The sequence below is a fragment of the Oncorhynchus masou genome, chromosome 2 (genome assembly GCF_036934945.1).
Source record: "Oncorhynchus masou masou isolate Uvic2021 chromosome 2, UVic_Omas_1.1, whole genome shotgun sequence".
Taxonomy (NCBI): domain Eukaryota; kingdom Metazoa; phylum Chordata; class Actinopteri; order Salmoniformes; family Salmonidae; genus Oncorhynchus; species Oncorhynchus masou.
The window spans coordinates 20,077,159-20,221,337 of NC_088213.1; the positions used below are offsets into that span (position 1 = coordinate 20,077,159).

Consider the following 144,179-nt stretch of genomic DNA (forward strand, 5'->3'; position numbering starts at 1 on the left):
CTGGAGAGGGGACAGTGAATGATATCTATAGACTGGAGAGGGGACAGTGAATGATATCTATAGACTGGAGAGGGGACAGTGAATGATATCTATATATATGACTGGAGAGGGGACAGTGAATGATATATATATTGACTGGAGAGGGGACAGTGAATGATATATATATTGACTGGAGAGGGGACAGTGAATGATATCTATAGACTGGAGAGGGTACAGTGAATGATATCTATAGACTGGAGAGGGTACAGTGAATGATATCTATAGACTGGAGAGGGACAGTGAAAGATATCTATAGACTGGAGAGGGGACAGTGAATGATGTCTATAGACTGGAGAGGGGACAGTGAATGATATCTGTAGACTGGAGAGGGGACAGTGAATGATATCTATTGACTGGAGAGGGGACAGTGAATGGGGACTGGAGAGGGGACAGTGAATGATATATATGACTGGAGAGGGGACAGTGAATGATATCTATATATATGACTGGAGAGGGGACAGTGAATGATATCTATATTGACTGGAGAGGGGACAGTGAATGATATCAGACTGGAGAGGGGACAGTGAATGATATCTATAGACTGGAGAGGGTACAGTGAATGATATCTATAGACTGGAGAGGGACAGTGAAAGATATCTATAGACTGGAGAGGGGACAGTGAATGATGTCTATAGACTGGAGAGGGGGAATGATATCTGTAGACTGGAGTGGGGACAGTGAATGATATATATATTGACTGGAGAGGGGACAGTGAATGATATCTATAGACTGGAGAGGGGACAGTGAATGATATCTATATATATGACTGGAGAGGGGACAGTGAATGGAGAGGGGACAGTGAATGATATCTATATGACTGGAGGGGACAGTGAATGATAGACTGGGAGGGGACAGTGAATGATGTCTATAGACTGGAGAGGGGACAGTGAATGATATCTATAGACTGGAGAGGGGACAGTGAATGAGGGGACAGTGAATGATATCTATAGACTGGAGAGGGGACAGTGAATGATATCTATAGACTGGAGAGGGGACAGAATGAATGATATATATATATGACTGGAGAGGGGACAGTGAATGATATATATATTGACTGGAGAGGGGACAGTGAATAATATCTATATATATGACTGGAGAGGGGACAGTGAATAATATCTATATATATGACTGGAGAGGGGACAGTGAATGATATCTATATATAGACTGGAGAGGGGACAGGAATGACAGTGGAGAGGGGACAGTGAATGATATCTATAGACTGGAGAGGGGACAGTGAATGATATCTATATATATGACTGGAGAGGGGACAGTGAATGATATCTATATATATGACTGGAGAGGGGACAGTGAATGACTATATATATGACTGGAGAGGGGACAGTGAATGATATCTATATATATGACTGGAGAGGGGACAGTGAATGATATCTATAGACTGGAGAGGGGACAGTGAATGATATCTATATATATGACTGGAGAGGGGACAGTGAATGATATCTATATATATGACTGGAGAGGGGACAGTGAATGATATATATATTGACTGGAGAGGGGACAGTGAATGATATCTGTAGACTGAGAGGGGACAGTGAATGATATCTATAGACTGGAGAGGGACAGTGAATGATATCTATAGACTGGAGAGGGGACAGTGAATGATATCTATAGACTGGAGAGGGGACTGAATATATATATATATTGACTGGAGAGGGGACAGTGAATGATATCTATATATATGACTGGAGACGGGACAGTGAATGATATATATATGACTGGAGAGGGGACAGTGAATGATGTCTATAGACTGGAGAGGGGACAGTGAATGATGTCTATAGACTGGAGAGGGGACAGTGAATGATGTCTATAGACTGGAGAGGGGACAGTGAATGATGTCTATAGACTGGAGAGGGGACAGTGAATGATGTCTATAGACTGGAGAGGGGACAGTGAATGATGTCTATAGACTGGAGAGGGGACAGTGAATGATGTCTATAGACTGGAGAGGGGACAGTGAATGATGTCTATATATATGACTGGAGAGGGGACAGTGAATGATGTCTATATATATGACTGGAGAGGGGACAGTGAATGATGTCTATATATATGACTGGAGAGGGGACAGTGAATGATATCTGTAGACTGGAGAGGGGACAGTGAATGATATCTATATGACTGGAGAGGGGACAGTGAATGATATCTATAGACTGGAGAGGGGACAGTGAATGATATCTATAGACTGGAGAGGGACAGTGAATGATATCTATAGACTGGAGAGGGGACAGTGAATGAATGATGGAGAGGGGACAGTGAATGATATATATATATTGACTGGAGAGGGGACAGTGAATGATATCTATATATATGACTGGAGAGGGGACAGTGAATGATGTCTATATATATGACTGGAGAGGGGACAGTGAATGATGTCTATAGACTGGAGAGGGGACAGTGAATGATGTCTATAGACTGGAGAGGGGACAGTGAATGATGTATATAGACTGGAGAGGGGACAGTGAATGATGTCTATAGACTGGAGAGGGGACAGTGAATGATGTCTATAGACTGGAGAGGGGAAGTGAATGATATCTATAGACTGGAGAGGGGACAGACTGGAGAGGGGAAGTGAATGATGTCTATAGACTGGAGAGGGGACAGTGAATGAATGACAGTGAATGATATCTATAGACTGGAGAGGGGACAGTGAATGATATCTATAGACTGGAGAGGGGACAGTGAATGATATCTATAGACTGGAGAGGGACAGTGAATGATATCTATAGACTGGAGAGGGGACAGTGAATGATGTCTATAGACTGGAGAGGGGACAGTGAATGATATAGACTGGAGAGGGGACAGTGAATGATATATATATATATATTGACTGGAGAGGGGACAGTGAATGATATCTATATATGACTGGAGAGGGGACAGTGAATGATATCTATATATGACTGGAGAGGGGACAGTGAATGATATCTATATATATGACTGGAGAGGGGACAGTGAATTATATATATATATATGACTGGAGAGGGGACAGTGAATGATGTCTATAGACTGGAGAGGGGACAGTGAATGATGTCTATAGACTGGAGAGGGGACAGTGAATGATATATATGACTGGAGAGGGGACAGTGAATGATGTCTATAGACTGGAGAGGGGACAGTGAATGATATCTATAGACTGGAGAGGGGACAGTGAATGATGTCTATGACTGGAGAGGGGACAGTGAATGATGTCTATAGACTGGAGAGGGGACAGTGAATGATGTCTATAGACTGGAGAGGGGACAGTGAATGATATAGACTGGAGAGGGGACAGTGAATGATATCTATAGACTGGAGAGGGGACAGTGAATGATATCTATATATATGACTGGAGAGGGGACAGTGAATGATATATATATTGACTGGAGAGGGGACAGTGAATGATATATATATTGACTGGAGAGGGGACAGTGAATGATATCTATAGACTGGAGAGGGGACAGTGAATGATATCTATAGACTGGAGAGGGTACAGTGAATGATATCTATAGACTAGGGACAGTGAAAGATATCTATAGACTGGAGGGGACAGTGAATGATGTCTATAGACTGGAGAGGGGACAGTGAATGATATCTGTAGACTGGAGAGGGGACAGTGAATGATATCTATTGACTGGAGAGGGGACAGTGAATGATATCTATATATATGACTGGAGAGGGGACAGTGAATGATATCTATATATATGACTGGAGAGGGGACAGTGAATGATATCTATATATATGACTGGAGAGGGGACAGTGAATGATATCTATATGACTGGAGAGGGGACAGTGAATGATATCTATAGACTGGAGAGGGGACAGTGAATGATATCTATAGACTGGAGAGGGGACAGTGAATGATATCTATAGACTGGAGAGGGACAGTGAATGATATCTATAGACTGGAGAGGGGACAGTGAATGATGTCTATAGACTGGAGAGGGGACAGTGAATGATATCTATAGACTGGAGAGGGGACAGTGAATGATATATATATTGACTGGAGAGGGGACAGTGAATGATATCTATATTGACTGGAGAGGGGACAGTGAATGATATCTATATATATGACTGGAGAGGGGACAGTGAATGATATCTATATATATGACTGGAGAGGGGACAGTGAATGATATCTATATATATGACTGGAGAGGGGACAGTGAATGATATCTATATATATGACTGGAGAGGGGACAGTGAATGATGTCTATAGACTGGAGAGGGGACAGTGAATGATGTCTATAGACTGGAGAGGGGACAGTGAATGATATCTATGTATATGACTGGAGAGGGGACAGTGAATGATGTCTATAGACTGGAGAGGGGACAGTGAATGATGTCTATAGACTGGAGAGGGGACAGTGAATGATGTCTATAGACTGGAGAGGGGACAGTGAATGATATCTGTAGACTGGAGTGGGGACAGTGAATGATATATATATTGACTGGAGAGGGGACAGTGAATGATATCTATATATATGACTGGAGAGGGGACAGTGAATGATATCTATATATGACTGGAGAGGGGACAGTGAATGATATATATGACTGGAGAGGGACAGTGAATGATGTCTATAGACTGGAGAGGGGACAGTGAATGATGTCTATAGACTGGAGAGGGGACAGTGAATGATGTCTATAGACTGGAGAGGGGACAGTGAATGATATCTATAGACTGGAGAGGGGACAGTGAATGATATCTATAGACTGGAGAATGGACAGTGAATGATATCTATAGACTGGAGAGGGGACAGTGAATGATATCTATATATATGACTGGAGAGGGGACAGTGAATGATATCTATATTGACTGGAGAGGGGACAGTGAATGATATCAGACTGGAGAGGGGACAGTGAATGATATCTATAGACTGGAGAGGGGACAGTGAATGATATCAGACTGGAGAGGGGACAGTGAATGATATCAGACTGGAGAGGGGACAGTGAATGATATCTAAAGACTGGAGAGGGGACAGTGAATGATATATATATTGACTGGAGAGGGGACAGTGAATGATATCTATAGACTGGAGAGGGGACAGTGAATGATATCTATAGACTGGAGAGGGGACAGTGAATGATATCTATAGACTGGAGAGGGGACAGTGAATGATATCTATAGACTGGAGAGGGGACAGTGAATGATATCTGTAGACTGGAGAGGGGACAGTGAATGATATATATATATTGACTGGAGAGGGGACAGTGAATGATATCTATATATATGACTGGAGAGGGGACAGTGAATGATGTCTATTGACTGGAGAGGGGACAGTGAATGATATCTATATATATGACTGGAGAGGGGACAGTGAATGATGTCTATAGACTGGAGAGGGGACAGTGAATGATGTCTATAGACTGGAGAGGGGACAGTGAATGATGTCTATAGACTGGAGAGGGGACAGTGAATGATGTCTATAGACTGGAGAGGGGACAGTGAATGATGTCTATAGACTGGAGAGGGGATAGTGAATGATATCTATATATATGACTGGAGGGGACAGTGAATGATATCTAAAGACTGGAGAGGGGACAGTGAATGATATATATATTGACTGGAGAGGGGACAGTGAATGATATCTATATATATGACTGGAGAGGGGACAGTGAATGATATCTATATTGACTGGAGAGGGGACAGTGAATGATATCTAAAGACTGGAGAGGGGACAGTGAATGATGTCTATAGACTGGAGAGGGGACAGTGAATGATGTCTATAGACTGGAGAGGGGACAGTGAATGATGTCTATAGACTGGAGAGGGGACAGTGAATGATGTCTATAGACTGGAGGGGACAGTGAATGATGTCTATAGACTGGAGAGGGGACAGTGAATGATATATATATTGACTGGAGAGGGGACAGTGAATGATGTTAGCGCTCGACTGGAGAGGGGACAGTGAATGATATATATATTGACTGGAGAGGGGACAGTGAATGATATCTATAGACTGGAGAGGGGACAGTGAATGATATCTATAGACTGGAGAGGGGACAGTGAATGATATCTATAGACTGGAGAGGGGACAGTGAATGATGTCTATAGACTGGAGAGGGGACAGTGAATGATGTTAGCGCTCGACTGGAGAGGGGACAGTGAATGATATCTATATATATGACTGGAGAGGGGACAGTGAATGATATCTATAGACTGGAGAGGGGATAGTGAATGATGTCTATAGACTGGAGAGGGGACAGTGAATGATGTCTATAGACTGGAGAGGGGACAGTGAATGATGTTAGCTCGACTGGAGAGGGGACAGTGAATGATGTCTATAGACTGGAGAGGGGACAGTGAATGATATCTATAGACTGGAGAGGGGACAGTGAATGATGTCTATAGACTGGAGAGGGGACAGTGAATGATGTATATAGACTGGAGAGGGGACAGTGAATGATGTCTATAGACTGGAGAGGGGACAGTGAATGATGTTAGCGCTCGACTGGAGAGGGGACAGTGAATGATGTCTATAGACTGGAGAGGGGATAGTGAATGATGTCTATAGACTGGAGAGGGGACAGTGAATGATGTCTATAGACTGGAGAGGGGACAGTGAATGATGTTATCGACTGGATAGACTGAATGATGTTCGCTCTAGACTGGACAGGGGACAGTGAATGATGTTAGCGCTAGACTGGACAGGGGACAGTGAATGATGTTCGCTCTAGACTGGACAGGGGACAGTGAATGATGTTCGCTCTAGACTGGACAGGGGACAGTGAATGATGTTAGCGCTAGACTGGACAGGGGACAGTGAATGATGTTCGCTCTAGACTGGACAGGGGACAGTGAATGATGTTAGCGCTAGACTGGAGAGGGGACAGTGAATGATGTTATAGACTGGACAGGGGACAGTGAATGGAGCTAGACTGGACAGGGGACAGTGAATGATGTTAGCGCTAGACTGGACAGGGGACAGTGAATGATGTCCGCTCTAGACTGGACAGGGGACAGTGAATGATGTTAGCGCTAGACTGGACAGGGGACAGTGAATGATGCTAGACTAGGGGACAGTGAATGATGTTAGCGCTAGACTGGACAGGGGACAGTGAATGATGTCTATAGACTGGAGGGGACAGTGGATGTTAGCGCTAGTGGAAGTGAATGATATCTCTATATATGACTGGAGAGGGGACAGTGAATGATGTCTATAGACTGGAGAGGGGACAGTGAATGATGTCTATAGACTGGAGAGGGGACAGTGAATGATATCTATATATATGACTGGAGAGGGGACAGTGAATGATGTCTATAGACTGGAGAGGGGACAGTGAATGATGTCTATAGACTGGAGAGGGGACAGTGAATGATGTCTATAGACTGGAGAGGGGACAGTGAATGATGTCTATAGACTGGAGAGGGGACAGTGAATGATATCTGTAGACTGGAGTGGGGACAGTGAATGATATATATATTGACTGGAGAGGGGACAGTGAATGATATCTATATATATGACTGGAGAGGGGACAGTGAATGATATCTATATATGACTGGAGAGGGGACAGTGAATGATATATATGACTGGAGAGGGGACAGTGAATGATGTCTATAGACTGGAGAGGGGACAGTGAATGATGTCTATAGACTGGAGAGGGGACAGTGAATGATATCTATAGACTGGAGAGGGGACAGTGAATGATATCTATAGACTGGAGAGGGGACAGTGAATGATATCTGTAGACTGGAGAGGGGACAGTGAATGATATCTATATATATGACTGGAGAGGGGACAGTGAATGATATCTATATTGACTGGAGAGGGGACAGTGAATGATATCAGACTGGAGAGGGGACAGTGAATGATATCTATAGACTGGAGAGGGGACAGTGAATGATATCAGACTGGAGAGGGGACAGTGAATGATATCTAAAGACTGGAGAGGGGACAGTGAATGATATATATTGACTGAGAGGGGACAGTGAATGATATCAGACTGGAGAGGGACAGTGAATGATATATAGACTGGAGAGGGGACAGTGAATGATATCTATAGACTGGAGAGGGGACAGTGAATGATATCTATAGACTGGAGAGGGGACAGTGAATGATATCTGTAGACTGGAGAGGGGACAGTGAATGATATCTATAGACTGGAGAGGGGACAGTGAATGATATATATATATTGACTGGAGAGGGGACAGTGAATGATATCTATATATATGACTGGAGAGGGGACAGTGAATGATGTCTATTGACTGGAGAGGAAGACAGTGAATGATATCTATATATATGACTGGAGAGGGGACAGTGAATGATGTCTATAGACTGGAGAGGGGACAGTGAATGATGTCTATAGACTGGAGAGGGGACAGTGAATGATGTCTATAGACTGGAGAGGGGACAGTGAATGATGTCTATAGACTGGAGAGGGGACAGTGAATGATATCTATAGACTGGAGAGGGGACAGTGAATGATGTCTATAGACTGGAGAGGGGACAGTGAATGATATCTATAGACTGGAGAGGGGACAGTGAATGATATCTAAAGACTGGAGAGGGGACAGTGAATGATATATATATTGACTGGAGAGGGGACAGTGAATGATATCTATATATATGACTGGAGAGGGGACAGTGAATGATATATATATTGACTGGAGAGGGGACAGTGAATGATATCTAAAGACTGGAGAGGGGACAGTGAATGATGTCTATAGACTGGAGAGGGGACAGTGAATGATGTCTATAGACTGGAGAGGGGACAGTGAATGATGTCTATAGACTGGAGAGGGGACAGTGAATGATGTCTATAGACTGGAGAGGGGACAGTGAATGATGTCTATAGACTGGAGAGGGGACAGTGAATGATATATATATTGACTGGAGAGGGGACAGTGAATGATGTTAGCTCTCGACTGGAGAGGGGACAGTGAATGATATCTATATTGACTGGAGAGGGGACAGTGAATGATATCTATAGACTGGAGAGGGGACAGTGAATGATATCTATAGACTGGAGAGGGGACAGTGAATGATGTTAGCGCTCGACTGGAGAGGGGACAGTGAATGATATCTATATATATGACTGGAGAGGGGACAGTGAATGATATCTATATATATGACTGGAGAGGGGACAGTGAATGATATCTATAGACTGGAGAGGGGATAGTGAATGATGTCTATAGACTGGAGAGGGGACAGTGAATGATGTCTATAGACTGGAGAGGGGACAGTGAATGATGTTAGCGCTCGACTGGAGAGGGGACAGTGAATGATGTCTATAGACTGGAGAGGGGACAGTGAATGATATCTATAGACTGGAGAGGGGACAGTGAATGATGTCTATAGACTGGAGAGGGGATAGTGAATGATGTATATAGACTGGAGAGGGGACAGTGAATGATGTCTATAGACTGGAGAGGGGACAGTGAATGATGTTAGCGCTCGACTGGAGAGGGGACAGTGAATGATGTCTATAGACTGGAGAGGGGATAGTGAATGATGTCTATAGACTGGAGATGGGACAGTGAATGATGTCTATAGACTGGAGAGGGGACAGTGAATGATGTTAGCGCTCGACTGGACAGGGGACAGTGAATGATGTTAGCTCTAGACTGGACAGGGGACAGTGAATGATGTTAGCGCTAGACTGGACAGGGGACAGTGAATGATGTCTGCTCTAGACTGGACAAGGGACAGTGAATGATGTCTGCTCTAGACTGGACAAGGGACAGTGAATGATGTCCACTCTAGACTGGACAGGGGACAGTGAATGATGTTAGCGCTGGACTGGACAGGGGACAGTGAATGATGTCCGCTCTAGACTGAACAGGGGACAGTGAATGATGTTAGCGCTAGACTGGACAGGGGACAGTGAATGATGTTAGTGCTAGACTGGACAGGGGACAGTGAATGATGTTCGCTCTAGTCTGGACAGGGGACAGTGAATGATGCTAGACTGGACAGGGGACAGTGAATGATGTTAGCGCTAGACTGGACAGGGGACAGTGAATGATGTTAGCGCTAGACTGGACAGGGGACAGTGAATGATGTTCGCTCTAGACTGGACAGGGGACAGTGAATGATGTTAGCGCTAGACTAGACTGGACAGGGGACAGTGAATGATGTTAGCTCTAGACTGGACAGGGGACAGTGAATGATGTTAGCGCTAGACTGGACAGGGGACAGTGAATGATGTTCGCTCTAGACTGGACAGGGGACAGTGAATGATGTTAGCGCTAGACTGGACAGGGGACAGTGAATGATGTTAGCGCTAGACTGGACAGGGGACAGTGAATGATGTTAGCGCTAGACTGGACAGGGGACAGTGAATGATGTTAGCGCTAGACTGGACAGGGGACAGTGAATGATGTTAGCGCTAGACTGGACAGGGACAGTGAATGATGTCCGCTCTAGACTGGACAGGGGACAGTGAATGATGTTAGCGCTCGACTGGAGAGGGGACAGTGAATGATGTCTATAGACTGGAGAGGGGACAGTGAATGATGTCTATAGACTGGAGAGGGGACAGTGAATGATGTCTATAGACTGGAGTGGGGACAGTGAATGATGTTAGCGCTCGACTGGACAGGGGACAGTGAATGATGTTAGCTCTAGACTGGACAAGGGACAGTGAATGATGTTAGCGCTAGACTGGACAGGGGACAGTGAATGATGTCCGCTCTAGACTGGACAGGGGACAGTGAATGATGTCCGCTCTAGACTGGACAAGGGACAGTGAATGATGTCCACTCTAGACTGGACAGGGGACAGTGAATGATGTTAGCGCTAGACTGGACAGGGGACAGTGAATGATGTCCGCTCTAGACTGGACAGGGGACAGTGAATGATGTTAGCGCTAGACTGGACAGGGGACAGTGAATGATGTTAGCGCTAGACTGGACAGGGGACAGTGAATGATGTTAGCGCTAGACTGGACAGAGGACAGTGAATGATGTCCGCTCTAGACTGGACAGGGGACAGTGAATGATGTTAGCGCTAGACTGGACAGAGGACAGTGAATGATGTCCGCTCTAGACTGGACAGGGGACAGTGAATGATGTTAGCGCTAGACTGGACAGAAGACAGTGAATGATGTTCGCTCTCGTCTGGACAGGGGACAGTGAATGATAGCACTAGACTGGACAGGGGACAGTGAATAATGTTCGCGCTAGACTGGACAGGGGGCAGTAGACTGGAGCAGAGTTGGAGAGTTGGAGTTTGAGCAGAGACTGGAGTTCTCTATAGACTGTGGACAGGGGACAGTGATTGTCACTAGGCATGTCATGTAATGTCACTAGGCATGTCATGTAATGTCACTAGCCACTAGACTTTGGACAGGGAGTTGTACATGTCACTCGACTGTGGATGGGGAGTAGTGAATGTCTCTAGGCATGTCATGTAATGTCACTAGCCACTAGACTGTGGACAGGGAGTAGTGAATGTCACTAGACTGTGGACAGGGGAGTAGTGAATGTCACTAGACTGTGGACAGGGGACAGTGAATGTCAATAGACTGTGGACAGGGGACAGTGAATGTCACTAGACTGTGGACAGGGGACAGTGAATGTCACTAGACTGTGGACAGGGGACAGTGAATGTCACTAGACTGTGGACAGGGGACAGTGAATGTCACTAGACTATGGACAGGGGACAGTGAATGTCACTAGACTGTGGACAGGGAGTAGTGAATGTCACTAGACTGTGGACAGGGGATAGTGAATGTCACTAGACTGTGGACAGGGAGTAGTGAATGTCACAAGACTGTGGACAGGGGACAGTGAATGTCACTAGACTGTGGACAGGGGACAGTGAATGTCAATAGACTGTGGACAGGGGACAGTGAATGTCAATAGACTGTGGACAGGGGACAGTGAATGTCACTAGACTGTGGACAGGGGACAGTGAATGTCACTAGACTGTGGATAGGAAACAGGGGACAGTGAATGATGTTTGCTTCCCTTGGACTTACTTCTTTCTGGGTTTTGTGCTGTGAGTTATACATCTGATCTTACAGTAGCTGTGTTACATGGGGCAGGTGGGTGTGTACAGTGGGGCAAAAAAAGTATTTAGTCAGCCACCAATTGCGCAAGTTCTCCCACTTAAAAAGATGAGAGAGGCCTGTAATTTTCATCATAGGTACACTTCAACTAAAAAATTCCAGAAAATCACATTGTAGGATTTTTTAATGAATTTATTTGCAAATTATGGTGGAAAATAAGTATTTGGTCAATAACAAACAAGCAAGATTTCTGGCTCTCACAGACCTATAACTTCTTCTTTAAGAGGCTCCTCTGTCCTCCACTCATTACCTGTATTAAATGGCACCTGTTTGAACTTGTATAAAAGACACCTGTCCACAACCTCAAACAGTCACACTCCAAACTCCACTATGGCCAAGACCAAAGAGCTGTCAAAGGACACCAGAAACAAAATTGTAGACCAGGCTGGGAAGACTGAATCTGCAATAGGTAAGCAGCTTGGTTTGAAGAAATCAACTGTGGGAGCAATTATTGGGAAATGGAAGACATACAAGACCACTGATAATCTCTCTCAATCTGGGGCTCCACGCAAGATCTCACCCCGTGGGGTCAAAATGATCACAAGAACGGTGAGAAAAAATCCCAGAACCACACGGGGGGGACCTAGTGAATGACCTGCAGAGAGCTGGGACCAAAGTAACAAAGCCTACCATCAGTAGCACACTATGCCGCTAGGGACTCAAATCCTGCAGTGCCAGACGTGTCCCCCTGCTTCAGCAAGTACATGTCCAGGCCCGTCTGAAGTTTGCTAGAAAGCATTTGTATGATCCAGAAGAAGATTGGGAGAATGTCATATGGTCAGATGAAACCAAAATATAACTTTTTGGTAAAAACTCAACTCATCGTGTTTGGAGGACAAAGAATGCTGAGTTGCATCCAAAGAACACCATACCTACTGTGAAGCATGGGGGTGGAAACATCATGCTTTGGGGCGGTTTTTCTGCAAAGGGACCAGGAAGACTGATCCGTGTAAAGGAAAGAATGAATGGGGCCATGTATCGTGAGGTTTGTGAGTGAAAATCTCCTTCCATCAGCAAGGGCATTGAAGGGCATTGAAGATGAAACGTGGCTGGGTCTTTCAGCATGACAATGATCCCAAACACACTGCCCGGGCAACGAAGGAGTGGCTTCGTAAGAAGCATTTCAAGGTCCTGGAGTGGCCTAGCCAGTCTCCAGATCTCAACCCCATAGAAAATCTTTGGAGGGAGTTAAAAGTCTGTGTTGCCCGGCAACAGCCCCAAAACATCACTGCTCTAGAGGAGATCTGCATGGAGGAATGGGACAAAATACCAGCAACAGTGTGTGAAAACCTTGTGAAGACTTACAGAAAATGTTTGACCTCTGTCATTGCCAACAAAGGGTATATAACAAAGTATTGAGAGACTTTTGTTATTGACCAAATACTTATTTTCCACCATAATTTGCAAATAAATTCATTAAAAATCCAACAGTGACTTTCTGGATTTTTTTTCTTCTCATTTTGTCTGTCATAGTTGAAGTGTACCTATGATGAAAATTACAGGCCTCATCTTTTTAAGTGGGAGAACTTGCACAATTGGTGGCTGACAAAATACTTTTTTGGCCCCCTGTATGTGTGTTTGTAATGTTGGTTTTGGTTTTAAATATACTTAAGTATCAAATTAAATTGCTATAATATACTTAAGTATAAAAATAATTTTAAATTCCTTATATTAAACAAACAGCACACTCAACACTCGGACATAATTTACAAACAAAGCATTTGTGTTTAGTGAGTCCGCCAGATCAGATGAAGTAGGGATGAACAGGGATTTTTTTATCTTGTGTGAATTTGACCAGTTTCCTGTCCTGCCTGCTAAGAATTCAAAAAGTGATAATGTATGGGGTAAAAAGTAAATTATTTTCTTTAGGAATGTAGTGAAGTAAAAGTAGTCAAAAATATAAATAGTAAAGAAGTACAGATACCCCAAAATAAACAATTTAAGTAAACAATTTAAAGTACTACTTAAGTACTTTACACCACTGCTGGCACTGCCAGTTTGTCACTGTGTAATAGCAGTAGGATGTTGATTTGTGTATAGAGCGGATATATCCCTCTCTGATAATTCAGAACCTGGTGGGATAGAGAGAGAAAGGAGAAAAAGAGCGAAAGATTGGTAGATGAGGATCTGGACAGGAAGTCTGCAGTAGATTGGTGCTCTGATCTCAGGCGGTATGAGATTGTATCTGTCCGTGGTGCACGCACTACTGTCACCTGGTAGGCCAGTCTGATGCTGCTGGAGTGTGTGGATGTTACCTGGTAAAGTGCAGTGTATGTGTGTGTGCCCTGCTCCCCTATAACCTTCCCAACGCACACTCTATACCAACGGATTGATTCATTTATTTTATCATTTAGAAATACAAGTACAAATGCAGAGAGCTGTAGAATATAACTTCTAGAATATAAATCTAAATGATACTCTAAATAATATCCCTGTCTGTATCATGAAAGAAAAACATAGGAATAACAGTATAAAACAGACAGGATGAGAGTATTTTCCTTAAATCACAGACTAGTTGAAATTACTCTAGGGGTTTTCTGGTGTCGCAGCAGTCTAAGGCACTGCATCTCAGTGCAAGAGGCATCACTACAGACCCTGGTTAGATTCCAGGCTGTATCACAGCCGGCCGTGATTGGGAGTCACATAGGGCGGCGCACAATTGGTCCAGCATCGTCCAGGTTTAGCCGTCATTGTCAATAAGAATTGGTTCTTAACTGACGTGCCTTGTTTTATTTAACTAACTCTAGTCTCCATGTTCACATCCCTAGTTTCAATGTGAACAATCATTAATAGATCAGGTCAGTACTCAGGATCTTATAAAACACTGCCCTCCCCCTCTCTCCTTTCCACCTCTTGCTCTCCACTCATCTACTGGAGCAGGGCTTCCCGAACTCGGTCCTGCCCCCTCCCTGAGAGCACGTTTTGATGTTTGCATTAGCACTACACAGCTGATTCAAATAACCAACTCATCAAGCTTTGATTATTTGAATCAGCTGTGTAGTGCTAGTGTTACGCCCCTGAAAAAGGGGAGAAATAATCACGAGAGTGATACGGTCTTATTTCCTCAATAATAACTTTTAGTGCAAAAAGAAAAGACCGTGATTTCCCCGGGAACTTGGGTGGAGACCAGAGCAATCGATCTTAGGCTCATTGATTAAGAGCATTTAGTAGATCTCAGATGAACATTTTTACCCTTCCGTTAGGCACCACAAAATAAAGTAATCAATATAACGTTAACACATTCCTCTCACAATTCGTACCCTTTGTACGCTTGACAGATTTTAACTTTAACACAATTATATGAATTATCAATCTCTATCAACTAATACTGAATGCATGCTCATTTTAACCTTAGATGTTTTAAGATCCTCACATACTATTAATTTACTAATAATTTTTAATTTATAACAGGCTATGAGTATTTCCTTTAACCTGTCACACTAGGGCAACAAAAAACGTTCACTCAGGGGTGTCCCCAGAATTTAGAAATTAACAATCTGAGGTATTGATCAAATCTAATGGATGGACCTTCAGAGTGTAGTTGACGTCTGATGAGATCTGTAACGTCGTTCTGTGTGTGAAGCACAGCTGTGACGTCACTATCTGACAGGGTAACTTCAAGCTGTGTGTGTGACTTACAGCGCCGCCCCGTGGTTCCCGTCACCGTCACATCAGGAACGTTCCGCTTGATGGCAGATGCAAGGTCCTGATAGACTCGTACCCTCATATATTACTGCAGACCACAACACAAACACATCGTAAACACACACACACAGGCTGCACATGGCATGTCATATCTAGAACTTTACACTGGACAATAGAAATGGAGAGGGTAGTTAAAATGTTGGTAAATGTTAGACTGATGATGTAAATAATGAGTTTCTCTAACTGGAAAATCATGTCAATGTTTTGCTTTTGTCTGCAAACTCTCTCTTTAAATCAATAACCTGAGCCAATAGGAAGTCTATTGGTTCCACACCAACACATTCAGACAGTTTGTTCACTGTCTCACTGTTGTTTTCTTTGGTATAACAACAGATCTCCTAATAACATTTTAGAGTAGACATTAACAGATTTAGTAAAACGTTAAACAATAACCACCCAATATGCTATGTGGACCTCCACAGACATGATTCTTCTCTTGTGTGTGTTTGTGTGAGAGAGAGAGAGAGAGCAATGCGAAAGAGATGTGAGAGCAGGTGGGCACTGTCACAGATAAGCTGCATGACTCTCCCTCTATCCACCTGTTCCATGAAGGACATGGTTAGATGGGGGCCAGAGAGATAGAGGGGTAGAAAGGGTCAGATTCTAGAATATTCTCCAATATGCTGGAGGACATCACAGAACAGATGTATTACAGTTTAAAGTGCATTTGACAGAGGCTAATAGAGTGGATATAATGAATAATCAATCACCTCTAAGTTACATGGAATCCAGTTTTGGTAAAAATGTAGTAAAACTCCAGATGGCAGAGTGGTAATTCCCTTTCCCACATCTCAACTGCATTAAATTCCCCTCTTGGCTGAAGTGTGATCTCTATCACAAGTTTGATAATAAACGGTCATCTTTATACAGCCATAGCACCGCAGTACCTCCAGGCTCTGATCAGGCCCTACACCCAAACAAGGGCACTGCGTTCATCCACCTCTGGCCTGCTCGCCTCCCTACCACTGAGGAAGTACAGTTCCCGCTCAGCCCAGTCAAAACTGTTCGCTGCTCTGGCCCCCCAATGGTGGAACAAACTCCCTCACGACGCCAGGACAGCGGAGTCAATCACCACCTTCCGGAGACACCTGAAACCCCACCTCTTCAAGGAATACCTAGGATAGGATAAGTAATCCTTCTCACCCCCCCTTAAATGATTTTGATGCACTATTGTAAAGTGGCTGTTCCACTGGATGTCAGAAGGTGAATTCACCAATTTGTAAGTCGCTCTGGATAAGAGCGTCTGCTAAATGACTTAAATATAAATGTAAATACAGCCATATAAAAACTCAAACTAAAGACTTTGTACCTCTACAATTATAACACACAGAGGAATAACATTTTTGGGGATAGAATCCAGTCTCGGCCTACACACAAAATCAGATAAGATCAAATAAAATCCCTTGACCGCTATAAAGGCCATGGCAGTATATCTATTGCATCATCACACCCGTTAAGAAAGAAAGTGAAAGAGGCAAAGTGAAGATGGGAAAGATTCCCTGGCACAACATCCAATAATAACACAACAACACCAGTAAATGTCCAACAGCATTATTGTACATGTCCAACAGCATTATTGTAAATGTCCAACAGCACCCTCCCAACACACAAACTCAATACTAATTGATTCCTAGAATTTATTTAAAAATACACGTACAGCCTATACAACTGCAGAGGTCTTCATCGAGTACAATATTTCTAGAATGTAAAACTAAATGCTAGTCATATCTTGGTCTGTATAAGGAAAGAAAAACAGACAAGGAATAACATAAGACATGACAGTATAACACAGAGACACAGGATGAGAGTATTTCCCTCAGATCACAGAGTTGAAATGACTGTAGACTTCATCATGTTCACATCCCTAGTTTCATTGTGAACAATCATTAATAGAATCAGATCAGGACCCAGGATCTTAAAAAAACACTCTCCTCTCAATAACCACTCATCTATTGGAGAAAACACTTATTATCCTTCTTCTTCACTTTCTCGACCTTTCCTCCACGACTCACCTCCTTCACCATCGCCACCATCTGGTCAGACAGTAGAGCACATGTTACAGAGAGCATGTAGGAGATAAATCAAATGAAGGTATATTTGTCATATTATATGCACAGGATACACGTGGTGTATACTATACAGTACAATGAAATGCTTAAAGAAATAGTATGACTGGGATTGGATCCCATTTATCCATGCTCCCTAATTTAACACTTCTGAACTACTGTTCGGGTTCAGATACTGTGGCTTTACCTCAAGACGATACATGAAGATACATTGGGAGTATGGAACAGGAGTAACACCCACCTCCTTGGTGTCTGGGAATCCTCCTGCCTCCAGTTTAGAGTAGGCCAGTTTACCATTCACTGTTACCTCGAAACTGGCTGTGGGACAAACCATGATCAGTTAGAATATAACATAATAATCTACTGAGGTATTGATCAAATCTAATGGATGGACCATCAGAGTGTAGTTGACGTCCGATGAGATCTGTAACGTCGTTCTGTGTGTAAAGCACAGCTGTGACGTCACTATCTGACAGGGTAACTTCAAGCTGTGTGTGTGTGTGTGTGTGTGTGTGTGTGAGTGACTTACAGCGCCGCCCCGTGGTTCCCGTCACCGTCACATCAGGAACGTTCCGCTTGATGGCAGATGCAAGGTCCTGATAGCGAGACTCGTACCCTCATCCACTACTGCAGACCACAATCACACCGTTACACACACACCGTAAACACACACACAGGCTGCACATGGCATGTCATATCTATAACTTTACACTGGACAATAGAAATGGAGAGGGTAGTTGAAATGTTGGACTGATGATGTAAATAATGAGTTTCTCTAACTGGAAAATCATGTCAATGTTTTGTTTTTGTCTGCAAACTCTCTCTTTAAATCAATAACCTGAGCCAATAGGAAGTCTATTGGTTCCACCCCAACACATTCAGACAGTTTGTTCACTGTCTCACTGTTGTTTTCTTTGGTATAACAACAGATCTCCTAATAACATTTTAGAGTAGACATTAACAGATGTAGTTAAACGTTAAACAACAACTTACCAATATTCTATGTGGACTTCCACAGACATGATTCTTCTCTCTTGGTAGTTTCTCCTCTCTGGGACGTGTTTTTGTGTGTGAGAGCAATGGGAAAGAGACAAAGTGAGAGCAGGTGAGCACTGTTACGAACAAGGTGAGTAAACGGCAGATTCACTGCCACCCATATAACCACGCCCTTCCAGGTAACAAGTAGACTGGTTTATCAAGCCTCGACAGGAAGTGGTTAAAATAATCTACTATTCGACCAACAGACTTTCAATATACTGTACTCTGCTCTCTCTATTGGCCGAAGATCAAAAAGCATTTTGTCTATTTTCACAGAAATTTGCGAACTACAAATTCAAAAGACATAAAAACAACAAACATATGGAAGCCTACTATCACTAATAACTACTACTGCTAATTTATTACTACTACTGCGGCCGAGATTCAATCAGAGGATTAACCAGCGATAGCAGACAACTGCATAGTGGATGACTTGGTGGTGAAACTGCGTTTGGAGCTGTTATATCGGCGAGCAGCTGCTCTGGCATCTTCATGAAGCCACACCTGCCCCCATTCGCTTTAGAAGTTCAGAGCGCGAAAATGTAGGCTGTATAGAAAGAACTACGTTCAAATGTAAAAATCATTAAATGAAAATAAGAGTTGTATCCTAATCGAGATTCCAGTGTTGGACCTTAACTCCGTGCAGCCAAGGCAATGTCCAGTTCAGGTATAATGCCAGGAGCCACTGGTGGATTTGACAGCTCTGAGGATGTAAAATGGACATATTACTGTCCATACTGTAACGACCCTGGGTTTATAAGCGCGGAAATCGACTCTGCCGCACGAGCATGCTTTACAGTCGATAGCGCGCCGGACCTCGGGCTAGAAGGTCGAGGGGTCAAGGCCTGCTCCCTGCTGTTTCATTACAATACTCTTATTTTACACAATGTTGATTTCCATTGGACTTTCTTTGTGACAACACCAAGAAGAGTTTCATCACTGTTGATCGATGTTCCCAAACTGCTAAAGATGTAGGTGGAGATGAGGTTTGTGAAAAGGATGAAATATGCAGAGTTCCCATCCAGACCTAACTGTTGGGTAAAGGTGTCGGGTTACAGACGAGTAACTGATGAATAACTGTTGGCTACTGGGTTCTTTATCAGCAGGCTCATCAACAGGTGTGTGTGAGAGTGTTTCTCTCTGTGGGCGTCTGTCTGCCAGCAGCTGCAGTCTTACTGAAGAATGTGGGGGCCTCATCCCCACCAGACAGTATCAGCATCATACTGTACAAGGAATGGGACATGTGTCATTTTATTAGTTTAAAATGTTATACAGTAGAACATGTATAGAGTAATAGACCCTTACACGCCCCTGTATAAAACAGCATCTGCTTCTGCTCAGTAGCAGATATAAGTATCTATAAGATACACTAGATTGGTATTTGCGTGATGACAAAGAAATAATAATAGTACCAGCATTGTAACACTTAAAAACTATCAGAAATAATCAGTGGACACATTTCAGAAGAGTTCAACACAATTAGTACATATATGTACTGTAAAAGTTGCATTGCAATCTGCCCATATTTTACAAGATTTTCAAATTCATGTGTCTTCTTATTAAATATGAACCACTAATTCCATAATAATACATGTATTTTACATTTATAAAAAAGTATCTGGTGACATTCTGTATAAATTGTATCTCAGCAGGTTGACCCTTACAGTCCTGCACTACAGACAGACAACGCACTTTAGTTTATACAAGGCAACTTTTCATAGTTCAGAATAAGTACTGTCTCTTTATGCAATGATATTGTACCTGTTGATAGCCATTTATATATATATATACACGCACGCACGCACACACACACACACACACACACACTCAACATATAAACTTGTAGTAAAAAAACATCTTTAAAAAGTTGTTCCACATTTACACATTTTTTTGAATAATCATGTTGGTTGCTGATTGGCATTGGTTGGACAGATACAAAAGTAACACAGTTCTGCATGCATACATGGGTCTCCATGGAAACACAGGCGTGGCTCCTCCAGTTGATTGGATGAGATGGGTCATGGCTAGACCCACCTTGTCCAGCTTTTGTCAAATTAATGTAAAAAGTATATATATTTTTTTGTTGCTAACCCTAAATATTTTCCAAACATTAACATAATTCTCCTAACCTGCTGCATTAAGTCCTCCCAACCTGCTACCAAAAGTCAAATCTGATGCTAATTTGACAAAAACTGGATCCCTTCTAGCCATGAGGTGTGCACACTAGTTTTTCCTTTGTCCTCTCTGGCATTGGCCAATAGAATAACAGCACCGGCCTCTTCTCTCTGGCTGTGTCCTACAGGATCAGAGCATGAGCCTCATTGAATGGCGGGTCCCGCTTCCGGGGTCGTGTGATTCGTCCTGAGGCAGCATCAGTTTGTCCGGCGTGTACTCGTTCCGCTTCAGATCTTAACAGACACATGAAGAGGAGAGAGATGAGGCAGACAGCCAGGCATCCATCTACTACATAAAGCTGAAATAACAATGTCACTACTACATTGTCCTAGAGCCTTATATTAGCAAAACATAAGATCACCTCGTCTCCATAGTAATGGATACACTCTGATACAAACGGTAAACAAACAGAGAGAATTCCCTACCGGGAAGTTTGAGTTTCCTGCAGCAAGAGTTGCAGTGGTGTTTGGCCCGGAAGTTTCTGATGGCGTCGTCTCCCAGGTTGGCAGGACCAAATATCATGTCATATGACCTACAGATTAGTCAAGAGAACATTATTAATTATGTGAGCATTCTAAAGGTCCAAATATTGTGTTGTATGATCTATGGATTAAAATAGAATGTGAGTGTTATAAAAGATTTTACAACAAAGTGAAACATGATTTTTGAATGTGAGAACAGAAAACAGGTTTACACACCCCTTCTCTCCACTCTTTATGACAGACGGATCAGTCAGAATCTCCCCCACTCCTAAAAACACAAATATAGCAGTTACTAATGGGAGGGACTTGTATTTACAGGATTTTGACCAGCCCAGCACAACTCTCCCCTGGTGTTCTCGTATGTCCAGTCACTGAAGGGTCAGGGGTTAAAAGTTAGGGGTTGGAGGTCAGAAGTTAGGGGTCAGTATTACCTTGCAGGTCCAGCACTAACAGCTCTCCCTGAGTGTACTCATATGTCCAGTCACTGAAGCGTAGGGTTGCATATTTTGGGAAATTTCAGGTGGAAACTTTCCGTGGGAATTAATGGGAATATATGCAAATTAATATTAATAACATTTAAATGTAGATGTTTTTGCATTGGATATATTTACCATATCATATGGAGACAGAAACATTTTACATTGACAATTGCAAATTATTAAATGCTTCCAATAGAAAAACAAACAAACAATTTAGTTACAAATTGAACTTTAATTAAATTAGTTGACTCTTCACATGGGATGATTTCACTGAACAACAAAAACATTTTCAACATACATCTGTAAAATTATAGTGTAGAAACTAAAGCTTTGGTTGTCTTCCCCTCAGGCTTCCATGTCTTCTCCCTGGACCTCCTCAATGTCCACCTCTTGAACATCAGACTCTGAGACCTCATCTTCACTGTCACTTTCCAACCTTGAGGATGGCTCGTTGTCAGGCTCAAAAAGCCTAAAATTTGCCACATACAGCCACTAATTTTTCAACCCTTGTATTGGTCAGCCTTGGTGCTTGCGTGCTTTGTTATGCGTGTTCCCAAACAAGGACCAGTTGTGCTCTGAGGCGGCTGATGTTGGTGGGATTTGGAGGATCATGGAGGCAACAGGGGAAAGGGGCTCAGATCCACAAAGTCCCTTCCACCAGGTGGCTGATGAGATATGTTGGCACGACGGCCATATTGTATCTCCATCCCAAAGTCCTTTCCACCAGGTGGCTGATGAGATATGTTGGCACGACGGCCATATTGTATCTCCATCCCAAAGTCCTTGCTTGTCAGTGTACTTCGCCGACTGCCAAGAACCTTGCCCTCATCCAGGCCAAGGTGGCGAGACACGGTAGTGATGACACCATAGGCCTTGTTGATCTCTGCACCAGACAGGATGCTCTTGCCAGCATACTTGGGTTCCAACATGTATGCTGCCGTGTGTTTGGGCTTCAGGCAGGAGTCTTCATGCTTTTTGATGGACTTCAGAACTGCATTTTTTTCTGCTTGGAGCAACAGTGAAGTGGGCAGGGCAGTACGGATTTCTCCTCTTACATCTGCAAGCAGAGTCTGAACATCAGATAGGATGGCATTGTCTCCCTCAATCCATGCAATGGCTTCTGCTATAGGTTTCAGGAGTTTCAGGCTGCTTACCACTCTCTCCCAAAATACATCGTCCAGGAAGATCCTCTTGATGGGGCTGTCCATATCGACAGACTGTGATATGGCCATTTCTTGGAGAGACTCTTTCCCCTCCAGGAGATTGTCAAACATGATGACAACACCACCCCAACAGGTGTTGCTGGGCAGCTTCGATGTGGTGCTCTTATTCTTCTCACTTTGCTTGGTGAGGTAGATTGCTGCTATAACTTGATGACCCTTCACATACCCACATGACCCTTCACACACATTTCCTTGGCTTTCTTGTTGAGTGTATCCATTGTTTTCAGTGCCATGATGTCCATGAGGAGCAGATTCAGCCAATGGGTGTGATGTGAGGGTAGGACTCCTCCACTTTAGACCAAGCAGCCTTCATGTAAGCAGCATTGTCAGTCACCAGTGCAAATACCTTCTGTGGTCCAAGGTCATTGATGACTGCCTTCAGCTCATCTTTAATGTAGAGACCGGTATGTATATTGTCCCTTGTGTCTGTGCTCTTGTAGAATACTAGTTGAGGGGTGGAGATGATTTAGTTAATTATTCCTTGCCCACAAACATTCAACCACCCATCAGAGATGATTGCAATACAGTCTGCTTTCTCTATGATTTGCTTGACCTTCACTTGAACTCTGCACCCAGCAAATTAGTAGATAATGCATGTCTGGCTGGAGGGGTGTATGCTAGGTGAAGAACATTCAGAAATATATTCCAATACACATTGTCTGTGAGCATCAGAGGTGAACCAGTTGCATACACAGCTCGAGCAAGATCCATTGAGTCAAAAAAACATCTGATTCCAGGTGGACCATGAGCTGTTGCTATCGATAAGGTGTCCGATTCATCGTTTTCACCTTGAATAGAAGTAGAGGGACTTTTGTCAGGGTTGCTTGTCGTGAGCGCTGAGGGAACTTTATGCACTTGGCCAGATGATTCTGCATCTTTGTTGCATTCTTCACATATGATTTGGCACAGTATTTGCAAATGTACACAGCTTTTCCTACTACATTAGCTGCAGTGTAATGTCTCCACACATCAGATAGATGTGGCATTTTCTTGTAAAGATTAGAAAAAATGAGTAAAAAAATAACAAATACAATTCCATGTACAGATAAAGTTAAGCAGTTAAGCAGTTAAATTAAACAAATCCTTTGTAAGACAAATGTTTTAAAAGGAAGCATGTATGGAAACAGGTGAATTAACACTCCTCAGTTAACAGGCACAAGCAAGCTAAAACCCACATGGTAGCAAAATTAACTAGCAGAAATTGTTAACAAGTTAGAAATGATTTAAAACACTTTGCTGTAGGCTACTATTTACTAGTTAACAAAAATCACGTATGTCATAAAATATATTCACCCCACCCAGTATTGTAATCAAAACTCACCAGTAAGCATGTAGTCCTTGGCTCAGACAGTGTAGTAGTGTGGGCTCAATAGCATCTCATTAGTGTGCAAGATGAGAATCAGCTGTACATGTGATGGAAGAATGCACTGTGCATGCAGAGGGTTGCAATTCCATTGAATTGGGGATATTTTAAACAAAATATGCCACAAGACCTAGAATTGCCTTATGTGCAGTATCCCACAAAAAGGTTCACTGTTATAAGCTAACTTTTTTGATGAATTTAAGCAAAATACCCGGGCTTAACTTCCAATGGAAAATTTCCGAAAAAATTCTGGAAATTTACTGGAAAGTTTCAGACCCTTTGCAACCCTACTGAATGATCAGGGGTTAAAGGTTAGGGGTTGAATGTCAGTATTACCTTGTAGGTCCAGCACTAACAGCTCTCCCCGGGTGTACTCGTATGTCCAGTGGCTGAAGGCCAGCATGGTCTCCTCCAGAAGGTTCGTTGGGACAATCTCGTCCCCATTGTTATTGTTAAACTTCCTGAACTCTCCAGTAATACACTCCTCTATAGCGAACCATTGGCCTGCTGAGTGACAGTACAACAAAACACCTCCAGAAACCTACAGAGAGAGAGGTAGGCACGGTGTCTTCTGAAATTCATGTTTCAAATGTCAAAAGACATACATTTTTAAATGAATAGCAGCTGAATACAAGCAGCTAAATGAGAAGTGTGGCTCTGGTGTGTTAGTTTACCTGGGAGAGTAAGGGATTGTCTTGGGCCTCATTTGGTTGAAGGCAAATGTCAGTTTCTGAGCAGCTCTCTGCTGTTGAATTTCCTGTCAAGAGAGATGATACCAGTGTATGAGGTATTTCCACATTGAATAGCCTTGAATAAACCAGAGGAAGGAAGGATAGAGAAGGAAGGAAGGATGAATAGAATGGAGGAAGAGGTTGGTGGTAATGATAATATATTAAAAAGGAAAACTAAACATAGTTGTCCTGCTATGGTGTGTCATTATGAAGAGTGTGTGTACACAGAGGTGAAGCCAATGACATACAGTTTATACAGTGCATTCAGAAATTATTCAGACCCCTCGACTTTTTCCACATTGTTACGTTACAGCCTTATTCTAAAATGGATTCAATTGCCCCCCTCCTCATCAAATCTACACACAATATTCCTCCAGGTTTCCTTACTGAGGAGTGGCTTCCGTCTGGCCACTCTACCATAAAGACTTGGTTGGTGGAGCGCTGCAGAGATGTTTGTCCTTCTGGAAGGTTCTCCCATCTCCACAGAGGAACTCTAGAGCTCTGTCAGAGTGACCATCAGGTTCTTGTTCACCTCCCTGACCAAGGCCCTTCTCCCCCAGATTGCTCAGTTTGGCCACTGTGTTCTTGGGGACCTTCAATTCTGCAGGAATGTTTTGGTACCCTTCCACAGATCTGTGCCTCGACACAATCCTGTCTCGGAGCTCTACTGACAATTCCTTTGACCTCATGACTTGGCTTTTGTTCTGACATGCACTGTCAACTGTGGGACCTTACATAGACAGGTGTGCCTTTCTAAATCATGTCCAATCAATTGAATTTACCACAGGTGGACTCCAATAAAGTTGTAGAAGCATTAAGGATGAAACAGGATGTACCGGAGCTCAATTTCGAGCCTCATAGCAAAGGGTCTGAATACTTATGTAAATAAGGTGTCTCTTACATTTTTAATACATTTCGCAAAAAAAAAACATTTAAAAAACTGTTTTCGATATGTCATTATGGGGTATTGTGTAGAGATTGATGAGGAAAAACAATAATTTTATCAATTTGAAAATAAAGTTTTAGAAAAAGTCAAGGGGTCTGAATGTAACCTTTTAAATTCACATCAATCAGTGTAGACAAAATGGAGGAGACATGTTAAAACAGGATTTTTAAGCATTGAGACAATTGAGACATGGACTGTGTATGTGTGCCATTCAGAGGGTGAATGGGCAAGACAAAAGATTTAAGTGGGGGGGGACAACTCAATATTAGGAAGGTGTTCTTAATGTTTTGTACACACACACACACACACACACACACACAAAAGTTGAGAATGACACAAATATTAATTTTCAAAGTCTGCTGCCTCAGTTTGTAAGATGGCAATTTGCATTTTCTCCAGAATGTTATTTACATTTACATTTAAGTCATTTGGCAGACGCTCTTATCCAGAGCGACTTACAAATTATAAAGAGCGATCAGATGAATTGCAAATAATTGCCACAAAAGGACCAGCTGACATCATGTCAGTGATTCTCTCGTTAACACAGGTGTGAGTGTTGACGAGGACAAGGCTGCAGATCACTCTGTCATGCTGATTGAGTTTGAATAACAGACTGGAAGCTTCAAAAGGAGGTTGGTGCTTGGAATCATTGTTCTTCCTCTGTCAAACATGGTTACCTGCAAGGAAACACGTGCCGTCATCATTGCTTTGCACAAAAAGGGCTTCACAGGCAAGGATATTGCTACCAGTAGGATTGCACCTAAGCATTTATCGGATCATCAAGAACTTCAAGGAGAGCGGTTCAATTGTTGTGAAGAAGGCTTCAGGGCACCCAAGAAAGTCCAGCAAGCGCCAGGACTGTCACCTAATATTGATTCAGCTGAGGGATTAGGGCACCACCAGTACAGAGCTTGCTCAGGAATGGCAGCAGGCAGGTGTGAGTGCATCTGCACACACAGTGAGGTGAAGACTTTTAGAGGATGGCCTGGTGTCAAGAAGGGCAGCAAAGAAGCCCTCCAGGAAAAAAGCTTGTCCGGAGAAGACCAGGTGAGCACTACCACCAGTCCTGTGTCATGCCAACAGTAAAGCACCCTGAGACCATTCATGTGTGGGGTTGCTTCTCAGCCAAGGGAGTGGGCTCACTCACAATTCTGCCTAGAACACAGCCATGAATAAAGAATGGTACCAGCACATCCTCCGAGAGCAACTTCTCCCAACCATCCAGGAACAGTTTGGTGACGAACAATGCCTTTTCCAGCATGATGGAGCACCTTGCCATAAGGCAAAAGTGATAACTAAGTGTCTCGGGGAACAAAACATCGATATTTTGGGTCCATGGCCAGGAAACCACGCAGACCTTAATCCCATTGAGAACTTGTGGTCAATCCTTAAGAGGCGGGTGGACAAACAAACCCACAAATTCTGACAAACTCCAAGCATTGATTATGCAAGAATGGGCTGCCATCAGTCAGGATGTGGCCCAGAAGTTAATTGACAGCATGCCAGGGTGGATTGCAGAGGTCTTGAAAAAGAAGGGTCAACACTGCAAATATTGACTCTTTGCATCAACTTCATGTAATTGTCAATAAAAGCCTTTGACACTTATGAAATGCTGGTAATTATACTTCAGTATTCCATAGTAACATCTGACAAAAATATCTGAAGACACTGAAGCAGCAAACTTTGAAAATTAATGTTTGTGTCATTCTCAAAACTTTTGTCCACGACTCTGTGTGTGTGTGTGTGTGTGTGTATATATATATATATATATATAAATAATCATTGGGTGAAGCGCAGTGTGTGGTCTCCTCTACCCTGAGACAGAGCAGCAGTACAGTGTCCTCCTTGTAGATGCTCTGCCAGGTCTGGACCACCTCTGGTAGGAAGGACTTAACGATATACAGGTGACCTGGCTTCAGAATGTCATACTCTGACCACGTACACAGCACCTAGAGTACAATACAATACTTATATAGTTTATTGTCCTCCCGAGAAATACATTATTGTTCAACAATGCAACAACAAACCAATACTTTTTAATGTTCAGTTCCATCTCTGTTCCATGTAGTGAAGACACTAGACAGTAGTGACCACACACACACCAACTGTACCTTGAGTGCACGTCGCAGCCCCCCTCCCATCTCCTCCTTACTGAGGAACTCTATCTTGGCACAGAGACCTTTGTGAGCCCAGGAGGACATGCTGTTGTTGATGGTGTTGGGAGAACTCTCCTCCAGACGATACACTGTTACTGGCTCACCTACAGGGAGCAGCACACACAGACAGAGAGAGAGTGTGGGTGTGTATTAAATACATCATTGCAGCCACACAGGATAGATGAATAGATAGGTTCAACTGGTTTGGGTGTGTCAGGGGGAGTTGAGATATGCAAAAACACATTTCCAGTTCACACCTGTATAATAAATTCTAACAGACTGGGTGGGGTCACCTCGTCTGTCACCTGTCCAGTTCTCTCTCATTGTTTATACATTTCTGTTTACTTCCGGAATTGACCCCAACACCGCAGTCCTTTCAACTAGACAGACTACAGCTGAGTCAGACAGTAGAACACAGTCTGTGAAAGAAATTGAAACCCCTACTCGGTGTGGTGCCTGATGAAATGGATGTGTAATACTGTATCTTACCTCTAGGAGGCACTGGGGTGAAGGGGACGTGTAATACTGTATCTTACCTCTAGGAGGCACTGGGGTGAAGGGACGTGTAATACTGTATCTTACCTCTAGGAGGCACACGTGTAATACTGTATCTTACCTCTAGGAGGCACTGGGGTGAAGGGGACGTGTAATACTGTATCTTACCTCTAGGGGCACTGGGGTGAAGGGGACGTGTAATACTGTATCTTACCTCTAGGAGGCACTGGGGTGAAGGGAACGTGTAATACTGTATCTTACCTCTAGGGGCACTGGGGTGAAGGGGACGTGTAATACTGTATCTTACCTCTAGGGGCACTGGGGTGAAGGGGGTGTAATACTGCACTAGGGGTGAAGGGGACGTGTAATACTGTATCTTACCTCTAGGAGGCACTGGGGTGAAGGGGACGTGTAATACTGTATCTTACCTCTAGGGGCACTGGGGTGAAGGGGACGTGTAATACTGTATCTTACCTCTAGGGGCACTGGGGTGAAGGGGACGTGTAATACTGTATCTTACCTCTAGGGGGCACTGGGGTGAAGGGGACGTGTAATACTGTATCTTACCTCTAGGGGCACTGGGGTGAAGGGAACGTGTAATACTGTATCTTACCTCTAGGGGCACTGGGGTGAAGGGGACGTGTAATACTGTATCTTACCTCTAGGGGCACTACGTGTAATACTGTATCTTACCTCTAGGGGGCACTGGGGTGAAGGGGACGTGTAATACTGTATCTTACCTCTAGGGGCACTGGGGTGAAGGGGACGTGTAATACTGTATCTTACCTCTAGGGGCACACGTGTAATACTGTATCTTACCTCTAGGGGCACTGGGGTGAAGGGGACGTGTAATACTGTATCTTACCTCTAGGGGCACTGGGGTGAAGGGGACGTGTAATACTGTATCTTACCTCTAGGGGGCACTGGGGTGAAGGGGACGTGTAATACTGTATCTTACCTCTAGGGGCACTGGGGTGAAGGGGACGTGTAATACTGTATCTTACCTCTAGGGGGCACTGGGGTGAAGGGGACGTGTAATACTGTATCTTACCTCTAGGGGGCACTGGGGTGAAGGGGACGTGTAATACTGTATCTTACCTCTAGGGGGCACTGGGGTGAAGGGGACGTGTAATACTGTATCTTACCTCTAGGGGGCACTGGGGTGAAGGGGATACTCTGAGACAGCCTCATCAGGTTGTTACGCTCCACAGCTACAGGGAGGGAAACATACACAGAGTCAAATACACACAACATTGGCAGGAGGCTACAGTAGTCAAATGACATCCTACTCCATGTAGTGGGGAATATGGTGTGACTTGAGATTGACTACAGTATGCTTTAAGGTCCAAACCTCACCTGAGTATTGGTAGCTTTCCATTGGCTTGAAAGGGGAACCAATTGCTAAGAAAAATGTAATTGTCAGTTATTCAAATCCAATCAAATATAAAGTGTATTTGTGATATGCATTGTTACAGGAAGTGTACACAACACAACAAAATGCTTACTTGCAAGCTCTCCTCTCATGACTATTGCTAATAAAAGTACAATAAAAAAATAAGCATGTAGGGAAGAGAATAAGGATGAAAAAGTAGAGGTGAAGAGGTGAATTCATTTTAGCGGTACAGGGTTAGATCACATCACAATGAGTTAGACGTAGTTAAAGGGATAGTTCACATCACAATGAGTTAGATGTAGTTAAAGGGATAGATCACATCACAATGAGTTAGACGTAGTTAAAAGGATAGATCACATCACAATGATTTAGACATAGTTAAAGGGATAAATCATATCACAAGGAGTTAGAAGTAGTTAAAGGGAAAGTTACAGCCACTCACAATCCTTCCTGCTCCCCAGGTGGGCGTGTCTGTAGAGACATGATGCAGCTGAGAGGAAGGAGAGAAAATATAATTGTCAAAGAGGCAAATAGAAAGGTGAAAAGCCTGTTCATCTCAGAGAAAGAAATCAGGAACTATCAAGTTACAGTAATAGTACAGAAAGCAAGTTCCAATGGACACATACTATTTATACCTGAGTCCTCCCCTGGTGCCCTGCTGAGAGAGAGAACACACAACAGACATTAACACCTACCTCAGAGATAGAGATCATTACATTTGTTGTCGTCTCTACCTTCTTGCCCTTTGTGCTGTTGTCTGAGCCCAATAATTGTTTGTACCATGTTGTGCTGCTGCCATGTTGTGTTGCTACCATGTTGTTGTAGTAATGTTGTGTTGCTACCATGCAGTGTTTCCATGTGTTGCTGTCATGCTATGTTGTTGTCTTAATTCTCTCTTTATGTAGTGCTGTCTCTCTTGACGTGATGTTTTAAATCCCAGCCCCCGTCCCTGCAGGCCTTTTGCCCCCTGGTAGGCCGTCATTGTAAATAATAATTTGTTCTCAACTGACTTGCCTAGTAAAATAAAAGGTAAAATAAATTTTTTAAACATGGAAATAACCCATTTTGCATGTGCATCGTCAATGAGGATTTCCATAATTTGAAAGTAGTGGGATCGACCAATGAATTATACTCGTGAGCAAACATTCCATAACTGCAGGTGGCAGTAGATCACCAACCTTGACTTTATACCTGTTCAGACAACACACTCCAAGTAGCAGTATGCACCATTTCAGTTTGTTTACCAACTCATAGAAGTAGTAGAAGAAAAAGTACTACTTCAAAATGGAGATGGCCTCAATGGCGCTGCTCACAGACGCTATACAGTAGAACAGTAGTAAAACACCGTTCACCTATTAACTAACACATACTAACACTACGGGCAACCACCCACTCCCCCTAATAGCTGTGTTGGGAATGTGATTGGAACATTGTTTCCGGTCACCATGGTAACGGTAAGCCAGGCTTGGCCCAGGGTTATGAACCAAACTGTGGGAACACTGAACTGATCAACAACCAAGAGATCTACTAGACCCACAGCTGTAAGTGAGTTCATCTACTCTACTCTTCCAGGGCTGTATGTGTAAGTTGACCCCAGCTGAAAAACCAGGATGATGGTAGGAATGCATGTCAGGTACTTACAGACTGCTGGCCTGAGCTGTCTTGACCTGAGCCCTCTCCTGAGGAGAGAGGAAAACATGCCAGTTAGTCAGTCAATTGGAGTCAGTCAGTCATAGTCAGTCAATTGGAGTCAGTCAGTCAATTGGAGTCAGTCAGTCAATTGGAGTCAGTCAGTCAATTGGAGTCAGTCAGTCAGTCAATTGGAGTCAGTCAGTCAGTCAATTGGAGTCAGTCAGTCAGTCAGTCAATTGGAGTCAGTCAGTCAGTCAGTCAATTGGAGTCAGTCAGTCAGTCAGTCAATTGGAGTCAGTCAGTCAGTCAGTCAGTGGAGTCAGTCAGTCAGTCAGTCAGTCAGTCAGTTGGAGTCAGTCAGTCAGTCAGTCAGTCAGTGGAGTCAGTCAGTCAGTCAGTCAATTGGTCAGTCAGTCAGTCAGTGGTCAGTCAGTCAGTCAATTGGAGTCAGTCAGTCAGTCAGTCAATTGTACAGTCAGTCAGTCAGTGGAGTCAGTCAGTCAATTGGAGTCAGTGGTCAGTCAGTCAGTGGTAGTCAGTCAGTCAGTCAGTCAGTCAATTGGAGTCAGTCAGTCAGTCAGTCAAGTGGAGTCAGTCAGTCAGTCAGTCAGTGGTCAGTGGAGTCAGTCAGTCAGTCAATTGGTAGTCAGTCAGTCAGTCAGTCACAGTCACTCAGTCACAGTCACTCAGTCAGTCAGTCAGTCACAGTCAGTCAGTCAGTGGTCAGTCAGTCAGTCAGTCACTCAGTCACTCAGTCAGTCACTCAGTCAGTCAGTCACTCAGTCAGTCAGTCACAGTCAGTCAGTCACAGTCAGTCAGTCACAGTCAGTCAGTCACAGTGGTACAGTCAGTCAGTCAGTGGTCAGTCAGTCAGTCAGTCAGTCACTCAGTCAGTCACTCAGTCAGTCAGTCAGTGGTCAGTCACTCAGTCAGTCACTCAGTCAATTGGGAGTCAGTCAGTCAGTCAGTCAATTGGAGTCTCACAGTCACTCAGTCACAGTCAGTCAGTCAGTCAGTGGTACAGTCAGTCAGTGGTACAGTCAGTCAGTGGTACAGTCAGTCAGTCAGTCAGGTACAGTCAGTCAGTCAGTGGTACAGTCAGTCAGTCAGTCAGTCAGTCAGTCAGTCAGTCAGTCAGTACAGTCAGTCAGTGGTACAGTCAGTCAGTGGTAGTGGTACAGTCAGTCAGTCAGTGGTAGTCAGTCAGTCAGTGGTACAGTCAGTCAGTGGTAGTCGGTAGTCAGTCAGTGGTACAGTCAGTCAGTCAGTACAGTCAGTGGTACAGTCAGTCAGTGGTACAGTCAGTCAGTGGTACAGTCAGTCAGTGGTACAGTCAGTCAGTGGTACAGTCAGTCAGTGGTACAGTCAGTCAGTGGTACAGTCAGTCAGTACTGATTTCAGAACCTGAAGGGGTGTGAGACATCATACAGTTATGGGACAGTTCTCACCAGTAGTAGTGCAGCTCTGGGGTCTTCGTGGATGAGGATGTCTTCAGTCAGTCTGACAGCAGTCAGTCAGTGGGTACAGTCACAGTCAGTCAGTGGTACAGTCCTCTCTCGCTTAGTAAGAGCTGCAGATCCACAACAACCAAAGACCCTTTCAGTTAGCACACATAGTATATATGTCGTGACCTCTGGCAGGTCTTGTCAGGGTTCTGCAGTGTATTCATGTGTCTAGTAGCACAGGTCTATCTTCCTGGACTTACAGGAGTCTGGATGGAGGAAGGAGGGACTCCGGTCAAACTCAGTGAAGCCAGCATATGAGTTGACCGTCCTCATATTACCTTGACCTTCAGGATGACCCTGTAGACAGAGAGAAAGACACACTGGCATCAGTGTCTAGGAGCAACTTCCTCCTACTGGGCTCAGCTGATGAGATCTGTTTTCCTGTTTTTCACATAGTGAGGCTAAGGTTAGGATTTGTGGGGACAATGTGTTTGGACAGGAAGCCATTAAGGAATTCTGGTTTGTTCTGTGGAAGTGTCTCTGTGATGTTTCATGTAAATAAACTGCTCCGCCCTGGCAGCAATATCGAACGAGAACTAACAGGTTTTTTTTTTTTTTTTAAATTGTTAATAACATTGACTGACATTCTACCAACCAACAACCACTTCCCAACCAGGAACTAAGAGCAAGTAAATAACTGCCTCAATACCTAGGAGGAGGAACACACACATAATCCCACATACTGTCTCACCTGTTCCCTGGGCTGCGTGGCTGGGCTGAGCTGTCTGGAGGAGATGTCTCTGGGGAAGGAGCGCTGCAGGTCCAGGTGCAGGTTGTCTTTATGACCTGGAGGACCGGAACACTGTTAGACAGATACAGAGACAGCATCACACCAAAGGTGGCCAACACTTGTCCTGGAAGGATGCAGGCTTTTTTGTTGGGGTCATTTCAATTCCAATTTGATAACTTTTTGAATTAAAATGGAATTGACCCAAACCCTGATCCAGGTCAGGGGTTGGCCAAACCTGGTTCTGTGCCTTAGAGAGAACATCTTAGACCTCTGGGACAGTCACTGAAAGACAAATGGACAGAGGGTAGGTGCCTCAACCTTTCCATGTGACAAACCCTTTAACCAATACAGACAATTTCAGGAAAGGTTGCAAATTTCAACCAATCAAACAATCCATGGTGATACAGTCACAGCTCGGTCACCATCAACCAGAGGCCAACACCCCAACACAACAATGACATTAGACAAGACAAAAGGTTAACATAATAATTGACAGGTAGAGCAAGAAAAAGAGAGAGAAATCTGAAATTGAGACAACAACGACGAGTTAATTACAAATCTGATCCTAGCACCCTACAGCCCAGGCACCTCTTCCTAGGCTCTGCTCCCTATGTCGTGCACTACTGCGTTCATAACCAAGTAGAAAGGTGGTAATTACCCGTTGGAGGCTTTCACCTATTAATAAATGAATTTTTATGAATAATTCATAATGGTTATATTTGTTACATTTTAATAGTTGCCATGAGAGGTCAGCACGTGAGAGAAGTCGGAGCTCAGGGTTGATAGACAAGGTCCCCATTAGCAATTATGAGCTGGAGGGGCGTTCAACTGGATCTTTACCAATGACTGTATATGAATGTACAAAGCCATATATGATGACATCACATCATTCATTCCTATGTGAAGACTAAATGGTGCATTTGAAGCAGAGGAAGTCAGTTTTAGCTTGCTAAAATGCCGTCTACATTGGGGGATTCTCAAGACATAACATGCACAGTTTGAGCTACACCAGGAAGTGATGTTGCCGACTAGGGAGAACGATTGACCCCTCTGAATAGCTCAAGTTGAAGGTTGTCCAGGGTACTGTAAGGAAGCAAATCAATTATCCTTAACTTATTCTGTGTGGAAGTCCAATAATTGTTTCTATTACACCAGATGTATGTCATTGAATCAATTATTTAAAAACATATTCTGTGTGTGATTTAAAAACAATAAATTGGTTCAAGGACATACATCTGTCTAAGAGAAGCAATTATTCGTACTATGATTATTTTGGATAAAAAAATATTATCACGAATATTGACCACAAAAGATTGATATCTTCCCAATGACTATAATGGGGGATCCTGCAGTATCCCAATCAGCCTTACACTGAATGGCTTCAATGAAATGGGGCAATCGTTCTCCCCTGACTTTCCCCAGTGGTAAATAGGCCTACCACCTTTCCACTTGGTTATGAACGCAGCATTCTTCCCTGTTGCTGACTAAAAGCCAATTTATGCTTGATCCGAAATGTGGTCGGAGGCGCAGTATGGATGGTGTGACGCAATTGCAGAGCCTCCGGGGGGCACACAGAGGCCAAATTGAGTTCCGTACGGATCGCCGTGCAATTCTATAGTTTGCTTTGGGTCCCGTCTGAAGGTATGATGCAACGCTAGCTAATATTAGCCACTAGCTAGCCAACACCAGATAACTAGCGTAGCAAGCCATCTCCATAAGAGGCAAAGACATGTATATTGTATGTACACTACCATAGTTTATATCGAGCTCAGATAGCAACCCTAGACACCAGGAAATTCTAGGGTTTTCTCTGTGTCTTGTGAAGAAACTAACCTAGCAACACTAGCCCTCTGTTTCCCACTACCGCACTGGCTAAGGACCACCATCGCCTGCATTGGATTGGTGAAGTGAAATGTAAAAAATTACTTGTTTCCAAAAAAATAAAAAACAGAAAACTGGTGCATGCATATGTATTCACCCCCTTTGCTATGAAGCCCTTAAATAAGATCTGGTGCAACCAATTACCTTCAGAAGTCACATAATTAGTTAAATAAAGTCCATCTGTGTGCAATCTAAGTGTCACATGATCTCAGTTTACATACACCTGTTCTGAAAGGCCCCAGAGTCGGCAACACCACTAAGCAAGGGGCACCATGAAGACCAGGGAGCTCTCTAAACAGGTCAGGGACAAAGTTGTGGAGAAGTACAGATCAGGTTGGGTTATAAAAAAATCAGAAACTTTGAACATCCCACAAAGCACCATCAAAACCATTATTAAAAAATTGAAATAATATAGCACCACAACAAACCTGCCAAGAGAGGGTCGCCCACAAAAACTCACAGATCAGGCAAGGAGGCGACAAAGAGACCAAAGATAACCCTGAAGGAGCTGAAAAGCTCCACAGCGGAGATTGGATTATCTGTCCATAGGACCACTTTAAGCCGTACACGCCACAGAGCTGGGCTTTACGGAAGAGTGGCCAGAAAAAAGCTATTGCTTAAAGAAAAAAATAAGCAAACACGTTTGGTGTTCGCCAAAAGGCATGTGGGAGACTCTCCAAACATATGAAAGAAGGTACTCTGGTCAGATGAGACTAAAATTGAGCTTTTTGGCCATCAAGGAAAACACTATGTCTGGCGCAAACCCAACACCTTTCATCACCCCGAGACGACCATCCCCACAGTAGTGAAGCATGGTGGTGGCAGCATCATGCTGTGGGGATGTTTTTCATCAGCAGGGACTAGGAAACTGGTCAGAATTGAAGGAATGATGGATGGAGCTAAATACAGGGAAATTCTTGAGGGAAACCTGTTTCAGTCTTCCAGAGATTTGAGACTGGGACGGAGGTTTGCCTTCCAGCAGGACAATGACCCAAAGCATACTGCTAAAGCAACACTCGAGTGGTTAAGGGGAAACATCTTAATGTTTTGGAATGGCCTAGTCAAAGCCCAGACCTCAATCCAATTGAGAATCTGTGGTATGACTTAAAGATAGCTGTACACCAGTGGAACCCATCCAACTTGAAGGAGCTGGGGCAGTTTTTGCCTTGAAGAATGGGCAAAAATCCCAGTGTCTAGATGTGCCAAGCTTATAGAAACATACCCCAAGAGACTTGCAACTGTAATTGCTGCAAAAGATGGCTCTACAAAGAATTGAATTTGGCGGGGGGAGTGAATAGTTATGCACGCTCAAGTTCCGTTTTTTTTTCTTATTTCTTGTTTGTTTCATAATAAAAAAAGATTTTGCATCTTCAAAGTGGTAGGCATGTTGTGTAAATCAAACGATACAAATCCCCCAAAAATATATATTTTAATTCCAGGTTGTAAGCCAACAAAATAGGGAAAATGCCAAGAGGGGTGAATACTGTTTATTGACTGATATCGAATGTGTATGTTTTACTGGCAAATGACAATGAGTTGTTGCTATGAGTTTATGAAGTCTATTGATTGAGCATGGTGCCATACTGATTGGTTTATTTTAAAGTCTTGATTGAGCATGGTGCCATACTGATTGGTTTATTTTAAAGTCTTGATTGAGCATGGTGCCATACTGATTGGTTTATTTTGAAGTCTTGATTGAGCATGGTGCCATACTGATTGGTTTATTTTGAAGTCTTGATTGAGCATGGTGCCATATCAGGTTATGCTCAGGGTTTTTGAATTTTGAGAACACACCTGTGGTTATTTCATTTTAGTTAGACCCCATACCACCACCGTTAGACCACTAGCATCCATACTTCACCCTGGTTAGGAAAAGGTGTGTTACAGGTGAAAGGTAGAGTGTGATCTGAGATTTTCCCCACTGCCAACTTAAACTCAGACAGACTCAAACCTCTGTCTCTGGTAGTTTCCTTGCTGTCATTTCTCATGGGGGCTTCAGTCCTTCTTTCCCCCTGCTGAGGGGACCCTGGCTGGGCCATGGGGCTTGAGGACCCCACCTCTCTGGTTCTACAGCCGCGGGGTCTCCTGGGCACCACTGCAGGGGCCAGGGCGCAGCCAGGGAGGGGGCTGTTCCTGTGAGCGTCAGCATGCGGCGAGGGGGCAGCCTGACGGGTGGTCTCAGGAGACAACGGAAGCTCAGCACTTCTGCCCTGCCCATCCATCAGAACTCCTTCGGGTCTTCCCTCGTCATCGGAAAATGCCTCATTCACATATCCTTCTGCCCTCCCTCCCTCTCACACCTCCCTTTCGCCCTCTCCCCTCCCTCCTCACCAATTGCCTCCCGTTTCTCAATGGAAATAGGCAAGCAAAAGGGGCGAGCAATGTCAGAAGTCTTGGACACAACAACAGTGGGGTACACACAGCTAATGTCCTTGTCTTTCTCCTCACAGCTATACTTACCAACAAACGCACCAAACTCTACAGCAAAGGCAGAGGTGGAAGCAGAGGTTCTGTCTTTGTCTGGCCCAGCCAGGCTGAGTTCTGGGTGGCTGGAGACAGAGGGCTGGGAGGGGGTAGAGCTGACGTAGAAAGCAGCCCTAGCAGAGGGCACGCTGGGCAGGCTGGAGGGGCAGTCGGAGATGCCCACCTGCACTGGACGGGTCAGCTGCCACTGGGTGAAGGAATGGCCGCGTAGCCGCAGCTCTGGAGGACTGACAGTAGGGGGCGCCGGAGCTGGGCAGAGGGAGAAGGCACTGTGACTGGCACTGCCACCCGTGGAGGATCCAGCCTCTATAGCAGTAGTGGCTTGGTGCCCCAGCCCAGCCCAGTCTCCTCTCCTCTCTGGGGGACTGAGCGTCAGTGGCGGGTTTGGGTCCACCCCACTCCCAAACAGAGAATCAGCCATGTTGCCCCCCACCACCACCCCGGACACCTGGGGGAAGGAGGAACCAAAGTAGGCGCCCACGCTACGTTTGACCCCCTTGGATTGGGGGGTAGGGTCCTGGGGGGTGGGGGCCAGGCTGGGGGCAAAGTTTTTGGACAGACTGAGCTCCCTGGTGATCTGGTTATGGACCTTGCTGGCTTCAGAGGCCCTCTGGGCGGTCAGAGTCTTCAGGGTGTCCACGGTCAGAGCTGACAGGTCCTGAAGGTGGCCGATCTGAGAGTCCAGCGTGTGGAGGGAACGCTTGATGAAGTTCACTCTGTTACCGACCTCCTTCAGCTGGATACACATGGTCTCAACCCTGAGGAGAGAAAGGAGACACACATCTATGTTGCCACAGAGTTCAATATTCAATTAACCTCCTAATCCTCTTATGTTACATATACACAATAACTGTTACTGTCAGCGCAAGGGTCAAATAAAACTGGGGTGAATGGTAACTAATGTAACAGTTACCTGTCTGAGGTGAGGCGGATGCGCTCATCGCTCCCTGAGTGGAACTGGTCGTTTTTCTCATGGAAGTACGTCTCCACACACTGCTCCTCAAAGTCATGGAGCTTCTTCTGATCCTCCTCCGTTAGAAACAGCTCTGGAGGGAGGAAGAGAGGGAAGGAAAGATGGGAAGGGAGAGGATGAAGAGCGTTCTAGTTTCAACAAGGCATTTCACCTCTTTTATAGATCAACGTAACTACTAGTACACATTTTCAAATAAGTTATTGTAGCTGCATATATTTTTGCTGATAAACTAGAGATCCCAGAGACACCTATACATATTATAGTCTGTTCATACACTACTGGTGTCCCCCAGAGCTCAGTACTAGGGCCTCTCATGTTCTCTCTGATCACCAAGTGGTTCTGTCATATCCGCATTTTAGAGCAATAAATGGTAGTTCCCGTACTTGGTCCGTAAGAGTGACTGTCCTTCTTCCTCTTGTGACAGATGCAGGAGCAGAAAGAGACGAGGTGGGAGAGGAGGATGAGGGGAGGAGGGAGGACTGGCTTCTCATGATAGGCCATGACGAAATGATACCTCTGGTACTTCCATACCAGATTACTGATTGACATCACTTGGAGGTACACATTACTGAGGAGAAGAGAGAGATGGCAGAAATAGATATACACAGTGATGTAGAAAATTGGGGAAAAACATGATAATGTTATTAATGAATAATGATTATAATATTGGTCACAGAACAGCGCTCTGTGGAACACCATTGTGTGTGTAGTCTTACTTGAAGAAGGCGATGAGAAGGTTAACTATCAATATGTATTGGACAAAGAGGTAGACTGCTTGTAGGAAAGGAGTGATCCACACTGAAGTGGAGCACAGGGATTTCACATTCGTATCACTATTATTGGCACACACTGTGGAGAGAGGGGACTGGGTCAGAGAGACACACACGGTGCTTCACACATCCCAACACCACACACATCCCAAACAACACACAGTGACAAGTGTAGATCATTCACACACACACACGCACACACCTCTAAACTCCATGCACTGGTTTTGTACAGCCAGATTAAGCTTTCTACTGTCTTTGTCTCTACAGATTTTTTTTGTTGTTGTCTAGGATTAAAGATAATTTGGGTCAGTAAAACCAGTGACTACCATCTAATTTGTAGAATAACATTTCATTATACTGCACAGTATCTGCTGCTACTGTATTCGTGGTTTCCAATTTCGTGGTTTCCAATTGTTTTAGTAGCTATTTTGTATCTTGTCTCATTTCAGTGAGAGAGAATAAAAACAACTCCTGTCAAAAATGTTCTAAATTGATTTGCATTTTATTTTTTTTACCCTCTTTCTCCCCAATTTCGTGGTTTCCAATTGGAGATCTTGACAAAGGGCGACAAAGTCATGCGTCCTCCGATACACAATCCAACCAAGCCGCACAGCTTCTTAACACAGCGCGCATCCAACCCGGAAGCCAGCCGCACCAATGTGTCGGAGGAAACACCGTGCACCTGGCGACCTTGGTTAGCGCGCACTGTGCCCAGCCCGCCACAGGAGTCGCTGGTGTGCGATGAGACAAGGATATCCCTACCGGCCAAACCCTCCTTAACCTGGACGACGCTAGGCCAATTATGCGTCGCCCCACTGAGCTCCCGGTCGCGGCCGGTTGCGACAGAGCCTGGGCACGAACCCAGAGTCTCTGGTGGCACAGAGCCCTTAACCACTGCGCCACCCGGGATGCCTGATTTGCATTTTAATGAGGGAAATAAGTCCTTGACCCCTCTGCAAAACATGACTTGGTGGAAAACCCCTTGTTGGCAATCAGAGGTCAGACATTTCTTGTAGTTGGCCACCAGGTTTGCACACATCTCAGGAGGGATTTTGTCCCACTCCTCTTTGCAGATCTTCTCCAAGTCATTAAGGTTGAGGCTGACGTGTGGCAACTCGAACCTTCAGCTCCCTCCACAGATTTTCTATGTGATTAAGGTCTGGAGACTGGCTAGGCCACTCCAGGACCTTCATGTGCTTCTTCTTGAGCCACTCCTTTGTTGCCTTGGCTGTGTGTTTTGGGTCATTGTCATGCTGGAATACCCATCCACAACACATTTTCAATGCCCTGGCTGAGGGAAGGAGGTTCTCACCCTAGATTTGACAGTACATGGCCCCGTCCATTGTCCCATTGATGCGGTGAAGTTGTTCTGTCCCCTTAGCAGAAAAACACCCCCAAAGCATAATTTTTCACTTCCATGTTTGACATTGGGGATGGTGTTCTTGGGGTCATAGGCAGCATTCCTCCTCCTCCAAACACAGCAAGATGAGTTGATGCCAAAGAGCTCCATTTTGGTCTCATCTGACCACTACACTTTCACCCAGTTGTCCTCTGAATCATTCAGATGTTCATTGGCAAACTTCAGACGGGCATGTATATGTGCTTTCTTGAGCAGGGGGACCTTGCGGGCGCTGCAGGATTTCAGTCCTTCACGGCATAGCGTGTTACCAATTGTTTTCTTGGTGACTATGGTCCCAGCTGCCTTGAGATCATTGACAAGATCCTCCCGTGTAGTTCTGGGCCGATTCCTCACCGTTCTCATGATCATTGCAACTCCACGAGGTGAGATCTTGCATGGAGCCCCAGGCCGAGGGAGATTGACAGTTCTTTTGTGTTTCTTCCATTTGCGAATAATTGCACCAACTGTTGTCACGTTCTCACCAAGCTGCTTGGCGATGATCTTGTAGCACATTCCAGCCTTGTGTAGGTCTACAATCCTGTCCCTGACATCCTTGGAGAGCTCTTTGGTCTTGGCCATGGTGGAGAGTTTGGAATCTGATTGATTGATTGATTGCATCTATGGACAGGTGTCTTTTTTATACAGGTAACAAACAGATTAGGAGCACTCCCTTTGAGTGTGCTCCTAATCTCAGCTCGTTACCTGTATAAAGACACCTGGGAGACAGAAATCTTTCTGATTGTGAGGGGGGTCAAATACTTATTTTCCCTCATTAAAATGCAAATCAATTTATAACATTTTTGACATGTGTTTTTTTAGTTGTTATTCTGTCTCTCACTGTTCAAATACACCTACCATTAGAATTATAGACTGATCATTTCTTTGTCAGTGGGCAAACGTACAAAATCAGCAGGGGATCAAATAACTTTTTCCCCTCACTGTATATTACACAATGTATCTTCCGTAAATATCATTACTCAATATCATAAACACACCATCTCAAATGTGCTCTTTGCAGCAAATCTGAATGTCACTTAGTCTCCTATTGACATAATTGCGAGACTAAGTAAAAAGTTCCCTTAACTGGAAGTGAGGAATTACCCCCATGTGTACAACAATGTTTACTAAATGTTACAGGATGAGGCATTTGACGCTGGTTCCTACTTCACAGTAGGGCCGATTCAAAATACATTTTTCCCCCCAAAAATGGCTTCTTGAACATGTGAACTTTCATTTGCCTTAAATACAAACTTGTATGGGATTGGTAAATATGAAAAAAAAAATGTCAAATGTGCCTAGTTTCGCCAAGGAGAAAGCACTGAGCTATACTGGGAGAAAGACAGGATATTTCCTGGGTAGTCATGATTGGCTGAGATAATGGTTGGGTATGCCGAGATATGATCCCTGATTGGTTTGTTATGTCACAGGCTTCTGTATATAACAGAATGGGCTCTTCTCTGGTAAGTTCACAGATTATCTTTATCACAGATGTTTGGAAAGATAAAACTATGAAAAACTGCAAAAGTGCTCCTACAGCTCTCAAAAACATTGCTGCCCTGAATTTAGCAGGGTTTAAGTAGAGAGACTACTTTCTGGAGGACAGTGCCATGCTGACTCCCATGTTTACTCAAACTAGTGTAGGATACGCCATTTTGAAGCTCTGAGCCTGTACCTTAAGCAAATCACTTACATTTGACATGCTTCAAGAGAAATCTGGACCTAAACTAAAGCCCTGATTGGTTAAAAGCTGCTGTTCTCTACCATTGCTGGCTATACCCCCCCCCCTAACAGGGGCCGACTGGCTGTGTCCTCAATCAACTCCTAGCCCCTACCTCCTAAGGACTTGATTACTTATGAAAGAACTGGATAGGCATAGTAAACCATATGCATATCCAACCAAGGGTCTAGGGTCTCATTCTGTACTCTAAATCAAAATAATTTAAACACAGCGACTGTGTGAGGTGACTGTGTGGTGCGGTGCAGGGCGCGTTGATGAGACCAAACCTGGGTTTTTGATTGATTTCCAGTGCTAATCAGCTTCTCGTGCTGTGGTGAGAATCCTTAAGAAAACTCTTACCATTGTAGTCGTTTATACCAGGCTCGTCTTCCTTACCGTCAATTTCATACGCATACACTTCCCCGTACATCATCCAGTACGGCTGGAAGACCACATCTTTGAGCAGCGTCCAACTGGGCTCCTCATTTGGGTACAGGATGGCTTTCCGCGGCACGCCATAACTCAACAACACCACCGCCATGATCACCACAATATAAAACATATTGGCCACCTAGAGGAATATATATGACACACATGATCATAATATATACACATTACAGGATGGCTTTCTGGGGCATGCCATAACTCAACACCAGCGCCCCCTAGAGGAATATATACATTATCACAACAATACAAAACAGCTATCTGTATGAATAGAGACCACCACTATATTAAGGGCATGTGCATGCAGTTAACCAGGTAAAAGTTCTGAGAATAAACGTCCAAGTTCCTGGGAAATACTGAGAATTTCCGGACTCACAGCTACGGCGCCTCAGAATGAACAGAACTGTTGCTGGATCCCCGTAGTCTATCAAAACATGTTGTTGATATATAGAGGTAACTGCCACTATGTAAAACATGTTGTTGATATATAGAGGTAACTGCCACTATGTAAAACATGTTGTTGATATATAGAGGTAACTGCCACTATGTAAAACATGTTGTTGATATATAGAGGTAACTGCCACTATGTAAAACATGTTGTTGATATATTGCCACTATGTAAAACATTGATATATAGAGGTAACTGCCACTATGTAAAACATGTTGTTGATATATAGAGGTAACTGCCACTATGTAAAACATGTTGTTGATATATAGAGGTAACTGCCACTATGTAAAACATGTTGTTGATATATAGAGGTAACTGCCACTATGTAAAACATGTTGTTGATATATAGAGGTAACTGCCACTATGTAAAACATGTTGTTGATATATAGAGGTAACTGCCACTATGTAAAACATGTTGTTGATATATAGAGGTAACTGCCACTATGTAAAACATGTTGTTGATATATAGAGGTAACTGCCACTATGTAAAACATGTTGTTGATATATAGAGGTAACTGCCACTATGTAAAACATGTTGATATATAGAGGTAACTGCCACTATGTAAAACATGTTGTTGATATATAGAGGTAACTGCCACTATGTAAAACATGTTGATATATAGAGGTAACTGCCACTATGTAAAACATGTTGTTGATATATAGAGGTAACTGCCACTATGTAAAACATGTTGTTGATATATAGAGGTAACTGCCACTATGTAAAACATGTTGTTGATATATAGAGGTAATGTAAAACATGTTGTTGATATATAGAGGTAACTGCCACTATGTAAAACATGTTGTTGATATATAGAGGTAACTGCCACTATGTAAAACAAAGGTAACTGCCACTATGTAAAACATGTTGTTGATATATAGAGGTAATGTAAAACACTATGTAAAACATGTTGTTGATATATAGAGGTAACTGCCACTATGTAAAACATGTTGTTAGAGGTAACTGCCACTATGTAAAACATGTTGTTGATATATAGAGGTAACTGCCACTATGTAAAACATGTTGTTGATATATAGAGGTAACTGCCACTATGTAAAACATGTTGTTGATATATAGAGGTAACTGCCACTATGTAAAACATGTTGTTGATATATAGAGGTAACTGCCACTATGTAAAACATGTTGTTGATATATAGAGGTAACTGCCACTATGTAAAACATGTTGTTGATATATAGAGGTAACTGCCACTATGTAAAACATGTTGTTGATATATAGAGGTAACTGCCACTATGTAAAACATGTTGTTGATATATAGAGGTAACTGCCACTATGTAAAACATGTTGTTGATATATAGAGGTAACTGCCACTATGTAAAACATGTTGTTGATATATAGAGGTAACTGCCACTATGTAAAACATGTTGTTGATATATAGAGGTAACTGCCACTATGTAAAACATGTTGTTGATATATAGAGGTAACTGCCACTATGTAAAACATGTTGTTGATATATAGAGGTAACTGCCACTATGTAAAACATGTTGTTGTAAAACATGTTGTTGATATATAGAGGTAACTGCCACTATGTAAAACATGTTGTTGATATATAGAGGTAACTGCCACTATGTAAAACATGTTGTTGATATATAGAGGTAACTGCCACTATGTAAAACATGTTGTTGATATATAGAGGTAACTGCCACTATGTAAAACATGTTGTTGATATATAGAGGTAACTGCCACTATGTAAAACATGTTGTTGATATATAGAGGTAACTGCCACTATGTAAAACATGTTGTTGATATATAGAGGTAACTGCCACTATGTAAAACATGTTGTTGATATATAGAGGTAACTGCCACTATGTAAAACATGTTGTTGATATATAGAGGTAACTGCCACTATGTAAAACATGTTGTAAAACTGCCACTATGTAAAACATGTTGTTGATATATAGAGGTAACTGCCACTATGTAAAACATGTTGTTGATATATAGAGGTAACTGCCACTATGTAAAACATGTTGATATATAGAGGTAACTGCCACTATGATGATATATAGAGGTAACTGCCACTATGTAAAACATGTTGTTGATATATAGAGGTAACTGCCACTATGTAAAACATGTTGATATATAGAGGTAACTGCCACTATGTAAAACATGTTGATATATAGAGGTAACTGCACTATGTAAAACATGTTGTTGATATATAAAACTGCCACTATGTAAAACATGTTGATATATAGAGGTAACTGCCACTATGTAAAACATGTTGTTGATATATAGAGGTAACTGCCACTATGTAAAACATGTTGATATATAGAGGTAACTGCCACTATGTAAAACATGTTGTTGATATATAGAGGTAACTGCCACTATGTAAAACATGTTGTTGATATATAGAGGTAACTGCCACTATGTAAAACATGTAAAACATATTGTTGATATATAGAGGTAACTGCCACTATGTAAAACATGTTGTTGATATATAGAGGTAAGGTAACTGCCACTATGTAAAACATGTTGTATATAGAGGTAACTGCCACTATGTAAAACATGTTGTTGATATATAGAGGTAACTGCCACTATGTAAAACATGTTGTTGATATATAGAGGTAACTGCCACTATGTAAAACATGTTGTTGATATATAGTAAAACATGTTAACTGCCACTATGTAAAACATGTTGATATATAGAGGTAACTGCCACTATGTAAAACATGTTGATATATAGAGGTAACTGCCACTATGTAAAACATGTTGATATATAGAGGTAACTGCCACTATGTAAAACATGTTGTTGATATATAGAGGTAACTGCCACTATGTAAAACATGTTGATATATAGAGGTAACTGCCACTATGTAAAACATGTTGTTGATATATAGAGGTAACTGCCACTATGTAAAACATGTTGTTGATATATAGAGGTAACTGCCACTATGTAAAACATGTTGTTGATATATAGAGGTAACTGCCACTATGTAAAACATGTTGATATATAGAGGTAACTGCCACTATGTAAAACATGTTGTTGATATATAGAGGTAACTGCCACTATGTAAAACATGTTGATATATAGAGGTAACTGCCACTATGTAAAACATGTTGATATATGTAACTGCCACTATGTAAAACATGTTGATATATAGAGGTAACTGCCACTATGTAAAACATGTAAAACATGTTGATATATAGAGGTAACTGCCACTATGTAAAACATGTTGATATATAGAGGTAACTGCCACTATGTAAAACATGTTGTTGATATATAGAGGTAACTGCCACTATGTAAAACATGTTGTTGATATATAGAGGTAACTGCCACTATGTAAAACATGTTGATATATAGAGGTAACTGCCACTATGTAAAACATGTTGATATATAGAGGTAACTGCCACTATGTAAAACATGTTGTTGATATATAGAGGTAACTGCCACTATGTAAAACATGTTGATATATAGAGGTAACTGCCACTATGTAAAACATGTTGTTGATATATAGAGGTAACTGCCACTATGTAAAACATGTTGATATATAGAGGTAACTGCCACTATGTAAAACATGTTGATATATAGAGGTAACTGCCACTATGTAAAACATGTTGATATATAGAGGTAACTGCCACTATGTAAAACATGTTGATATATAGAGGTAACTGCCACTATGTAAAACATGTTGTTGATATATAGAGGTAACTGCCAAATTAAAAGGCAACACTTGGGTAAATGAGGGATACAAAGTATATTGAAAGCAGGTGCTCCCACACAGGTGTGGTTCCTGAGTTAATTAAGCTATTAACATCCAAATAAAAATGCCGGGTTGCCAATTAGGGGTCTCAAAGGAGCATAGGGGGGGTTTAAATGGTGTGTCTCAGTCACCAGATCTCAACCCAATTGAACATTAATGTGAGATTCTGGAACGGCACCTGAGTCAATGTTTTCCATCAACAAAACACTATTCTAGCTCCAACAGGGCAGTAAAATCTAGAAATAAAATACAGACACCCCCCTCCCCCCAAAAAATAAAATCAGAAGGAGCAATATCAGAGTCCGGAAAATAAACAACTCCTCCCACTTCCCTCCAACCCTGGAGGGGAACCTGCCACCTATTGCCACCTCATTCAATGTAATCAACCAGATCATGTCCACCTGAGAGGCGGGGCTACCCCTTTAAAAACACCCCCACCTGCAATCATTAGCCTTTCAAACCAAACTACCATGGAATCCTAGAGATGTGCTATTGACTGAAAACCATCCGATCTACCGTCACACATTACCTAAATAAAGAGTATTTAGTCAGCCACCAATTGTGCAAGTTCTCCCACTTAAAAAGACGAGGCCTGTAATTTTCATCATAGGTACACTTCAACTATGACAGACAAAATTAGGGAAAAAAAATCCTGAAAATCTCATTGTTGGATTTTTAATGAATGTATTTGCAAATTATGGTGGAAATAAGTATTTGGTCAATAACAAAAGTTTCAATACTTTGTTATATACCCTTTGTTGGCAATGACAGAGGTCAAATGTTTTCTGTAAGTCTTCACAAGGTTTTCACACACTGTTGCTGGTATTTTGTCCCTTTCCTCCATGCATATCTCCTCTAGAGCAGTGATGTTTTGGGGCTGTTGCTGGGCAACACGGACTTTCAACTCCCTCCAAAGATTTTCTCTGGGGTTGAGATCTGGAGAATGGCTAGGCCACTCCAGGACCTTGAAATGCTTCTTACGAAGCCACTCCTTTGTTGCCCGGGCAGTGTGTTTGGGATCATTGTCATGCTGAAAGACCCAGCTACGTTTCATCTTCAATGCCTTTGCTGACGGAAGGAGGTTTTCACTCAAAATCTCACGATACATGGACCCATTCATTCTTTCCTTTACACGGATCAGTCGTCCTGGTCCCTTTGCAGAAAAACAGCCCCAAAGCATGATGTTTCCACCCCCATGCTTCATGGTATAGTAGGTATGGTGTTCTTTGGATGCAACTCAGCATTCTTTGTCCTCCAAACACGACGAGTTGAGTTTTTACCAAAAAGTTCTATTTTGGTTTCATATGACATTCTCCCAATCTTCTTCTGGATCATCCAAATGCTCTCTAGCAAACTTCAGACGGGCCTGGACATGCACTGGCTTAAGCAGGGGGACATGTCTGGCAGTGCAGGATTTGAGTCCCTGGCGGCGTAGTGTGTTACTGATGGTAGGCTTTGTTACTTTGGTCCCAGCTCTCTGCAGGTCATTCACTCGGTCCCCCCGTGTGGTTCTGGGATTTTTGCTCACCGTTCTCGTGATCATTTTGACCCCACGGGGTGAGATCTTGCGTGGAGCCCCAGTTTGAGGGAGATTATCAGTGTCTTGTATGTCTTCCATTTCCTAATAATCGTTCCCATAGTTGATTTCTTCAAACCAAGCTGCTTACCTATTGCAGATTCAGTCTTCCCAGCCTGGTGCAGGTCTACAATTTTGTTTCTGGTGTCCTTTGACAGCTCTTTGGTCTTGGCCATAGTGGAGTTTGGAGTGTGACTTTTTGAGGTTCTGGACAGGTGTCTTTTATACTGATAACAAGTTCAAACAGGTGCCATTAATACAGGTAATGAGTGGAGGACAGAGTAGCCTCTTCAAGAAGAAGTTACAGGTCTGTGAGAGCCAGAAATCTTGCTTGTTTGTAGGTGACCAAATACTTATTTTCTACCATAATTTGCAAATAAATTCATTAAAAATCCTACAATGTGATTTTCTGGATTTTTTTTCTCATTTTGTCTGTCATAGTTGAAGTGTACCTATGATGAAAATTACAGGCCTCATCTTTTTAAGTGGGAGAACTTGCACAATTGGTGGCTGACTAAATACTCTTTTGCCCCACTGTACATATAAAATGGGTAGAGCTCCTCTCACTAAATTGATAACTAACCTTTTGAAGCTGAGCCATTTGCTCATGCTCTGCTGCAGATCATAACATGGTGTCAGAAGTGCTTCAACCTTGTCAAATATATACTACAGGAGAGATTATTTCAGAGAAAATACTGTTCCTTGAGGTTTGTCAGAGTTTAGAGTGATGAAAAGCAGCTAACTGTTCTCTTCATTGAGCAGAGCAGCCCAAGTGGAGCCGTTGCTATGGATACTTACAGAGTACATGCAGAGTGAGATTTGCGAGGGAGTGAGTGACAGAGATGAGCAGCTAAGGGATTTACGGAAGAAGTTATTTCTGGTTTTGAGCAGGGCCGGCTCTTAATTTGGCAGAAGCAAATCGGGCCTGGGTAGGTTAAGGCCTGAACGTCACGAGCATGGGTAGGGTTTGGACTTCAGATGAATGCCTGTGCAGGGCTCTAAAAGTGGATAGAAACAGTATGTAAACATTGTTAAAGTGACTAGTGTTCAATATCTATATGTTGGCATTTTCTTTATTTTGGCAGTTACCTGTACATTGTCAGCTCTATACATAATATAAATGTTATCGTAATAGACAATTGAATTGACAACTCAATTGTAATAAATATTGTCATTATCATCACTATATATAAAATATGTTGATGTACATAATCACTGATATATAAAACATTTAGATATAAATTGAAATGTTAGCATTGAAACGCCAGCCACCCTAGTCGACTGTTCTCTCTGCTACCGCACGGCAAGCGGTACCGGAGCACCATGTCTAGGTCCAAAAGGCTTCTTAACAGCTTCTACCCCCAAGCCATAAGACTCCTGAACAGCTAATCAAAAGGCTACCCAGACCCCTATTTTACTCTGCTGCTACCCTCAGTTTATAATCTATGCATAGGCACTTTAACTCTACCGACATGCACAAACTCAGCAAAAACAAAAAAAGAAATGTCCCTTTTTCAGGACCCGGTCTTTCAAAGATAATTTGTAAAAATCCAAATAACTTCACAGATCTTCATTGTAAAGGTTTAAACACTGTTTCCCATGCTTGTTCAATGAACCATAAACAATTAATGAACATGGAGCTGTGGACCGGTTAAGACACTAACAGCTTACAGACGGTAGGCAATTAAGGTCACAGTTATGAAAACTTAGGACACTAAAGAGGCCTTTCTACGGACTGAAAAACACCAAAAGAAAGATGCCCAGGGTCCCTGATCATCTGCGTGAACATGCCTTAGGCATGCTGCAAGGAGGCATGAGGACTGCAGATGTGGCCAGGGCAATAAATTGCCATGTCGGTACTATGAAACGCCTAAGACAGCGCTACAGGGAGACAGGACGGACAGCTGATCGTCCTCGCAGTGACAGACAGCATGTAACAATACCGATCCTGTGCAGGTGCATCCGAACATTACACCTGCGGGACAGGTACAGGATGTCAACAACAACTGCCCGAGTTACACCAGGAACACACAATCCTTCCATCAGTGCTCAGACTGTCCGCAATAGGCTGGACTGAGGGCTTGTAGGCCTGTTGTAAGGAAGGTCCTCACCAGACATCACTGGCAACAACGTCGCCTACGGGCACAAACCCACTGTCGCTGGACCAGACAGGACTGGCAAAAAGTGATCGTCACTGACGAGTCATGGTTTTGTTTCACCAGGGGTGATGGTCGGATTTACATTCATTGTCGAGGGAATGAGTGTTACACCGAGGCCTGTACCCTGGAGCGGGATCGATTTGGAGATGGATGGTCCGTCATGGTCTGGGGCGGTGTGTCACAGCATCATCGGACTGAGCTTGTTGTCATTGCAGGCAATCTCAATGCTGTGCGTTACAGGGAAGACATCCTCCTCCCTCATGTGGTACCCTTCCTGCAGACTCATCCTGACATGACCCTCCAGCATGACAATGCCACCAACCACACTGCTCGTTCTGTGTGTGATTTTATGCAGGACAGGAATGTCAGTGTTCTGCCATGGCCAGCGAAGAGCCCGGATCTCAATCCCATTGAGCAGGTCTGGAACCTGTTGAATCGGAGGGTGAGGGCCATTCCACCTAGAAATGTCTGGGAACTTGCAGGTGCCTTGGTGGAAGAGTGGGGTAACATCTCACAGCAAGAACTGGCAACTCTGGTGAGGAGGAGATGCACTGCAGTACTAAATGCAGCTGGTGGCCACACCAGATACTGACTGTTACTTTTCATTTTGACCCCCCCTTTGTTCAGGGACACATTATTCCATTTCTGTTAGTCACATGTCTGTGGAACTTTTTCAGTTTATGTCTCAGTTGTTGAATCTTGTTATGTTCATACAAATATTTACACATTTTAAGTTTGCTGAAAATAAAAGCAGTTGACAGTGCGAAGACGTTTATTTTTTTGTTTATTACCTCAACTAACCGGGTGCCCCCGCACATTGACTGTACCGGTACCCCCTGTATAAAGCCTCCACATTGACTCTGTACCGGTACCCCCTATATAAAGCCTCCACATTGACTCTGTACCCCCTATATAAAGCCTCCACATTGACTCTGTACCGGTACCCCCTATATAAAGCCTCCACATTGACTCTGTACCCCCTATATAAAGCCTCCACATTGACTCTGTACCGGTACCCCCTGTATAAAGCCTCCACATTGACTCTCTGTATAAAGCCTCCACATTGACTCTGTACTGGTACCCCTGTATATAGCCTCCACATTGACTCTGTACCGGTACCCCCTGTATAAAGCCTCCACATTGACTCTGTACCCCCCCTCCACATTGACTCTGTATACCCCCTGTATAAAGCCTCCACATTGACTCTGACTCTGTACCACATTGACTCTGTACCCCCTGTATAAAGCCTCCACATTGACTCTGTACCGGTACCCCCTGTATAAAGCCACCACATTGTACTGGTATTCCCTGTATAAAGCCACCACATTGACTCTGTACAGACCGGTACCCCCTGTATAAAGCCTCCACATTGACTCTGTACCGGTACTCCCTGTATAAAGCCACCACATTGTACTGGTACTCCCTGTATATAGCCACCACATTGTACTGGTACTCCCTGTATAAAGCCACCACATTGTACCGGTATATATAGCCACCACATCCCTGTACATTGTACTGGTATTCCCTGTATAAAGCCACCACATTGACTCTGTACCGGTACTCCCTGTATAAAGCCACCACATTGTACCGGTACTCCCTGTATAAAGCCACCACATTGTACCGGTACTCCCTGTATATAGCCACCACATTGTACTGGTACTCCCTGTATAAAGCCACCACATTGTTATTTTACTGCTGCCGTTTAATTATTTGTTACTTTAATTTTCTTTTTTTCTACTTATCCATTTTTACTTAACACATTTTTCTTCTTAACTTCTTAAAGCATTGTTGATTAAGGGCTCGTAAGTAAGCATTTCACTGTGAGGTCTACACCTGTTGTATTCAGCATTTCACTGTACGGTCTACACCTGTTGTATTCAGCATTTCACTGTAAGGTCTACACCTGTTGTATTCAGCATTTTACTGTAAGGTCTACACCTGTTTATTCAGCATTTCACTTAAGGTCTACACCTGTTTATTCAGCATTTTTTTCTTCACTTTTAAAGCATTTTGATTAAGGTCTACACCTGTTGTATTCAGCATTTCACTGTAAGGTCTACACCTGTTGTATTCAGCATTTCACTGTAAGGTCTACACCTGTTGTATTCAGCATTTCACTGTAAGGTCTACACCTGTTGTATTCAGCATTTCACTGTAAGGTCTACACCTGTTGTATTCAGCATTTCACTGTAAGGTCTACACCTGTTGTATTCAGCATTTCACTGTAAGGTCTACACCTGTTGTATTCAGCATTTCACTGTAAGGTCTACACCTGTTGTATTCAGCATTTCACTGTAAGGTCTACACCTGTTGTATTCAGCATTTCACTGTAAGGTCTACATCTGTTGTATTCAGCATTTCACTGTGAGTTCGACACCTGTTGTATTTGGCGCATGTGACTAATACAATTTGATTTGACACAGTTGAAGAACGAATTTGGATTAGTAAAGCCTTAGGGGGGAAAAAAGAACACTCACCATTTTACCGATCATCATCACATATGGTCCTGCTTGCTGGTTGACTGCCAGAATATCTAGGAGTCTCACGTACCAGAAGATGATATTCAAGCAATACACAGTACGGCCTGGGACAAGCACATCCTCTCCTCCGATCCTCAATCCAAAGCCCACAAAGAAGGTGACAATAGCCAGGAAGTCTGAGAGGTTAAAATAGTCACTGAACCAGACTTTAACCTTCTGGCTAATCTTCCCAGCTTCAGACATAAACATCTACAAAGAAAGATACAGAACAGACAATAGGACATGAGTGCATCCAGTGACCTGAGAGCTCAAATCAAATCAACAATGGAAACAAAGTGATAGAAATGGAGAAATATTCTATCAACGTGAATGTGGACTCAGTACTTCTCTGTTTAAACTGTCAACTAGAAGAATGAGCTTGTTTAAAGCAAATTGAACTAAATTGTATTGAATCCTCTGAGAGACAAAGATAGCTGGGCAAGTGTCTTGTCCTTCTCATACAGTCATAGGGTCCAATCCAAATGGCAAAAGCAGTGCACTATATAGCAAATCCGGTGCCAATTGGAACATAACCCTATTGATGTAGAGAGCAGGGAGCAGCATTAGCGTACCTCTCGTATCTTCTCGATGGCGGAGGTAAATATGTAGAGGATGACCACCCACTCTTGAGGAGACGGAAACTCAGGCATCCGGACCAGAACGACAAACGAGTAAAGCATCAGAAAACCCAGGTACGCCAGCTATCCAGGGGAAAACACACACACACACACACACACACACAGGCTATTATACAGACCCACAACACACACCTTTACATACCATACACAGGCTATTATACAGACCCACAACACACACCTTTACATACCATACACAGGCTATTATATTGACCCACAACACACACCTTTACATACCATACACAGGCAATGATACAGACCCACAACACACACCTTTACATACCATACACATGCTATTATATTAACCCACAACACACACCTTTACATACTATACACAGGCTATTATACAGACCCACAACACACACCTTTACATACCATTCACAGGCTATTATACTGACCTACAACACACACCTTTACATACCATACACAGGCTATTATACAGACCCACAAACGTACATCAGCTAGCCAGGAGACACACACACACACACACACACACACACACACACACATACACCTTAAATTAGGGTTATCAAGATACCAGTACCGCGATACTAGGAAGTAAGGAAGGAAAGGAAAAATGAAGCAGACTTAATTACTTGAGGAAAGCAGTCCTAATGTTGGAAAAGAACTGCCTTATGTTGTCACAGAGTCACATTTGTTGATTTTACAATCAATAGCACACACTGTTGTACAACAGCACCACAGAGTGAAGTCTGCTTTGTGCTTGTTTTGGTATTGTAGTACTGTGATACTGGTATTGTAGTATTTTGATACCAGTATCGATACTGGTAACACACACTCTAATATAGAAAGAACAAGGTAAGCGTAAAGCTGATTGAAAATGCTTCTTTATTGTTACTAAACCCTTGTCTAAGACAATGCCTAGGGCCCATATTTAAAAAGTGTCCCCCCCATCCATATAATCTTATTTATTTAAAATCTATATCAACCCTTCTCAAACTTTTTCTCAGAGACCCCCAGATATTCCATGTATTTGAACTATTCCAGAACTAGCACACCCGAATCAACTAGTTAACTTATCATCAAGCCTTCAACCAGGTAAAACTGGTGTGCTAGTTTAGGGCCGTTAGAGGAGAGGTTTGAAAAAGTCTGATTCTGTAGGGGTCATTATGACCCAAAAGGCTAAACTGATCCTATTACAGCAGTCCTACTTTGTTCCTGCTTTGTGACATACCCCCAGGTCTTTTTAGAGGTGAACACTGTGAGCCTGACTAGCGAAGCATGAAGTGAAGGAAACTACAGCAATCAACAACACCTCTCAGCCATTATACAGACCCCCCACCCACCCACCCTAGACATCAGTCATTCTAACTATGGCCTGGGGGTTAGGGTGTGTGTGGCTGTTGGAGGGCCGTGACTAAACTGAGACTGCTCAGTGTGGGGATCAGTGCTGACTGGGGCAGGCAGGGTTATTATGTGGAAGCAGAGATCATGATGTGACAGACAGTGTGAGAGCTGGATCATTGTGTGGCAGGCAGCCTAATTATGTTGATGTTTATTGTGGGGTAGATGAGCATTGATCTGGGTACAGCAGCTATAGTTATGTTAAGGACGGTTCTACTAATGCTATCAGGACATGCAAATGAAGCCAGGGCACCTGGAACACCACCTGAGGGTGTGTGTGTGTGTGTGTGTGTGTGTGTGTGTGTGTGTGTGAAGTATGCAGGGTGTGGGAGGTAGAGCTCTGGAAAAGTACACACACGCCCCAGTCTCCGTCTATCCTCTCAACATGAACACGTTTCATGTCAGCCCTCCCTGGTCTCAAAGTACACACACTGGGTGAGTTGTGCTCAGTTTTAGACCATTACATTGCTTCTAAAGGGAAATCTCCACCCACCCGAGACACAAAGCAATTCAAAATGAACTCATCCACACACACACTGGGCAGGATACAGGAAATATCCCACGAGGAGAAAGGAAACATCCCTTCCATTTAAGCTGCTTAGCGGCTCCACAGGGAAAACCTTGGTCGTCAGAACTCTGCTGTACCATTAAACATAGTAGGGCCCAGAGTGTCTGCTAGTCAGCTCACATGGAGGGGGTAGAGCCAGGGGCTAGGGATTCATACCGTGTTGAACCAGAATTTGACGATGGGGGCGTGGTAGAAGGCGTAGAACTTCCTGGTTAGAGGAAGTCTTCGGGAGCGGACCTGTGTCTCCGCCTCATCCTTCACCTCCACATTGTCATCCGCCTTCGCCTCCTGGAACACATCCTGGAGAAGAATCATGTTTAATAACGCCTCTTTAATAGACTGTATAGACATGTCCATATATATACATGCAGACTGAAAACAGACCACAGCACCAGAAATTAAGAAACCATGAATGACGAGAGCACTGCAGTCCAACCCTCTCTCTCATATAGCTACCCCTCATAGCTAAATCCCAGGACCCTCATAGCTACCCCTCATAGCTAAATCCCAGGACCCTCATAGCTACCCCTCATAGCTAAATCCCCAGACCCTCATAGCTAAAAAGCACAGCTACCCCTCATAGCTAAATCCCAGGACCCTCACAGCTACCCCTCATAGCTAAATCCCAGGACCCTCACAGCTACCCCTCATAGCTAAATCCCAGGACCCTCACAGCTACCCCTCATAGCTAAATCCCAGGACCCTCACAGCTACCCCTCATAGCTAAATCCCAGGACCCTCATAGCTACCCCTCATAGCTAAACCCCAGGACCCTCATAGCTACCCCTCATAGGACCCCCCATCTAGCTAAATCCCCTCATAGCTAAATCCCCCTCATAGCTACCCCTAGCTAAAAGCTAGCTAAATCCCAGGACCCTCATAGCTACCCTCCCCTCATAGCTAAAAACCCCTCATAGCTAAATAAACCCCAGGACCATCAGGACCCTCATAGCTACCCCTCATAGCTAAATCCCAGGACCCTCATAGCTACCCCTCATAGCTAAATCCCAGGACCCTCATAGCTACCCCTCATAGCTAAATCCCAGGACCCTCATAGCTACCCCTCATAGCTAAATCCCAGGACCCTCATAGCTACCCCTCATAGCTAAATCCCAGGACCCTCATAGCTACCCCTCATAGCTAAATCCCAGGGACCCCTCATAAACCCCAGGCTAGCTACCCCTCATAGCTAAACCCCAGGACCCTCATAGCTAAACCCCAGAATTATCATAGCTCATAGCTAAACCCCAGGACCCTCATAGCTACCCCTCATAGCTAAACCCCAGGACCATCATAGCTTCCCTCCCCTCATAGCTAAATCCCAGGGCTCATAGCTAAACCCCAGGACCCTCATTAGCTACCCCTCATAGCTAAACCCCAAATCATCATAGAACCCTCATAGGCTAAATAGCTTCCCCTCATAGCCCCAGGATCAGCTTCCCCTCATAGCTAAACCCCGGGACCATCATAGCCCTCAGCTAAATCCCAGGACCATCATAGCTTCCCCCTCATAGCTAAACCCCAGGACCATCAGCTTCCCTCATAGCTAAACCCAGGACCATCATAGCTTCCCCTCATAGCTAAAGACCCCTCATAGCTAAACCCCAGAATCTAAATCACCCCAGGATCATCATAGCTACCCCCCTCATAGCTTCCCAGGACCCTCATACTAAACCCCCAGGAGCTTCCCCTCATAGCTAAACCCAGGACCATCATAGCTTCCCCTCATAGCTAAACCCCAGGACCTCATAGCTTCCCCTCATAGCCTCATAGCTAAACCCCAGGACCCTCATAGCTACCCCTCATAGCTAAACCCCAGGATCTAGCTTCTCCTCATAGCTAAACCCCAGGCCCTCATAAACCCCAGGACCATCTACCCCTCATAGCTAAACCCCAGGATCATCATAGCTTCCCCTCATAGCTAAACCCCAGGCTAAACCCCAGACCCTCATAGCCCCTCATAGCTAAACCCCAGGACCCTCATAGCTTCCCCTCATAGCTAAACCCCAGGACCATCATAGCTTCCCCTCATAGCTAAACCCCAGGACCCTCATAGCTAAACCCCAGGACCCTCTAGCATCATAGCTAAACCCCAGGACCCCATAGCCCCTCATAGCTAAACCCCAGGATCATCATAGCTTCCCCTCATAGCTAAACCCCAGGACCAACACCCCTCATAGCTAAATCCCCCCATAGCAGGACCCCAGCTAAACCCCAGGATCATCATAGCTTCCCCTCATAGCTAAACCCCAGGACCATCATTGGACCCCTCATAGCTAAACCCCAGGATCATCATAGCTTCCCCTCATAGCTAAACCCCAGGACATCATAGCTTCCCCTCATAGCTAAACCCCAGGACCATCATAGCTTCCCCTCATAGCTAAATCCCAGGACCCATCATAGCTAAACCCCCTCATAGCTAAACCCCAGCTCATAGCCCCCTCATAGCTAAACCCCAGGACCCTCATAGCTAAACCCCAGGACCCTCATAGCTACCCCTCATAGCTAAACCCCAGGACCCTCATAGCTACCCCTCATAGCTAAAGCTAAACCCCAGGATAGCTAAACCCCTCATCATTGCTACCCCTCATAGCTAAACCCCAGGATCATCATAGCTTCCCCTCATAGCTAAACCCCAGGAGGATTGCAGGCGGCACCAGGATAGCTGAATCACCCAGGACCATCATAGCCCTCATAGCTAAACCCCAGGCCCTCATTGCTCACCCCTCATAGCTAAACCCCAGGATCATCATAGCTATAGCTAAACCCCAGGATCATAGCATATCTTCTCCCTCATAGCTAAACCCCAGGCCCTCATTGCTACCCCTCATAAACCCCAGGACCATCATAGCTTCCCCTCAAGCTAAACCCCAGGATCATCATAGCTTCTCCTCATAGCTAAACCCCAGGCCCTCATAGCTAAACCACCCCTCATAGCTTCCCCAGGATCTCATAGCTTCCCTCATAGCTAAACCCCAGGATCATCATAGCTTCCCTCTCATAGCTAAACCCCAGGATAGCTAAACCCCAGGATCCTCATAGCTTCTCCATCATCATAGCTAAACCCCAGGACCATCATAGCTTCCCCTCATAGCTAAACCCTGAGGACACCTCAATAACATCCTCCTCATAGCTAAAAACCCTCATAGGTCAGGACCCTCATAGCTTCCCCTCATAGCTAAACCCCAGGACCCTCATCATAGCTTCCCCTAAACCCCAGGATCATCATAGCTTCCCCTCATACCCTCATAGCTAAACCCCAGGATCCCTCATAGCTAAACCCCAGGACCCTCCCTCATAGCTAAACCCCAGGACCCCTCATAGCTAAACCCCCCCTCATAGCTAAACCCTCAGCTTCCCCTCATAGCTAAACCCCCCATAGCTTCTCATAGCTTCCCCTCATAGCTAAACCCCAGGACCCTCATAAAGCTTCCCCTCATAGCTCCCTCAAACCCCAGGACCCTCATAGCTAAACCCCAGGACCCTCATAGCTTAAACCCCCCCTCATAGCTAAACCCCGGGACCCTCATAGCTAAACCCCCCCTCTAAACCCCAGGACCCTCATAGCTAAACCCCAGGACCCTCATAGCTAAACCCCAGGACCCTCATAGCTAAACCCCAGGACCCTCATAGCTAAACCCCAGGACCCTCATAGCTAAACCCTCAGGATCATCAGAATACCAGTAGCACCAGTGTACTTGCCAGAACAGACACAGTAAGATAAGAAAAGCTTCCCCTCATAGCTAAACCCCGGGTCAAAAATAGATGAGATGAACTCATATTGATTCTGACCATCTGTATGTTGTCGGTGGTGTTATGGAAGTTGTGTTCGCTGTCCTCCATGGTCATCTGATGGGCGTCCTGACTCTGAGGGATGTGGGACATCTCTGCCTTTGTCTTGTACTCCAACAGGAGGATTGCAGGCGGCACCAGGATACTGAGGATCACCTAGAGATACATTATTATATTTTGTTTTTAAATGTATGTATTTATTGTATATGTTTATTTATGTTTACTCAGGAGGGACCAGGATAATGAGAATCACCTGGAAAAACATAATACATCTATAATAACCATCCAAGCACAGAGCCATGTGGAACACTATTGCATGTGTATATATATATATATATGTATATATATAGCCGGGCAGTGTCACCTTGTACCAGGAGTTCTTCCTCATGTTGAGTCGTCCCATCCACATGTCTGACAGCAGCAGCTGGGTACAGGTGTGAGCCACGAAGGGTCGTAACCGCGACGACACGGCCAGCTTCAGACAGGTGCTGTTACTCCAGTTCTTCAGTTCGTAGGTCAGCAGTTTCATCGCCATGGTTTCATCCTGTCTGAATGACTGCTCCAGGAGGTCCACTGCTAGGGTGCCAAATTCACTATGAAATAATAATCATCATCAACCTTACATTACTCCAGACATCATCCCTCTGAACATGACACATACCACAGTATCAAACTCACTGAAAACACCATCAATAACATCCTCATCAGTCACCATAACACAGCTCCTCATGGTCACAAAAATAGTCTGATACATCACATACTAATACTCAGTAATACTCATACTTCAAGTAGCCTTGAGTATTAGTGACTACTAGTAGTAATGCATCATACTTGGAGCACTTAAAGTATTAGTATGTAATCTGTCACATATTATAGTAGTCTTGAGTATTAGTGAGGATCGAAGAGTCCTAGTTATTTGGTGTGTAATGTGTCATACTTGGAGTAGTCCTTGAGTTCCTGGGAGGTGTCGTCGACCACGTCACTCTTCTTGGCCTCATAGCCCATGGAGCGACAGAGTTTACAGGCCACCAGGGCCTTGGCCATGCTTTCCTCCCCATGCTGCCAGAAGAACAGAGACATCTTCTGCCTATTCATCAGGACGGCCCACATCAGCAGCTCATTGAACGGGTACGGGAACCTGCGTGTCTCCGGGTCATCGATGTCAACTATCTCCTCCTTGGCTTTTTTCTTGGACTGGTCTGTCGCCGACTCCAACTAAGAGGGAGAGGGGTGGGCGTCAAGAGGGCGATTTGAATAATCTGATGGGTCAGTTCTGTGGGTTTGTATGGCTGTGTGTGTGTGTGTGTGTGTGTGTGTGTGTGTGTGTGTGTGTGTGTGTGTGTGTGTGTGTACTCACCTTGGGTTTGTAGTGATTTGATTTATTTATTTCATTCATGCTCGCAGTCAACAAGAGTAATGCAGAATGCACAGTTACTTCAAAAACAAGATACTACATTAAATTTAAAAAAAGGTCCCATCTTACAAGAAATTACAGTTTAAAGTGTCACATTTTGTTATTAAAAAGTCAGATGGCAGATTTCAATGGTAGAATTTTTCAGCCTATTTTTCCTTGCGTACTCTGCCAGTACTCCCCCCTTCTCTGTGGTAGGAGATCCTGTAGACGGTAGTCAGGTTGGTGCATGTCAGTGACCAATCTTACTGCTGCTTGCTCTCTCCATGGCTGTAGTGGTGGAAGGGTCAGTGGGATGTCTCTGTTTTTGTTATTATCTTGCTTGTCCTTTCCTGTACCTTATCCAGCGCAGCTTGCTGCATCTTTGTGCAGCCTACCAGCAACACACTGTCATATTCCAGGCATGGTCAGATTACATTGGTATAGATTTCCACAAGGTCATCAGTGGACAGGCTGTTTCTTGCCATCACACAAGTCACAGTGTGTTCTCAAATATGACTCTCCATGTTGTGTGTGTGTGTGTGTGTGTGTGTGTGTGTACCTTGGGTTTGTATGGCTGTGCAGTCTTGATGAAGTGGTTGTGCCTGGTCTTCTCCTTCTTGTCGGCCTGGATACTGAACGACTCTTGACTCTTCCTCAGGTGGGACCCAGGCCCTGCAGAGTGGCGACCTGACCTCTGGAGAGAGACAGAAAAAGTAGGAGAACAGTTTACTTTCACCATTACTCTAAATTAATCAATCAGTGAAAGATCAAAATAACCTGTGTGAACAATGAGTTTAACCCTTGACCCTGAAGCAAACTTAAGTTAACCATTTATCTTCAACCCTTAACACTAACCCTTACCCTGCTGTTGCCATGGAGATTGTTGTAGATGATCCTGAAGCGTTTCCTGGTGTAGTTGCACCTGTAAGTCCCGCCCATCAGGTACTCTATCACCAGGCCAATGTCAATTAAGGTCATCTTGTAGTTAGGGGGGAGATTACCCTGGAAACAATTAGAGTCATAGTGAGCCATACTAATCAACAACACCATCAATTACTATTGTTCAAATTAATTCAAACTTTGCAACATCCTATCATTTACAGGTTCCTAGTTCACAATCAATGGTTGACAAGAAGTCAAAGATGTACCTGTTTGACATCCCTTACGAGGTTGAAGAGCGTGGGATTGGTAGGGGACTGTTTCTGGAACAGAAGAGACACAGATAAAAACACGATGCCCAGCAGGACCATGGATAAACAGACCGTTTAGAAATTATTTTGACAGAATACGAATCAAATGTTAGAATTGAGAGGTTGCACGTGTGATGAGAACAGTAAATGGTACCAGCATAGAGCCCTGTGGAGCATCATTACATGTATGTGTGTGAAATTGGTGAGCCGTGTGTGTGTGTTACCGTGTTGTATAGCTCCTCCAGCCGTGTGATGGTAAGGAACCTGTGCATGCTAACTCCATTCTCAATCAGGAGCTTCACAAACTCCACACGGTCCATCACTAAGGCATCCAGCATGGCCTGCTCCAACGAACCCACCTGCGCACACACACACACACACACCTCAACATGGATCCAACATTAACTGCACAAACAATGAATAAATACACCAGACCAGTTCAGATTAGTCAAAATAAACAGTCTACTGGCAGCCTTCCTGTAGCCTGTCCCTTGGGTCATATAGGACCACTGACTCTGGAGTGGCTAGCTTAGGAGATATTTGGGGTTTAAATGACATTTATTCCATTTAGGCTGATACTGATGAACAGCACATTCATAATAGATGCAGTCTTGACAGACAGCCAACCACACAGACAGACAGAGAGCCAGCCACACAGACAGACAGAGAGCCAGCCACACAGACAGACAGAGAGCCAGCCACACAGACAGACAGAGAGCCAGCCACATAGACAGACAGAGAGCCAGCCACACAGACAGACAGAGAGCCAGCCACACAGACAGACAGAGAGCCAGCCACATAGACAGACAGAGAGCCAGCCACACAGACAGACAGAGAGCCAGCCACACAGACAGACAGAGAGCCAGCCACACAGACAGACAGAGAGCCAGCCACACAGACAGACAGAGAGCCAGCCACACAGACAGACAGAGAGCCAGCACCACTGGTGTCCCCCAGGGCTCTGCTAGGCCCTCTCCCTGTCAGGCACAGACAGACAGAGAGCCAGCCAGCCAGCGAAAAAGCCAAAGAGAGCCAGCCAGCCACACACAGATAGACGTACCAGTAGCTGCTGTCCGTAGACAAACACATGGTTCTTGGCGATGTCCACCCGGTCCCAGGCCAGAGTCAGAACCAGCTGGTCAAACGCAGACTCATTGGTGCCTGGAGGAGCAGCACACAAATCACGTTATTGGTCACATGCGTCAAATACAACAGGTGTAGACTTCACAGGAAAATGCTCACGTACGAGCCCGTTCCCAACAATGCAGAGATAAAAAGACTAATATTTGCTAAATAAAAAGGAAATAGTAACAAACACATTAACGAGGCTATATACGAGGAGTACCAGTACTGAGTCAATGTGCAGGGGTACCAGGTAGTTTGTAGTATGTACATGTGGATAGGGTTAGAAGTGACTAGGAATCAGGGTATATAATAAACAGAGTAGCAGCAGCATAAGCACACACACACAAACTAACTGCTAAGCAAAGCCACATTAATTGTGTGTTTCCTGTTGACTTAGCAGCAGGATTTAGAGAACCGGGCTGGGGAAGGACAATACAGAAACAACCATACAGAATAATACAGATGAATTACCATACTAAATCACCACTACTGTTTTACACAGAACCATATCCTAACATGGGATCCAATGTACACTCTAATCATCCATATAACCCCATGGAGTCAGAGTTACACACCAGGTCAGTATTCTAGTGGATGAAAGCTAAACAATCCCCCTCAGGGGGCTTCTGGCACATGTTTTCATATGGTTTGGGAGTGACCAGGTGTTTCACATTTCTGGAGTTGTGTTTCATCCGGTCTTTGTGACATAATGGTAGAAATGTACCATGTTCCCCATCTCTTTTATTGTGAAACGATGACACTACTTTAGACCCATCTGTCAAACAGCGACATATTTGGCTGGCTTAACAGCAGACCAAAATATTATAGTCTCCCGTTGGCAGGCTCCTCATTCTTTAAGCAGACAGCAGTGTCTGCCATCATTCATGGATATTATAAACATGGAAATATCTGTAGGACTCATGCATGGGGGAGTGAAAGAAACAGATTTGCTCTTTCATCAACATATGACTCTAAAAACACTGCTATTGTGAACAACTAATCTAACTTTGGGGAAGTCCTGTGGGTGGGTGTGGGATGGGAACTGTGTCTTTTTCGGTCTTGTCACTTGTTTCTCTGTCTATGTGTACCTGTTTTGTGTACCTTATTACAAATTTAAAATAATAATTAGTGCATACTAATACACAGTCAAATACAACCTACAGGATTTCCTTTTGGTAAAGTTTAAAGTTCAAGTTGTATTTTCAGGATGTAAATCCTGATGTGGGAGACGGGACATTTCCATATTTACAAACATGTCTCTGTAACCTTACGGTTCATCTGATATGTTTATGGAGGAAATCTTAAAGTAACTGTCCAAAGAAAATCTCACATTCAACAGCTCATAATCTGTTAACTCAAACCCAAAGCATGTTGTTGACTTGTACTCTTCCTATACGCGTGTGACCAAAGCATAAAATACAGGAAAAAAACAACCTCTTCAAAAACCCCACCTCAAAGTTGTATCTCAAACAGACTATTTCAAAAATGCTTGCCATTTCCTCATAGTGGACACGTCTTATATTTCCTCATAGAGGAGACTTCTCATTATCACCGAGCTGGCTCATTAGCTGATGTGGCTAAGAGGAAGGCATTGATGCTATGGACTGGCCCGCCCGTTCCCCAGACCTGAATTCAATTGAGCACATCTGGGACATCATGTCTCGCTCCATCCACCAACGCCATGTTGCACCACAGACTGTCCAGGAGTTGGCGGATGCTTTAGTCCAGGTCTGGGAGGAGATCCCTCAGGAGACCATCCGCCACCTCATCAGGAGCATGCCCAGGCATTGTAGGGAGGTCATACAGGCACGTGGAGGACACACACTACTGAGCCTCATTTTGACTTGTTTTAAGGACATTACATCAAAGTTGGATCAGCCTGTAGTGTGGTTTTCCACTTTAATTTTGAGTGTGACTCCAAATCCAGACCTCCATGGGTTGATAAATTTGATTTCCATTGATAATTTGTGAGATTTTGTTGTCAGCACATTCAACTATGTAAAGAAAAGTATTTAATAAGAATATTTCATTCATTCAGATCTAGGATGTGTTATTTTAGTGTTCCTTTATTTTTTTTGAGCAGTGTAAGTCATATTTCATAGAAATCTGGAAACACTGGACAGATATTTTAAAGGTATTTCCATATGCTTGTGTATGTATCCTTTAGGGTCGAATGAGCTATTGAGGCCTTCTATTGAGGATGTGTTACTGGTTGACCAAGACGAATGCTGGTTTGACAGGCTTATATTTCCCTGCTGGCTGGGGATCTATTATGCTCAGTCAGAATGTCCTGAACTCTTGACTGACTGGACTGGTTCCTCTACTACGAGATCTACATAGCTGGTAGACAAGCTGCGTGGGCTGGACTTTGAACACATTCCTGCATTTGTCTTAACTTCTTATTCAATGACAGAAGACCACTGATAGATAGACATACACACAACTACTGAATACACAGGGACAGACTAGTTCATGTGAATACCTATCCTTTCAGAGCTCTCTCTTGCCCTCTGTGTTAGAGCCAGATCAGATAGAATAGAACAGAGAAAAGTGAGAAGAGGACAGATTTATGTGTTGTGAGAATGGGGTCTCGGAGTATCTAGCAATAAGCCCCTCTGAGACCCACAGGGAAACCCCAACAGAGAGCAAGTGAGAGAGCGAGAGAAAGAGCGCAGCAGGACAAGAGATAGTGAGAGAAACAAATCAAATCAAATTTTATTTGTCACATACACATGGTTAGCAGATGTTAATGCGAGTGTAGCGAAATGCTTGTGCTTCTAGTTCCGACAATGCAGTAATAACCAACAAGTAATCTAACAATTCCTAATCTACTGTCTTATACACAGTGTAAGGGGATAAAGAATATGTACATAAGGATATATGAGTGAGTGATGGTACAGAGCAGCATAGGCAAGCATAGGCAAGATACAGTAGATGGTATCGAGTACAGTATATACATGTGAGATGAATATGTAAACAAACAGAGGACGAGAGAGATAGCGAGAGAGAGCAGGACAAGAGAGAGCTCAGGACGAGAGAGACAGACGGAGGGAGGAGAGTGTTGACTTTTCAAAACATATCTATAGTATCAGTTTCAAAATGAATACTTTGGTTACACAACCCACTGTCTCGCCCTTCTGTTTGTTGTATTATTATGATCTTTTCATTTGCCCTCTCCCTTTCTCTAGGAGGTCAGAGGGGAGTCATGGGCACAGATCCTCTGTCAGTCAAACAGCAGGACACTGAGAGGAAGTTACCCAACACACCTTTCAGTAATGCCCTCAGTATGGCCACATCGATATCCTGGTGGTCCTCAGAGCCGATATGAAACACAGTGATCTGTCGTTCAGAGGAAGGAGAGAGGGAGAGAAAACCCACATGGTCATTAAAAAATCTAAAGTAATGCAATAGGTTCTGGTATTTATGAAAAACTATAAGCGTCATCTTTATATTAATCAGACTATGAACAGAAAACACAGTATGCATTGTAGGGTTCAGCGTTAGCTGTTGCCAAGGCAGCAGCTACTCATCCTGGGGTCCAGCAACATGAAGGCAGTTATATACAATTTGAAATATTACATTTCAGAACACTTTACCCAATACATTTAGTCCACTATCACATATTTACAAAACAACATCCATGTGTACGTGTGTGTCTTATGTGCATGTGTCTGTACCTGTGTGTGTGTGTCTCTTCACAGTCCGCGCTGTTCCATAAAAGGTGCATTTTTATCTGTTTTTTAAATCTGATTCTACTGCTTCCATCAGTTATCTGATGTGGAATAGATGTCCATGTATTCACTGTGAGTTAACCATGTGTTTACCAGTTCTTTGCTCTTCATACATTCCATAAGGGTCTGGAAGAGGTGCATAGCATCGCTGTGGCTGAAGTTGAACGTCTTTTTGATCGTAGCGATGATTTCTGTCTCCACACCGTCAGGTAGACCCCTGAAGGGTTAAAGGAAGTTACATCCACGATCATTCCTCTAAGTAACGGTCCTGGCACAGAACCCTGTGGAACCCCATTATATGTGGTGCAATCTATTAGACGAAAGTGTGTCTCACCCCCCCTCCTCAGTCTGTTTGTGGACATAGGCCAGTATGTCAGCAGCACGCCCAGTCCCCTCACAGACCACCACAGGAACAGGGGGAGTCTCCTGAAGGTACTCCAACACCGTCAGAATTACGTTGGGACCCCCCTCAAATATCAACGCTACCACAGGAACACCCTGACCAATTCCTGGGGGGGGGGAGGGAGAAAGAAAGTACAGAGAAAGAGAGAGAAAGCCAGAAGATCACTAAATATGCTGTTAAGAACATTGGAAACATCTCAAATAGCAACACTGTATGTTTATCGAGATGCTGTATTCTATTGGTCTCTGTTTGTGATGACAACAGGAAAGCAGTAAAGGGTTAACAGAGAGACATGTGACAGGTCTTAAAGCTCCATTTTAAGAGGGTGTTTCAGCAGGTCAGCAGACTGCCACACCATAATAACAGTGGGTGTGCATTCTGTATGGGTGTCTGCCTAGGCTATTTTAATAATAGGGGATCTAAGGTTATTGTGATAATAGCCGGTCTCTGGTAACTGCCTCTGTCACACACTGGCACTTAGAAGCACCACACAGAGACAGAACAGGCGGAGATACAGCAACTACAGTAGACACTGACTGATTGATTTCTTTTGCTAATTTTTATCAAGGGTGCCAATAATTTTGGACCTGACCATTATTCTTAGACATTGCCTTCAGGTGTTAAAGTACTCAACACACAGCCGCAGAGAAGATGCCTGTGGTGGAAATAATAATTATAAAACGTTACGTTTGGATCTTGGATGCTAATTGGTTGATAGTCATTATTTACGATAATCCTCAGGTAATGCTTGTTAACAGTTCTATTTGAATTATCACGGCGCATTCACTGTCCCACAGCCAAGCCAGGCAATTCCAAAACTGTCTCTCTACCGGAAACAGCATCTTGACATTATTTCCCCATGTTTCCAGCCTAGCATTTGGTTTGCAACAGTGGGGGTTGTCTAAACCCTGCAGTCTGCCTCTCCAATCTCTGCAACAATGTTGGAATGCAACCTTCAATGTGCAAAATGAGAATGAACGTGTCCGGACGAGACAGACAGCGTCTCTGAGCCAGGTGAATTCAGGCAGGCCCAGTCCTGGCCGTTCTGCCGCCCGAGGCGAGACAAAATCACCGCCCTCCTCCTATCCCAGAAAAACTAGAATAGTGTAGCCTACAGTGACGGCCCACAATGCAATTTTATGAAAGCCCATCCATGTACTACTGTTTGTAAAACAGGTGTTTGCATTTTATTAGCCCAGATTCCTGACCAAGGCTGAAGACTAATCATTTTGTCTATTTAAGATCTGCATATGAGATACCCAAGATTATCAGCAGTTATGAGTCCTTTTTCAGTGAGAATCCTGTATTTTTCTTCTTTGCTATTATCAGCTCGTAAAAAAATGGACAAATGGGCCTACAATTGATTCATGACCATTTAGCCCACGGAGTGAAACTCCCGGACAGCAGTCGTGAGAAGCCTCATTTAATTCCATATTGTCCATTCTATTTGGACCCATCCTGGTTTTAGGATATTGAATTGCATTTTTATTTAACAGGGCCATTTGGTCAAAGAGACGTGCTTGATGTAAAAAAAGTGTCTGTCTCATAACATTGTCATAAATATTGTCTCCAGTCTATAGGCAACAGAAAACCACAGGTTACTACTCTTTCTACTATAGGCTACATGACTAATGTTATGTGACTTGAGTGTTGGTGGAGCACCGCCGCTCTGCTCATCTCCAACAGCACCCTGGAGAGGCATGCTGGGAATGGACAAGCGAAATATTTTGCAACCCTGACTTTGACAAAGTGGGCACTCCTTATCATGGGGTGGTATCAGCACTCACCTAAATAGCCCGTATGCCATTGGGCGAGATACGTTTTCATTGTTTTTGGGCAAAATTATGTGAGGCGTTATGTGTTGTTGGAGGTGATTCCTGGTCAGTTTAGCTCGTAAAATGCCGCCCTCGTCAATCTGCCGCCCTAGGCAACCACCTAATCCTGTCTAATGGACGGGCCGGCCCTGTTCATGCATCAGCATAATTATTATGGATATATCCAAAGAAATGGCAATAGAAACAAAGGTGAAACAAACAAAAATGTAGCTAGTTTGCTGACATTCCAGCTGCTTGGTGTGATTGTGTTAGCTTTAGTTGCTTAGCTAGAAAAGGAAAAATTGCTAGCCTGCATAGTAACCTTTATCAATTAGAACGGACGACCAGTCCACTTGACTAACTAATGTGCCAATAAAACAAACAAAAAAATGTGCTTTTGACAAGCAACCACATAAATAGAACACACAACTGGGGTTTGTGAATTTACTCTTTTTTGTTTTATGAAAACATGCTAGTAATCATTTTATATAAGCAATAAGGCACTCAAACCTGTAGATGATCATGAATAACAGACTCAAACCTGTAGATGATCATGAATAACAGACTCAAGGGTTGTTTCCCGGCACGCCGCTTCCCACTGTGCCTAACTACAGCCCAGAATTGTGTGTAATTCACTATAATCCACGATTCTCATGTCTTATTGCTAAAGTATCCTCTGCAGTTTGATGTGTTTATCGTGTGTGTGTGTGTGTATCCTCTGCAGTTTGATGTGTTTATCGTGTGTGTGTGTGTGTGTGTCTCTTACATGTGTGTATCCTCTGCAATTTGATGTGTTTATCGTGTGTGTGTGTGTACGTGTGTGTATCCTCTGCAGTTTGATGTGTTTATCGTGTGTGTGTGTGTGTGTGTGTGTGTGTGTCTCTTACGTGCGTGTATCCTCTGCAGTTTGATGTGTTTTTCCAGCTCGCGGCGCAGTTGGACCTCAGCTCCGTACTTCCCCACCGTCCCATCATCCACCAGCAGGAAGTGGGAGTGGAGGTTGTTCAACACGTTGAGCTTGGACAGGGGGTTCAGCAACGTCTGGTATGGGGCTACAACCTGGAACATACACACACTTTACTCAGACTGGACAGCAGATATTTTTGACCACTTAAAATTAATACTGGGTAAATAAGTATTGTAATGTGCTTGTTTGTGTTTTGGTTTCACTATCCAGAAGTCGGGTAAAAAAGGAAAATGACATTTCTCTGGTCCCCACAGGGTAAAAGGCTATTTTAGGTTTAAGAGTTTAGAGGTTAAAGGTTAGGGAAAATAGGATTTTAATCAATTGTTTGGTCCCCACAAGGATAGTAAAAAACAAACTTTTGTGTGTGTGAGTGTGTGTTCCTCACGTCTCTCCCGATGAGGTCATTGCGGTTCTCAATGACGCCCCAGGGAGCGACTCCAATTGTACAGATCTTCCTCGACGATCTAGAACAGTGTTCCTTCAACGCATCACCCACATGTTTGGCAACACCTGGAGGTCAGGGGTTAAAATACAACCAATCAACACCAAGAAATGGATCAAAACAGACTAGTGTAGTTGTCTGGACAACTAGTCTGCTGTCGCTGAGTGTTACTATCAGGACCAGTCAGAATAAACACCAGTCTGGTTAATTAACCCACTAAGTAATCAGTTAAATACTGTCATTAAGTAAGGAGTCAAACATTATCATTAGGGCTCCATAATGAGTTAAACACAGTGTATAGGTCCCAGTAGCGCTGGGATGGAGACACACAACTCTGCTAAGACAGAACACCCGACTTGTGTCTTTTACCTAATAAGAACAGGAAGTCACTGTGTGTGAGAGAGTTTCCTCGAATCTGTGCGTATGTGCGTTTTTCTATGCCCGTGTGTATGTGTATCACCTGTGTTAACCCCTCCTGTCAGGATCCATGCCCCAGTGGTGACAGCAGCTTTGATCAGGCCCTTTCCCACCACCTGTTTGATTCGGGGGTGCAGGTCAAAGTTCTGGATGCCTCCGTGGACAGAGATGAGGATCTTAGGAAGCTCCATCTGCCACTCATTCAGCATCAGCCTCAGGATGCTCTCTGGCCTGCTGTCATGGGACAGACGCACATACTGGGGACAGGAGAGGAGTGGAGAGGAGGGGAGGAAAGGAGAGATTGGAGGGGTTGAACTTCTCTTGTACAAACTAAATGTTGCAGTCCTTTCAAAATACACCCATCTTTAATTTCAAGTTTGAACTCGAGCTTAACGTGATTATTAATGATGTTCCAATGTCAACACTTGGGTCTTTGAGGGTGGATTTCCCGGACCTACATGGACATGCTTGATACATCGTCACCATTAACTGTGTCAATCTGGGCCGTGGAAAGCGGTCCTGAACGTACCGTAAAGGATATTCTCAGTCTCACAGCCACACAACCCCTTCACTTGTTCCAAGGCATAATAAACCTGTAGTTTTAAGAGGGGGATTTGCCTATATTACAGTCACTGCTGTTTCTAAAATAGTAGACTGAATGGCGTTGTGTGATTATATTCACCAACTTCATGTAGAATAACCAATAATAAACACTTAGTTTAGCCCAAAAGGGATGGAGGTGACTCATCAAAAACATTGCGTATGTTTTGCAAGGAATACACAGGCCGAAGTAAGTAAGTAAGTCTGAGGTAAAAGTGTTTTCCTAGGTGTTGTATAGGTGTCTGCATCCCAAATGTCACCCTTTTACCTACATAGTGCACTAGTTTTGACCAGAGCACAATGGGCCATGGTTAAATGTAAGGCACTATATAGGGAATATGATGCCATTTGGGACTCACTAGCTGGCTATGGAGGCAGACTAGACAGGCTAGGCTGCTCAGCTCAGGGAAGAGTTTCCAGAATGCTAGGTCAGGCCAGGTCAAAGGATGTCTTATAATGTAGACCTTTGGAGCTGGTGGCGATGGCCAGAGACAATGTGACTGAGACACAGGTTTGATTTGTTGAGCTAAGCGCTTAGAGAGTGCCGATCTCTGTGAGGTCCACCATGGAGATGTGAGAGTGTGTGTGTGTGTGTGTGTGTGTGTGTGTGTGTGTGTGTGTGTGTGTGTGTGTGTGTGTGTGTGTGTGTGTGTGTGTGTGTGTGTAAGCTTCTCTCCACCCTACCTTGGCTCTGTAAGAGTGCGACCCTCCCTGGAAGTTAACGATGCCGTAAGCGTCTGTAGGGCTCTCCTGTGTGTGTTTGTCCACAGCCCACTCCTCCAACTCCGGCTGCACCCCACCCTCTGCCCCCCCACCCAAGTTCACGTCTGAATACTTCATGGCCAGGCTGGCTGTAAACCCAGCATGCTGCCGTACCAGCCGACCACAGCAGCATCTAGAGGAAGGGGGGGGGGGAGACAGAGATAAATATTATTTTACACACAGACCCATCAGAGCCCCATATGAATCATCAGCTTTACCCCTCTACATTTCTATATTGTGACACACACACACACAGGGCAGTCTAGGTCCTGCTACACCCTCTCAGAGGGATGATGTGTTCCTCCTGACACACAAACCATTACCTTCCAGGCTTTATTTTCAGGACCGGGGTGTAGTACTGTACTATATACAGTGGAGTACTATATACACACACAAGACTATACAGTGGGGTATTATATACAGTACTATACAGTGGGGTACTAAATACACAACACTATACAGTGGAGTATTATATACAGTACTATACAGTGGAGTACTTTATATACAGTGGAGTACTATACAGTGGAGTACTATATAGCCAGTACAGTAGAGACGCCTTAGAGGAGGAAGGGGAGGAACATCCTCAGTGAATAAAAAAAAAAATAGTAGTGTTATCCTTTTTAGATAAAACTATACTAAATATATTCACGTCATAACATAATTGATTAAAACACAAGGTTGGCGATGAAGGTCTACAGTAGCCTCAGCAGCACTCTGTAGTGTAGCACCATGGTGTAGCCGGAGGACAGCTAGTTTCCGTCCTCCTCTGAGTACATTTACTTCAATACAAAACCTAGGATTCTCAAGGTTCTCACTCCCTTCCACAGACTTGCACAGTAATTATGACAACTTCCGGACAACTTCCACCAACCTATCAGAGCTCTTGCAGCTTGAACTGAAATATAGTCCACCCAATCAAAGGATCAGATAATGACTAGTATTTTTTTATTTTACCTTTATTTAACTAGGCAAATTCTTATTTTCAATGACAGCCTAGAAACAGTGGGTTAACTGCCTGTTCAGAACCTTGTCAGCTCGGGGGTTTGAACTTGCAACCTTCCGGTTACTAGTCCAACGCTCTAACCACTAGGCTACCCTGAAAGAATAAGCTACTGCTAGCTAGCACTGCAGTGCTTAAAATGTGGTGAGTAGTTGACTCACAGAGAGAGAGATTAAGACATTAGTTGAACAGTTATGAACAATTGAATTTATTTTAAAATGAAGGACAAGCAAGAGAGAACAAACTATATTAGAACTGATCAGATAATCTGTATAGACAGCCTAGGAACAGTGGGTTAAAGCTCGGGGTTTGAACGGAACAGGCTGAAAGAATTTTCCGTCAGTGCTCAGAGAGAGAGATTAAGACATTAGTTGAACAGTTATGAACAATTGAATTTTTATTTTTACTTTCACTTACTTTAGCTAGTGAATGCAGCTAGCTAGTTTAGCCTACTCAAAACACCTGGCTCAAACAGAGAGGGATGCCATGTTAGCTAGCTGGTATGGCTATTCAACACTGGAACTTTTCCAAGTCAAGGTAAGCTTTATAAATTTATTGCCACTGGGGCCCGCCAGTGTATCTGCTAAACTGCTTGCTAACTGTACACTGTACTGCATGACTGTAGCGGGTTTACTAACGCGTTAGTTCTAGTAGCTATGTTGACTGACGTTGGCTAAAATGGTGACAACGACGTAGGCTATGTGTAGAGGTTAGCGGTTATGATATAAAGGTTTGGCATGGAAAGTTTTTTTTGCCTGGTCACAGACAGCTGATGTGTTGTGCACCGAAACCCACAAATGAAGGGAACAGGTGAGAGGAAGAAAGCGCATAGATTTGAGAAGAATTTAATGAGGAAAGTGATCATGCTGTTTGTTTGTGGCTGCTATGAAAGTGAACTGTATTTGTGATCAGGGGTGTATTCATTCCGCCAAAAAACTTCCTTAAACTGGTGCAAACGTAATGAAACGGGGATACACATACATTAATTTGTCCAATAGAAACACTCGTTTGCAACTATTGGACTAATGATTACAGTTACACATTAGATCAGCTAGATGCAGGCAAGATTGTGCAAGGCGGTATTGAATGAGATTGATTACCTTGATTACTCAAATGTTTCTCTCGACCTGTGCACCTACATTGTAAACGTTCATAAGATAGGTTGTAACAACCTCATGATGGGTATAGGGACAATTTGAGTATCATGTAGTAACCTAAACGATGTTACATTGAGTTGGGTGAATGGAATATGAATGACAGTCATCGAATATGCTGTAACAGAAATAACGGCCTGCTCATAAAAATATCGTAAATATCGTCCTTCCTCATCTTAAAACGGCACCGACTGCCACTGATACAGTACTATATACAGTGAAGAACCATAGGCGGAGTGCAATAGAGACTAGGCTACACTTCCACACAGAACTTTAATACCAGTTATTGTTTATGTCAGTCAGTACAGTATTTTAGAAGAGGTTGGTTGAATTGAGGAGGTCCCAGGGTCTTGAGTCAAGGACTGGGCTCACGTCTGTATGAGAGATCAGAATAGGGCCAAAGACTCACCTCACCAACTGCTGACAGATCTGACATCCTGGAAGGCATCTGAAACAACATCAACAAACACATCTTCACATTAGAGTATGAAGTAAAATATAAGTATTATACATACATTATATACCTACACTACAATTCAAAAGTGTTAGAACACCTACTCATTCAAAAAGGGTTTTCTTTATTTTTTACTATTTTCTATATTGTAGAATAGTGATGACATCAAAACTATGAAATAACACGTAGAAGAAAAAAAAAGTGTTAAACAAATCCACATTTATTTTAGATTAGAGATTCTTCAAATAGCCACCCTTTGCCTTGATGACAGCTTTGCACACTCTTGGCATTCTCTCAACCAGTTTCATGAGGTAGTCACCCGGAATGCATTTCAATTAACAGGTGTGCCGTTATAAAAGTTAATTTGTGCAATGTCTTTTCTTCTGATTGGCTCAAACGCATTAGGTTGTGTTGACAAGGTAGGTGTGGTATACAGAAGATAGCCCTATTTGGTAGAAGACCACGTCCATATTATGGCAATAACAGCTCAAATAAACAAAAGAGAAACGACAGTCCATCATTACTTTAAGACATGAAGGTCAGTCAATACTGAACATTTTAAGAACTTTGAAAGTTTCTTCAAGTGCAGTCACAAAAACCAAGCGCTATGATGAAACTGGCTCTCATGAGGACCGCCACAGGAAAGGAAGACCCGGAGTTACTCTGCTGCAGATGATAAGTTCATTAGTTACCAGCCTCAGAAATTGCAGCCCAAATAAATGCTTCAGAGTTCCAGTCACAGACACATCTCAACATCAACTCTTCAGAGGAGACTGCAGCAATTCGACCATAAAGGCCTGATTCACACAAAGAAACCACTACTAAAAGGACACCAATAAGAAGAAGAGACTTGCTTGGGCCAAGAAACCTGAGCAAATGGACATTAGACCTGTGGAAATCCGTCCTTTGGTCTGATGAGTCCAAATTGGAGACTTTTGGTTCCAACCGCTGCGTCTTTGTGAGACGCGGTGTGGGTGAACAGATGATCTCCGCATGTGATTTCCCACCGTAAAGCATGGAGGTGTGATTTGCTGGTGACACTATCTGTGATTTATTTAGAATTGAAGGCATACTTAACCAGCATGGCTATCACAGCTATATGCCATCCCATCTGGTTTGGGCTTAGTGGGACTATCATTTGTTTTTCAACAGGGCAATGACAACACACCTGCAGGCTGTGTAAGGGCTATTTGACCAAGAAGGAGAGTGATGGAGCGCTGCATCAGATGACCTGGTCTCCACAATCACCCGACCTCAACCCAATTGAGATGGTTTGGGATGAGTTGGACTGCAGAGTGAAGGAAAAGCAGCCAACAAGTTCTCAGCATATGTGGGAACTCCTTCAAGACTGTTGGAAAAGCATTCCAGGTGAAGCTGGTTGAGAGAATGCCAAGAGGGTGCAAAGCTGTCATCAAGGCAAAGAGTGGCTATTTGAAGAATCTTAAATATATTTTGATTTGTTAAACACTTTTTTGGTTACTACATGATCCCATATGTGTTATTTCATAGTTTTGATGTCTTCACTATTATTCTACAATGTAGAAAATAGTACAAATAATCTAAAAAAGAAAGAGTGGAGGCTGTAATAACAGCTTTCCCCTAGATTTTGGAACATTACTGAGCGGATTTGCTTCCTTTCAGCCACATAAGCATTTGTGAGGTCGGGCACTGATGTTGGGCGATTAGGCCTGTCTCACAGTCTGCGTTTAAATTCATCCCAAAGGTTTTCGATTGGGTTGAGGTCAGGGCTCAGTGCAGGCCAGTCAAGTTCTTCCACACCGATCGACAAACCATTTCTGTTTGGACCTCGCTTTGTGCCATAAAGTTGGAAGAAAAGAATCGTCAAGAATGTCATTGCATGTTTTAGAGTTAAGATTTCCGTTCACTGGAACTAAGGGGCCTAGCCCGAGCCATGAAAAAACAGCCCCAGACCCTTATTCCTCCTCCACCAAACTTTACAGTTGGCACTATGCATTGGGGCAGGAAGTGTTCCTGGCATCCGCCAAACCCAGCTTTGTCCGTGGGGCTGCTAGATGGTGAAGCGTGATTCATCACTCCAGAGAACGCGTTTCCACTGCTCCAGAGTCCAATGGTGGTGAACTTCACACCACTCCTGCCGATGCTTGGCATTGCGCATGGTGATCTTAGGCTTGTGTGCTGCTGCTTGACCATGGAAATCCGACTTACAATTCTTGTGCTGACGTTGCTTCCAGAGGCAGTTTGGAACTCGGTAGGGAGTGTTGCAGCAGGGGACAGAAGATTTTTACATGCTACACACTCAGTGGTCCAGTTCTGTGAGCTTGTGTGGCCTACCACTTCGCGGCTAAGCCGTTGTTGCTCCTAGATGTTTCCACGTCACAATAACAACACTTACAGCTGAATGGGGCAGCTCTAGCAGGGCAGAAATTTGACTGACTTGTTGGAAAGGTGGCATCCTATGACGGTGCCATGTTGAAAGTCACTGAGCTCTTAAATACGGAATTCTACTGACAATGTTTGTCTATGGAGATTGCATGGCTGTGTGCTCGATTTTATATACCCGTCAGCAACGGCTGTGGCTAAAATAGCCGAATCCACTCATTTGAAAGGGTGTCCACATACTTTTGCATATATAGTTTAGCTAACCAGGCCTTATAAAATAAGAGAGGTGAACCCAGACAACCGTTTCTATCTAGTCTTGTTTGAAGACACGTTCATCATGTACCCATTGTTAGCCCATCTCAGGGTTGTACTTCACATGAAGCAGTAGTGTTGTTAGTATGATCAATAAGTAAACCAGCTAGCATTGATTGAGTAACACTCACACCGATATATAAATCAAATCAAAGTGTGCCGAATACAACAGGTGTAGACCTTACAGTGAAATGCTTACTTACAGGCTCTAACCAATAGTGCAAAAGGGTATTGTGAACAATAGGTAAGTAAAGAAAAAAAAAGTAAAAACGACAGTGAAAAATAACAGCAGCGAGGCTATATACAGTAGCGATCACACGTGGTGTGATCATAACATACAGGAACTCAAGTGCTTCTGTTCACCGGACTTAGAATTCCTCACAATCAAATGTCGACCGCATTATCTACCAAGAGAATTCTCTTCGATTATAATCACAGCCGCATACATTCCCCCCAAGCAGACAAATCGATGGCCCTGAACTAACTTTATTTGACTCTATGTAAACTGGAAACCACATATCCTGAGGCTGCATTCATTGTAGCTGGGGATTTTAACAGGGCTGTTCTGAAAACAACACTCCCTAAATTCTATCAGCATATCGATTGTGCTACCATGGCTGGTAAAACCCTGGATCATTGTTATTCTAACTTCCACGACGCATATAAGGCCCTCCCCCGCCCTCCTTTCGGAAAAGATGACCACGACTCCATTTTGTTGCTTCCAGCCTATAGACAGAGACTAAAACAGGAAGCTCCCGTGCTCAGGTCTGTTCAACGCTGGTCCAACCAATCTGATTCCACGCTTCAAGATTGCTTCGATCACGTGACTGGGATATGTTCCGCATTGCGTCAAACAACATTGATGAATACGCTGATTCGGTGAGCGAGTTTATTAGCAAGTGCATCGGTGATGTCGTACCCACAGCAACAATTAAAACCTACCCAAACCAGAAAATGTGGATTGATGGCAGCATTCGCACAAAACTGAAAGCGTGAACCACTGCTTTTAAATCAGGGCAAGGCGACGGAAACATGACTGAATAGTGTAGTTATTCCCTCCACAAGGGAATAATCAAACAAGCCAAGCGTCAGTATAGAGACAAAGTAGAGTCGCAATTCAACGGCTCAGACACAAGAGGTATGTGGCAGGGTCTACAGTCAATCACGGATTACAAAAATAAAACCAGCCTCGTTGCGGACCAGGATGTCTTTCTCCTAGACAGACTAAACAACTTCTTTGCTCGCTTTGAGGACAATACAGTGCCACTGACTACCAAAACCTGCGGACTCTCCTTCACTGCAGCCGATGTGAGTAAAACATTTAAACGTGTTAACCCTCGCAAGGCTGCAGGCCCAGACGGCATCCCCAGCATCGTCCTCAGAGCATGCGCAGACCAGCTGGCTGGTGTGTTTACAGACATATTCAATCAATCCTTATCCCAGTCTGCTGTTCCCACATGCTTCAAGAGGGCCACCATTGTTCCTGTTCCCAAGAAAGCTGAGGTACCTGAACTAAATGACTACTGCCCCGTAGCACTCACTTCTGTCATCATGAAGTACTTGGAGAGACTAGTCAAGGACCATATCACCTCCACCCTACCTGACACCCGAGACCCACTCCAACTTGTTTACCGCCCCAACAGGTCCAGAGATGACGGAATCGCAACCACACTAAACACTGCCCTAACCCATCTGGACAAGAGGAATACCTATTTGAGAATGCTGTTCATCGACTACAGCTCAGCATTTAACACAACTGGGTACTGGACTTCCTGACGGGCCGCCCCCAGGTGGTGAGGGTAGGTAACAACCTTTCCACCTCGCTGATCCTCAACACTGATGCCCCACAAGGATGCGTTCTGAGCCCTCTCCTGTACTCCCTGTTCACCCACAACTGCGTGGCCATGCACGCCTCCAACTCAATCCTCAAGTTTGCAGACGACACTACAGTAGTAGGCCTGATTGCCAACAACGACGAGACGGCCTACAGGGAGGAGCTGAGGGCCCTCGGAGTGTGGTGTCAGGAAAATAACCTCTCACTCAACGTCAACAAAGGAGATGATCGTGGACTTCAGTAAACAGCAGAGGGAGCACCCCCCTATCCACATCGACGGGACAGTAGTCGAGAGGGTAGTAAGTTAAGTTCCTCGGCGTACACATCACGGACAAACTGAATTGGTCCACCAACTCAGACAGCATTGTGAAGAAGGCGCAGCAGCGCCTCTTCAACCTCAGGAGTCTGAAGAAATTTGGGTTGTCACCAAAAGCACTCAAACTTTTACAGGTGCACAATGAAGAGCATCCTGTCGGGCTGTATCACCGCCTGGTACGGCAACTGCTCCGCCCACAACCGCAAGGCTCTCCAGAGGCTAGTGAGGTCTGCACAACGCATCACCGGGGGCAAACTGCCTGCCCTCCAGGACACCTACACCACCCGATGTCACAGGAAGGCCATAAAGATCATCAAGGACATCAACCACCTGAGCCACTGCCTGTTCACCCCGCTATCATCCAGAAGGTGAGGTCAGTACAGGTGCATCAAAGCAGGGACCGAGAGACTGAAAAACAGCTTCTATCTCAAGGCCATCAGACTGTTAAACAGCCACCACTAAAATTGAGTGGCTGCTGCCAACATACTGACTCAACTCCAGACACTTTAATAATGGAAAAATTCATGTAAAAAAAATGCATCACTAGCCACTTTAAACAATGCCACTTAATATAATGTTTACATAGCCTACATATCATATGTATATACTGTACTCGATACTGCATCTTGCCTATGCCGTTCTGTACCACTCATTCAAATATTTTTATGTACATATTCTTCATCCCTTTACACTTGTGTGTATAAGGTAGCAGTTGTGAAATTGTTGGGTTAGATGACCCGTTAGTTATTACTACATTGTCGGAACTAGAAGCACAAGCATTTCACTACAATCGCATTAACATCTGCTAACCATGTGTATGTGACAACTAAAATTTGATTTGATTGGTCGGGCCAAAGACTCTAGTTTTACAGAAAGCTGATATTGATATGATCTCCAAGTTAGGAATTACCTACAAAAGTGCCTAAAGTTGGTGGATTTGGTGCCTCTAGGGGAAAGTCAGGAAGACATTAGATGGCCTTTTTACTGAAGAAAGTGTTTGTTTCATATGTTTGTGTTCTGCGTGTTTTGTGTCATTGATGTGTACAGACACAGTGCCTTAGGAAAGCAATCAGACCCCTTCACTTTTTCCACAGTCAGCCCTCATTTTAAATTGGATTAAAGAAATAAAATCCTCAATACACACAATACCCCATAATGACCGGAAACATAACATTTTTGCAAATGTATAAAGAATTACAAAATAAAAGTATTCAGACCATTTGCTATGAGACTAAAGCTCAGGTGCATCCTGTTTCCATTGATCAAAAACGTGAGTCCACCTGTGGTAAATTCAACTGATTGGACATGATTTGGAAAGGCGCGCACCTATATAAGGTCCCACAGTTGACAGTGAATGTCAGAGCTAAAAAAGGCCATGAGGTCAAAGGAATTGTCCGTGCTCTGGGTCAGATGAAACCAAAATTGAACAAAGAACCCAATGGTCACTGACAGAGCTCAAGAGATGGGAGAACCTTCCAGAAGGACAGAGAGCTCCTTGATGAAGTCCTGAGCGTTCTGGAGCAGGTTCTCAGACTGGTGCAAAATTCACCTTCCAACAGGACAACAGCCCTAAGCAACAGCCAAGACAAACGGGAGTCTTCGGGAAAAATGTCCTTGGCAACAATGCAAAACGTTATGTTTGGCGTACCTTCCAAAGGACAACACAGCTCATCACCCTGAATACACCATACCTAACATCCCTGTTGAGAACTAAAAATATGTTTATGGAAAACCTTTTTTTTTTAATACAGTGCAGTATTCAGCCCCCTTGAACATGACCTTTTGCCACATTTCAGGCTTCAAACATAAAGATATAAAACTGTATTTTGTTGTGAAGAATCAGCAACAAGTGGGACACAATCATGAAGTGGAACGACATTTATTGGATATTTCAAACTTTAACAAATCAAAAACTGAAAAATTGGGGCAAAATTATTCAGGTTAATACTTTGTAGGACCTTTTGCTGCAACACCTGTAAGGTATGTCTATCAGTTTTGCACATCGAGAGACTGAAATTTTTTCCCATTCCTCCTTGCAAAACAGCTCGAGCTCAGTGAGGTTGGATGGAGAGCTGAACAGCAGTTTTCAGTTCTTTCCACAGATTCTCGATTGGATTCAGGTCTGGACTTTGACTTGGCCATTCTAACACCTGGGGTTTATTTTTGAACCATTCCATTGTAGATTTTGCTTTATGTTTTGGATCATTGTCTTGGAAGACCTCCGTCCCAGTCTCAGGTCTTTTGCAGACACCATCAGGTTCTCTTCCAGAATGGTCCATTTGGCTCCATCCATCTTCCCATCAATTTTAATTATCTTCCCTGTCCCTGCTGAAGAAAAGCAGGCCCAAACCATGATGCTGCCACCACCATGTTTGACAATGGTGTGTTCAGGGTGATGAGCTGTGTTGCTTTTACGCCTAACATAACGTTTTGCATTGTTGCCAAAAAGTTATGACCAGAGCACCTTCTTCCACATGTTTGGTGTGTCTCCCAGGTGGCTTGTGGCAAACTTTAAACACACTTTTTATGGATATCTTTCAGAAACCTGCCACTCTTCCATAAAGGCCAGATTTGTGCAATATATGACCGATTGTTGTCCTGTGGAAAGACCTCAGCTGTAAATCTCTGCAGTTCATCCAGTGAATGGGCCTCTTGGCTGCATCTCTGATCAGTCTTCTCCTTGTATGAGCTGAAAGTTTCAGGTCTTGGTAGATTTGCAGTGGTCTGATACTCCTTCCATTTCAATATTATTTGCACAGTGCTTCTTGGGATGTTTAAATGGGAAATCTTTTTGTATCCAAATCCGGCTTTAAACTTCTTCACAACAGTATCTCGGACCTGCCTGGTGTGTTCCTTGTTCTTCAAAACTGACCTCTAGAGACATACCCATTTAAGCGACTTACAGGTAAACAGGTGGATTGTATTTATCATCATTAGTCATTTAGGTCAACATTGGATCATTCAGAGATCCTCACTGAACTTCTGGAAAGTTTTGCACTGAAAGTAAAGGGGCTGAATAATTTTGAATGCCCAATTTTTCAGTTTTTGATTTGTTAAAAAAGCTTGAAATATCCAATAAATGTCATTCCACTTCATGATTGTGTCCCACTTGTTGTTGATTCTTCACAAAAAAATACAGTTTTATATCTTTATGTTTGAAGCCTGAAATGTGGCAAAAGGTCGCAAAGTTCAAGGGGGGCGAATACTTTCGCAAGGCACTGTATATACACACATTGGGTTTGAAATATTTTCATAGTTTTGATAGTTCCTTACTCATGATGGTTCATTTTAGTGTGCACCCGTTTTAAGAGCGTCCCTCAACCTGCGCCAGAAATAAGAAAATGTAGTTCCGGTAAAATAGGTATTTAGTTTTGAATGGTTTTGGCAACAGATGAGCGGTTTCCTGCTTTGTAAAAGGTGCCACCACAGACAAAGCCATGATCCATTTGGTTCTATGGCAGAGGCTGTGGCATAGCTATGTCCAGAGCCATATATTAAGAAATAAATGACTCTGGTTAAGCCTAATCAAACTTGCCTGTGACAATGGTTTTCAAACGATACAAATGTAACAGCCTGAGCACACGACTTGAACCAACGATACAGATGTAACCATGTGCCATTTAGTGTATCATCTGACTGCCACTGCGCCCATGTGCATTCCACTGGTCACTTAACTAACTGTTCAAATTTTTTAAATCAAGAATAGAAGTTTCACGGCACACCTGAGAGATCCTCAAGACAAACCAGGTTGGGAACCACTACTTTTAGAGTGTGGAGATGGAATCCGTGTCACGGAGGGGAAACTGGAAAAGATTGATGTCATATTGGGAAAAACAGCCAGTGTGAAATCCTTTGTTAGTACTTCACAATAAAATACATGTTTTGAAGAGAGCCGACTTATTTGAGTGTCTAGCTGTCCAGTAGACGTGGTGAACTGAATGACTGTAACCTACCGCACACCAGAACGAACCCAAACCGTACTGTGCTTGCTTGGATTTTTCTTTTCAGATTGTCCTTCCCAACACAGTTGCAGCATTGTAACCCGGTCAGCATGGTTCAGTAGTGTGAAAAATGTACAAACGGGACCTCTGTAGAATTCCAGCACTGCAATGTCATATTCCGGCAAGTTCAAGTAGGAAATACTACAGTACTAGGCGGCAGGAGACCAAGTTCATACAAGCCTTAAACACAACACACACACAGCCTAGCCTACACGTCACACCGTCATATTATATACATGTAAAATGAGCAGCAGGTGTTGTTTTCTAATTGGATCCCCCAGCCTCCAAAAACGCTTTAGGTTGCGCTCGGTCCCCAGAGGTAGCAGCCCTGCAGTAACAGTTCAGCAGCATGCACTACCTCTCTCTCTTTGTGCTGTTTGCTGAGGAGACGTAGCTACAGGGCTCGAAATTAAAAAAGGTGTCTCTCTCAACCCGGGACGTTAAAATCAGATGTCTGGGACGGTTCAAAACAGACCTTGGGACTGTTCTGGGACAACAGATCCAAAACTCATGTAACCACTGTATATAAAAAATAAATACAAAGCAATTAGGCTGATGCAACAGATCACAATAAGCGCAACAACGCACACGCGGCAGTAGGCTCTGCATGAATGTTCCAGAATGCAAGTAGCTGGAAGACACTAAAAAGCATTTAGAAAGAGGGGAGATCTAAAGATGCAACAACTAGCATGGGTTGCAAATATGACTAGGAATGGGTCTTTGGCTGCTTGAACAAATTAAAGAAAGCTGGTTTCAATGGCATAAGGAAGTATTTATCAAATAATTGGTCTGATTTTGGTCTGATTTTGGCTAGGCTACTTTCCAACTGCTGACTGCCTCCGCTCAGAGGTACAAGGTGGATGATACGTGGTGAGCAACAGGCACCGGCCTTTCCCTCCTCTCAGCAACAGGCACCGGCCTTTCCCTCCTCTCAGCAACAGGCAGGCCTTTCCCTCCTCTCAGCCGGCCTTTCCCTCCTCTCAGCAACAGGCACCGGCCTTTCCCTCCTCTCAGCAACAGGCACCGGCCTTTCCCTCCTCTCAGCAACAGGCAACAGGCCGGCCTTTCCCTCCGCTCAGCAACAGGCCTTTCCCTCCTCTCAGCAACACACCGGCCTTCCCTCCCTCAGCAACAGGCACCGGCCTTTTCCTCCGCTCAGCTCAGCAACAGGCACCGGCCTTTCCCTCCTCTCAGCAACAGGCACCGGCCCTCCTCCGCTCAGCAACAGGCACCAGGCCTTTTCCCTCAGCAACAGGCACCGGCCTTTCCCTCCTCTCAGCAACAGGCACAGGCAGCAACAGGCCTTTCCCTCCTCTCAGCAACAGGCCTTTCCCTCCTCTCAGCAACAGGCCTTTCCCTCCTCTCAGCAACAGGCCTTTCCCTCCTCTCAGCAACAGGCCGGCCTTTCCCTCCTCTCAGCAACAGGCAGCAACAGGCACCGGCCTTTCCCTCTTTCTTTCCCTCCTCTCAGCAACAGGCACCGGCCTTTCCCTCCTCTCAGCAACTTTCCTCCCGCTCAGCAACAGGCACCGGCCTTTCCCTCCTCTCAGCAACAGGCCTTTCCCCAGCAACAGGCCTTTCCCTCCTCTCAGCAACAGGCACCGGCCTTTCCCTCCTCTCAGCAACAGGGCCTTTCCTCCTCTCAGCAACAGGCAGCAACAGGCCTTTCCCTCCTCTCAGCAACAGGCCTTTCCCTCCTCTCAGCAACAGGCACCGGCCTTTCCCTCCTCTCAGCAACAGGCACCGGCCTTTCCCTCCTCTCAGCAACAGGCACCGGCCTTTCCCTCCGCTCAGCAACAGGCACCGGCCTTTCCTCCGCTCAGCAACAGGCACCGGCCTTTCCTCTCAGCAACAGGCACCGGCCTTTCCCTCCTCTCAGCAACAGGCACCGGCCTTTCCTCTCAGCAACAGGCACCGGCCTTTCCCTCCTCTCAGCAACAGGCTCAGCAACAGGCCTTTTTCAGGCCTTTCCTCTCAGCAACAGGCACCAGGCCTTTCCCTCCTCTCAGCAACAGGCACCGGCCTTTCCCTCCGCTCAGCAACAGGCCTTTCCCTCCGCTCAGCAACAGGCACCGGCCTTTCCCTCCGCTCAGCAACAGGCACCGGCCTTTCCTCTCAGCAACAGGCACCGGCCTTTCTCAGCAACAGGCACCGGCCTCCTCTCAGCAACAGGCACCGGCCTTTCCCTCCGCTCAGCAACAGGCACCGGCCTTTCCCTCTCAGCAACAGGCACCGGCCTTTCCTCTCAGCAACAGGCACCGGCCTTTTCTCTCCTCTCAGCAACAGGCACCGGCCTTTCCTCCTCTCAGCAACAGGCACCGGCCTTTCCTCTCAGCAACAGGCACCGGCCTTCCCTCCGCTCAGCAACAGGCACCGGCCTTTCCTCCTCTCAGCAACAGGCACCGGCCTTTCCCTCCTCTCAGCAACAGGCACCGGCCTTTCCCTCCGCTCAGCAACAGGCACCGGCCTTTCCCTCCGCTCAGCAACAGGCACCGGCCTTTCCCTCCGCTCAGCAACAGGCACCGGCCTTTCCTCTCAGCAACAGGCACCGGCCTTTCTCTCCTCTCAGCAACAGGCACCGGCCTTTCCTCTCAGCAACAGGCACCGGCCTTTCCCTCCTCAGCAACAGGCACCGGCCTTTCCTCAGCTCAGCAACAGGCACCGGCCTTTCTCCTCTCAGCAACAGGCACAACAGGCACCGGCCTTTCCCTCCGCCTCAGCAACAGGCACCGGCCTTTCCCTCCGCTCAGCACAGGCAGGCCTTTCCTCCTCTCCGGCCTTTCCCTCCTCTCAGCAACAACACCGGCCTTTCCCTCCGCTCAGCAACAGGCACCGGCCTTTCCTCCTCTCAGCAACAGGCACCGGCCTTTCAGCAACAGGCACCCCTCCTCTCAGCAACAGGCACCGGCCTTTCTCTCCTCTCAGCAACAGGCACCGGCCTTTCCTCTCAGCAACAGGCACCGCTCTTGTGTTTCAGCAACAGGCACCGGCCTTTTTGAGGCACCGGCCTTTCTCTCCTCTCAGCAACAGGCACCGGCCTTTCCCTCCGTGCCTCTAGTAGGCTTTTGGCCTTTCTCTCCGCCGCACCGTGCCTCTAGTAGGCTTTTGTTTCCGCACTGCTAGCTTCGGGTAATAATGCCATGGGTGGGATGGGAGACATGGAGAGAAAGCATAAAGCATCTTAGCTGACTGCATAAAGCCATTGGGCCACCACGAGCTGCCAGAACAGCTTCAATGTGCATAGGCATGGATTCTACAAGTGTCTGGAACTCTATTGGAGGGATGCCAAACCATTCTTCCACAAGAAATTCCATAATTTGGTGCTTTGTTGATGGTGGTGGAAGACACTGTCTCCGGTCCCACTCCAGAATCAAGATTAGTCTTGAGCCCTGGGAAGCTATATTTACGAGCGCGCCAATGTATAAATGTTTTGAAAGTTTAAAACGAGTAAAAATTCATGAACATTTTACGAAATGTAGTCCTAGGTTGTTGTCTATTTAGCAAACTATTGGTGATGAGTTAATAGTATAAAATTTTTATACCAAGTGATGCACTGCTAGGTTGGCTATTTTAGCTAGGCTAACGTTAGCAAGCTAGCACAGTATCTTGATCTTCCCTTTTATCTTTCCAACAGCAGTTTCAGATGAGCAGCACTCAGTGAGTCAGTGGTCACCGTAGTGAAAAAGTAGCTTCATGGAGGTGCCAAAACAAAAGACAAGAAAAGTGCCGGACATAAGATTGAAGGAGTGCAGTAGATCAATGGCTACATAGCCATCGACACTGTTCAATTTACAATAGACTGGTACTATGCAGTCAGCTAGCTAGCGATACTTATTCCCAGACAGTAAATCAATAATTTAGCTAATAAAAGCAGAATCTAATTCGTCTTTACAGGGTAACCCCATCATTGTTAAGGCCAGACATTTTCGCCATATGGTTATGGCAGGGTTCAAAGACAGGCAACAGAGAGAGTGAGCATCCCCCATGCTGAGGCAGGGAGAGGACGAACAGGTCATCAGGTGAGAATGAGTTATAAGGCACTATCAGTTCAACTCCTCATCTTTGCAGACTACAGCCCAAGTGCTACAACAAAATGACTGCTGCCTGCATTCTGAATTCATTTGGTTGTCATGGCAGGGATCAGAGACAGTCCGTAGAGAAAGGGGAGAGCACAGGGTGAGGACAAACAGGACATCACATAAACATTTTACATTTGAGTTATAAGGCAGTCTAGTAAAACACGTTGCACTGCTATTTACATCACTATCGGTTCAGCTCTCATCTTTTCTGACTGTAGCCCAAGTGTTATAAATGTTGTTGTCGGCATTCTGATTTCATTTGGTTGTCATGGAGGTTGAAGATGTGGCTGTGACCAACAATGACACAAAGCAGATTGCACCATGTTGCCGTCTGTCCTCTCCACCAGGAGAAGCCGGACACCATAGATAGGAAAAACAATATGCCCACATCTGATTTCCATCAGCGACGGGCATAAACAGGTATTTGGTGCATTTAAGTGAATTGAGAATGAAGATCTGAATCCTCTCTGTACCACGACATGCCCACCTTTGTATATATGGTTGCAACCGGTTATTCAATGTGTATGTTTTTACTTGATGGTGAACGACAATGTTAAGTATTTATGAAGTCTATTGCTTGAGAATGATGCCATACCTGATTGGTTTATTTTGAAGTCTAATGCTTTTGAATTTGAGAATGACGCCATACTGTTTTGCACCCCTCCCCCGATGCTGTTACTCTCTGTTATTATCTATGCATAGCCACTTTAATAACCCTACCTGCATGTACATAATTACCTCTACACCGGTGCCCCCGAACATTGACTCTGAACCGGTAGTCCCTGTATATAGTCCCCCTATTGTTATTTACTGCTGCTCCTTAATTATTTGTTTTGTTGGTTAAATAAGCATTTCACTGTAAGGTCGACACCTGTTGTATTCAGCATTTCACTGTAAGGTCTACACCTGTTGTATTCAGCATTTCACTGTAAGGTCTACACCTGTTGTATTCAGCATTTCACTGTAAGGTCGACACCTGTTGTATTCAGCATTTCACTGTAAGGTCTACACCTGTTGTATTCAGCATTTCACTGTAAGGTCGACACCTGTTGTATTCAGCATTTCACTGTAAGGTCTACACCTGTTGTATTCAGCATTTCACTGTAAGGTCTACACCTGTTGTATTCAGCATTTCACTGTAAGGTCTACACCTGTTGTATTCAGCATTTCACTGTAAGGTCGACACCTGTTGTATTCAGCATTTCACTGTAAGGTCTACACCTGTTGTATTCAGCATTTCACTGTAAGGTCTACACCTGTTGTATTCGGCGCATGTGACAAATACAATTTGATTTGATTTATTTTGAAGTCTAATGCTTGAAAATGATGCCATACTGATTGATGTATTTGAAGTCTAATGTTTGATCCATATTGAAGAGTTACATTTTCAACTGTCACTGAAGTATTTGATGAATTATTACTGCAAATTAAATTGTGTAAGAAGTTTCTGGACTCGACTGATAATAAGTTAGTTGGGTATAAGAAATGAGTTATTCAAGACCATGTACTAGCCAGGCGTGGCGAAGGGTACACAAATAGAATAATGGGCTTTGACATTCAAATGTAGTTAAATAATGGGTGTGGTGGTGTTGTTAACTGTTAAGAGTAGGAAGTAATATAGACAAATATTGGTTTTTGCAGTTGTGATTGGGGTATATTGACCAAATTAATCAGGATTTTTTTAGATGCATTTTCCCTTAGAAAGTCAACAGAAACAACCATTTCACAGCAAATAAAATGAAATGTCCCAAGCCCCCGGACCCCCTGTAGAGGGGTGTTGACACTGGAACCAGTTGACCCTGAACCTTCCAATATCCAACACAAAGTTACACCCTTGGCTGGCTGGCTGTTGGAGGATAACCTAGTAGTTGGATTCACCCTGCCCTAACACCAAACTTTACTTACTACAGTAGTGGTGAAGTTTCACCTTCTGGCCTTTACTGACACACTCAGTGTAATGACAGATTGCAGTGTACTAACCCCACCATGCAGGTAATAAACACTCAAGGATGGAGGGACGGGAGAGAGAGAGATACATGTGAGAGACAGAGACAGAAAGAAGACAGACAGACATACTCTGTCATATCTGGAGTATTTCTCCTGTCTTATCCGGTGTCCTGTGTGAATTTAAGTATGCGCCCTCTAACTCTCTCCTCTAGGAGGACCAGAGTCCTAGGACCATGCCTCAGGACAACATGGCCTGATGACGCCTTGCTGTCCCCAGTCCACCTGCTGCTGCTCCAGTTTCAACTGTTCTACTTGCGGCTATGGAACCCTGACCTGTTCACCGGACGTGATACCTTGTCCCGGACCTGCTGCATTCGACTCTCTCTCTATGATTGGCTATGAAAAGCCAACTGACATTTACTGCTGAGGTGCCGACCTGTTGCACATTCTACAACCACTGATTATTATTATTTGACCCTGCTGTTCATCTACAACCACTGATTATTATTATTTGACCCTGCTGTTCATCTACAACCACTGATTATTATTATTTGACCCTGCTGTTCATCTACAACCACTGATTATTATTATTTGACTGTTCATCTACAACCACTGATTATTATTATTTGACCCTGCTGTTCATCTACAACCACTGATTATTATTATTTGACCCTTGTTCATCTACAACCACTGATTATTATTATTTGACCCTGCTGTTCATCTACAACCACTGACCCTGCTGTTCATTATTATTATTTGACCCTGCTGTTCATCTACAACCACTGATTATTATTATTTGACCCTGCTGTTCATCTACAACCACTGATTATTATTATTTGACCCTGCTGTTCATCTACAACCACTGATTATTATTATTTGACCCTGCTGTTCATCTACAACCACTGATTATTATTATTTGACCCTGCTGTTCATCTACAACCACTGATTATTATTATTATTTGACCCTGCTGTTCATCTACAACCACTGATTATTATTATTTGACCCTGCTGTTCATCTACAACAACTGATTATTATTATTTGACCCTGCTGTTCATCTACAACCACTGATTATTATTATTTGACCCTGCTGTTCATCTACAACAACTGATTATTATTATTTGACCCTGCTGTTCATCTACAACCACTGATTATTATTATTTGACCCTGCTGGTCATCTATGAACGTTTGACCATCTTGGCCATGTACTGTTATAATCCCCACCCAGCACAGCCAGAAGAGGAATGCCCACCCCGCAGAGCTTGGTTCCTCTCTAGGTTTCTTCCTAGGTTCCTGCCTTTCTAGGGAGTTTTCCTAGCCACGTGCATCTGCATTGCTTGCTGTTTTAGGCTGAGTTTCTGTACAGCACTTTGTGACATCGGCTGATGTAAAAAGGGCTTTATAAATACATTTGATTGATTGATACCTGTGGGGGTCTTTCGACACTGGAAGTATGTGGACACATTCCCTCTTGGTGAAAGTGCTTTCTATCCAGGATTTCTGGGACTGTGGAGAGAGGAGACAGAAATATAATGAATCAAAACGTTACAAATTGTCTCCCTGTATCAGAGATCACTATAGTAGGGAAACCATGGGCCAATGTACAGTTCAAACGGGGCTGTAGCTGGTCTACTTGGTTGCTTAATTGACTTACCCTGGAACATTCAACATACATACAGTCTTGGACAAAAGTTTTGAGAATGACACAAATATTAATTTCCACAAAGTTTGCTGCTTCAGTGTCTTTAGATATTTTTGTCAGATGTTACTATGGAATAATGAAGTATAATTACAAGCATTTCACAAGTGTCAAAGGCTTTTATTGACAAGTACATGAAGTTGATGCAAAGAGTCAATATTTGCAGTGTTGACCCTTCTTTTTCAAGACCTCTGCTATCCACCCTGGCATGCTGTCAATTAAATTCTGGGCCACATCCTGACTGATGGCAGTCCATTCTTGCATAATCAATGCTTGGAGTTTGTCAGAATTTGTGGGGTTTTGTTTGTCCACCCACCACTTGAGGATTGACCACAAGTTCTCAATGGGATTAAGGTCTGGGGAGTTCTGGCCATGGACCCAAAATATCTGTGTTTTGTTCTCCGAGACACTTAGTTATCACTTTTGCCTCTTGGCAAGGTGCTCCATCATGCTGGAAAATGCATTGTTCATCACCAAACTGTTCCTGAACGGTTGGGAGAAGCCCTTTTTGTGCAAAGCAATGATGATGGCATGTGTTTCCTTGCAGGTAACCATGGTTGACAGAGGAAGAACAATGATTCCAAGCACCACCCTCCTTTTGAAGCTTACAGTCTGTTATTCGAACTCAATCAGCTTGACAGAGTGATCTCCATGCTTGTCCTTGTCAACACTCACACCTGTGTTAACGAGAGAATCACTGACATGATGTCAGCCAGTCCTTTTGTGGCAGTGCTGAAATGCAATCGAAATGTGTTTTGGGGATTCAATTAATTTGCATGGCAAATAGGGACTTTGCAATTAATTGCAATTCATCTGATCATTCTTCATAACATTCTGGAGTATATGCAAATTGCCATCATACAAACTGAGGCAGCAGAATGTGAAAATTAATATGTGTGTCATTCTCAACTTTTGGCCACGACTGTACATACATACAATTTGAACTCATGTCAACAAAATAATACAAGAAAATATTTTCACAGTTAAAGGCAGTCCAAGCAATGTTTGCTGTGGTAACTAACCAGTAACCACAGAGCCGAGCTCCCCTCAGGGGCACCCCAAACTAGTCAGCCAGGAGCTCCTAGTGACCCCCTAATCCAGGAGGCTCAGTATTCTGATTGATAAACTAATAAATGTAATCAGACTAAATCCTGCTGTGTATTAGACCAGAGCTGCTAGTGCTGCCAAGTGGACAGCAGTGTGTGTGTGTGTGTGTGTGTGTGTGTGTGTGTGTGAGAACAGCAGCCGTCCGTTCACAACCAAACTCTCTCACTCTCCTGAGACAGGCGGCTGAGCGTCCAGCGAGAGCGAGGGCTTTATGTCAGAAGAATTTTCAATTATTTTTCAGGGTTCCGTTGTTCCGATAGCTTTTTGTTCCTGGTTCTAAACAACACAGGGCCTCACAGACGATTAGCACCAATAATCCTTCCTTCTTCTCAAAGGAACAGGCTGAAATTCCTCACCTCCTCCTAACTCAGAGAAGTACTGGGTACAGTGGTTTACTGGCAAAGAGCTGAGATTACACAACACTGGGAATGACCAGGTTTGAAGAGGCCTAGTAGCCCTGTTGTCTTCCCACGGTGAAAGAACATACCAGCCAGAAACAGTTTTAGGACAACAGGCATTTCAGAAACAGAGCTTGAAGAACTGAAGTTCTCGAACAAAGGTCAAATGGAAGTTGTAACACAGCAGTGGCACATCAAAAGTTCTAGAACAACAGAAGTAGAACAGAATTCTAAAACAGGAGGTAGAAGACCAGAAGTTCTAAAACAACAGAAGTTCTAAAACAACAGAAGTTCTAAAACACAGATAAAACAGGTAATCTACCTGGAAGTTGTCTTCTTCTTCATCGCGGTGGTGTTCAAGGGCTGAGTACAGGAACATACCAAGTAACCTTCACGCATCTCCTGGCTAACCAACCACACCAGCACTGCAGACCAGCATCAACAGATCTCCACAGATACCATCTGTCACTCTATATCTTCCTCTCTCACGCTCTGTCCCTCACCACATAATCGCTCCGGTCTCAAAGTCTAAAAGGTGATGGAAAATTGCAAATCCGTGTCTGTTAAAAGCTGAGCGATCAGTGAGCAGTAGAGAGAAACCTCGTGTTACTCTAACTGTGAATAGGAGTTAATCTGTAAAACAGAGACACTCAGAGGGCTGATGAATGTGTCTGAGACACACTGCTTATTACGAGAGAGAGAGAGAGAGAGAGAGAGAGCAGGATGGTAGAGGCCTCAGTAATTTAGATCTTCTTCAGACCACCTGCTGAGACAGTCTCACTCGTCACGTGAGCATGTTTCACTCAACCAACCACCTCCGCTATATACACAGGGACCACAGGTTAGGTACTTATAAGACAAGGCTTACCATTACTAGGCAACTAATAGCCACTGGGAGCGACTCACTTCCCACTGAAACTAGGCCCAACTCTCTGGTCAATGGCACTACTGCTATTCAAATCTGTTCTAGCCTGATCAAGCAGACTGCCCGCTGTGTTCACGTTGACGTGAAGTGAAACAATGTGAGCGATCGTGAGATCAAGCTGGTTTCACAAGGCAATCGCTGTTCATTATTAGTGATGGGGGGGGGGGATATATACAGTTACATATTGCAATATTATTTTGGGACGATATTATATAGATATTTGACTCCAAGTATCGATTTGTAAAAAACAATTATATGTGTAGGCCTATATACAGTACCAGTCAAAAGTCTGGACACACCTACTCATTCAATGGTTTCTCATTATTTTTACTTTTTCCTACATTGTAGAATAATAGTGAAGACATCAAAATAATGAAATAACACATATGGAATCATGTAGTAACCAAAAAAACAAAAGCTAGTCGGCTGTACCTGCACCAAAACTGTTTTTTTTCATCCTATAGCTTGTTTTCGATCTTCTTTTTAAATGGTGAGTCAACATGTTTTCAAGCACTTTTATTTCCCTGACTGATCAAAACTCGTTCTCGTGCTCTCTTCTTGTCTCTCTGCAGCAGACACTCTATAGTGAGAAATATGTTTAGAACGTCAAAGCACAAAATCACAGTATCGAATCAATATATATATATATAGAATTATGACACAAAATCACAGTATCGAATCGCTATATATATATATATATAAATATATTTATATATATAAAATTGTGACAATCGCAATACATATCTTATCGGCACCTAAGTATCGTGATAATATTGTATCTGAGTCCACCTAAGTATCGTGATAATATTGTATCTGAGTCCACCTAAGTATCGTGATAATATTGTATCGTGAGTCCACCTAAGTATCGTGATAATATTGTATCTGAGTCCCTGGCAATTCCCAGGACTATTCATTTTGGTAAAACTATCTTCAATAGGATGGTGATATTATGATAACAGGAGAAGATTTGAATGCTTCAGATAATGAACACAGGACATCTCATCCATTCAGGTGGTCTGATGGTTAATAGTGTTAACAGAGGGTTGTTAGAGAGGCTTTGGTCCCCGCTGACCTGTATCCATGGTACCTGAGAATGTCAGGCAACAAAAGACTCAATTTAGATGCACATTAAAGCCCCAGCCAGGAACACAAACACGTCTACCTCGTTCCCCCCCCCCCTCTCCCCCCTCCCCCCCTCTCTCTCTCTCTCCCTCCCCTCTCCCCCCTCTCTCTCTCTCTCTCTCTCTCTCCCTCCTTCTCCCCTCGTCCCCCCCCTCTCCCTCGTTCCCCCCTCTCTCTCCCCTCCCTCTCCCTCCTTCGTTCCCCTCTCTCTACCTCCCTCATCACTCGCTCTCCCCTTACCTCCCTCCCTCTTTCTCTGCCAAACAGAGGAAGGGCTCTTTCTGGCCACTTCATCTTCCTGTAGGAAATGAACCAGCCCCATTTCCACACACACACACACACACACACACACACACACCTCTCTGTTGACCCTTTACCTTCTGATGACATGAGTCGGTTTCACGAAGCACCCAACTCCCCACCCACTCTCCAACCCTCACGAAGCTCCTCTGGCCAACATGCCTGACTGACTCAGAATTCCAGATAACATCTGGCCAGCCAGCCTGTTCTCACACTCATAATGAGTCTATAAACTGGGGGAGAGAGAAGACATTAGCATGAAGTAGTGGTGCTGGGGTGTTAATAACAAGAGACAGTTTATACTGTTGTTACCTGCCAGGCTGGCGGTCCAGGCAAGGCGCATGACAAAGCTGAGAAGCTCAGGGTCAAACAGGAGAATGTGTAAAAGGCAGGTAGCCTATTGGTTAAGAACGTTGGACCAGTAACTGAAAGGTCGCTGGATCAAATCCCAGAGCCGACTAGGTGAAAAATCTGTCGTTGTGCCCTTGAGCAAGGTACTTAACCCTAATTGCTTGTGTAAGATGCTCTGGATAACAGCGTCTGCTTTTTGACAACAACAATTAAGTGTAAAAGAGGTGTTGAGTCATCTTCAGAAGGCCAGTGTTGATTGAAAAATGCTCTGCATTTTTTGAAATTTTTTTTTTACAATAAAGATAATTGAAAATGCTTCAAATCAACTTCCTTTGTCCTCTACGAGAGGCTGGGTGAATAGGCTTACCTCTCACATAAAGTGGTTTGCACACTGGCCTTGCCTCTGTAGCAGACCCAGACAGACCGCTATCTTTCTCACCTCTAAATAGGCATTATTAATATTACGAAAACAAAGACAGAAGGATTAGGTGGACACATCACAAAGGACAGATAAGGAGATAACAGAGGGGAGAAACAACACTGAACAAAAATATAAAATGAAACATGTAAAGTGTTGGTCCCATGTTTCATGAGCTGAAATAAAAGATCCTAGAGGCATATTGCTCTCATATTTTGCACACATCCATTTACATCCCTGTTCGTGAGCATTTCTCTCCTTTACCAAGATAATCCATCGACATGACAGGTGACATGACAGGTGACACATATCAAGAAGCTGATGAAACAGCATGATCATTACACAGGTTCACCTTGTGCTGGGGACATAAAAAGGCCACTCTAAAATGTGCAGTTTTGTCACACAACACAATGCCACAAATGTCTCAAGGTTTGAGGGAGTGTGCAATTGGCATGCTGACTGCAATCGGCATTTTTGGACACCGATTATGGCTGATAACTCTAATGAACTAGAATTCAAGGCACACTAGAGATCGTGCTACTTTTTTCAAAATTCTGTTAAAAATCGCGCAACATTTCAACATCCTGCTACTCAATGCCAGGAATATAGTATATATACATATGATTAGTATGTGTGCATAGAAAACACTGACGTTTCTAGAACTGGTTCAATGGTGTCTGTGACTATAACAGAACGAGTTCTGTTGTCAAAATCGCAAGAAAACCTCATCACAAAATCTACAAAGAAAAATCCATCCGCCAGTGTTTTTGTATTGTCTAAGGCTTGTCATAAATGATGGAATTGTGCTTGTAATTCCTACAGATTCCACACGATGTCGCCAGTGTTGTGATTACCAGGGCCCTTTTTCCTTGGTTAGATTAGTCAATAGGACATCTGGTCTTCAGGTGCGCAACTGAAAAAAATGTCCGTGAGCAACTGGACTTCGTTTTGATCAATTTGATCGTTTATTAACGTTTACTAATACCTAAACTTGGATTACAGAAGTAGGTTGAAGTGTTGTCAAAGTTTATAGGCAACTTTATAAATTTTTAAAAATTACGTTGCGTTGGGAAAGTTGCCTTTTTACATGGATTTCACAATGTTCATAAATGGACATTTTGGGTATATATGGACCGATTTAATCGAAAAAAAAAGACCCAATTGTGATGTTTATGGGACATATAGGAGTGCCAACAAAGAATCTCGTCAAAGGTAATGAATGTTTTATATTTTATTTCTGCGTTTTGGGTAGCGCCGGCTACGCTAATTTCTTTGTTTACGTCCCCTTTGTGTGTTTCTGGGGGCTGCATGCTATCGGATAATAGCTTATCATGCTTTCGCCGAAAAGCATTTTACAAATCTGACATGTTGGCTATATTCACAACGAGTGTGGCTTGAATTGAGTACCCTGCATGTGAATTTTAATGAAAGTTTGAGTTTTAACGAGTACAATTAGTTGGCGCTCTGGAATTTCCGCTGATTTGGTTCCTGTACAGGAACAAACTCCTGAAGTTTAACCAGCATGGCTACCACAGCATTCTGCAGCGATACACAATCCCATCTGGTTTGCCCTTAGTGGGAATATAATGTGTTTTTCAACAATGACCCAACACACCTCCAGACTGTGTAAGGGCTATTTGACCAAGAAGGAGAGTGATGGAGCGCTACATCAGATGATCTAGCTTCCACAATCACACGACCTCAACCCAATTGAGATACGGAACATGTAGGCCCATGTAACTAGCCTGTCACAAGAGACAACAGGATACCTAAAGAGGTACACGCTGGGGTGAAGTTTCCCCCTGGTGAATATGTAGGATTAGTTTCCCCTCCAATCAAATCAAATGTTATTTGTCAAATGCTTTGTAAACAGGTATAGTGTAACTAATGCTTACTTACGGGCCCTTCCCAACAATGCAATCCCAACCTTAGCCATTAGTAAGGGACAGAAAATGAAAAACTGACCCCAAACTGGCGTCTAGGGGCAACTTCAACATACACCAGTATTTGTATTTACTAAGGATCCCTATTAGCTGCTGCCAAGCCAGCAGCTACCCTTTCTGGGGTCAAGCAACATGAAGGCAGTAATATACATTATAATACAATTTAAACATCAAAATACATTGCACAACACATTAAGTGTGCCCCCTCAGGCCACTACTCTACTACCACATACCCACAACACAAAAATCCATGTGTACATGTGTGTATCGTGAGTATGAAATTGTGTGTGTGTGTCGGTGTGTGTGTCTCTTCACAGTCCCCGCTGTTCCATAACGTGTATTATTATCTTTATTTTATTGAATTTTACTGCTTGCATCAGTTACTTGATGTGGAATTAGAGTTCCATGTTGTCATGGCTCTTTGTAGTACTGTGCTCCTCCCATAATCTGTTCTGGACTTGGGGACTGAAGAGACCTCTGGTGGCATGTCTGGTGGGGTATGCATGGGTGTCTGATCTGTGTACTAGTAGTTTAAACAGACAGCTCAGCTCTTCTCACAAATACAAGTAGTGATGAAGTCAATCTTTCCTCTACTCAAATCACATCATTTCAGTTACCTGAGCCTGGAGAGATTGACACATTAGCTTTCTGTGTACATTTAAGGGCCAGCCGTACTGCCCTGTTCTGGGCCAGTTGTACTTTTCTTAAGTCCCTCTTTGTGGCATCTGACCACATAACTGGACAGTAGTCCAAGTACAACAAAACTAGGACCTGTATGACCTACCTTGTTGACAGTGTTGTTAAGGACAGACCTCTCCCCAGTCCCTCTTCACCCTACACCAGTAGGTAGTACGGCCCCACTTCACCGGGTAGGTAGTGGCACGGCCCCACTTCACCGGGTAGGTAGTGGCACGGCCCCACTTCACCGGGTAGGTAGTGGCACGGCCCCACTTCACCGGGTAGGTAGTGGCACGGCCCCACTTCACCGGGTAGGTAGAGGCACGGCCCCACTTCACCGGGTAGGTAGAGGCACGGCCCCACTTCACCGGGTAGGTAGAGGCACGGACCCACTTCACCGGGTAGGTAGTGGCACGGACCCACTTCACCGGGTAGGTAGTGGCACGGACCCACTTCACCGGGTAGGTAGTGGTACGGTCCGTAACAGTTGCACAGTGGAGTCTACTCTAAGGGAACTATCCCTCTCCTCCCTTCATAAATCAACATTTATTGTAGACACTACCATAAACACGTCCTTAAATGTCTGCACTGCTCTTCATAAAACACCATAAACTACTGCCCTCAATGACCCAGAGTTGTAATACAACTCCAATCATTGCCTGACATTTTACAGCATTAATGAAGGTCAATAAACTTTGACATTGGAAAAGATAAGATGCAGGCTGTCACTATGATTGATCTCATAGCTAAAGCAAAAAGTACTACAATCTTCAACATGGCATAATAATGTTGTTATAAGTCATTACCACACAACATGATAATGTTATTTATATTAACTGTAGCTACATGATATGATAATGTTGTTAAAGTATCTATAGCTGGCTGTAGATGGCTGCCTCAAGCAGGTTAAACTCCCTCAACGTCAGCGGGACTAAGGAGCTGATGGTGGACTACAGGAAACTGGGGCGGGAGCCCACCCCTCATCCACGGGGCCACAGTGGAGAGGGTCAAGTTCCGCTGTGTCCACATCACTGAGGACTGAACATGGTCCTCTCACACCAGCACGGTGGTGAAGGAGGCACGGCAGCACCTCCTCTCCCTTAGGAGGTTGAAACCATTTGGAATGGCCACTCAGATCCTTGGGAACTTTACAGCTGCACTATGGAGAGCATTCTGACTGCTTGTATTACCATCTAGTAGTGCAACTGCAGACGGAAGGCACTACCAAGGGTTGTGCAGACAGCTCAGTGCATTACAGGGGGCGAGGTCCCAGCCAGGACTTACAGTGGAAAGAAAAAGTATGTGAACCCTTGGATTTAATAACTGCTTGACCCTCCTTTGGCAGCAATAACCTCAACCAAATGTTTTCTGTAGTTGCGGATCAGACCTGCACAATGGTCAGGAGGAATGTTGGACCATTCCTCTTTACAAAACTGTTTCAGTTCAGCAATATTGTTGGGATGTCTGGTGGAACTGCTAGAGGTCATGCCACAGCATCTCAATCGGGTCGAGGTCAGGACTGACTGGGCCACTCCAGAAGGCGTATTTTCCTTCTGTTCAAGCCATTCTGTTGCATCACCTAACATCTGTTGAGCTTCAATTGGCGGACAGATAAGCCTTACATTCTCCTGCAAATCATCTTGATAAACTTGGGAATTCATTTTTCCGTTGGTTGATGATAGCAAGGTGTCCAGTCCCTGAGGCAGTAAAGCAGCCTCTCGTCAGAGAGGTTAGCATGTCTTTAGCTGACACTAGGATTCTTAACCTCATCTAGTATTCTGCGCTGTGCTCTTGCAGTCATCTTTGCAGGACGGCCACTCCTAGGGAGAGTAGCAACAGTGCTGAACTTTCTCCATTTATAGACAATTTGTCTTACCGTTTTGATGAACAGCAAGGCTTTTTGAGATACTTTTGCAACCCTTTCCAGCTTTATGCAAGTCAACCATTCTTAAACTTAGGTCTTCTGAGATCTCTTTTGGTCGAGGCATGGTTCACGTCAGGCAATGCGAGTGAGTGTCTTTATTGGGCAAGGCAGCTCTAACCAACATCTCCAATCTCGTCTCATTGATTGGACTCTATGTTAGCTGACTCCTGACTCCAGGTTAGCTGACTCCTGACTCCAGGTTAGCTGACTCCAGGTTAGCTGACTCCAGGTTAGCTGACTCCTGACTCCAGGTTAGCTGACTCCTGACTCCAGGTTAGCTGACTCCTGACTCCAGGTTAGCTGACTCCTGACTCCAGGTTAGCTGACTCCTGACTCCAGGTTAGCTGACTCCTGACTCCAGGTTAGCTGACTCCAGGTTAGCTGACTCCAGGTTAGCTGACTCCAGGTTAGCTGACTCCTGACTCCAGGTTAGCTGACTCCTGACTCCAGGTTAGCTGACTCCTGACTCCAGGTTAGCTTTTGGAGAAGTCTTAGTCTAGGGGTTCATATACTTTTCCCAACCTACAATGTGAAAGTTTAAATTATGTATTCAATATAGACAAGAAAAATACAATAATGTGTGTTATTAGCTTAAGCGCACTGTGTTTGTTGTGACAATGTCAAATTTATGCAGAAATCCAGGTAATGTCTTCACTATTATTCTACAGTGTAGAAAATAGTAAAAATCAAGAAAAACCCTTGAATGAGTAGGTGTATCTAGTACTGTATATTTATCCTGCTACTGGTCACTATTACTCCTATTTACATGTATATTCACCTATCACACACACACTGACACTCTAGCACACACACACACACACACACACACATCATTATACGACTGCCATATTGTTTACTATTATTATTAATCATGTCACCAGTCACTTCCTCCTGATCCCTGCCTACATGTACATATCAACCTTAACTACTCCACTATTCCTGCACATTGTAAATGTGGTACTGGCATTGACCCTGTATATAACTTACATTATTCTATTTATTTATTCCTATTAATTATACTATTTTGACATTGAATACAGCCCTGTTGGGTAGGGCTGGCAAGTTAAGCATTTCGCTGTACCTGTCCATGTGACTAATCAAACTTGAAACGAAGCCAAGTGTGGAGCCATGTGAAAAGTCACGGGACAGCAGTGTGACGAGCCTTCAGTTCACACTCCCAGGGAGCCCTTGTAGGCATAGTAGTGTAATATAAGAGACTCTTCTCTCAGAGTGAATAAGGTAGAACAGGAGGAGGATAGCTAGTGATGCTACTGCTACTTCACAAGAACACTGCCGCCTTCACTACTATACTGTGTCACTGCGTGAAGTAGTGAAGGCAGTGATAACAGTCTATACACTACTTACTGTGTACAGAACAGGCCAGACTCCTATACAGTAGTAGTCTCCTTTGGTCCATGATTAGCCCTCTAGCAAACTGACAGTCAGGGGGTGCATTCCAGGGGGCTTGCCCTATGCAAGTTACAGTCCAGGTCCCATACATTTTAAACATTTATTTAGGATGCAAAATAATTTGTAGATCAGTGAGTTTTTTAAAATTTAAAATCTGGTTGGCCGATCTTCGAGACAGTCACACTTACTCAGCATGTCTCTGCAGCGCTGGTCTGACTGCAGCAGGGCTACAGTAAACCACCCTACTGCTACAATGTGCTAAGTGGCTGTAAGCTAAGGCATGTGACAGGCTGAAAGGGGACAGGGACTGAGGGAAACAAGGAGCAGTTTCACAACACCTGCCCTGGCCAGAACTTATTGCACAACCAGGCTCTTCTGGGAAAGTTTGACAGAAAACCCATGGTTGGTGTCCACAATCTAGGGCTGTGTCCCAATGGCACCATATTCCCTATATAGTGTACTACTATGTAGTACACTTTATAGGGAAAATAGTTCCATTTAAGAGGCACCTAAAGGTCTTGTAAAAAGTGATAGCAATGCATCATAATAAGTCATTGTAATGAATTATTCATGAACCTTCTGTGACCATTACACTAACAAGGAGTAGCATTACAACAACCTGCATATGATGCAGAGGGAGGAAGAACTTTGAGAGAACACAAATGATAACACTCACTCACTCCATCAAGGAAATTACAGGTTCAGACAGGACTGGTTTTCCTACACCCAGTATTCAACCCACTGCCACCGCCATCAAGTCCTTCTTACTGAAATTATACTCAACAAAAATAAATGCAACATGCAACAAAGATTTTACTGAGTTACAGTTCATATAAAGATATCAGTCAATTGTCATACATGTTTAAGGCCCTAATCTATGGATGTCACATGACTGGGAATACAGATATGCATCTCTAGGTCAAAGATACCTTAAAAAAAAAGTAGGGGCATGGATCAGAAAACCAGTCAATATCTGGTGTGACCCCTATTTTCCTCATGCAGCACGACACATCTCATTCGTATTGTGTTGATCAGGATGTCGATTGTGGCCTGTGGAATGTTGTCCCACTCCTATTCAATGGCTGCGCGAAGTTGCTGGATATTGGCGGGAACTGGAACACGCTGTCGCACGCGTCAATCCAGAGCATCCCAAACATGCTCGACGGGTGACATGCCTGGTGAGTATGCAGGCCATGGATGAACTGGGACAATTTCAACTTCCAAGAATTCTGTACAGATCCTTTCGACATGGGGCTGTGCATTATCATGCTGAAACAAGATGGCGGCAGATGAATGGCACACCAATGGGCCTCAGGATCTCATCAGAGTATCTGTGCATTCAAATTGCCATCGATAAAATCCAATTGTGTCGTTGTCCGTAGCTTAAGCCTGCCCATACCCTAGCCCCACCGCCACCATGGGGCACTCTGTTCACAATTTTGACATCAGCAAACCGCTCGCCCATACAACACCATACAAGTGGTCTGCAGTTATGTGGCTGGTTGGACGTACTGCCAAATTCTCTAAAATAACATTGGAGGCAGTTTATGGTAGCGAAATGAACATTCAATTCTCTGGAAACAGCTCTGGTAAACATTCCTGCAGTCAGCATGCCAATTGTTTGCTCCCTCAATACTTAAAACATCTGTGGCATTGTATTGTGTGACAAAACTGCACATTTTAGAGTGGCCTTTTATTGTCCCCAGCACAAGGTGCACCTGTGTAGTGATCATGCTGTTTAATTGGCATCTTGATATGCCACACCTGTCAGGTAGATGGATTATCTTGGCAGAGGAGAAATGCTTACTAACAGGGATGTAAACACATTTTAGAGAAATAAGCATTTTGTGTATGGAACATTTCTGGGACCTCCTATTTCAGCTCATGAAACCAACACTTTTACGTTTATATTTTTGTTCAGTATAGAATGGACAGAGCTGTATAAAGGCCTTTGACACTTGCAAAAAAAAAATGATGCGTGGTCTAATGATCCCCTGTATTCTAAAACAGATGGAAGTAGGACTTGTGGTTATATTGTTGTATTAAATTATGTTCTATTATATCGGGGACCATTTGCTGGTGTCCGTTCTATATCCTGTAGCCTGCATGCATCCATCTGGCCTGGTAAACCGCTGGACAGTGAACACATGCGGACTACAACAAAGCATCACACACAGCAGCATGACAACCAGACCACCGCGCACAATTAGTGACGCCACATGCAGCGTCTGTCCAAACCGCGAACCGGCGGCGACTTGACAGTGGCCCGATGTAGCCTGAAACTCTTCAAGAGAGATGCCTTTAAAAAGTCTGGTGTGTTTTCAACTGATTTTTAGCGGACTGATGACAAGCTGATCAGAAGCTTCAAACCATTATATATCGCTTAACTATGCTAGTCTGTGGTGGTTAACTAGATGAGGAACAGCCCAGAGACTGATTCCCCTCGGGGGTTCCACAAAGACAGAAATTCGTAAGCAAATGTAGCTGGTTAAGCTATTGTTTAATGACAACATGCCATAGCAAAGACAACAATACCACGAGTTAGCGACACAATCTCTGATAATTCACGCAAAATGAAAACTAGTAGGCTAATTTTCTAGCTAGTCAAGACTGATAAAGGCAAGCCTTGAATTTTGGGTCCCAGTACTGTCTCGCCGGGACAATGTCATCTCCACCCCTTTTCTTGGAATCTAACGTTGTCAAGTCATCGCACGAGTGCACGCACGAGTTGGCATGGCTCTGCAGTCACATCGCTTTGTACTCAAGTCCGTTGGCGGACAGAGCTAACTGGAGCTGGCTCACTAGTTAGCATCTAACGCCATTGTGGATGGATGGTAATGCGAACGTTAGCTAGCTCAACTACCTAGCAGCGGCATCGCTACTCAGCCAGCCGCAGTTTGCATTTCAGCGAACGTTCGGCCGATGCCTTTTTACTACCAATGCAAAATGTGCCCAGATGTTTTACCCAGATGTCGGTGGCAAAGGCTAGCCACTGAACCATAACCAACGTTATTGTAGAAAGATAGTTAAACACAAGTACGCAATACCAACTGATCATGATCTTGACAATCACGTAGCATGTAAATAACTGCCAACTACTCATATCTCCTTCCTCGACTCGCTCGATCCTCCGAACTGACATTCTAGAAGCTCACATTCTACCTCAAACATTCTACTGGATAAAAAAAACCCGCAGAAGAACACTTTGGTTGGATCTCGTACCATTCTTTTCACCGTTGAGACTCAGGAAGAGCTTCTCCGATGTCGTTATCCATCTATCGGCGGTGTTCTTTTCTGTTAGCCTTGGAAGGAAAGTCCAGTTGTCGCTGGTGAAATCTGCCCTAGCTGCAGCTCCAGCGGAAGGTTGCCTTTTCATAATTGTGCGACTCTGAACTGACGCCGCTGCGTGACGAAGCCAGCTGAGTCAGCCCCCGAGTACTGAGCACGTCACATGACCGGGGGGAGGGGGGGGGGTCATATACCTGAATATTGATCTATTATTTGATTGATTAATACCCGAATTGATATTAAAGTTTATTGCCATGGGATGAGTGTTTTGATAAGTATATTTTGCAACAGGCGTAAGCGTGTACTGTAAACAGGTTTCTAGGTCAATGTGGTAGATCTACATTCTTCTCATTCTCAATCTGACTGGTACGGAGGCAATAAGTGGCAAGTCACCAGTAATAAGCTACAACAGGCTGAAACATGACGAACTCCACAGATGAACCCCAAAAAAATAAAATTTTGCAACAGTACAAAAAGCCACCTCCCGAACTAATTCTCCCTCTTTACTGTACTGTCCAAGTTTGATCTCTCCATCTCCCTCCCTGCTATTCTCGCCCTCCCCCTCCACAGGCCTTCCTCACCCACCCTCCTCACTCTTCCCAGGCCTTCCTCCCCCACCCTCCTCACTCTTCCCAGGCCTTCCACCCCCTCCCTCCTCCCAGGCTTTCCTTCCCCTCCCTCTTCCCAGGCCTTCTTCCCCCACCCTCCTCACTCTTCCCAGGCCTTCCCCTCCCTCCTCCCCCACCCTCCTCACCCACCCTCCTTCCTCTTCCCAGGCTTTCCACCCCCTCCCTCTTCCCAGGCCTTCCTCCCCCACCCTCCTCACTCTTCCCAGGCTTTCCACCCCCTCCCTCTTCCCAGGCCTTCCCCCCCCCAGGCCTTCCTCCCCCACCCTCCTCACTCTTCCCAGGCCTTCCACCCCCTCCCTCCTCACAGGCCTTCCTCCCCCTCCCTCCTTCTTCCCAGGCCTTCCTCCCCCACCCTCCTCACTCTTCCCAGGCCTTCCCCCCTCACTCTTCCCAGGCCTTCTTCCCTCCTCACAGGCCTTCCCCCTCCCTCCTCCCTCTTCCCAGGCCTCACCCACCCTCCCCCTCCCAGGCCTTCACTCTTCCCAGGCCTTCCACCCCCTCCCTCCTCCTTCCTCCCAGGCCTTCCAGGCCTTCCCTCCCTCCTCCCAGGCCTCCCCCTCCCTCCTCAACTCTTCCCAGGCCTTCCTCACCCACCCTCCTCACTCTTCCCAGGCCTTCCTCCCTCCTCACTCTTCCCAGGCCTTCCATCCCCCCTCTTCCCTCCTCACAGGCCTTCCCCCTCCCCTCCTCAAGGCCTCTTCCCTCCTAACTCTTCATGGCCAAGATGTTCAAATGTTCATAAATGACAACAGGCAGGCCAGGCCTCTGATTATAGTGAGTTTTTTTAGAGTCTATAATTTTTTCAATCAGTTATGTCATAGTTAACTGTGAGCTTTAAAAGACATGAAGTGTTAGATACAGTACAGGCCATAGAACACATAATAAGAATACACAGAGCTCAAATCAGATTTGACTAATTTAAGGCAACAAAAGCAATCAAAGATTGTGTTTCTCAATAAAATCAAATCCAAAATCAAATTTATTTATATAGCCCTTCGTACATCAGCTGATATCTCAAAGTGCTGTACAGAAACCCAGCCTAAAACCCCAAACAGCAAGCAATGCCCACGGTGGCTAGGAAAAACTCCCTAGAAAAGCCAAAACCTAGGAAGAAACCTAGAGAGGAACCAGGCTATGTGGGGTGGCCACCCTGCCGGGTAGAGATTATAACAGAACATGGCCTCACTCTTCCCAGGCCTTCCTCCCTCCTCATGTCAGGTAGTCCTCTTCCCAGGCCTTCCAGGAGAAGTTCCCACCCCCGACACATAAACTCCTCCCAGGCCTTGGCCCCACCCGAGGACACCCCCGGACTCCCAAACAGGAAGGATATAACCCCACCCACTATGCCTCACTCTTCCCAGGAGGGATTCCTCAACCACCAACTCCCTCCTGAGACCTTCCTCCCTCCTCACTCTTCCCAGGCCTGAATCAACCCCTCCCCCTCCCCCAGCAAGCCAGTGACTCAGCCCCCTCACTCTTCCCAGGGTGGTTCGTTGCTTCCTTTCCCCCCCCTCCTCACTCTTCCCAGGCCTTTTAAAGGTCCCTCCCAGGCAGACCGTTCCCAGGCCCCCCCTCCGAAATTCTTAGGAGGGCCCCCCCCACTCTCACTCAAATTAATGGGTACCATGGGCTCAGCAGTCAGTCAGTGCCTTTCCAAACTCAGATCACTAACTCAATATTTGCTCTTTCTAAAGTACCGGTGGTGACAAGTACAGGTACAAAGCCATGTAACACTGACCATCCCCACAGTGACATAGCTCACAGGTGGACAAAGATATCTGCAAAGGGCCAGTGTGGGTGCAGGCTTTTGCTCCAGCCAGGCAGTAACACAGCTGATTCAACTTATACAGTGAGTTTTTGTTAGAGTCTATAATTTTTTCAATCAGTTATGTCATAGTTAACTGTGAGCTTTAAAAAGACATGAAGTGTTAGATACAGTACAGGCCATAGAACACATAATAAGAATACACAGAGCTCAAATCAGATTTGACTAATTTAAGGCAACAAAAGCAATCAAAGATTGTGTTTCTCAATAAAACAAACAAGTTATACAGAAAACCACAGAACAGCTGTTATCCAAGAAAGAGCCTTTTTTTTTTGTTATCTTCACCTACAGTCTAACTTTAAATTTAAAATCCCCCAATACCTGCCAACATGAGTGTTAAAGTGCTTTCTCAATAAATCACTTGCATCGTTTACCAAGGCAACACAGTTTAGATATCATTTAATATTATAGCCACTAGTTAGCCACTGCATTCTTAGCCACTAGTAAGCCTCTCAAATTAAACTGTCGCACTGTCCAATCAACAGAGACCCACACTGTACAACCCATACCCCTAACCCCTTACCCCTCCCCAGTATAAATCCTTATTGATTGATAGACTAGCTATAGTATTTCCCTTGCATCCCATGGATGATAAACTAGGTGCTTGATTTGAAGAGTAGAAAAGAGCCCCTCCGATTGGTTTGTTAGTTGGCTCATAGATCAGCTGGAATCAGCACTTTCTTCCTCCGCTGCCAGAGTCAGGTGTTCCATCTAGGAGAGGGAGTGGAGGAGAGGGAACAGAGAGGAGGAGAGGAGTTTATCAGTATAAGACATACATATGTCATACAACATAAAGCTTAGTCCAGTAGCCAACAGACAGTCTGCTTTGCACAGCTTATTCAGGAGGGTGAAACTGTACAGAACGTTCATGTAGAACAGACATTTATCTTTGTTGTCATAGATAATAGTCTATTGTGTTTGTTCTATGCATTGCATTTCTAACTGCAACGTTCTGAAATGTTCACCCTTCTGAACAGAAGCAAACCACAGGTTTACAGAAAGCATGATGACACGCACATGACAAAACATAAACAACAAACAAAGCTCCCAAGTGGCAACTCCCCCTCTGAATAAAACACAGCTGCACGGGGAAAATTCAAACTCATAAAAACGTTATGAGATGGTTGTACTCTGGTTAGGAGAGATGGACGGCTGTTGGGAAAAAAATTAAGGGATGCAGACATTGACAAACAGACTAAAGAAATAAAACAATAGAAACAGACTTTCTAACCAAAATGTGTGTGTGTGTCCAAGCTAGAGTGAAATCTGTGGCGCTACTGGCATTTCCAGGACTCTAGTGACATCTAGTGATCACATCGGGTACTGCTGGTCTGAGTATGTAACATGATATTACACATAACCCGAGTTGACATTCCAGTGTTATGTTTTTGATTTGCTAAAGGTTTGAAGTAAAGACTGAAAGGCTGTGTAAGAAGAAAACATAATGCTAGTCTAGAGACATAGGGTAGCTAGATGGCGGGGAGGATGCAGTAGAAGAGTGCGTGAGTAGCCCTTACTGGCCTCAGGGGTTAGAGGTCAGGGGGTGAAAGCACACCTGGCAGTAAGGGTTCCCTGGTGGAGTCCAACACCTGATGGAGATTAAATCATCATCATTACATCACACACTATTGTTTAACAACCCTCCATATTAGAAATACATGAGAACAAAAACATGTATAATCAAATTTAAAATCATTTCCTGAGGTGTGTGAATTCAAATTGAATTAGGCCCAAACCCTTTGAAGTTATGAAATATTCAATTAAATGTAATCAAATAAATAGAATCCCCACCAGCTAAGGAATAGTGTCTTGTCCTCTCACCTCGTATGTGGTCCCGTTCCAGAACTGCCTCATCTCCCCTCTCCTCCAGGCCAACAGTGCAGATCCTAGCAGGGTGAATGGAACCAGGTAGAGCAGGGCTGGCTGCCCCATCTTAGTCACCAACATCACCGCAAACGTCAAAACCATACCACACAGATAGGCTGGGGGAGGGGTGGAGAGGAGATGATCAACACGATGATGATAATGATCAGTCACATATTGATCATGTCCATGTCGTTACCTATGCAGCAGCAGAAAAGGTAGATCTTCTTGGGACTGTTGACCCACACATCAAACCTGCTGCAATAGGCCACAAGAAGACCTGTTGGACAAATCAGCAAACAGAATATATGAAGGTCTGAAGCTATCGTCCATTGAGAAGGCAGAACAGAAGGGTGTGAAGATGGAGCTGATACTGAAGCTTTAGATCGCACCAGGAAGAAATTACCTTCTGAACAGATCTAGGATCAGCTTACACGCCACACATCCTAATTATAACCATTATAGAGGGAAGCATAATACTGACCTTAGATCATTGTCTAGAAACATGGAGCCATAGGGGCTCTGGTTATTGTTGCAAAGCTACCGGTAATTTACCAAAGTTACCAGAATCTTCTGTCATTTTGGTAATTAACAGGTAATCTATGGACATTTTTCTGTGTCCATATTGTCCATGAGTTTCCAGTGGATAGACCATATGTTTCAAGAAAAAAATTATTATAATAATGAGAAAAGCATTTCAACAACAATGGCATTTTTTTTTTTCAACTAACTCTGCAACTCTTCCAACTATTGACTTTCTTTACAACTGTCACCAGTTTGGCGCCAAAACATTGACAACAAAGACATATTAGCATCGTTAAATAAATAGGATATTTCATGCTGAAACCCTCCTGATAAACACTAATGGTATTCACTAAGTTGATGGTTTATATTTAGGATAATGTTTTATAGTTGTCATTCTATTTTGTCATTGTATATATTTTATTGTATATAGATAATCTGAAGTACCCAAAAAGCCCACTAGATGGTATCTGATAAAATAAAAATGTTTACAGTAATATTACCCCCCCTTTTGCAACCCTAGCTGTGGTCAAAAGTAGTGCACTATATAGGGCATAGGATGCCATTTGGGATGTAAGCATGTTTATCTCACCTGGTACGATGATGTCCCCATAGCCCAGGATGGAGAACTGCATGCCACACAGGTTCTGTGTCCACGCAGAGAACCGTGGAACACGCATCACTACCGGGAGCTACCAGGGAGACAACACAGGCAACAGGCAACTAACGGTCAACTAATGATTAAATTAAAAACCATCTAACGCTCTGTTAAATAACAATTGACTAACAGTTAACTAAAGCTCAACCAAAACTCAAATCAAATCACAGAGAGACATACTGAGGATTCACTATGATTGGTTTTGATACAGAATCTATTGCAGTATTTCCATTACAAAACAGAAAACAGACATACATGTAATGTCAATATGCCAACTGTCAAGCCGTAGTGTTTGTTAATGACATGAACATGAGACACACAGGAAAGCAATCAGTTCATCACCAAATCACACAACAAATATATCAATGTTTAATTAAATTCAGATCAAGCCCTCTCATTATTTAAACACTTAAGCTACAATGCAATGACTTGAGATTGTGTAATATTGTATAATAGTATCGTAAAGTTTGTTAGAGCCAGGATTACTTGATAAAACTGAAAAAACCCTTGGCCCTACACATGACGAATCAGATGTTAACACAGCTGTGACATAAGAGTCAGTCATGTGACAGTTGGTTGGTATGTACTGTATGTCTCTCAATTCAATTCCATTTCAATTTTAGGGTCTTTATTGGCATGGTAAACATATGTTTACATTTCCAATGCAAGGAACAACCTCCAATATTTATATAAATGCCCATTTATTCTTGAAGAGTACATCTTATAAATATTTTATCTATTAGTAGAACTGTCTTACCCCAGCATAACATAAATGGCTGTTTTACTTCATTGTTTTTAAACAATGTCTTTGTAAAACAAACAACATATAGCTCTAAACTATGAAGCTGAGTAGTAAAGAGATGAACTGATATGATAATTAACAGTACATATGAAGCTGAGTAGTGAAGAGATGAACTGATATGATAATTAACAGTACATATGAAGCTGAGTAGTAAAGAGATGCTGATATGATAATTAACAGTACATATGAAGCTGAGTAGTAAAGAGATGAACTGATATGATAATTAACAGTACATATGAAGCTGAGTAGTAAAGAGATGAACTGATATGATAATTAACAGTACATATGAAGCTGAGTAGTAAAGAGATGAACTGATATGATAATTAACAGTACATATGAAGCTGAGTAGTAAAGAGATGAACTGATATGATAATTAACAGTACATATGAACTGAGTAGTAAAGAGATGAACTGATATGATAATTAACAGTACATATGAAGCTGAGTAGTAAAGAGATGAACTGATATGATAATTAACAGTACATATGAAGCTGAGTAGTAAAGAGATGAATTGATATGATAATTAACAGTACATATGAAGCTGAGTTGTAAAGCACTGGGGTCTTACTTTCTCATATGGTGTCGAGGGTTCGGCTGGCACCTCCACCGTGTTACCCTGCGTCGAGACAGAACACCCCAACCAGACGCAGTCAGTTTGCATCCTAAATGGCACTCTATTCCCTACATAGCGCACTACTTTTAATCAGGGCCCATAGCGCTCTGGTCAAAAGTAATGCACTACGTAAGGAATAGGGTGCCATTTGAAACGCAGCCATTCAGTCAGCCATTCAGACCCAGAGGGGAATCTAATCTACACCACAATGCTGCAACGGTACACAGCAGATGAGATCCCAGCTACGTAGCCTGATTGTAGTTAGGGGCAGGAGTGTGTACTGGGTCGGGGAACACTCAGTCAAGGAAAACCCCTGACCCTACTGATTGTTAATCAAGCCATCTTAACATCCAGAGATTGAAGATTCAAGTTTTGACAGACACAGAGAGAGAGACATGCAGACAGACAGACAGGCAGACAGACAGGCAGACAGACAGGCAGACAGACAGGCAGACAGACAGGCAGACAGACAGGCAGACAGGCAGACAGACAGGCAGACAGATGAGTGCTTACCTTCTCTCCTGCTGCATCTGGACCTAGGGCCACTTGGACCATGATGCTCTCTCCATTCTGTAAATATAAAACATTTAAAATGTGGGACAATGCATTTAACCTTTCTAGTAAAAATAAAAAAAATAGGACAATAACATTACACTGTATTTAACGGGGAAAGTGTCTCACCGGCATGAACAGAGGAGTGATGAAGACAAAGAACACATCATACAACAGCAGCAGACTCAACAGGATCACACAGATCTGAGGAGGGAGAGAGGGGGTGGAATGGAAGTCAGTTGAGGGGAAGACAGGTGAGGGGGAGAGAGAAGAAAGAGAGAGGGAAAGAGAGAACAGATGTTTAGAGACGTGTCCATAGACTTAGTTAGATGACATCTTTTTACCTGACCCGTTATGGCGTCTGTGAGTTTATAGGCAGCGCCATTGAGGCCATCTCCATTTTAAAGTAGTACTTTTTCTTCTACTACTTCTATGAGTTGGTAAACAAACTGAAATGGTGCATACTGCTACTTGGAGTGTGTTGTCTGAACAGGTATAAAGTCAAGGTTGGTGATCTACTGCCACCTGCAGTTATGGAATGTTTGCTCACAAGTATAATTCATTGGCTGATCCCACCCAGTTGACTACTTTAAAACGGTGGAAGTCCTCAATGTGTATGTCAATGTAAAAACAGTTTATTTCCAAGTTGTGATCTATCTCTATGGACGTGTCCAACCTCAGCCAGAGAGTGGCCCTCTGTGACTGAAGATCAGAAATCAGAGGGTCAGAGTGATGATTTCACCTTGAAGTTGGACAGTGAGATGGTCTTCAGGAAGTTGAGACAGAAGGCCACACCCAGGAGGTCCTGCAGGATCCAGATCCACCTGGCAATAAAGTAGAGTACAAGGTTTATTTTCTTCATTTTTTTCAACAACACACTTCAGCCTGTCAACTAACTATTAAATATAACCAAACTGATTAAATAAACGTAATAAAGAAATAGGTTATAAAGTGCTTATCAAGCTTATCATCCTCACAAACATGAGGACAACCATTGACAATGGTTCCTGTGCTTTACCCTGAAATGGCCCAGGAATTCATTGTTAGTTTAGTTTTGTTAGAGTTTTATAAATGCAAAAATGAGAGCATTTTCCAAGTAAATGTAAATGATCCAGTGAATGAGTAAATGTATAATCTGAGTGAGTTATAATGTGTGGGGGTGGAAAGGGAAGTGAAACCACATTCTCTAGAACATTATAATTATCCACCATGCTTTCGCTCATGGAAAAGTTTCATAGGAGATTAGCTGTGGACCGTGTGTTGCTGTTGTAGACTGGGGACATTTAATTATCCAGTCCACTAATACTTCTACTGTGCTAAGGTCTAAGGACAGTCATTGGCCTGTATGAATACACACACAAACATTACCCACCATGATGTTATTCTGTTATTGGAAATTAGAGAGACTAAGAGTTTCTGTCTGTCAGAAAGTGCGTCTCAAATTGCACCCTACTCCCTATAAGTGCACTACTTTTGACCAGCATAAGTAGCACTATACCAACCATTTGAGACACATTCAGAGACAGTAGTCAGAGTCAATGAGGCAGTGAGTGATGCTGAACTAAACTAAACAGCAACAACACACCTCTACTCTGCTGATGACGTCCAGGTCCTCCAGACTCCCTCACCCAAAACACCACTTCCTGCTTCCTGTCCCACCCACAGAATTCCCAAGGGGTGTGTCAGTGTGTGTGTCAGCGTGTGTGCGTGAAAGAGATTGACAGTACCTGTCCTCGTTCCTGTAGACTCCCCAGACCACGGCTACAGTGACACACACAGCAGACAGCAGCACCGACCTCACAGATACACTCCCACCCAGGACCGTCACACTGGAAGAACACAACACACATGAGAGAAGAGAGAAAGACCGCAAGCAACCACAGAAAGGTCTGCATGTCTGTGTGTGTGTGAGAGAGAGAGATGTTCAAGGAGACTGGTATGTGTCTGATTCACTTCTTTATTTTTTGATTCTCAGAACTTCCATATGAAACTATGACCTATGAGTTGTTTATGACAGAGGAACAGACAGGGAAGGCAGATGTCTATGGAACAGACAGAGAAACAGACAGGGAGGACAGATGTATGATTTCCCTGTTCCACATACTTTACGTTGTTACTATAGAAAACCTTGACTCTCTGTAAATACCATGATTTTAATGAGCTGTGACATTTGTCAGACAATACTTTGTTTTCCTTGTTTGGGGGGGGAGACTATGTTGTTATGGGGATTTTTTTTTTTGAATTGGGGTGAAAACCCCAGGAAAATGGTGACTCTGTGTGTGTGTGGTGTGTGTCTACCTCATGGGGCTACACTTGGCCAGGTCCAACAGGGCGTCCAGACAGCTGAAGAGGGCGGTGGCTGACGCTAAGCAGAATATGGCGATGATCACATACACTGGAAAACACACACACACAAAGTGTCAAAATACTCCTGAACTAACTCCTTATGAGACGATCACTGAGTGTCTAACAACTTCTGGGGTGGTATGTTTGCTTTGCATATAAAACTGTTAATAAACATAATCCATTATGAAAATGTAATACAAATATATTAAGCAGTGTTTGTCCAGAGTGAAAGACTCACCCAGGTACTTGTAGAAGAAGTACATGAGTACCAGCATCAGACACATCAGACCTACAAAAATGACCACCTTTAGGGGAGAGTACAAAGCCAAGTCCCCACTGTCACTCTTCTCTTCTCCTCCTCGAGACGCACTCAGCCTCTCTCTGACACACAGACACACACAACACACAGACTGTTACACAGAGTGTAGAGTGGCTGAAGAGTGGACAGCATGCATGGCTGTCCTTTTCCACACGTGTGTGTGTGCAGTCTCACCTCTCACAGGCTCCGCTCCAGTAGCCTCCCAGAGCAACAGTCACCACTCCTATGAGAAGCATGACCACAATGCTGGCATCAAACACAGGCACCGCCGGGGCATACAACCTGACCTGCATCTCCTCACCAAACACCTGGAGAAACACAGAGAGAGATCAGACACTAACACACCTGAGACACACACACACACACACACACACTAGTGTCTCGTGTCTATTCTTATTGATTGAAAGAAATACTGTAGATGACAAGTCAATTAGAAGGCGTGAATAAGCACTATACCATATCTTGTAGTGACCTCTATACCAGAGGACCTACAGTATCAGAGAACTCACATTCTGTGCGTCCAGGAAGTCCATGTATCTCATCAGAGCCAGCGGAATCTGGACCTTCTCATACTCTGTCACATTGGCTCCCGGGGGACTCTTTAGAAGCAATCAAATGAGAGATAAAACAAAACACGTCCTAAAAAGAACACACAAAGATGTAGGCCTATCATGTTATGCCATAGATATAAATTAAGTGTTGCATCATAAACACATTGGAGGTAACACTATTGATATATTGTAAATACATTGTAGATCCATTATCAAAGTATTACCATAGGTTTAGTGCTGGCAACGATCAGAGCGGCAGCCCCCAGGTCTTGGGCTATCACAGCCTTCTGGCTGAAGTTACACCCCCCTCTCATGACCACCACCGCCTTGCCTCTCACTATGGCTGGGCTCACCCCTGCAGAGCTACACAGTAGCCTGGACGACAAGTTCACCAGGGGATACGCAGGCTAACACAGGACAACAAGTACAGTTAGACAATCAATATATTAATAGCTATGATGTATTGTCACTGTAGCAAGGCTGAATCCCAGAGCCACCTAACAGCAGGCTGGATGTCAGGTGAGGATCACAAAGTTCTGTGGGTTCACCAACAGATACTAAACTCTAACACAGTTGAAGCTGGAGCAAATGGGGGCATAGGGCAGCTGAATATCAGAATGGCGATGTTGCTGTACTGGACTTACAGCAGCGCTAAGTGAGAGTGACAGGTTGGTCCATATGGAGTTGTAGACCAGGCAGTATTCTTTATCTGTGGCTCCATTTGAGATGTGCAAGATTGCCTCTTGACAGATCACCTGTGTGGAATAAAAACAGTAACTCAGTGAAATACATACAACCAACATGTATTTCAAAGTAAACAAAGTATAAGAAACAACAACATATCGTTTGTTCAGAAACTGATCAGTGTTAGCTGTGTAGCACTTTTTCATTACACTGTCAGTATCTGTTCCACTCTGAAGCTTGCCTGGAAAGTTGGGTACTTCCCCATAGACAAGCCATGAAAGAACTCAGCTGGCAAACTTAGCTGGTGGCGATTGGCTAGCTAGCTACATGAACATGGCAAACTTGCCTAACAGGATAGACATTCGAAATGACAATTGTAAAGGTGATATTATCCAGTTGTCGATATTATTTGTGAAATAAATATCACATAGTTGGACCTGGCTGGCTTGCTTGCTAGCTAGCTAGATCTATCTCTGTACTGTTATGATAAATACCGTGAGCTAACAAGCTAGCTTTAGCTAGCATAACAACTAACTGCCTATTTTACCTGAGATGACCGGAGAATGACTGATAAAATAACAATCCACGGAGTTTTTGCCATGTCGGTAACATACGGAATTGAGTAAAAATCGTATTCACAAGAAGAAAAACAAACTATAATCTGTGATTTGGCACACCACTAGTTTCAATACCGTCCCTTGTATTGTACTCGCAACATCGTTTTTTAGTTAGCCATTCCCTTCCGGTTTCTCATGCTGATGGATCTCGTGATAGCTGACCAAATCTTGGCAAACGCTGACATGCACTGCATTTTATCAATGCTTTCATTGTTTCCGTATCATTAGATGTCAATATCTCTTCTGTTTCAATATCATGGGAAATGTTGTTTATGGAACTGTCTTCAAGCGTACCGAAGATAATTATAACTAACCCAAGATAGTTCACCTGTGATGTGTCTGGTTACACCTTCTGTTTGTGAGTGTAGAGGGAAACTAAGGCATCCATTACAACCAATGACTATGATTATTGTGCTTTCAAGACAACTGGGGAAAAAACGCTGTCAAATCATGACGTCAGTGATCTTCAGGTCAGAAGAAGGAGCTCCAGAAAGATGGCCTAGTGTCCGACATGGAATTCCAAGTTGGTTGACCATTCAAAAGACTTTTCCCAAGCGGAGCTGTTCCCCCCCAAGAGTTCCCAGTTGTCTTGAACGTTCTGATTTCAGAAGTGAGAGATTCCTGAGATCCCAGTTGTTTTGAATGGAGCATTTTAACCCACAGCCTGTCTCTGGTTTGTGAGTCAAATGTCAAAGTCATGCCAGTGGTAGAATCTAAATGCATACTCCTTGCGTCCTCTCCTCGACTCCTCAACATCCATTGGATGAGAAAGCCCCGGGTCCCTACTCTCTGACCTTCTCCAAAGGGTTTTGAGGAGGCGGGTCAAAACGACAAGATTATCTCCTTGTCCACATATTGACCATGTAAGGGGGTAAGTGTTAATAACATCTACTTATCATAGTGATGGGTCATTAAACTGATTATGTTTCCCAAATTGCACCATTTCCTTTATAGTGCACTACTTTTGGCCAGGGTCCATATGGTAGTAGTGCACTATATAGGGAATATAGGGTGCCATTTGAGTGTTCCAGGGGAGGACGATCATATATAGCTAGTCAAACCTGACAAAGAAAGACTTCTCTAAGATGGCATAGAACATTTTTTATTAAGATTCTAGCTAATGAATGAGAAAAATACTACATGTATAAAAACACATTGGCCGAAATCAATACAAAAGCTTAAAAGCTTCTGAACAAGTGTGTACATGAAACAAAATGGTCCAGTGTGCCCTACCTACACATTTCAAGTTTATTGGAAAACAGCATTCTTTACTTACTCCTGAAGGCAACTCAAAGAACAAGGGATGTTTAACAGAATAAAGCGGTTAACATGGTATCTGTCCCCAATGTCAACCTATGCCCTATATAGTGCATTATTTTTGACCAGGGCCCGTGTGTCTCTGGTCAAAAGTAGCACACTATATAAGGACTAGAGTTCCATTTGGGACACAAACAGACATTTCAAGTCTGTCGTTTATGATTTGATAATGAAGCAGATACTACTAATCATGTGCCTCATATCTCCACAATGGCCCAGCCACCACATGAAAGGTAATTTTTCCACAAATCTGACTATAAATACAGGCAAGGCCTAAAAACACGACCACACACTCCTGAACAGTTGAGTAAAACATTTGTTCACACAGGCGCGCGCACACACACACACACACACACACACGATTGTGATCCGTTTTCTACTATTACAGTGCAACAGCATGGCAGACAGACAGATAGCAGTGATTTAATATAAATGAATTATATACACATTCCTGGGTGGTTTCATTGTTTGGTCCTTTGTCTGGTTCAGGTAAGAGTGTCTTTACAACGCCTCCTCTTCAGATCTACAGCAGTAGTTAGCACAGGCTTCTTATCGGTCTGTGGACAAATAATACATACACACATCACATTCATGTAATGCAGTGTATATGCAGCTGGCAAATTTACAATAATCTAAAGTTTAAACTTATTACACAAACGTTGAATGAAGCTTTCGTAGACACAAGGAGCATGTCAACACAGTACTGATAACACGTTGATATCACAGTAGCAACAGAGTACTGAAAACACGTTGATATCACAGTAGCAACAGAGTACTGAAAACACGTTGATATCACAGTAGCAACAGAGTACTGAAAACACGTTGATATCACAGTAGCAACAGAGTACTGAAAACACGTTGATATCACAGTAGCAACACGTTGATATCACAGTAGTAAAAGTACTGAAAAACGTTGATATCACAGTAGTAAAAGTACTGAAAACGTTGATATCACAGTAGCAACAGAAAACACGAGTACACAGTAGCAACAAGTACTGAAAACACGTTGATATCACAGTAGCAACAGAGTACTGAAAACACGTTGATATCACAGTAGCAACAGAGTACTGAAAACACGTTGATATCACAGTAGTAACAGAGTACTGAAAACACGTTGATATCACAGTAGTAACAGTACTGAAAACACGTTGATATCACAGTAGTAACAGTACTGAAAACACGTTGATATCACAGTAGTAACAGTACTGAAAACACGTTGATATCACAGTAGCAACAGAGTACTGAAAACACGTTGATATCACAGTAGCAACAGAGTACTGAAAACACGTTGATATCACAGTAGCAACAGAGTACTGAAAACACGTTGATATCACAGTAGCAACAGTACTGAAAACACAATGATATCACAGTAGCAACAGAGTACTGAAAACACGTTGATATCACAGTAGCAACAGAGTACTGAAAACACGTTGATATCACAGTAGTAACAGTACTGAAAACACGTTGATATCACAGTAGCAACAGAGTACTGAAAACACGTTGATATCAGTAGTAACAGCACTGAAAACACGTTGATATCAGTAGTCTGTATTTATTTAACCAGGTAGGCCAGTTGAGAACAAGTTCTTATTTACAACTGCGACCTGGCCAAGATAAAGCAAAGCAGTGCGACAAAAACACAGTTACACATGGGATAAACAAACGTACAGTCAATAACACAATAGAAAATCTGTATACAGTGTGTGCAAATAAAGTAAGGAGGTAAGGCAATAAATAGGCCATAGTGGCGAAATAATTACAATTTAGTAATTAAGACTGGAATGATATATGCACAGATGAGGATGTGCAAGTAGAAATTCTGGTGTGCAAAAGAGCAGGGGAAAAAAATAAAAATGAGGCAGGTAGTTGGTTAGATGGGCTATCTACAGATGGGCTGTGTACAGCTGCAGCGATCGGTAAGCTGCTCTGACAGCCGATGATTGAAGTTAGTGAGGGATATATAAGTCTCCAACTTCAGTGATTTTTGATATTTGTTCCAGTCATTGGCAGCAGAGAACTTGAAGTAAAGGCAGCCAAAGGGGGTGTTGGCTTTGGGGATGACCAATGAAATATACCTGCTGGAGCACGTGCTACGGGTGGGTGTTGCTATGGTGACCAGTGAGCTGAGATAAGGCGGAGCTTTACCTGGCAAAGACTTATAGATGACCTGGAGCCAGTGGGTTTGGCAACAAATATGTAGCGAGGACCAGCCAACGAGAGCATACAGGTCGCAGTGGTGGCTGGTATAAGGGGCTTTGGTAACAAAATGGATGGCACTGTGATAGACTGCATCCAGTTTGCTGAGTAGAGTGTTGGAGGCCATTTTGTAAATGACATCGCCGAAGTCAAGGATCGGCAGGATAGTCCATTTTACGAGGGTATGTTTGGCAGCATGAGTAAAGGAGGCTTTGTTGTGAAATAGGATTCCGATTTTAGATTTCATTTTGGATTGAAGATGCTTAAGTCTGTAAGGAGAGTTTACAGTCTAGCCAGACACCTAGGTATTTATAGTTGTCCACATATTCTAAGTCAGAACTATCCAGAGTAGTGATGCTAGGCAAGCGGGAGCGTACAGCGATCAGTTGAAGAGCATGCATTTAGTTTTACGAGCGTTTAAGAGCAGTTGGAGTATACAGAACAGTGTCGTCTGCGTAGAGGTGGATCAAAGAATCACCAGCAGCAAGAGCAACATCATTGATAAATACAGAGAAAAAAAGTCGGCCTGAGAATTGAACCCTGTGGCACCCACATAGAGACTGCCAGAGGTCCGGACAACAGGCCCTCCAATTTGACACACTGAACTCTATCAGAGAAGTAGTTGGTAAACCAGGCAAGGCAATCATTTGAGAAACCAAGGCTGTTGAGTCTGCCAATAAGAATGTTTTATTTCACCTTTATTTAACCAGGAACAGTGAGGGAAAAAAGTATTTGATCCCCTGCTGATTTTGTACGTTTGCCCACTGACAAAGTAATGATCCGTCTATAATTTTAATGGTAGATTTATTTTAACAGTGAGACAGAATAACAACTAAAAAAATCCAGAAAAACACATGTCAAAAATGTTATAAATTGATTTGCTTTTTAATGAGGGAAATAAGTATTTGACCCCCTCTCAATCAGAAAGATTTCTGGCTCCCAGGTGTCTTTTATACAGGTAACGAGCTGAGATTAGGAGCACACTCAAAGTGAGTGCTCCGAATCTCAGCTTGCTACCTGTATAAAAGACACCTGTCCACAGAAGCAATCAATCAATCAGATTCCAAACTCTCCACCATGGCCAAGACCAAAGAGCTCTCCAAGGATGTCAGGGACAAGATTGTAGACCTACACAAGGCTGGAATGTGCTACAAGACCATCGCCAAGCAGCTTGGTGAGAAGGTGACAAAAGTTGGTGCAATTATTTGCAAATGGAAGAAACACAAAAGAACTGTCAATCTCCCTCGGCCTGGGGCTCCATGCAAGATCTCACCTCGTGGAGTTGCAATGATCATGAGAACCAGCCCAGAACTACACGGGAGGATCTTGTCAATGATCTCAAGGCAGCTGGGACCATAGTCAACAAGAAAACACATATACATGCCCGTCTGAAGTTTGCCAATGAACATCTTCAGAGGACAACTGGGTGAAAGTGTTGTGGTCAGATGAAACCAAAATGGAGCTCTTTGGCATCAACTCAACTCGCCGTGTTTCGAGGAGAAGGAATGCTGCCTATGACCCCAAGAACACCATCCCCACCGTCAAACATGGAGGTGGAAACATCAAATCAAATTTATTTGTCACATACACATGGTTAGCAGATGTTAATGCGAGTGTAGCGAAATGCTTGTGCTTCTAGTTCCGACAATGCAGTAATAACCAACAAGTAATCTAACTAACAATTCCTAAACTACTGTCTTATACACAGTGAAAGGGGATAAAGAATATGTACATAAGGATATATGAATGAGTGATGGTACAGAGCAGCATAGGCAAGATACAGTAGATGGTATCGAGTACAGTATATACATATGAGATGAGTATGTAAACAAAGTGGCATAGTTAAAGTGGCTAGTGATATATTTATGTATGTATTACATAAGGATGCAGTCGATGATATAGAGTACAGTAAATACGTATGCATATGAGATGAATAATGTAGGGTAAGTAACATTATATATAAGGTAGCATTGTTTAAAGTGGCTAGTGATATTTACATAATTTCCCATCAATTCCCATTATTAAAGTAGGTTGAGTCAGTGTCAGTGTGTTGGCAGCAGCCACTCAATGTTAGTGGTGGCTGTTTAACAGTCTGATGGCCTTGAGATAGAAGCTGTTTTTCAGTCTCTCAGTCCCAGCTTTGATGCACCTGTACTGACCTCTCCTTCTGGATGATAGCGGGGTGAACAGGCAGTGGCTTGGGTGGTTGATGTCCTTGATCTTTATGGCCTTCCTGTAACATCAGGTGGTGTAGGTGTCCTGGAGGGCAGGTAGTTTGCCCCCGGTGATGCGTTGTGCAGACCTCACTACCCTCTGGAGAGCCTTACGGTTGAGGGCGGAGCAGTTGCCGTACCAGGCGGTGATACAGCCCGCCAGGATGCTCTCGATTGTGCATCTGTAGAAGTTTGTGAGTGCTTTTGGTGACAAGCCGAATTTCTTCAGCCTCCTGAGGTTGAAGAGGCGCTGCTGCGCCTTCTTCACGATGCTGTCTGTGTGAGTGGACCAATTCAGTTTGTCTGTGATGTGTATGCCGAGGAACTTAAAACTTGCTACTCTCTCCACTACTGTTCCATCGATGTGGATAGGGGGGTGTTCCCTCTGCTGTTTCCTGAAGTCCACAATCATCTCCTTAGTTTTGTTGACGTTGAGTGTGAGGTTATTTTCCTGACACCACACTCCGAGGGCCCTCACCTCCTCCCTGTAGGCCGTCTCGTCGTCGTTGGTAATCAAGCCTACCACTGTTGTGTCGTCCGCAAACTTGATGATTGAGTTGGAGGCGTGCGTGGCCACGCAGTCGTGGGTGAACAGGTAGTACAGGAGAGGGATCAGAACGCACCCTTGTGGGGCCCCAGTGTTGAGGATCAGCGGGGAGGAGATGTTGTTACCTACCCTCACCACCTGGGGGCGGCCCGTCAGGAAGTCCAGTACCCAGTTGCACAGGGCGGGGTCGAGACCCAGGGTCTCGAGCTTGATGACGAGCTTGGAGGGTACTATGGTGTTGAATGCCAAGCTGTAGTCGATGAACAGCATTCTCACATAGGTATTCCTCTTGTCCAGATGGGTTAGGGCAGTGTGCAGTGTGGTTGAGATTGCATCGTCTGTGGACCTATTTGGGCGGTAAGCAAATTGGAGTGGGTCTAGGGTGTCAGGTAGGGTGGAGGTGATATGGTCCTTGACTAGTCTCTCAACGGAAGTGAGTGCTACGGGGCGGTAGTCGTTTAGCTCAGTTACCTTAGCTTTCTTGGGAACAGGAACAATGGTGGCCCTCTTGAAGCATGTGGGAACAGCAGACTGGTATAGGGATTGATTGAATATGTCCGTAAACACACCAGCCAGCTGGTCTGCGCATGCTCTGAGGGCGCGGCTGGGGATGCCGTCTGGGCCTGCAGCCTTGCGAGGGTTAACACGTTTAAATGTTTTACTCACCTCGGCTGCAGTGAAGGAGAGACCGCATTTTTCCGTTGCAGGCCGTGTCAGTGGCACTGTATTGTCCTCAAAGCGGGCAAAAAAGTTATTTAGTCTGCCTGGGAGCAAGACATCCTGGTCCGTGACTGGGCTGGATTTCTTCCTGTAGTCCGTGATTGACTGTAGACCCTGCCACATGCCTCTTGTGTCTGAGCCGTTGAATTGAGATTCTACTTTGTCTCTGTACTGACGCTTAGCTTGTTTGATAGCCTTACGGAGGGAATAGCTGCACTGTTTGTATTCAGTCATGTTACCAGACACCTTGCCCTGATTGAAAGCAGTGGTTCGCGCTTTCAGTTTCACGCGAATGCTGCCATCAATCCACGGTTTCTGGTTAGGGAATGTTTTAATCGTTGCTATGGGAACGACATCTTCAACGCACTTTCTAATGAACTCGCACACCGAATCAGCGTATTCGTCAATGTTGTTATCTGATGCAATACGAAACATGTCCCAGTCCACGTGATGGAAGCAGTCTTGGAGTGTGGAGTCAGCTTGGTCGGACCAGCGTTGGACAGACCTCAGCGTGGGAGCTTCTTTTTTTTAGTTTTTGTCTGTAGGCAGGTATCAGCAAAATGGAGTCGTGGTCAGCTTTTCCGAAAGGGGGGGCAGGGCAGGGCCTTATATGCGTCGCGGAAGTTAGAGTAACAGTGATCCAAGGTTTTTCCACCCCTGGTTGCGCAATCGATATGCTGATAAAATTTAGGGAGTCTTGTTTTCAGATTAGCCTTGTTAAAATCCCCCGCAACAATGAATGCAGCCTCCGGATAAATGGTTTCCAGTTTGCAAAGAGTTAAATAAAGTTTGTTCAGAGCCATCGATGTGTCTGCTTGGGGGGGGATATATACGGCTGTGATTATAATCGAAGAGAATTCTCTTGGTAGATAATGCGGTCTACATTTGATTGTGAGGAATTCTAAATCAGGTGAACAGAAGGATTTGAGTTCCTGTATGTTTCTTTCATCGCACCATGCCTCGTTAGCCATAAGGCATACGCCCCCACCCCTCTTCTTACCAGAAAGGTGTTTGTTTCTGTCAGCGCGATGCGTGGAGAAACCCATTGGCTGCACCGCTTCGGATAGCGTCTCTCCAGTGAGCCATGTTTCCGTGAAGCACAGAACGTTACAGTCTCTGATGTCCCTCAGAAATGCTACCCTTGCTCGGATTTCATCAACCTTGTTGTCAAGAGACTGGACATTGGCAAGAAGAATGCTAGGAAGTGGGGCACGATGTGCCCGTCTCCGTAGTCTGACCAGAAGACCGCCTCGTTTCCCTCTTTTTCTGAGTCGTTTTTTTGGGTCGCTGCATGCGATCCATTCCGTTGTCCTGTTTGTAAGGCAGAACACAGGATTCGCGTCGCGAAAAACATATTCTTGGTCGTACAGATGGTGAGTTGACGCTGATCTTATATACAGTAGTTCTTCTCAACTGTATGTAATGAAACCTAAGATGACCTGGGGTACTAATGTAAGAAATAACACGTAAAAAAACAAAAAACTGCATAGTTTCCTAGGAACGCGAAGCGAGGCGGCCATCTCTGTCGTTATGCTTTGGGGGTGTTTTTCTGCTAAGGGGACAGGACAACTTCACCGCACCAAAGGGATGATGGACGGGGCCATGTACCGTCAAATCTTGGGTGAGAACCTCTTTCCCTCAACCAGGGAATTGAAAATGGGTCGTGGATGGGGATTCAAGCATGACAATGACCCAAAACACACAGCCAAAGCAACAAAGGAGTGGCTCAAGAAGAAGCACATGAAGGTCCTGGAGTGGCCTAGCCAGTCTCCAGACCTTAATCACATAGAAAATCTGTGGAGGGAGCTGAAGGTTCGAGTTGCTAAATGTCAGCCTCGAAACCTTAATGACTTGGAGAAGATCTGCAAAGAGGAGTGGGACAAAATCCCTCCTGAGATGTGTGCAAACCTGGTGGCCAACTACAAGAAACGTCTGACCTCTGATTGCCAACAAAGATTTTGCCACCAAGTACTAAGTCATGTTTTTCAGAGGGGTCAAATACTTATTGCCCTCATTAAAAGCAAATCAATTTATAACATTTTTGGCATGTGTTTTTCTGGATTTTTTTTGTTGTTATTCTGTCTCTCACTGTTCAAATAAACCTACCATTAAAATTATAGACTGATCATTTCTTTGTCAGTGGGCAAACATACAAAATCAGCAGGGGATCAAATATTTATTTCCCTCACCATAGGCTAGTTGATTGACAGTCGAAAGCCTTGGCCAGGTCGATGAAGTCGGCTGCACAGTACTGTCTTTTATCGATGGTGGTTATGATATCGTTTAGGACCTTGAGCGTGGCTGAGGTGCTCACGTGACCCGCTCAGAAACCAGATTGCACAGCGGAGAAGGTACGGTGGGATTCGAAATGATTGGTGATCTGTTTGTTCACTTGGCTTTTGAACACTTTAGAAAGGCAGGGAAAGATGGATATAGGTCTGTAACAGTGTGGGTCTAGAGTGTCTCCCCCTTTGAAGAGGGGGATGACCGTGGCAGCTTTCCAATCTTTAGGAATCTCAGATGATATGAAAGGGAAGTTGAACAGACTAGTAATAGGGGTTGCGACAATGGCGGCGGATAATTTTAGAAAGAGAGGGTCCAGATTGTCTAGCCCAGCTGATTTGTAGGGATCCAGATTTTGCAGCTCTTTCGGGACATCAGCTGTCTGGATATGGGTGAAGGAGAAGCAAGTGGAGGGGGGGTGCAGAGCTGTTGGCCGGTAACAAAGTACTGATATCACAGTAGCAACACAGTACTGATAACACGTTGAGATCATAGTATTAACACAGTCCTGATAACACGTTGATATTACAGTAGTAACAATACTGATAACATGTCAATATCACAGTAGTAATACAGTACTGATAACACATTGATATCATAGTATTAACACAATAGTAACACATTATAACAGCAAGTGTCTCACCTCATTATTCCTGATTGCTCTCAGACCCTCCTTGATAACCTCCTTTAGATTTCATCTGGGCCTGAACGGAGTTCACCTACACACACACAGTCATAATGAACAGAAGACTTGGATAACGGTTTGTAACTGCTTGGAATCTTTACCTAGTTGATATGACATAAGGCTCTGTTTTCTGTGTGAGGGTAGGTGGTCAGTACGTACTGATGAGAGCCCAACGCCCATGTCTCCTGAGCCTACGTGTGTTGTGTGAACAAAGTTGGTTGGTTCTCCGATCATTGAACGGTCTATCCTCCGCCGCCTCTTCTGTAAAGCATTAATGAAATTGTAGTATTACTAAAGGCAACAACTGTCAACTGCTTTATGAACAGACACACACACACAGGCTGATAAGAAGTACAGAAGATGAGAAGGCCTGGTTCTATTTCAGTATCTAGGACCTTGACCTTTAGTGTCCACACTTCATAGACTGAAAGATCAGGAGTAAACAAAACAGTGATTTCTTGTGTGTGTGTACTCACAGGCTGAGGCTGCTCTCCAATGCAGCAGCTGAAACACACCCAGAACTCAGTCATGCTGACGGCAGCTTCCTCTCTTCTCTTTCTTTCTTTTTCTCTCTCTTCAACCCTCTGTCTTCCTGTTCACTTCACAGCCGATGCCACAAACAGCCGGCGGAAGCAGATTACAGACAGACATACACTCACTGCTGGTGTTTCTGTAACACACACTGACACTCACCACTCTCCCCAGGACCTGAGCAACACACTCCTGTGGACACAAAGAATCAGAGAACAGTTGACAAATTTTTGCATTAGTTATGTTAAATATCAAGTGAAATTTGGTGATGGACAGAAGATTCTGTGACCTGGCTATGTAGTCCTAGTAGTAGCATGGTATTCTAACTAGACAGAGTTGCATTGGTAGTTGTGGAAAAGATAAAAAGGACAGAGGTGGGTCTGGAAAAGAGAGAAACTAACCAAGTCATAAGAGGAAGGAACTCGAGCAACATGCACCAGGCACCAGTAACACATTACTGTACCTGCCTACTAGAAAAAAATATATATTTCCCCTGAAATGTTATCTAGCAAAACTCCCCTTCAATATCACACTAGGAGACGTAGGGGGGACCCAGTGAAAGTACCCAGCGATGGACAGTACAATAGCATACACTATTTCAATTATATTAATTTAGCAGCAGTGCACCCCCCCGCCCCATGCTACCCTTACCACCAACACTGGGGGGAAAAATCTGGCATAGATAGATTTCATTGCAAGTTTAACTGTCCAGATGGTCAGTTTTCAACATTCAAAACTTCTATATTTAATAACATGCAGTCTTCTCAGTTGTAAAACAGTCTAATAAATACCACTCTATAATAGTGCTACCCATAGTGGAGGATAAACCATGACTCGATAGACACAGACCAGCCCTTCATCTTGTGGCCCAGGAAGACAAGACAGTAGACATCTCTCATTTGTTGTCTGCAGTTTCACATGACCACTTTATAAAAATACCCAGAGCAGTGTGAGCTCAGACGCCTCTGCCTCACCCTCCAAAGATGGTGGTGATAGAGTTAGAATAAAATACTTTTGTTTACTCAGGGAACTAGGCTATTCATTTCACCCTGGAACAGTTGAGACTGAGACAATGTCATTACTCGATAACATATTCTCTACTATAGTGTTTTTACAATCTCTACTACAAACTAGAGAAGTCTACAAATCCACTAACTATTTACATTTTTAATTAAAGACCAGGATAAGTGTTGTTGAGTAGCTAAAAATACTTGTATGGTCGTCAATGATCTAAGGAGGTGTTAATGACATTGAAGCCCAAACAGGTTTAGAACCATTGATCTCAGATATTAACCAAATGACACTGAACTGTGGGTTGTATTGATGACAAACAATTCACTAACTAGGGAGGGACCATATTTGTAGTATTGCCACTAGTTCGATAAAGTCTTACAGTAGAAGATACTTACTCTCAATAGCTATTTCATTGCCAAATTGAAATAGGCCAAGAAGATTCAACTTATTTCAGGGTTTCTCTAGCGCAGAGCGGCCTGAAGACACAAGCAGGAAAGAGCGAGGTTGTGGTTTTCAAACTGACAGCTAAGTAAGTTAGCTAGCTAACCGCTAACTACCGGTTGCTAAATCAGTAAACTGTACTCTGAAACTTGAAAGAGGACCGATTTTGGAAATACATCTACACGTAGCTGTGAACTTTGAAGGTTGGAACTAACTTCAAATGTGCTTTAAATTAATTAGATAGATTTGTGGGGGCAAAAAAAGAAGGTAAAAGAGACATACCTTCTGGCTAAATTCCCGAAGTTGCAGACGAAAAAATATCTTCCTGCTTTGCCTTGGCGCAAGGCTTTCTGGGATATAGTGTTCAATGAAACAATATTACATAAAAACAGACTTATTCAAGAAAAAGCAGACAATTCTTGCGAAACTCTCGTGCTTCTTTCTGTTGTTTTTTTACTAATGTATTTTTTGTGAATTTGGAAGCGTTTGTGTAATTTGAAAAAGCACATAAATGCTTCATAATTAATAAAGGTAATGTTAACTGACTAATATTATCTCGTAGAACAAAACGTATAAGATATCCTAAGCCTGTATTAACCTCAGACCTTATTTCCGCGTTTATCCCAAAAGCCTATTCTTTCCTCATTCATTTTCGCCATATGAATGGTAACTAATTTCCGGGTTTCAGGTCTTCAAGCAGGTGAGCTTGCGTCTTTCTTTTTCCCAACGCAGTTAAGCCTAAACTACGCCCCGTTATTACGAGGGGGTTCTGCTACGCTCCCATTGGCTAGCTAGCGTTGTTTCACTCACAGGCGATCAGTGCAGAGACAGTGGCCTTCCAAGGTAAGGATGGAAAATGTAATTTAACAATTAGCTGCCTACCATAATACAGTCCTATTATTATAATGTTTGGTAACATTTGCCCATGTATTCATTTTCAGAGTTTCAATGACTTGTAAACATGTCTCAGAACTCTGCTGAATTCCCTCAATTGAAGGTCAGCTATGTTTACCTAGGCTACTTAACGTTACTAGCTCGACATTTGAAGTTGTTATATTATAATTTGTAGCCTATTATCAGGTAAAAACATATGCTTATTATTCATAATTTCTAAAATATTTTAGCAAATCAATTCAGTCGAATACGCTATGCTACATCCATTGAATCTGATTTGAATGGCTTGCTCTGTCCACTACATTATTTTATTATATTTTTCAATCTTGAAATACAAGGGCAAATGTTATTAATTAGTGACTGAAATTTCGCGCTACGTGATATTCACTTCCGGACTTGGAGAGCGCTCAAAGCGTTGTAGAACGCCTCTCTGATAATAGGCGTGGTTTTGGCTTAATTGAGTTGGGGGAAAAGAAAGACAAGGTGAGGTCTATTAAAGATGCGTATGTAAGTTTTTGTGCTGCCAACGAAATTCACATAGAAATGTGAGTTATAGATTTGTCATAATTGAAAGCAATTCTAACAAGCAGTAGATATGTTCTATGTATGCCATTTCTACTCGTCCCGTTCTTACATTTCGTTTTGGCATCTTTTGGTTTTGTACACCAGCTTCAAACAGCTGAACATATAACATTTTTGGTTATTGAAAATATATTTCACAACTGTTTAGATGGTACAATGATTCACAAACTGAAAATTATTAGAATTTTCGCAACCAGGAAATGGTGAAGCGATTTCTGCATATTGTACCTTTAAAAGCAGGTGACAGCAAGGCAAGCCTCATCAAGTTCATGTCACTAGTGGTGTCTCAATATTGCCCAGCAGAGGGCAGATCTACTCAAATAATGTTAAAAAAAAAGTTTGTTGCCAAGCAGAACAAGGTGTATTGCAATCTCTCACTCACTGTACACAATGACTCCAACTGGGCATAACTTGACTCTGGAACAGTTACACCACACATGGAGTGTTTAAGTGTATGCCATCATCACATATAAGCTGCTTTACTACTCCTATCATGTCATAGCTATACATTAAATATAGCTAGATACTGTACATTTAGATGTGTAAACTGATGCACAGAACAAGGATTATTTCATCACACCAGATGAGATAGTACAGGGAAGAAATCCTGAAACATCCAATAAGTTTGAGGATTCTTTGCATAAGGATTACATGTTTGCATAGGGAATACAGCTCCTATCTCCTTTGCCTGATATGTTTGGATTTGCAGTGAGTTGTGTAGCTACTAGAGTGATTAGGTCATTTGAATGTGCTGAGCGCTTTTGTAGCAAGGATGTGTGTGTCTCAAATGGTCCCCTATTATGTTTATAGTGTACTAGCCATTTGGGACATTAAGTAACATAAACAGATAGCCACGGCAGAGTGGAGAGGAATCATCAACATTAGTATCCCAGGGGAAATAGGATGAAATGTTAAAGGATCATTCTGATTCTAAAAGATTAGAATAAAGCTCTTAAAAATGCTTCTTTGTGACATCACAGGGAATGATTAAAAGTAAGACAAACAGTGATTTTCAAAACCTGCAACGAGTTTATAGCCAGAGAGAACCCATTGGGCACAAACTGGTTGAATCAAGGTGGTTTCAACGTAATTTGTCAACGTTTAGGGATGTAGAAAATACATTGGATGTGAAAATAATTATCAACCATTGTTTTGATGGTGAAATTTCATCCATGGGACTGTCACCATGGTAACTAAATTTCAACATAGATAAACCTTGTGTAAAATATGTTGAATTTGTAACTTTAAAACAACGTCAGATCTTCAACGTTATAGCCACAAACCGATAAAAAACTATAGGCTGGGCAGCACCTCCTCACTGGAGAATGTATCTATCTACAGCTACCATTTGGTCTCCCATCCAGGGTTTTAACCATGCTCAGCACTGGTTACTTATGATACTTGTCACTGACTATTACCAATGTGCCATCATGAGAAGGATTGTTGAAAGCTCTCCAACTAAAAACTAAATAGATTCACTGTTGCTATCGAACCCATTCTAAAGGGTAGGTTTAACAGAGGAAATTAAATGTGACCATAATGTATCAATCATATGTCATTAATGATACTATTTAGGACTATGTAGCATTAGCAAAGTCATCAACAGCTATTGTTTCAATTCAACTAAAATTAGACAATGCAATAGGCCTAGGGTTTATTATTTCAAAAAAATTATATTTAGTGATATTGAATTGTGTTTGGTTGTCAACGCAACCAAAATCAACATTTGAAGAAGATGTATCCTCTGCTTAGACTAAGTCAGTGGCACAGATGTGACTATCCATCTTCAATTCCAGTTTGTTTTCAAATTAATCATTGATATGATGGATTCATGTCTCCATCTCAACCAAAAACCAAAGTTAAAGAATGGGACTACATCAAATTAAAGTGAATTTAAAGTTTGATTTAGTCTTATTCTTTCACATGAATCCATGTAGACATCTATATCTATGGGAACAAGCACTGTTCATGACTCAAACTGTTCACACTCCTTTGAGAGAAAATGTTGCAGTTTTAAAGCTTATTTTCTTGCTATACATTTTGTATGTCTAATGTTTATTCATGTGATATAAGTTACTCAAACATTACAACAAAATCTGTTGGCTGAGAAACCTAGCTGACATGGGCTAGTTGAGCTGGGCATTTCTGAGAAGTTATAAATAGCTCTCTCAGGTATTTATTTAACCTTTATTTAACTAGGCAAGTCAGTTAAGAACAAATTCTTATTTACAATGACGGCCTACCCCAGCCAAACCCTAACCCGAACGACGCTGGGCCAATTGTGGGCTGCCATATGGGACTCCCAATCACGGCCGGTTGTGATGCAGCCTGGAATCTAACCAGTGTCTGTAGTGACACCTCTAGCACTGAGATGCAGTGCCTTAGACCGCTGAGCCACTTGGGAGCCCAATGACTGACATGACAAGAGGGAGGATAACTGATGATGCACTACAATTTCAAAATTGCACCTTGTGCATTCTACTATTACAACCTTCTAGAGTAAGTTGAAATCTGGACTGAGTTCATTAAAAAAAGAACTGTGCCCTACAGTTTGGAACCACTGCAGTAAATAACATAAATGTAAGGCTATTTTACAATCTAACCTATCGTTTAACCTTAAAGTGAGTAGCACATCCATGGCCACATTTTGAGGTTACTGTAAATATACACTTCTTCTTATTCAATCAAATAAAGCGTGCATGTTGAAGATGGCATGCATAGGTATTCACAGGTCTGTGGAGATCTTAACAATTGCTGTAATAATCTGCCCAGAATCTCAAACAGCGTTGATCATTGCACCATGTACTTTGAATGTAATCTCAACTGTAATCCAGGTCATTTGGTTCTGCTATTAGATGAAGCACAGGGACAATACAATCTGTTGTATAAATAAACAAAATATTTGACATTGTATTCTCATTTGAACTTTGCTGTGATTTTAAATGGTTAAAAATGCAGTGATAGACATTTTGGTGACAGCTAAACCAAAAATCTGACATTGTTTGGTTGTGCTTTTAGATGGTTCCAAGCATAGTGATAACACATTGGAAACTCAACTTATGGCTTTCTTTTTAAGTGGGTGAATATAAATTGCAATCTCATTGATCAATGTCTCAACCAAATATTACCCAATTATCCACATTGGAATTACCCGGTGTGCTCAGTGGGAGGGTGTTTTATCACCATGAATCTTATAGTTTTTGAAAATCACTGTTTTTAAATTGTTTTCAATTTTGATGATGTCATCGGGTAGAACTTGTTTACTTTATTTTATTCTACAAAATGTAGAAATGTGCTTTTTTAACATATGTAGACACTGGTATTGAAGATAGGTTGAAAAGTGGTGGAATTTCCCTTTTATGAATGTAGAACGACAGAAATCTGATTATTCAGCAGAGCAAGGCTTCATTTTGTTGCAAGAGATGCGTTTTGTGTCAATGTGTTTTAAGAGAGCTGTGTGTGTGTGTGCGCGTGCGTGTGTTCTGGGGGCTCGGCTCAGAAGAGGAACACAAAGACCTGATAGGTCGGTCTAGGAGGGAGGGAGGCATTGGGGGGGAACAGAGAGGGACAAGCTGTACTGTCATCACTCCATCACTCGTCGGTCTCCACAACTATATAAAAAATGTATGTTACAACTATCACACTGGTAACAATGAATATGGATGGCAGTCAGCTGAATCAGCTCCACATGTCTCTATATAGCAGCATGACCATGGCATCTGTCCCGCTGCCAGATGTCTTCAGTACGTACCAAATGGCACCCTATTCCCTATAGTGCACTACTTTTGACCAGAGCATTATGGTCCCTGGTCAAAAGTAGTGCACTATATAGAGGGAATGTGGTACCATTTGGATCCCTGGCGTAAACATTGACCATGTGCTGCTGCTGGTGGTTTTGCTGCTGCTTGACCACAGGGCTGTTGGCTGGCCCAGTTTTTGTAGAAAAACACAGTGGGTCAGTGAACTAACTATATCACTACGTTCATTCTTGTTGGCATCTGACACACTTGTTTATCTGTGAACAAAGAATTGGGAATGTAATATGGATATCAGTAAATCATTATCTTAGAGAGAGAGTCTTTATAACACTGTGGAAACAATCCCATATTTTGTGGAAATATGGAACACAAAGCAGAGAGGCATTCAGTTTCAGAGAACTCTTTCCTCCCATTCAGTCAGGAGTTGTGCATTGTGTATTGAAACGGGAGCTGGGCTGTCTTGGGATGCATCTGAAATGGCACCCTATTCCCTACACCCTATTCCCCAAATGGGCCCTAGTAAAAAAAACTGCACTGTGTAGGCAATAGGGTGCCATTCGGGACACAGGATAGAGCTGCTGGACATTCCCATGTTGAACACACACACACTCACACACACTACAGTCTCCTCTATAACCTCCAGACCTGAGTAACATTCTGTGTGTGCATATTATTTAACAGTAAAACCAACCGTAACTGTAGCTGACGGTCATGTGTACACTGTGAATAAGCCATACACTACATACTCCACACTTACTGCATATGCTCCCGGAAACTCTCACTCTCATTGGTCGTTCCATGTCATTTCAGCAAGCCATTCAGCATCCACCATGTTAGATTTTTCTTAAATTGTTGTTGTAGTTAGAAAGAGATAAGATAAGCATTCCTGCAACATTGTTTTGTTGAAATATAATTTGATTTCTGAGAAATTAAGAAAATTGGCCATTTTAATTTATAGGATTCATATAATACTCAATAAATATAGTACCTAACATCCGATTTGGACCAAACCTTTTTCAAACAATGAGTAAGACATGAGGAGTAAGACATGAGGAATCCGAAGAAGTTGTCAAAAGCCATACACAGACCCCCCCCCACGCTAATGACACCCCAAATGTGTGTACATAGTATCAATTCTCTATGTTTGACTAGTAGTATGGCGCTGAGGCTCAGTGTTGTTTATTCTACTATGTTATGTATTCTCAGTGAATTTGGTGATGTGTTAATTATTAAAGTTGTTGGGTTTATGTCCCATCCGACATCCTGATATTACCAGGTTCTGACCACTACATGGTGCTGTCCTCCCCCACATTGTTCAAATCAAATTGTATTTGTCACATACACAGGGTTAGCAGATGTTAATGCGAGTGTAGCGAAATGCTTGTGCTTCTATTTCCGACAATGCTGTAATAACCAACGAGTAATCTAACCTAACAATGTTAAAGGAATAGTTCACACAAATTACATATGGATTTTCTGACCCTGTAGGCAGTCAAATGACCAGGTATAACAGCAACCCATGCGTTGATTTTGTTTACTTGGCCACTGTTTCAAATGCTAACTTTTTAACATTTGTTTCACACATCCAATGCAAGTCAACGATACCTATATTAGCATTTCCTCACTCAGTTAGCAGTTGAAACAGTGGCCAGGTAAACAAAACCAAAGCATTGGTTGCTGTGATACCTGGTCCATAAATTGCTTACAGGTTAAGAAAACCAACATGTATATAACTTTGTAATTTGGGTGACCTATCCCTTTAACAGTTTCACTGAGAATACATTACATTGGATGAATAAATAATATTCCGAGCTGCAGCTCCATACTACTAGTCAAACATAGAGAACTGATACTACAGTACTATATACTCATTGTTGGGGTGGGATTAGAGTGGGGGGTCCGTGGATAGCTTTTGATCACTTCTTTGGATTCGCCATGTCTTACTTATAGTTGGAAAAAAGTTTGGTCCAAATCGGATGTTAAGTAATATAATTATTTAATATTATATACATCTTATAATTGATTGCACCCAAATTGGCAATTTTAATTTATCTTAATTTCTCAAAGATCAAATTATATTTCAACAAAATAATGTTGCAGGAATGCTAATCTTACCTGTTTCTAACAACAAACTATTTTGTGAAACAATCTGAGATGGTGGGTGTCGGAATCCTATTTTTTGAGAGGAATGCATTTAGTTTCACCAATAAAACATCAAAGTGTTGGGAAAGGAAATACTAAATGCTTAAGGAGCTCACCCTAAAGACCAAGGCACTCTAACCAGAATTGTTAATTGGTATATTCTGTTTTGTCACAGAATAGAAATGGATAAAAGTGGCTATAAATGTTTACACATCCTATCTTGGTATTTTAGTTGTTAATAGCTTGCTTTTGATGGTCAATGTCAACTTTAACAAGGAAAATGTTTTTTAAAACAAAGTATGTCTCTCAATTGATATGTAAGACAATTAAGTCCCTGTAGCCATGAATGGCCACAGCCGCCTCACAACACAAGTCAGAACCGGATTTTATTCATTTTACATCCCAAATGGTACCCTCTCTCTTATATAGTGCACTTCTTTTGACCAGAGCTCTTTGGGCCCTGATCAAAAGTAGTTCGCTATGTAGGGAATAGGGTGCCATTTGGGAAGCAAACATACTGTTGGCAGCCAACTACTCATAGCTGAGGTTCTGAGGGGGCAGAAAACCATCTGTAGGAGATATTTTGGTTTCAAACCTCAAACTGTGTCACATTGCGGAAAGGGTGGATACTAGTAAACAAAGCGACGAGGTCAGCAAGAGAAAGTGAAGAGAGCAAAAACATGATGCAATTAAAAATAATTACCTTTATCTTATTATCTTGGGTGTTCTAAGACCGTAAGTACAGGACCAGTCAAAAGTTTGCATAGGTAATCACTTACTCATTCAAGGATTTTTCTGTATTCTTACTATTTTCTACATTGTAGAATAATAGTGAAGACATACAAACTATGAAATAACACATATGTAATCATGTAGTAACCAAAAAAATGTCAAATATATCAAAATATATTTTATATTTGAGATTCTTCAAAGTAGCCACCCTTTGCCTTGAGGACATCCTTTGCACACTCTTGGCATTCTCTCAACCAGCTTCACGAGGTAGTCACCTGGAATGCATTTCAATTCAGGTGTGCCTTGTTAACTTAAATTGTAATTTCTTTCCTTAATGCATTTGAGCCAATCAGTTGTGTTGTGACAAGATAGGGGTGGTATACAGAAGATAGTCCATATTATGGCAAAAACAACTCAACTAAGCAAAGAGAAACAACAGTCCATATTTGCTTTAAGACATGAAGGTCAGTCAATAGGGAACATTTCAAGAACTTGCAGTCGCAAAAAAACATCAAGCGCTATGATGAAACTGGCTCTTCTGAGGACCGCCACAGGAAAGGAAGACCCATTACCTCAGCATCTGAGGATAAGTTCATTAGAGTTACCAGCCTCAGAAATTGCAGCCCATATAAATGTTTCACAGAGTTCAAGTAACAGACACATCTAAACATCAACTGTTCAGAGGAGACTGTGAATCAGGTCTTCATGGTCAAAATGCTGCAAAGAAAACACTACTAAAAGACACCAATAAGAAGAAAAAGAAAAACATGAGCAATGGACAAAGAACGAACAAGTGTTTTATTTTTTTCCTTTTTCAAACAACAAAATCTCATTTTTTTTGCAATAAAGTTTTATTTTAATTGGCCCTAGAAAAACAGGTGGGCGGGGAAAGCGGGGGTGAAGATTTCAACGCTTCCTGATTGGCTGTGGGTTTTATGTTTCTGCTGGGACTGAAGTGTTTATATAGCCAATCACCGTTGAACTGGCAGTAAGTGTAGTAGTGAGCCTAGAGCAGTTCATTTCTCTCTTGGTGGAAGCACACAGCGAAGTGACATCGTCCAACCTTTCACCATATTCTGAAATATGGAAGAATCAAGTAGTTAACATTTACTGAACCTTCTCTTTTGAAGCTTTCTTCCGTCTGATCACTGAGTTCCTAGAGGGCTGACCGGTCCTGGTTTTTTTGACGTTTTTTGCAAGTTTCCTGAACTTTCACTGTCTGACAAGATGAAGTGCATTATCGGCATCGGAGGGTGAGTGTCTTGAAATACCGGTAATATAGCCTACTAGGCCGCAGCACGTGGGGCTGGGCGGGTTCCATAGGAATACGGCTTGTCTGTTATCTTTCTGTCATCGTGGCGACTTCACAGCTCTTCTCTTTTCAGCACTATAATTCAATTGTCTAATAAATACCCCAAATATGATTCTGACATAGCCTCATCGCCCCGGGAGCGAATACCAATATATTTATAACCCCTTCTGTCTGTGGCGAAGAGGTTCGTTTCCGGTTTGACAATATAATACGTGTGCAGCCGTCATTAAACGTTGGTGTACATTGTAACGAAATTCACGACAATAATGTTGCCAGCGTCGGGCGATTTAACATTACAATGTTACCTGCGGCGCTAAAAGAATACAAACGTGTGTAAATCGTTATATGTCCCTCTGCCCGCTAGTTGCCATTCATATGTAATGCCAGCGACGTTGTACAATACAGCGCCCTCCCTCATGGTGTTTTTACCATATGTGATTGTGTATGTCTTTACAGCGTAACCAACGGGGGAAAGACCACCCTCACCAACAAACTGATCAAGAACCTTCCCAACTGTTGTGTGGTTCATCAGGATGACTTTTTCAAGGTGAGTCTCTTATGAGTGTATTACTATAGCTATTTCTGTTGTTATTATGTTGGTCGTTATGCTAGTTATAGAGTAAACGCACATTGCACATGGGCTAGATTCGTCAGAGCTTTGAATCTATATGGATGTCATTGCTTGGATAGGAGAACAGGTATTTCCTTCAGTGTGTGTTGGGAGAGAGGCGTGAGGGAGGGTTGGCAGACCCTGAGGTGTTCATATGGCAGAATGTTAGAATGTACCTGGGTACATCTCATTCATGTATGTTTCAGCCACAAGATCAGATTGAAGTTGGTGAAGATGGCTTTAAGCAGTATGATGGTAAGACGGGTTCTTTCTGGAAGGCTTGGGGGGGTGAGTCTGTGTGTGGGTGTGTAACACACTACTACTTAATACAATCATCCTGCTCCTTAACCTACAAGGTGGATTTTAGCTGTATATCTGTCCCATTTCTCACTGTCTCTCTCCCTTTATATGCCTTTTTCTTTCCTTCATCCCTCCAGTCATCACTGCCCTCGACATGGACGCCATGATGAGTACCATCTACGCCTGGCTTGACGACCCGGTGAAGTTTGAAAGGTCGCACGGCGTCAACAACACCTTGGATACCGAGATTCTCCCGGAGTCTGACCACAGGGATGAGGGAACTCACATCCTCATCGTGGAAGGATTCCTGCTTTACACCTATGGGTGAGGACTCTTGTCTCTCTCCCCTTCTTCCTCTCCTCCTGCTCCTCAACTCTGGGTGAGGAGGACAGAATGTGTTTCTGTGTCTCAGTAGAACATCAGTAGTTGTAGATCTGGTTCATTTAGCAGCTTTGTAGTTCTATGTAAAGTATGATACCACAGTAATATAGTAGTAGTAACACCAGTACACTTCATCAATACTTTGACTCTTTCTTCCTGTTTAACTAAGTAACAAGCATATCAAATGAAATGCTTTCACACCTATGAGTGAAAAGCCTGTCTGGAGTGTCTGTTCTCTCCCTAAAACTCTGGGGGAGGGGCCGGTCCATTCCACACAGGAGTGAGACGTACTTTCATCTCATTCGGTCAACTTATAAAATGTCTAAAACTAAAAAATATAATATTTCCAATTCTGTTTGTGTGTTCCTGCAGACCTTTGATCGACGTACTGAACCAACGCTATTTTATTTCCATTCCATACGAAGTATGCAAAAAGAGGAGGTGGTGAGTTAAACACTGAAACACGGACATATCTACCTGAACATCCAGCTTCTGCTGCTTTACTGTTGTGGAGTTACCTTTCAGCTAATCCCAGGTGTGTGTGTGTCCTCTGTGTGTGTGTGTCCTCTTTGTGTGTGTGTGTCCTCTGTGTGTGTGTGTCCTCTGTGTGTGTGTGTCCTCTGTGTGTGTGTCCGTGTCCTGTGTGTGTGTCCTGTGTGTATGTCCTCTGTGTGTGTGTCCTGTGTGCAGCTCAAGAAACTACAAGGTACCAGATCCCCCGGGTCTGTTTGATGGTCACGTCTGGCCCATGTACACCAAACACAAGATCATCATGGAAACATCAGGAGTTGATGTTGGTAAGTGTTTGGTTTGTGTATGTGCACAGTATATCCGTGCTCCCATTAAATCACGTGTTTGTGATAAATGTGTAATGCTTCTGTGTGTGTGTGTGCGTGTACACGGCATATCGGTTCTCCTACTTGTGTAATATCTGTTTTCATGTTACTGATTATTTGTGTGGTGTTTACAGTGCAGCTAGATGGAACTAAGTCAAAGGAACATCTGTACAACGCTGTCTATGAAGACGTCCTGAACAACATCCAGAAGTGTCTGTAAGCAGCAAAGGTACGCTTCCTTCCTGTCCCACACTCATTATTGTCCCCCTCGTGTCAGCCTCAACCTTAAACATCACTACCTGTCAATACTAACCAATAGTTGTATGTCAATACTAACCAATAGTTGTATGTAAATAAACCTATCATTGTATGTTTTGTGTGAGAGAATTTTGTTGTGTGTTTTCTTGTGTAAAACAACTAATACTTGTGCGTAAAAGTATACTTGGTGTATGTCTTGTATAAGTCACAACTAATAGATTTGTGTTCTTACAGGTCAGTCTATCAGCTGAGAGAAGGCTATATCTGTGCAGGAGGAGAGGAGAGGGAGAGGTGTGCCTTGCCTTAAACATTTCTACGTCTTTCTGGCCTGCAGCTAGCAACACACTTTCTACCAGCTGCTGCTGCCACCGTGTCATTACTATTTTGTAGTGTAAATTATTCCCTGGCGTTATATGCAGGCATGGTTTTATATCCTCCATATTTATTTCTTTGTTACGAGCCACCAGGCAGTCGGTCACAGAGATGACAGTAGAACAGAGGGTTGGTTGCAGCTCAAAGCATAACACCAATAAACAGTCCTCCTGCTAAAACACTCTACTCTCTGTTGTCTTCTATAACTGTTGGTTTCTACTGTATTATTCAACCTGTTGGCATGAAGTGCATCCCCTATACTGTTGAAATGGACCAGGATATGAAGGTTTCCTCCAGTTCTACTGGACATAATGGAGTTTAATCCCATGACTCTATCGCTCCAACTAGACACCTGTTTACTGTGGTATGACTTCTAGTTCCGCTTCCACCTCCCATTGGCAGTGTGTTTACATCTGACTCAGGCACATCCCCAGCCAGCCAGGGCAGAGCTAACTGCTCGTTGTGGTTTTCCCTTTTCAACACTGTCTTTTCTTAAACGCTGCAACCTGAGGCGGGACACCACGAAACACAGGTCCTCGCAACATCGCTTGCTATCTATCCCCCCAGCAACAGTTGGTGCGGGTGATAGCAGGGTGTGATCACGAGACTACCCTGTGACCTAGACAACCAGTAAGATCTGCTTCACTGGAAAATCCACCCTCAAAGTTCATGACGTGTTGCTGCTTTTTTCTCTGAATTTAGTCACGCTGTACAGTATGCTTATTTTTACAGAGTTTTGACTTCATAGATTCTAGAACTTCCATGTAACAAACTGAACTCCAGGTAAAGACTGCTACTCTACCAGCTCATGCTCTGTTGCTATTGGCTAGTCACGCTGGGTTTGTTTGTTGACATTGCTGTCTCGTTGGCAACAAGTAGCTCATTACATTTAGTACATTCTAGACTAAAACACTGCTGTCCCAGGTTAGCCTATATGTCAAGGTTGTTTTGTTACTGAAGGAACTTCAGCAACTCTTGGATGACAGTGTTACAATGAACCAAAACTATGGAAGAACGTTGTTTTGTTCAACAGATAATGACATAGTAAAATATTTGATTTTGGCTAGATTTCCATGTGCAACTGTTCAGAGGACTACATAGTGTGTTTTTGGATGTAGCCCCAGACCATTAGTCCACTGGCATGTTGTGTGCAGCAGAGTTAGGCCACACAGCCTAACACCATAATACTCTCGGTCACTCTGCTTACTGAATTGAATCTGGTGGAGGGGAAGCCTGGGATTCAATGCTACATGTACAACGACATGCAGTATAAATGCCACACCTTCAGTCTCGTCAGTTTAGGGAGAAACGTTAGGCTGGAATCCACACTGAATTACTCTGCTTCACTAATGAAACGTGGCAGCTCAGTTTGTATTCCACCAGGCTATGGAAAGAGCAAACTGACCTACGACTGGGAGAGGTCAAATAATGTTCTCTTCCATAGAGACCATGTTTGCATCCCAAATGGCAGACTATTCCCTATATAGTGCACTACTTTTGACCAGAGCCAAACAGCCCTTTCAAAACACATTTCAAGTAAACAGTGAATAAGACAAATAGGCCTATAAACTGAAACGTTTTAATCTGTTAAATTAAATATTTTAGACAGTCT

General features: G+C 43.5%; 3 protein-coding genes and 1 long non-coding RNA gene across 9 annotated transcripts; 1 reads left to right on the forward strand and 3 right to left on the reverse strand.

The window, feature by feature from the left end:
• Positions 1-17,276: 17,276 nt before the first annotated feature.
• trpm7 (transient receptor potential cation channel, subfamily M, member 7) lies at positions 17,277-106,599 on the reverse strand. Its single transcript, XM_064990009.1, is given in 45 exon segments — positions 17,277-17,774; positions 18,049-18,125; positions 18,337-18,434; positions 18,801-21,253; positions 21,446-21,552; positions 21,719-21,770; positions 24,904-25,092; positions 25,095-25,108; positions 25,242-25,324; positions 28,059-28,193; positions 28,356-28,504; positions 30,041-30,106; positions 30,252-30,296; positions 30,731-30,778; positions 30,924-30,946; positions 31,930-31,967; positions 33,369-33,490; positions 33,626-33,722; positions 34,117-34,211; positions 38,497-39,278; positions 39,434-39,566; positions 39,877-40,061; positions 40,210-40,342; positions 43,776-43,950; positions 54,199-54,450; positions 54,813-54,941; positions 56,965-57,108; positions 60,601-60,756; positions 60,965-61,193; positions 61,538-61,815; positions 62,553-62,687; positions 62,855-62,995; positions 63,142-63,195; positions 63,408-63,542; positions 64,244-64,344; positions 67,575-67,647; positions 68,133-68,256; positions 68,374-68,548; positions 71,144-71,315; positions 71,609-71,733; positions 72,126-72,339; positions 73,367-73,577; positions 76,008-76,046; positions 92,327-92,406; positions 106,398-106,599. Coding segments are annotated over 42 exon segments (5,745 nt in total). The 5' UTR covers positions 106,401-106,599; the 3' UTR covers positions 17,277-17,774; positions 18,049-18,125; positions 18,337-18,434; positions 18,801-21,149.
• Positions 106,600-109,072: 2,473 nt separating this feature from the next.
• Positions 109,073-118,586, reverse strand: zgc:123258 (uncharacterized protein LOC641502 homolog). 4 transcript variants are annotated; one of them, XM_064990029.1, is made up of 17 exons: positions 118,374-118,586; positions 117,787-117,897; positions 117,367-117,549; positions 117,101-117,190; positions 116,766-116,899; positions 116,511-116,653; positions 116,225-116,321; positions 115,654-115,755; positions 114,669-114,750; positions 114,056-114,130; positions 113,888-113,944; positions 113,330-113,377; positions 111,895-111,994; positions 110,980-111,060; positions 110,739-110,899; positions 110,435-110,506; positions 109,073-109,628 (listed from the first exon to the last, which is right to left on the reverse strand). In XM_064990029.1, the coding sequence occupies exons 1-16, from the start codon at positions 118,425-118,427 to the stop codon at positions 110,447-110,449; spliced, it is 1,578 nt and encodes a 525-aa protein (XP_064846101.1). In that variant the 5' UTR covers positions 118,428-118,586; the 3' UTR covers positions 109,073-109,628; positions 110,435-110,446. The 4 variants fall into 4 exon arrangements, with proteins under 4 accessions (XP_064846101.1, XP_064846094.1, XP_064846107.1 ...); XM_064990022.1 differs by having other exon boundaries at positions 110,473-110,506; positions 118,374-118,585; XM_064990035.1 differs by lacking the exon at positions 110,435-110,506.
• A 10,398-nt stretch (positions 118,587-128,984) lies between these two features.
• LOC135556673 (uncharacterized) lies at positions 128,985-131,145 on the reverse strand. Its single transcript, XR_010458037.1, has 2 exons — positions 130,673-131,145; positions 128,985-129,127 (listed from the first exon to the last, which is right to left on the reverse strand). It is a non-coding gene; the product is annotated as an uncharacterized LOC135556673 (long non-coding RNA).
• Positions 131,146-139,473: 8,328 nt separating this feature from the next.
• mibp2 (muscle-specific beta 1 integrin binding protein 2) lies at positions 139,474-142,748 on the forward strand. 3 transcript variants are annotated; one of them, XM_064990063.1, is made up of 8 exons: positions 139,474-139,751; positions 140,267-140,357; positions 140,627-140,708; positions 140,858-141,044; positions 141,474-141,545; positions 141,792-141,898; positions 142,072-142,166; positions 142,430-142,748. In XM_064990063.1, exons 1-7 carry the CDS (start codon positions 139,726-139,728, stop codon positions 142,155-142,157), a joined length of 651 nt encoding a protein of 216 aa, XP_064846135.1. In that variant the 5' UTR covers positions 139,474-139,725; the 3' UTR covers positions 142,158-142,166; positions 142,430-142,748. The 3 variants fall into 3 exon arrangements, with proteins under 3 accessions (XP_064846135.1, XP_064846143.1, XP_064846151.1); XM_064990071.1 differs by having other exon boundaries at positions 139,475-139,751; positions 140,627-140,675; XM_064990079.1 differs by lacking the exons at positions 139,474-139,751; positions 140,627-140,708.
• The last annotated feature ends 1,431 nt before the right edge of the window (positions 142,749-144,179 follow it).

Bases quoted from the DNA above. Each gene is read 5' to 3' on its own strand.
- zgc:123258 (XM_064990022.1), bottom strand. From the start codon at position 118,427: ATGGCAAAAACTCCGTGGATTGTTATTTTATCAGTCATTCTCCGGTCA. The intron at 110,900-110,979 runs GTAACGACATGG...CCCCTCCCCCAG, and splicing joins CCTTTTCTGCTGCTGCATAG to CCTATCTGTGTGGTATGGTT. The intron at 110,507-110,738 runs GTGAGAGGACAA...AATCTCCATCAG, and splicing joins GGAACGGGACCACATACGAG to GTGTTGGACTCCACCAGGGA.
- mibp2 (XM_064990063.1), top strand. From the start codon at position 139,726: ATGAAGTGCATTATCGGCATCGGAGG. The intron at 140,709-140,857 runs GTGAGTCTGTGT...TCATCCCTCCAG, and splicing joins TTTCTGGAAGGCTTGGGGGG to TCATCACTGCCCTCGACATG. The intron at 141,546-141,791 runs GTGAGTTAAACA...TCCTGTGTGCAG, and splicing joins GTATGCAAAAAGAGGAGGTG to CTCAAGAAACTACAAGGTAC.